This window comes from Hemitrygon akajei, unplaced genomic scaffold (genome assembly GCF_048418815.1).
Source record: "Hemitrygon akajei unplaced genomic scaffold, sHemAka1.3 Scf000045, whole genome shotgun sequence".
Lineage (NCBI taxonomy): Eukaryota > Metazoa > Chordata > Chondrichthyes > Myliobatiformes > Dasyatidae > Hemitrygon > Hemitrygon akajei.
This window is the reverse complement of record NW_027331931.1, coordinates 4,471,184-4,615,362: the sequence shown is the minus strand read 5'-3', so window position 1 is coordinate 4,615,362 and position 144,179 is coordinate 4,471,184. Positions and strand designations below refer to the sequence as shown.

The 144,179-nt window shown below is 44.3% G+C and overlaps 1 protein-coding gene across 1 annotated transcript; it reads left to right on the top strand.

Moving 5' to 3' along the window:
- Window positions 1-71,217: 71,217 nt before the first annotated feature.
- LOC140720589 (general transcription factor II-I repeat domain-containing protein 2-like) lies at window positions 71,218-117,506 on the top strand. The gene is made up of 2 exons (XM_073035422.1): window positions 71,218-72,469; window positions 117,190-117,506. Exons 1-2 carry the CDS (start codon window positions 71,218-71,220, stop codon window positions 117,504-117,506), a joined length of 1,569 nt encoding a protein of 522 aa, XP_072891523.1.
- Window positions 117,507-144,179: the final 26,673 nt, after the last annotated feature.

The following is a 144,179-nucleotide window of genomic DNA, read 5'->3' as shown; positions in this document are numbered from 1 at the left end:
TGCACCATCTCGGACCGCAAGACCCTGCCGCAGATAGTGTGGTCAGCTGAGAAGATCATCGGGGGCTCTCTTCCCGCCATCACGGACATTTACCCTACACGCTGCATCTGCAAAGGATTCAGCATTATGACGGACCCCATGCACCCCTCATACAAACTCTTCTCCCTCCTGCAGTCTGGGAAAAGGCTCCGAAGCTTTCGGGCTCTCACGGCCAGACTATGTAGCAATTTCTTCCCGCAAGCTATCGGACTCCTCAATACCCGAAACCTGGACTGACACCTTGCCCTACTGTCCTGTTTATTATTTATTGTAATGCCGGTACAGTTTTGTGCACTTTATGCAGTCCAGTGTAGGTCTGTAGTCTAGTATAACTTTATCTGTGTTTTTTTTTATTACGTAGCTCAGTCTAGTTTTTGTACTGTGTCATGTAACACCATGGTCCTGAAAAACGTTGTCTCATTTTCACTATGCACTGTACCAGCAGTTATGGTCGAAATGACAATAATAGCGACTTGACTTGAAAAGAGTGCAGACAGTATTTACAAATATGCTGTGGGGACTCCAGGACATGAGTTTCAGGGAGAGGTTCGGCCGAGTGGCATTTTATTCCTTCAGGCAGGTGATTGGCGGATGATAATGTATAGATACTGTCATTCATCTCCGCGGGGTTGGGTAATCGTGAGCAAAAGGGGGTAATTTTAGGATCAGAGAGCAGAAATGTAGTTAGATTCTGAGAGACGTTTTCTCACATGGAAGTTGCTCTGTGTGTTGAACAATCTAACAAAGGAAATGGGCGATAGAGAATCATTAACAATATTTAAAATACACCTGGGCAGTTTGACAAATGTGAAAGCCTTAGGGAGATGTGATCCAAACGTCGGCATGGAATTATGGGCCGAAGGGCGCGTTTCTGTGATCTATCATTCCTGGACTCTACTCATCGCTGCTGCATCGGTGAACGTGAGGAGAGAATGTAGCAGGTGCTCCTGCAAAGCGCTTGATTCTGCGGTCAGGCTTTCAAACAAACCACATAACACAGGTATTTGTTTTTATTTCCTCTGATAATGTCCAGCAGAGATGAACGATGGATTTTATTTCAAGTGAACAAATCATGGATGTATGTCCACGCAAAACAGCGTTTGATATTGTTTATTCTTATTTTTGGTCCTTTTTGTCTCACTGCAGTTAACCTTGTGGCGATCATCATTCTCTGCCGAGGAAACTGCGGTCTCTCCAAATGTGTCACGCGGTACCTGGTGGCGATGGCTGCGGCGGATCTAATGGTGGTGATTATCGAAGTCCTGTTCTACGAGATGGGTCAAGCATACGGATTTCATGACGGATTCCTGGACACCGCTCCGTTCTGCCTTGTCCACTACGTCCTGTGTCACGTGGCCGTTGACTGTTCCGTGTGGTTTACTGTCGCTTTCACTTTCGATCGCTGTGTGGCCATTTGCTCTGCTAAATTTAAAACGAAATACTGCATCCCCAAAATTGCAGGTTTGATGACTGGCGCAATATCTGTCGGTTTCTGTTTAAAAAACGTACCATTTTATTTCCTGTATATTGAAAGAGTAGCATTTTTGATGAGGGGTAACTGGGTCTGTTCCAATAGGCTCGCACTTCCTTTGACGAGATCGTTTGAGTGGTTTTATTGGGTGGACCGTCTGTTGAATCCGCTACTTCCTTTCTTCCTCATTTTGACCCTTAATGCTCTGACCGTCAGACAGATACTGGCGGCGAGCAGAGTCCGCAGGGGGCTGAAGAGACGGGGAAATTCCGGGAAACACCGGGATCCGGAGATGCAGAGTCGGAGACAATCCATCATTCTGCTCTTCAGCCTGTCGGCGAGCTTCCTTCTCTGTTGGGCGACAACCACTCTGGTCTTCATTCTCATGCGATGCCTCTACACAGACCTGGAAGTGTCAATCCGGCTTTTTCAGGCACAGTTTTGGGGTTCTGTGATTCAGAATTTCAGCAGCTGCACAAATACTTTTATCTACGGAGTGACCCAGACCAGATTCAGAGAGCAGGTGAAAGTTTTTCTGCTTTCCCCCGCTACCTTAGTTTTGAAATGTTTTAGAAAACTATTCTGCTCAGATGAAAGAGTCGAATAAATTTACAATTATGGAAATAAACCCACAATTGCTTTGCGAGAAAATTAATAAACGAAACTCCCTGAAAACGTTTCCATTTTCAAGCAGTACCTGTGTTTCTACCAGATTGCTTTCCCTTTCTTTCGGTAAAATACTCTGCTTTCCTGTTAAATTGTTTGGTAATTTTCCTTCTGTAAAATGTGTTTTACCTTGCACTTTAAATCACCCGGGTATCGAGATCCATTCTCTAATTGTCCATTACCTCCACCTTTGGAGCGATAATGCAATGGCAGCCGATCCCGACATCCATTCCCTTTCCCCCTTGGTCCGTGTTTTCACTCTAATTAATGTTCCAGTTCGGCTGCTGTACCAGCATGTTACTGGGAAGTTTGTTGTCCTTGTTCTGTCTAGCGGAAGCTTACTGCTTTCAGCGCAAATGGAAGCCCACAATATAGATGAGTTATAATTTTGTTTCGGCCCAACTTCGCTCTGCTTTGACGTCACATCAGTTCACCTTCCCAACTTCATATAGTAAATACAAATTGCCCTTGAAATAGCACGATTTCAGCCCCTTCACGGTAATAATGTCGAACATGAGGAAAGCTATAAGCAATTTAGATTTACCATTTTATACATTCAACTAATTTCATAGTATGTATTTTCTCAATTCCTACATTGAGTGCGAGCCATTACAATGCCGGCCATTGAAGCTATATTCCTGTTTTATACATTCCCGTTTTTTATTATTTTTTCCAGGATGTTGCGCGTGATGGGATTGAACTGCGGCCTCTCTACCGTGTCACGTGTCGCAAGGAGCTGCGTTGTGACCAATGACTGTGAAGTGATAGCTCCGAATCTGTAATCGTGGCAGTTTAAAATAATGAGTGGAGATCTAAACCTTCGGAAGGTCTGCATAAAGCGGATGTACAGAGGACGTTTCCTGTAGTGAAGGAGTGTAGAAACAGAGATGACAGCCTCAGAATTAAGCGACTCCCCTTTGGAACACAGACGAGAGGGAAAAAAATGTTTATCCAGGGGACGGTAAATCTGTGGACACGATAGGCACAGTGGGTTGTGTAGCTAAAGTCATTGGCTGCATTTAAGGCCAAGTTTTAGAGCATTCTGTTTAATCAGGGCTTCAAAGGTTAAGGAAGAGCGGGAGAATAGCGTTGAAAGGGATAATAAATCAGCCATGATGGCGGCATCGACTGACTGAATGACCTAATTCCTCTTCTAGCGTCTTCTGGTTTATGGAATTCATTCTCACTTAACAACACATCACTTCAGTTTCTCGAGTCTTCAACACCTGCTCCGGATTTTAAGCTGTAAATCCAAAACCACAAACGCCTGGTGTCCTTCTATCTGACGTTCCACCTGAACTGAAGATATACATACTCCAATTCTTGCACGATTTTGTCGTTAACACATTAATTAAATATCCATGTGTGCTAGTGTGAGACATAAACTACATCATGCATGTTCCAAGGCCCTATGCCTTCCGCTCAACCAATCACATTCTCTCCGGTCACTATGCGTCATGTTCCACGCATCAACAGGCTATCGGGAATACGACTGGAAAACCAGCCGTCTGCCCGCGCCCTCGTAAGACATTGACCGCCAGTATATTAAAATATGCGTGTACAGCACAATGGATCTGAGAAACAGTAATCAATTAACTGTTCTTACCTCGACCTGCCCAGAATTATCTCAAAATAAAACTGACCTGCTGTTTGTGAACTCTGCCCAGTTAACTGAATGATGTAATAGCATTGAAAAACAGTTTACGGAAAACGCCCCAGTGGAGCAACTTCATCTATTGATTGAGCCCCCACTTTGAAGTTGTCCTTTCCTCTTATTCGGAACTTCTGGAAACATATTGCGCAATCCGGAATTGCTATATCACTTTTGAAACGTTAAGTTCTTGACAAGTTGTCTCCACTTACTGAAATATCAGAATTGTCTCGAAATTCCTGCCTATGTTGTGCCGCTTTGATTACCGTTACACTTTCCGAGGAAAAGTTGCGGAAGGGGTGTGTTTGCTGTAAGTTCAGTTTAACCTTCGGAAGGAAGTGTAGATGCGCACGTCAATTACACTCCCTCTCTCCTCGGAGATACCGCGCTTGGAGTTCTGTGAACAGTCTTGGTCGCCCTGTTATAGGAAAGGCAGAAGTCCGCTGAAAAGAGTGCAGACAGTATTCACAGAGATGCTGCAGGGACTCTCGGGTTGAGTTACAGGCAGAGGTTCGGCCGAGTGGCATTTTATTGAGGGGTCGCCCTGTTATAGGAAAGGCAGAAGTCCGCTGAAAAGAGTGCAGACAGTATTCACAAAGATGCTGCAGGGACTCTCGGGGTTGAGTTACAGGGAGAGGTTCGGCCGAGGGGCATTTTATTGAGGGGTCGCCCTGTTATAGGAAAGGCAGAAGTCCGCTGAAAAGAGTGCAGACAGTATTCACAAAGACGCTGCAGGGACTCTCGGGGTTGAGTTACAGGGAGAGGTTCGGCCGAGTGGCATTTTATTACAAAAGGCAGGTGACCGGCGGATGAGGTGTATAAAACCATGACAATGTATAGATACAGTCATTCCTCTCCGTGGGATAGGTATCGTGAACAAAAGGGGGTGAATTTATGATCAGAGGGCAGAAATGCAGTTGGATTCCGAGCGACGTTTCCTCACGTAGAAGTTGCTCTGTAGATTGAACAGCCTGACAAAGGAAATGGGCCCCACAGAGTCGTTAACAGTATTTGAAGTACACATGGACAGTTTGACGAATGTGATCCAATCACGGACAAGGGTATCAGATGGCCATGTCGGTCGGCATGGAGATATTGGGCCGAAGGACGCGTTTCTGTGATCTATCATTCTTGGACTCGCTCATCGCTGCTGCATCCATGAAGATGAAGAGATTAATGTGAGCATGCGCATCTGTAAAACGCTTTATGCTGCGGTCACGCGTTCAAACGAACAATGTATCTTTTTACTTCCACCGATAATGTCCGGCAGAGATGAACGATGGGTTTTATTTCAAGGGAACAAACGATAACTGTATTTCTACCAAAAAAAAGAAATGCGTTTGATTTTCTTTATTCTTAGTTTTGGTCTATTTTTTCACTGCAGTTAACCTTATGGCGATCATCATTCTCAGCCGAGGAAATTGCGGTCTCTCCAAATGTGTCACGCGGTACCTGGTGGCGATGGCCGCGGCGGATCTAATGGTGGTGACTATTGAAGTCCTGTTCTACCAGATGGGTGAAGCATATGGACTTTACAGATTCCTGGACAACGCTCCGTTCTGCCTTGTCCACTACGTCCTGTATCACGTGGCCGTTGACTGTTCCGTGTGGTTTACTGTCGCTTTCACTTTCGATGGCTTTGTGGTCATTTGCTCCGCTAATTTTAAAACGAAGTACTAATATCCAAAGTTGCAGGATTGGTGATAGGCGCAGTATCTGTCGGTTTCTGTTCAAAAAACATCGCATTTTATTTCCTGTATATGGATGGAGAAGCGTTGTTGGAAAATGGTGACTGGGTCTGTACCAATAGGCCCGCACTTAGTTTCACAGAATCGTTTGAGTGGTTTTATTGGGCGGACCGTCTGTTGAATCCGCTACTTCCTTTCTTCCTCATTTTGACCCTCAATGCTCTGACCGTCAGACAGATACTGGCGGCGAGCAGAGTCCGCAGGGGGCTGAAGGGACGGGGAAGTTGCGGGAAACAGCGAGATCCAGAGATGGAGAGTCGGAGACAATCCATCATTCTGCTCTTCAGCCTGTCGGCGAGTTTCCTTCTCTGTTGGGCGACGACCACTCTGGTCTTCATTCTCATGCGATGCCTCTACACAGACCTGGAAATGTCCATTCGGCTTTTTCAGGCACAGTTTTGGGGTTCTGTGATTCAGAATTTCAGCAGCTGCACGAATACATTTATCTACGGAGTGACCCAGACCAGATTCAGAGAGCAGGTGAAAGCTCTTCTGCTCTCCCCCGCTACCTTAGTTTTGAAACATTTTAGCTGTCTATACCGTTCAGTTGAAAGGGTCAAATATTTTTCGCATTCCGAATATAAATCCACACCTGCTCTACAAGCACATGAATAAATTGAACTTCCTGAAAACGTTGTTGTTCCCAGCAGTTCAGCCTTTCAAATATATTCAATTCAATTCAGTTAACTTTTCTTAAGGCTATCTACCCAGTAGTAACTCAAAATTAAAGTGACGCGCTGACAGTGAACAGTGCCCACTTAAACGGACAATTTAATGCCATTCCAAATCACTTTACACACACATCCCAATCAGTAGAGCAGCATATTATGGATCGAGCCACAACGGTAAAATTGCCCCTTGGTTTAATTCGGCATTTCTGGAAACATACTGTATAATACAGAGTTGCTATCTCACTTCAGAAACATTGAACTAGTAACCAGTCGTTAGCAATTTCCTGAATAGGAAACTTATCTGGAAATTTCTCAATATGCCGTGCCACTTTGCTTCACGTTGCCCTCTCCAAAAACAAAGTTGCAGAAAGGTCAGATTAGCTGTAATTTCAGTTCAGTTATCGCTAGTATGTTTATAACTTGAGGTGTAGTGAAATCAGGAATTCACTTCTAATATTAGGCGCGATCAGATCTTGATAATTGCTTAAAAATTCAGACATATTAATTTTCGTTCAGACAGATCTACCTTATGGAAGCCCAGAGTCAGCTCTCAGGCATCTTGTCCAGATTACTCCTCCAACAGGTCCCCACCGCGGAGCACCAGGCCATTGTCCACCACACCAGCACTGATCTTATTAGCTCTGGGTATCAACTTGCACTGCAACGCCTTCATAGTTCCCGCACCCGGCGTCTCCAGTTTCTAACTCGTACTCAAGACCCACAATCCTACCTGTTCAGGTAGACCCATTGTTATAGATAGTTCCCGCACCCGGCGTCTCCAGTTTCTAACTCGTACTCAAGACCCACAATCCTGCCTGTTCAGGTAGACCCATTGTTATAGATAGTTCCCGCACCCGACGTCTCCAGTTTCTAACTCGTACTCAAGACCCACAATCCTACCTGTTCAGGTAGACCCATTGTTACAGATAGCTCCCGCACCCGGCGTCTCCAGTTTCTAACTCGTACTCAAGACCCACAATCCTGCCTGTTCAGGTAGACCCATTGTTACAGATAGTTCCCGCACCCGGCGTCTCCAGTTTCTAACTCGTACTCAAGACCCACAATCCTACCTGTTCAGGTAGACCCATTGTTATAGATAGTTCCCGCACCCGGCGTCTCCAGTTTCTAACTCGTACTCAAGACCCACAATCCTGCCTGTTCAGGTAGACCCATTGTTACAGATAGTTCTGCCCCACTGAACTCATATCTGTATACACTGACTCAGTTTCACCCCCGTAGTTCATTCCCTTCCTATACACATCCATGACAGCTCACACGCTTTGGATCATCTCAATGTTGTCTGGTTCCCTGACCCATATCATATTATATATACCATCGATGCCCAGTCACTATACACCCCCATCCCTCACAAGGAAGTTCCCAAAGCTCCTCATTTCTATTTGGACACCAGACCAACGACTTCCATTCCACCATCACTCTCCTCCGTCTAGCGGAGCTTGTCCTCACTCTCAATAATTTCTCCTTTAGATCCTCCCACTCCCTTACAACAAAAGGTGTACCCATGACCACTCGCAAGGTGGCCCAGCTATGTCTGCCTTTTTGTCGGCTCCGTGGAGGTGCGTGGAGGGAGGGAGGGAGGGGTGAAATAAAGAGCTGGGAGGTTGATTGGTGACAGGTATAAAGGTCTGGAGAAGGGGGAATCAGAATCGAACAGAGAGAAGTCCATGGAAAAAGGAAAGTTTGTGGGGTGGTGGTGGTTAGGGGAGAGCACCAGAGGGTGGGGATCATCAGGTGAGAAGAGAAGTTCTGAAAGGGAGACATGAATACAGAATGGTGAAGAGGTTGTGGGGGTGAGTGTGGGTAGTGACCAGATGTTAGAGGAATCAATGTTCATGCCATAATATTGGAGGCTACCCTGACGGAATACAAGGAGTCAGTACTCGAACCTGTGTGTCGCCGCCTTGGCAGTAGAGGAGGCCGCGGACGGGCATGTCAGAATGGGAACGGGAAGCAGAATTGAAATGGGAGGCCACCGCTTTTTGTGGCAGGTGCTCGACGAGGGGGAGGGGTCTTCCGACCTACGTTGGGTCTCACTGATATATAGGAGCTCTCAACGACCGGATACTGTAGATGACCCCAACAGACTCGCAGGTGAAGTGTCGCCACACCTGGAAGGACTGTTTGGGCGCTGAGGGAGGGGGTGTAGGGGCAGATGTTGTGCTTGTTCCAGTTGTAATGATAAGTGCCAGGAGGAAGATCAGTGGGGAGGGACAAGGGAGTCACACAGGGAGTCATCCCTGCAGAAAGCAGAAATGGTCGGAGTTGTATGAGGATGGGAAGATGTGCTCGGTGGTGGGATCCCGTTGGAGGTGGTGGAAGTTATGTGTAATTATGTGCAGAATGTGCATTGTGGTGCGGTAAGTGAGGACAAGAGGAACACTATCCATGATGGGGCGGCGGGTGGATGGTGTAAGGGCAGATGTGTGTGAAATGGAAGAGATGCGGGTGAGGCAGCGTTCATGTTGGGGAAGAAGAAGCCCCTTTCTTTGAAGAAGGAGGACAGCTCAGTTGCTCCGGAATGAAAAGCCTCAGCCTGAGAGCAGATACAGAGGGGACGGAGGAGCTGAAAGAAGGGGTGGCTTTGTTTCCAAATGACAGGATGGAAAGAGGGACCGTCCGGACTGCTGTGAGGCAGTAGGTTTATAAAATATACCAGTGGATAGACTGTCTCCGGAGATGGAGGCAGAGATGGAGAAAGGGAATGGAGGTGTCGGAAGTGGACCTGGTAATCTTAAGGTCAGGGTGGAAGTCGGAGGCAAAGTTGAATAAATGGACGAGCTCAGCACGAGTGCGGGAAGCAGCAACTATGCAATCGGCGATGTAGCGTTGGATGATTCGGGGAACGTTGCTGTTGTACGTTTCGAATAAGTCCTGGTGACTTATCCAAATTGATGCTTTCCAAAAGCTCCTGCACATCTTCGTCCTTAATATTTACATGCTCGGGCTTTTCAGTCCGCTCTAAGTTGTCCCTACAATCGACAAGATCCTTTCTCCGTAGTGAATACTGAAGCAACGTACTCATTAAGTACCTCCGCTATCTCCCCCGGTTCCATACACTTTTTTACACTGTCACACTTGATTGGTTCTATTCTCTCATTTCTTATCCTCTTTCTCTTCACATACTTGTAGAATGCCTTGGGGTTTTCCTTAATCCTGTCCACCAAGGCCTTCTCATGGCCCCTTCCGGCTCTCCTAATTTCTGTCTTGAGCTCCTTCATGCTAACGTTATAATCTTCCAGCTCTCTATCATTACGTAGCTTTTTGAACCTTTCGTAAGCTCTTCCTTTCTTCTTGACTAGATTTACCACAGCCTTTGTACACTTTTTCGGCTTCTCTGCTGCAGGACGAGTAATAACAGCTTTTCCGGTCTTATCTGGGTCTGAGGTCTCTTACCGGTGGAACTATTCCCAGGAATATTCTCGGCTACATGACGGAGAGGTCCACATCCATCCTAAATTGCCGGAACCAGAATTGGGAGCCACAGTCCAGCTGTGCCCAGCCCTGCTCCAACATCTTCCTGCTTCTGCCTCTGGGCTTCGAAGTGCCCGATGTCCCTCACTCCCCACTCTCTCAACGAAGTAGTGAAGCTGACCAACTCATCACAAGCACATCGCTTCTCGGAGTGAGCAGTATCTACAGGAGGCGCCTCCTCAAGAAAGTGACGTCGTCATCAAAGGTCCCGTCATTTAGGTCATTCTGTCTGTCACAGCTGCAGTCAGACAGGACCCGTATGCGTGTCACGTGCTTTTGTCGTCATGCGGTAACCGAGCATTGCATTACAGAATAACACAGCTGTAAATTACAATAACTACAGTATGTACAGAAATAAATTAAATATACCATGCAGAACGAAAGAGAAAAATACAGAGGAAGATTTCGTCACCGAATCGATCTCCATTCTCAAATCTGATTGTGGATGGAGGAAGCTGCTCCTGAGTGTGTGTGGTCGGGTCCCTGTGCCCTCTGGGCGAGCGAGGGGAGTGGGGTGAACTCCTTACTGATGGATACAGCATTTTGAGGCATCGCCTTTTGAAGGTGTCTTGGGTGCTTGTTTGTCGAAATGTGCGAGAGTCCTCCATGACAAACCCATTCCTCTCAAACTCTGAATGTACTATCGCCGCAGTCGTGCTCTCTTTGAGATTGCATCAATATATTGGGCCGGGATGGATCCTCAAAGAGGCTAACACCAATGAAATTGAAACTGCTCACTCCTTCCACTTCCGGTCCGTCAACGAGAGGACTGTTGGCTGGTCCCTCGACCTCCCCTTCCTGGACATAGAGGTTGAGGCTGGGGGAGATCTGGCAGAACCTGGTAGAGTTATGAGAGGCCTGGAAGGTGAATTGTTGTGGCCAAATGTTGCGGAAAAATCTCAGGAGCAGCAAATAGAATAAATCCGGCCGACTCAGAGAATTGTTTCAGACTAAAGTTCTTTATTGCATGATATGATGGAGAGCCACCTTCCACCTAAAAGCGGTGCTTAGGGGCTCTGCTTCTCTGGCAGACCCAGCTCATTATATAGACACAGCGTAGGTGACTAACAACACTTACGAATAACATTGCTTGACTGTGAACTTCGTAGTAGATTGTAACAAACAACGTGACTTTGAACTTCGGACTAATTTTCAACAACCAAGAGCATGACGTCAATATGGTGCCATAGCATTCTTGTTTACACTTTAGCAAGGACTGGATTCTAAGACTTGCAACTCAGAGCTCAGCTAAATTTTAAGAGCATTCATAAGCGAATAGGTTAACCCCTGCATATCCAAAGAGTCTTAAGTTCTTCCACACCAAGGTGGAAATATCAACTGGGCGATGGTCTGTATTTAACACGAGAGGAGAGTAGCTTAGAGGAGATGTGCGGGGCAGGTTTGTTTGTTTCACAGATAATGGTGGGTGCCTGGAAAATCTGTCAAGTGTGGCAGTCGGTAATACATTGTTGTTTATTGTTGTTTATTACGTTGTTGGCGTAGCACATGAGCATGCAGTGATTGAATGGAGATGGGTCATGTACAGTCAACAGAGTTTAATCTCATTCGGTATCTTGTTCAGCGCAGGAATAGTGAGTCACAGGGCTTGTTCCTGTTCTCTACTGTTTCATGATCCCAACATGTCCAGGTGATGTGTTCACATTGTGATATCAGTCTGTTCACCATCTTCTGTCCATTCACCCCCATTCATCTCGTTCTTCTGCACTGATGGGTGTAATATAGGACACTGTATCCTGCAACACAGGAGTAACTCTTCCGCGCATCATGTCCCTGACGGTGGAAATATTCCCGGCTGTGCAGTGACGTAATCAGTGACGCCAAATTCTCAGGATTCTTCTATCAACCGCGTGCTGCAGTGAGCAGCTTTGGATGAATCCAAATGTGAAACTTGATCTCCCCTCGCATCCCCACTCACAAACACTCTCAGTGCTGCACGGAACAAGGCTGTCACAATTTTATCAATGAAAAATGCATGGCATATTGCAGAGCAGTCTGAAGTTGTCATAAGAAAATCGAAATGAATATTATTTTATTTATGAGTGGGAAATAACTCTGGATAATTCACTGTATGGTGCACATTGAGGAATATGTGAGAGAATCGGCAAACATAAGAGTTGCGAATACACGGCGAAGGAGCAATTTAGAACTGTGAGAGAAATGTCTATAGCGGGGGTGATTGATAAATTCGTGGCCTGATGTAGAAGGTGTCAACTTTAGAAACCTGGTGCATTTATTTTTCAATGAGTTATGATGAGTTATTAACTTCAAACTTTCTGCATAATCACTCAAAGAGCTGAAATCCACGTGCATGTAACGAGAACTGTATAATTCATCTCCTTCGAACTTATCAATCACCCCTGCTGTGGACCACTTCTGGAGGTCCAGGACGGCGACTTCTACAAAGAAGGAATCCATACACTTCACGACCGCTGGACTAAGTGTGTCAATGTAGGAGGGAACTATGTTGAAAAATAAACGTGTTTGGTTTTCTAAAGTTCACTCCTTCTATCTTAGCCACGAACTTATGAATCACCCCTCATAAATCCTGATCAAACAAAAAGCTCGATGCCTCTATGGGTTTTATTTCGATCAGTTTATTAAGTTAGTTATGCACTTGTTTGATTAAATTAATTAAAATATTTGTTTTCCATATATTCATTCAACATTTCAGGGATTGTTTTCTCAAACCACAGAAATTTTACGGATCGGCTGCTGTTCAATTGGTTCTATGTGTTATCAAGAGATGCAAGCAGAATGATGCCGGGCCGAATGGTCTGTTTGCCGTATGACTCTATTACACAGGATGTCATGCTCCATACAGCCGTGATCATTCATCAGTGCACTGTCTCTCTCACAATTTTAACATAAACCAAATGCAGGAGACTCTTGTTCTAAAAATAGCTCTGTGAATACAGAATCTATTTTAAGAGTATATTCTGAATTTGAGAAATAGCGAGAAAGAAGGAGGATAAATAGACCCGCTCACACTGAGTCAGAGTCTCACAGGTGTAGGACTGAGCCGACACAAGAAATACTCGAACAGAGACTGACAGGTACAGAATGAAACCCACACACTCACACTGTAGCGGAGACTGACAGATACAGAATGAAACCCACACTCTCACACTGTAGCAGAGACTGGCAGATACAGAATGAAACCCACACAATCACACTGTAACAGAGACTGACAGATACAGAATGAAACCCACACTCTCACACTGTAGCGGAGACTGACTGATAAAGAATGAAACCCACACTCTCACACTGTAGCGGAGACTGACAGATACAGAATGAAACCCACACTCTCACACTGTAGCGGAGACTGACAGATACAGAATGATTCCCACACTCTCACACTGTAGCGGAGACTGACAGATACAGAATGAAACCCACATTCACACACTGTAGCAGAGACTGTCAGATACAGAATGAAACCCACACTCTCACACTGTAGCAGAGACAGGCAGATACAGAATGAAACCCACACAATCACACTGTAACAGAGACTGACAGATACAGAATGAAACCCACACTCTCACACTGTAGCGGAGACTGACTGATAAAGAATGAAACCCACACTCTCACACTGTAGCAGAGACTGACAGATACAGAATGAAACCCACACTCTCACATTGTAGCAGAGACTGACAGATACAGAATGAAACCCACTCGCTCTCACTGAACCCGAGAGTGACACCTACAGAAGCCCACACTCTCAGTCTGTACCAGGGACTGATTTCTACAAAATGAACCCGCTCCCCACTCTCACATTGCACCGGTGACTGGTGGGTACACAATGAACCATCCCTCTTTACACCATAGCGGCGACAAGTAGGTAGACAATAGAACACACATATTATGCGATGGAATCTCTCCTGTTTGTTGATTGTCTCTGCACTGCTGTCGTTCTGTCTCTCCTCTGTATTTTATGTGAATTGCAATTCAATCTTCACTTCATTTTCGGCTTGAAACGTACTGTATCCTGAACACTCTGCTCTCCGGTAGACTGAGCTACTACCCTCTGTTCTCTATTTACTGTTCATTTTTCTTTCATGCTCTTTTGAATATCGCTTTCTGCAACAAGTCGTTTCTCTTTTGTTGTGTCCCTTAATCTATCTGCAGACTCTGCCGTAAAATATGTTGCTTAACGTGTTCAGTGACGAAAGATAAAGATATGAACAGGGACATCAGTGAAGAATTTAATACATTCACAGTAAGGGATGGAGAGGACTGAGAGAGGGGAGGGATAGAGATTCAACGAGATAGAGTGACAGATGGAGGAAGTGTATGTGAGCGAGAGAGTTAGAGAAAGTCTATGTGTGTGTGAGTGTGTGTGTGTGTGTGTGTGTGTGTGTGTGTGTTCATTATGGTTTCTAAATTGAATTTACTTCATGTGTGACCTTATTTGGCGATCCTGTATTTATTTCTACCAGGGCACAGCGCAGATAATCCCAAATACACTGGTATATTATGTTAAAGCAGGAGATGATGACATCTGTTTACGGAGTTGAATCTATAAATGACAGAAACTATTATGCCGGTATTTACACCAGAGTCAAACGTGTTGGTGGTTGCGCTCGTAACCCACAGAACAGTGAATGACAGCCTTACCAGAGCATTATACTCCTACAGCTAACTGAACAACATAATATTTCTACATCTTACTGTTGGTCAGGTGGATTCAACAGCGGCTTTGACCGTCACCTTACCGTTTTAGCATCCACAGCACGAATAGGAAATTGTATTCATGTACTTTATAAGATACACTGTATAACAGGTATTTCAGTACACACAACCGCATATACATATGCACTCTCACACACACACATGGACACACGAACAAACAAATAAACACACAAAGTCAAATACACTTACACACAGATACTACAGATATAGAGAAGATGGTTTAAAAGATAGAAGGAACGGTAGACAGCTCTGGAATTCAAGGTATCGAAAGTAAATATTATTTTAGGGAAGCTGATCAAAATGAGGTAAACATTGATGTCGCCCAGGGCTGATGGAGAACTGGACAGAGTGTCTGTGGACACAGCGGGTATGTTTTATATCTGGTGGCACCGAGTAGGATCTGGTGTTCTTTCTGCATGAAACAATTTAGAACATTGAATATAGAACATAGACCAGTACAGCACAGTACAGGCCCTTCGGCCCACAATGTTGTGCCGACCCTCAAACCCTGCCTCCCATATAAGCCCCTACCTCATTGGATTATTCCAAATGTGGAACCTGACCTTCCCTCATACCCTACGCACAAAATTCCTCACTACTACACAGGGCAAGGCCGTAACTATTTTGTCAATAAAACATAGAAGGCAAGATACAGACCAGTCTGAAGCTCACACAAGAGAATCAAAATTAATATTGCATTATTTACGAGTGGGACATCACTCGAATAATCTAATGCAGTTCCGCACAAGAATTGTGCAAAAGAACTGGCAAACAAGAGAGCAGAGATACTCGGTGAAGGTAGCAATTTTGAATAGTTGAGGGAAACCTTTTTGTATACATGCTGCAGGAACATGAAATATTCTGCATCTATGGCTTCTATTTCTATCAGTTCATGAATTTACTTACGCACTTATATAATCTCACTCTCACTTATACACTCTCACACTGTAACAGAGACAGATAGATACAGAATGAAACCCACACTCTCACACTGTAGTAGAGACTGACAGATACAGAATGAAACCCACACTCTCACACTGTAGTAGAGACTGACAGATACAGAATGAAACCCACACTCTCACACTGTAGCAGAGACGGTCAGATACAGAATGAAACCCACACTCTCACACTGTAGCAGAGACTGTCAGATACAGAATGAAACCCACACTCTCACACTGTACCAGAGACTGACAGATACAGAATGAAACCCACACTCTCACACTGTAGCAGAGACTGTCAGATACAGAATGAAACCCACACTCTCACACTGTATCAGAGACTGACAGATACAGAATGAAACCCACACTTTCACACTGTAACAGAGACTGACAGATACAGAATGAAACCCACACTCTCACACTGTAGCAGAGACCGAATGATACAGAATGAAACCCACACACTCACCCTGTAGCGGAGAATGACAGATACAGAATGAAACCCACACGCTCACACTGCAACAGAGACTGACAGATACAGAATGAAACCCACAGTATCACACTGTAACAGAGACTGACAGATACACAATGAAACACACACTCTCATACTGTAGCAGAGACCGACAGATACAGAATAAAACCCACACTCTCACACTGTAGCAGAGACTGACAGATACAGAATGAAACCCACACTCTCACACTGTAGCGGAGACTGACTGATAAAGAATGAAACCCACACTCTCACACTGTAGCGGAGACTGACAGATACAGAATGAAACCCACACTCTCACACTGTAGCGGAGACTGACAGATACAGAATGAAACCCACACTCTCACACTGTAGCGGAGACTGACAGATACAGAATGAAACCCACATTCACACACTGTAGCAGAGACTGTCAGATACAGAATGAAACCCACACTCTCAAACTGTAGCAGAGACAGGCAGATACAGAATGAAACCCACACAATCACACTGTAACAGAGACTGACAGATACAGAATGAAACCCACACTCTCACACTGTAGCGGAGACTGACTGATAAAGAATGAAACCCACACTCTCACACTGTAGCAGAGACTGACAGATACAGAATGAAACCCACACTCTCACATTGTAGCAGAGACTGACAGATACAGAATGAAACCCACTCGCTCTCACTGAACCCGAGAGTGACACCTACAGAAGCCCACACTCTCAGTCTGTACCAGGGACTGATTTCTACAAAATGAACCCGCTCCCCACTCTCACATTGCACCGGTGACTGGTGGGTACACAATGAACCATCCCTCTTTACACCATAGCGGCGACAAGTAGGTAGACAATAGAACACACATATTATGCGATGGAATCTCTCCTGTTTGTTGTCTCTGCACTGCTGTCGTTCTCTGTCTCTCCTCTGTATTTTATGTGAATTGCAATTCAATCTTCACTTCATTTTCGGCTTGAAACGTACTGTATCCTGAACACTCTGCTCTCCGGTAGACTGAGCTACTACCCTCTGTTCTCTATTTACTGTTCATTTTTCTTTCATGCTCTTTTGAATATCGCTTTCTGCAACAAGTCGTTTCTCTTTTGTTGTGTCCCTTAATCTATCTGCAGACTCTGCCGTAAAATATGTTGCTTAACGTGTTCAGTGACGAAAGATAAAGATATGAACAGGGACATCAGTGAAGAATTTAATACATTCACAGTAAGAGATGGAGAGGACTGAGAGAGGGGAGGGATAGAGATTCAACGAGATAGAGAGACAGATGGAGGAAGTGTATGTGAGCGAGAGAGTTAGAGAAAGTCTATGTGTGTGTGAGTGTGTGTGTGTGTGTGTGTGTGTGTGTGTGTGTGTGTGTGTGTGTGTGTGTGTGTGTTTATTATGGTTTCTAAATTGAATTTACTTCATGTGTGACCTTATTTGGCGATCCTGTATTTATTTCTACCAGGGCACAGCGCAGATAATCCCAAATACACTGGTATATTATGTTAAAGCAGGAGATGATGACATCTGTTTACGGAGTTGAATCTATAAATGACAGAAACTATTATGCCGGTATTTACACCAGAGTCAAACGTGTTGGTGGTTGCGCTCGTAACCCACAGGGCAGTGAATGACAGCCTTACCAGAGCATTATACTCCTACAGCTAACTGAACAACATAATATTTCTACATCTTACTGTTGGTCAGGTGGATTCAACAGCGGCTTTGACCGTCACCTTACCGTTTCAACATCCACAGCACTAATAGGAAATTGTATTCATGTAATTTATACGATGCCCTGTATAACAGGTATTTCAGTACACACAACCGCATATACATATATACACTCTCACACACACATGGACACACGAACAAACAAATAAACACACAAAGACAAATACACATATACACAGATACTACAGATATGGAGAAGATGGTTTAAAAGATAGAAGGAACGGTAGACAGCTCTGGAATTCAAGGTATCGAAAGTAAATATTATTTTAGGGAAGCTGATCAAAATGAGGTAAACATTGATGTCGCCCAGGGCTGATGGAGAACTGGACAGAGTGTCTGTGGACACAGCGGGTATGTTTTATATCTGGTGGCACCGAGTAGGATCTGGTGTTCTTTCTGCATGAAACAATTTAGAACATTGAATATAGAACATAGACCAGTACAGCACAGTACAGGCCCTTCGGCCCACAATGTTGTGCCGACCCTCAAACCCTGCCTCCCATATAAGCCCCTACCTCATTGGATTATTCCAAATGTGGAACCTGACCTTCCCTCATACCCTACGCACAAAATTCCTCACTACTACACAGGGCAAGGCCGTAACTATTTTGTCAATAAAACATAGAAGGCAAGATACAGACCAGTCTGAAGCTCACACAAGAGAATCAAAATTAATATTGCATTATTTACGAGTGGGACATCACTCGAATAATCTAATGCAGTTCCGCACAAGAATTGTGCAAAAGAACTGGCAAACAAGAGAGCAGAGATACTCGGTGAAGGTAGCAATTTTGAATAGTTGAGGGAAACCTTTTTGTATACATGCTGCAGGAACATGAAATATTCTGCATCTATGGCTTCTATTTCTATCAGTTCATGAATTTACTTACGCACTTATATAATCTCACTCTCACTTATACACTCTCACACTGTAACAGAGACAGATAGATACAGAATGAAACCCACACTCTCACACTGTAGTAGAGACTGACAGATACAGAATGAAACCCACACTCTCACACTGTAGTAGAGACTGACAGATACAGAATGAAACCCACACTCTCACACTGTAGCAGAGACGGTCAGATACAGAATGAAACCCACATTCTCACACTGTACCAGAGACTGACCGATACAGAATGAAACCCACACTCTCACACTGTACCAGAGACTGACAGATACAGAATGAAACCCACACTCTCACACTGTAGCAGAGACTGACAGATACAGAATGAAACCCACACTCTCACACTGTAGCAGAGACTGTCAGATACAGAATGAAACCCACACTCTCACACTGTATCAGAGACTGACAGATACAGAATGAAACCCACACTCTCACATTGTAGCAGAGACTGACAGATACAGAATGAAACCCACTCGCTCTCACTGAACCCGAGAGTGACACCTACAGAAGCCCACACTCTCAGTCTGTACCAGGGACTGATTTCTACAAAATGAACCCGCTCCCCACTCTCACATTGCACCGGTGACTGGTGGGTACACAATGAACCATCCCTCTTTACACCATAGCGGCGACAAGTAGGTAGACAATAGAACACACATATTATGCGATGGAATCTCTCCTGTTTGTTGATTGTCTCTGCACTGCTGTCGTTCTCTGTCTCTCCTCTGTATTTTATGTGAATTGCAATTCAATCTTCACTTCATTTTCGGCTTGAAACGTACTGTATCCTGAACACTCTGCTCTCCGGTAGACTGAGCTACTACCCTCTGTTCTCTATTTACTGTTCATTTTTCTTTCATGCTCTTTTGAATATCGCTTTCTGCAACAAGTCGTTTCTCTTTTGTTGTGTCCCTTAATCTATCTGCAGACTCTGCCGTAAAATATGTTGCTTAACGTGTTCAGTGACGAAAGATAAAGATATGAACAGGGACATCAGTGAAGAATTTAATACATTCACAGTAAGAGATGGAGAGGACTGAGAGAGGGGAGGGATAGAGATTCAACGAGATAGAGAGACAGATGGAGGAAGTGTATGTGAGCGAGAGAGTTAGAGAAAGTCTATGTGTGTGTGAGTGTGTGTGTGTGTTCATTATGGTTTCTAAATTGAATTTACTTCATGTGTGACCTTATTTGGCGATCCTGTATTTATTTCTACCAGGGCACAGCGCAGATAATCCCAAATACACTGGTATATTATGTTAAAGCAGGAGATGATGACATCTGTTTACGGAGTTGAATCTATAAATGACAGAAACTATTATGCCGGTATTTACACCAGAGTCAAACGTGTTGGTGGTTGCGCTCGTAACCCACAGAACAGTGAATGACAGCCTTACCAGAGCATTATACTCCTACAGCTAACTGAACACCATAATATTTCTACATCTTTCTGTTGGTCAGGTGGATTCAACAGCGGCTTTGACCGTCACCTTACCGTTTTAGCATCCACAGCACGAATAGGAAATTGTAAACATGTACTTTATAAGATACACTGTATAACAGGTATTTCAGTACACACACACGCATATGCATATACACTCTCACACACACACTTGGACACACGAACAAACAAATAAACACACAAAGTCAAATACACTTACACACAGATACTACAGATATAGAGAAGATGGTTTAAAAGATAGAAGGAACGGTAGACAGCTCTGGAATTCAAGGTATCGAAAGTAAATATTATTTTAGGGAAGCTGATCAAAATGAGGTAAACATTGATGTCGCCCAGGGCTGATGGAGAACTGGACAGAGTGTCTGTGGACACAGCGGGTATGTTTTATATCTGGTGGCACCGAGTAGGATCTGGTGTTCTTTCTGCATGAAACAATTTAGAACATTGAATATAGAACATAGACCAGTACAGCACAGTACAGGCCCTTCGGCCCACAATGTTGTGCCGACCCTCAAACCCTGCCTCCCATATAAGCCCCTACCTCATTGGATTATTCCAAATGTGGAACCTGACCTTCCCTCATACCCTACGCACAAAATTCCTCACTACTACACAGGGCAAGGCCGTAACTATTTTGTCAATAAAACATAGAAGGCAAGATACAGACCAGTCTGAAGCTCACACAAGAGAATCAAAATTAATATTGCATTATTTACGAGTGGGACATCACTCGAATAATCTAATGCAGTTCCGCACAAGAATTGTGCAAAAGAACTGGCAAACAAGAGAGCAGAGATACTCGGTGAAGGTAGCAATTTTGAATAGTTGAGGGAAACCTTTTTGTATACATGCTGCAGGAACATGAAATATTCTGCATCTATGGCTTCTATTTCTATCAGTTCATGAATTTACTTACGCACTTATATAATCTCACTCTCACTTATACACTCTCACACTGTAACAGAGACAGATAGATACAGAATGAAACCCACACTCTCACACTGTAGTAGAGACTGACAGATACAGAATGAAACCCACACTCTCACACTGTAGTAGAGACTGACAGATACAGAATGAAACCCACACTCTCACACTGTAGCAGAGACGGTCAGATACAGAATGAAACCCACACTCTCACACTGTAGCAGAGACTGTCAGATACAGAATGAAACCCACACTCTCACACTGTACCAGAGACTGACAGATACAGAATGAAACCCACACTCTCACACTGTAGCAGAGACTGTCAGATACAGAAAGAAACCCACACTCTCACACTGTATCAGAGACTGTCAGATACAGAATGAAACCCACTCTTTCACACTGTAACAGAGACTGACAGATACAGAATGAAACCCACACTCTCACACTGTAGCAGAGACCGAATGATACAGAATGAAACCCACACACTCACCCTGTAGCGGAGAATGACAGATACAGAATGAAACCCACACGCTCACACTGCAACAGAGACTGACAGATACAGAATGAAACACACAGTATCACACTGTAACAGAGACTGACAGATACACAATGAAACACACACTCTCATACTGTAGCAGAGACCGACAGATACAGAATAAAACCCACACTCTCACACTGTAGCAGAGACTGACAGATACAGAATGAAACCCACACTCTCACACTGTAGCGGAGACTGACTGATAAAGAATGAAACCCACACTCTCACACTGTAGCGGAGACTGACAGATACAGAATGAAACCCACACTCTCACACTGTAGCGGAGACTGACAGATACAGAATGAAACCCACACTCTCACACTGTAGCGGAGACTGACAGATACAGAATGAAACCCACATTCACACACTGTAGCAGAGACTGTCAGATACAGAATGAAACCCACACTCTCAAACTGTAGCAGAGACAGGCAGATACAGAATGAAACCCACACAATCACACTGTAACAGAGACTGACAGATACAGAATGAAACCCACACTCTCACACTGTAGCGGAGACTGACTGATAAAGAATGAAACCCACACTCTCACACTGTAGCAGAGACTGACAGATACAGAATGAAACCCACACTCTCACATTGTAGCAGAGACTGACAGATACAGAATGAAACCCACTCGCTCTCACTGAACCCGAGAGTGACACCTACAGAAGCCCACACTCTGTCTGTACCAGGGACTGATTTCTACAAAATGAACCCGCTCCCCACTCTCACATTGCACCGGTGACTGGTGGGTACACAATGAACCATCCCTCTTTACACCATAGCGGCGACAAGTAGGTAGACAATAGAACACACATATTATGCGATGGAATCTCTCCTGTCTGTTGATTGTCTCTGCACTGCTGTCGTTCTCTGTCTCTCCTCTGTATTTTATGTGAATTGCAATTCAATCTTCACTTCATTTTCGGCTTGAACCGTACTGTATCCTGAACACTCTGCTCTCCGGTAGACTGAGCTACTACCCTCTGTTCTCTATTTACTGTTCATTTTTCTTTCATGCTCTTTTGAATATCGCTTTCTGCAACAAGTCGTTTCTCTTTTGTTGTGTCCCTTAATCTATCTGCAGACTCTGCCGTAAAATATGTTGCTTAACGTGTTCAGTGACGAAAGATAAAGATATGAACAGGGACATCAGTGAAGAATTTAATACATTCACAGTAAGAGATGGAGAGGACTGAGAGAGGGGAGGGATAGAGATTCAACGAGATAGAGAGACAGATGGAGGAAGTGTATGTGAGCGAGAGAGTTAGAGAAAGTCTATGTGTGTGTGAGTGTGTGTGTGTGTGTGTGTGTGTGTGTGTGTTTATTATGGTTTCTAAATTGAATTTACTTCATGTGTGACCTTATTTGGCGATCCTGTATTTATTTCTACCAGGGCACAGCGCAGATAATCCCAAATACACTGGTATATTATGTTAAAGCAGGAGATGATGACATCTGTTTACGGAGTTGAATCTATAAATGACAGAAACTATTATGCCGGTATTTACACCAGAGTCAAACGTGTTGGTGGTTGCGCTCGTAACCCACAGAACAGTGAATGGCAGCCTTACCAGAGCATTATACTCCTACAGCTAACTGAACACCATAATATTTCTACATCTTACTGTTGGTCAGGTGGATTCAACAGCGGCTTTGACCGTCACCTTACCGTTTCAACATCCACAGCACGCATAGGAAATTGTATTCATGTACTTTATACGATGCCCTGTATAACAGGTATTTCAGTACACACAACCGCATATACATATATACACTCTCACACACACATGGACACACGAACAAACAAATAAACACACAAAGACAAATACACATATACACAGATACTACAGATATGGAGAAGATGGTTTAAAAGATAGAAGGAACGGTAGACAGCTCTGGAATTCAAGGTATCGAAAGTAAATATTATTTTAGGGAAGCTGATCAAAATGAGGTAAACATTGATGTCGCCCAGGGCTGATGGAGAACTGGACAGAGTGTCTGTGGACACAGCGGGTATGTTTTATATCTGGTGGCACCGAGTAGGATCTGGTGTTCTTTCTGCATGAAACAATTTAGAACATTGAATATAGAACATAGACCAGTACAGCACAGTACAGGCCCTTCGGCCCACAATGTTGTGCCGACCCTCAAACCCTGCCTCCCATATAAGCCCCTACCTCATTGGATTATTCCAAATGTGGAACCTGACCTTCCCTCATACCCTACGCACAAAATTCCTCACTACTACACAGGGCAAGGCCGTAACTATTTTGTCAATAAAACATAGAAGGCAAGATACAGACCAGTCTGAAGCTCACACAAGAGAATCAAAATTAATATTGCATTATTTACGAGTGGGACATCACTCGAATAATCTAATGCAGTTCCGCACAAGAATTGTGCAAAAGAACTGGCAAACAAGAGAGCAGAGATACTCGGTGAAGGTAGCAATTTTGAATAGTTGAGGGAAACCTTTTTGTATACATGCTGCAGGAACATGAAATATTCTGCATCTATGGCTTCTATTTCTATCAGTTCATGAATTTACTTACGCACTTATATAATCTCACTCTCACTTATACACTCTCACACTGTAACAGAGACAGATAGATACAGAATGAAACCCACACTCTCACACTGTAGTAGAGACTGACAGATACAGAATGAAACCCACACTCTCACACTGTAGTAGAGACTGACAGATACAGAATGAAACACACACTCTCACACTGTAGCAGAGACGGTCAGATACAGAATGAAACCCACATTCTCACACTGTACCAGAGACTGACAGATACAGAATGAAACCCACACTCTCACACTGTACCAGAGACTGACAGATACAGAATGAAACCCACACTCTCACACTGTAGCAGAGACTGACAGATACAGAATGAAACCCACACTCTCACACTGTAGCAGAGACTGTCAGATACAGAATGAAACCCACACTCTCACACTGTATCAGAGACTGACAGATACAGAATGAAACCCACACTTTCACACTGTAACAGAGACTGACAGATACAGAATGAAACCCACACTCTCACACTGTAGCGGAGACTGACTGATAAAGAATGAAACCCACACTCTCACACTGTAGCAGAGACTGACAGATACAGAATGAAACCCACACTCTCACATTGTAGCAGAGACTGACAGATACAGAATGAAACCCACTCGCTCTCACTGAACCCGAGAGTGACACCTACAGGAGCCCACACTCTCAGTCTGTACCAGGGACTGATTTCTACAAAATGAACCCGCTCCCCACTCTCACATTGCACTGGTGACTGGTGGGTACACAATGAACCATCCCTCTTTACACCATAGCGGCGACAAGTAGGTAGACAATAGAACACACATATTATGCGATGGAATCTCTCCTGTCTGTTGATTGTCTCTGCACTGCTGTCGTTCTCTGTCTCTCCTCTGTATTTTATGTGAATTGCAATTCAATCTTCACTTCATTTTCGGCTTGAAACGTACTGTATCCTGAACACTCTGCTCTCCGGTAGACTGAGCTACTACCCTCTGTTCTCTATTTACTGTTCATTTTTCTTTCATGCTCTTTTGAATATCGCTTTCTGCAACAAGTCGTTTCTCTTTTGTTGTGTCCCTTAATCTATCTGCAGACTCTGCCGTAAAATATGTTGCTTAACGTGTTCAGTGACGAAAGATAAAGATATGAACAGGGACATCAGTGAAGAATTTAATACATTCACAGTAAGAGATGGAGAGGACTGAGAGAGGGGAGGGATAGAGATTCAACGAGATAGAGAGACAGATGGAGGAAGTGTATGTGAGCGAGAGAGTTAGAGAAAGTCTATGTGTGTGTGAGTGTGTGTGTGTGTGTGTGTGTTTATTATGGTTTCTAAATTGAATTTACTTCATGTGTGACCTTATTTGGCGATCCTGTATTTATTTCTACCAGGGCACAGCGCAGATAATCCCAAATACACTGGTATATTATGTTAAAGCAGGAGATGATGACATCTGTTTACGGAGTTGAATCTATAAATGACAGAAACTATTATGCCGGTATTTACACCAGAGTCAAACGTGTTGGTGGTTGCGCTCGTAACCCACAGGGCAGTGAATGACAGCCTTACCAGAGCATTATACTCCTACAGCTAACTGAACACCATAATATTTCTACATCTTACTGTTGGTCAGGTGGATTCAACAGCGGCTTTGACCGTCACCTTACCGTTTCAACATCCGCAGCACGAATAGGAAATTGTAAACATGTACTTTATAAGATACTCTGTATAACAGGTATTTCAGTACACACAACCGCATATACATATATACACTCTCACACACACATGGACACACGAACAAACAAATAAACACACAAAGACAAATACACATATACACAGATACTACAGATATGGAGAAGATGGTTTAAAAGATAGAAGGAACGGTAGACAGCTCTGGAATTCAAGGTATCGAAAGTAAATATTATTTTAGGGAAGCTGATCAAAATGAGGTAAACATTGATGTCGCCCAGGGCTGATGGAGAACTGGACAGAGTGTCTGTGGACACAGCGGGTATGTTTTATATCTGGTGGCACCGAGTAGGATCTGGTGTTCTTTCTGCATGAAACAATTTAGAACATTGAATATAGAACATAGACCAGTACAGCACAGTACAGGCCCTTCGGCCCACAATGTTGTGCCGACCCTCAAACCCTGCCTCCCATATAAGCCCCTACCTCATTGGATTATTCCAAATGTGGAACCTGACCTTCCCTCATACCCTACGCACAAAATTCCTCACTACTACACAGGGCAAGGCCGTAACTATTTTGTCAATAAAACATAGAAGGCAAGATACAGACCAGTCTGAAGCTCACACAAGAGAATCAAAATTAATATTGCATTATTTACGAGTGGGACATCACTCGAATAATCTAATGCAGTTCCGCACAAGAATTGTGCAAAAGAACTGGCAAACAAGAGAGCAGAGATACTCGGTGAAGGTAGCAATTTTGAATAGTTGAGGGAAACCTTTTTGTATACATGCTGCAGGAACATGAAATATTCTGCATCTATGGCTTCTATTTCTATCAGTTCATGAATTTACTTACGCACTTATATAATCTCACTCTCACTTATACACTCTCACACTGTAACAGAGACAGATAGATACAGAATGAAACCCACACTCTCACACTGTAGTAGAGACTGACAGATACAGAATGAAACCCACACTCTCACACTGTAGTAGAGACTGACAGATACAGAATGAAACACACACTCTCACACTGTAGCAGAGACGGTCAGATACAGAATGAAACCCACACTCTCACACTGTACCAGAGACTGACAGATACAGAATGAAACCCACACTCTCACACTGTACCAGAGACTGACAGATACAGAATGAAACCCACACTCTCACACTGTAGCAGAGACTGACAGATACAGAATGAAACCCACACTCTCACACTGTAGCAGAGACTGTCAGATACAGAATGAAACCCACACTCTCACACTGTATCAGAGACTGACAGATACAGAATGAAACCCACACTTTCACACTGTAACAGAGACTGACAGATACAGAATGAAACCCACACTCTCACACTGTAGCAGAGACCGAATGATACAGAATGAAACCCACACACTCACCCTGTAGCGGAGAATGACAGATACAGAATGAAACCCACACGCTCACACTGCAACAGAGACTGACAGATACAGAATGAAACCCACACTCTCACACTGTAGCAGAGACTGACTGATACAGAATGAAACCCACAGTATCACACTGTAACAGAGACTGACAGATACACAATGAAACACACACTCTCATACTGTAGCAGAGACCGACAGATACAGAATAAAACCCACACTCTCACACTGTAGCAGAGCCTGAAAGATACAAGGTGATACCTAAACTCTGACCCTGTATCAGAGAATGACAGATACAAAATAAAAACCTACACTCTCACACTGTAAGAGAGACTGACTGCTAAAGAATGAAACTCGCACTCTCACGCCGTTTCAGAGACTGGCAGACACAAAATGAAACCCACAATCTCACACTGTAACAGAGACTGACAGCAACAGAATGAAACCAACACTCTCACAGTTTACCCGAGAGTGACACCTACAGAAGCCCACACTCTCAGCCTGTACCAGGGACTGATTTCTACAAAATGAACTCGCTCCCCACTCTCACATCGCACCGGAGATTGGTGGGTACAGAATGAACCACCCCTCTTTACACCATAGCGGCGACAAGTAGGTAGACAATAGAACACACATATTATGCGATGGAATCTCTCCTGTCTGTTAGATAGATAGATAGATAGATACTTTATTCATCCCCATGGGGAAATTCAACCTTTTTTCCAATGTCTCTGCACTGCTGTCGTTCTCTGTCTCTCCTCTGTATTTTATGTGAATTGCAATTCAACCTTCACTTCATTTTCGGTTTGAAACCTACTGCATCCTGAACCCTCTGCTCTGCTGCAGACTGAGCTACTACCCTCTGTTCTCTATTTACTGTTCATTTTTCTTTCATGCTCCTTTCAATATCGCTTTCTGCAACAAGTCGTTTCTCTTTTTTTCTGTCCCTTAATCTGTCTGCAGACTCTGCCGTAAAATATCTTGCTTAACGTGTTCAGTGAAGGAAGAGAAAGACATGAACAGGGACATCAGTGAAGAATTAAATACATTCGCAGTAAGAGATGGAGAGAAGGAGTGAGAGGGGTGAGGGATAGAGAGTCAACGAGATAGAGAGACAGATGGAAGAAGTGTATGTGAGCGAGAGAGATAGAGAAAGTCTATGTGTGTCTGTGTGTATGTCAGTGTTTATTATGGTTTCGAAATTGAATGTACTTCATGTGTGACCTTATTTGGCGATCCTGTATTTATTTCTACCAGGGCACAGCGCAGATAATCCCAAACACACTGGTATATTATGTTAAAGCAGGAGATGATGACATCTGTTTACGGAGTTGAATCTATAAATGACAGAAACTATTATGCCGATATTTACACCAGAGTCAAACGTGTTGGTGGTTGCGCTCGTAACCCACAGGGCAGTGAATGACAGCCTTACCAGAGCATTATACTCCTACAGCTAACTGAACACCATAATATTTCTACATCTTACTGTTGGTCAGGTGGATTCAACAGCGGCTTTGACCGTCACCTTACCGTTTTAGCATCCACAGCACGAATAGGAATTGGTATTCATGTACATTATACGATGCCCTGTATAACAGGTATTTCAGTACCCACAACCGCATATACATATGCACTCTCACACACACACATGGACACACGAACAAACAAATAAACACACAAAGACAAATACACGTACACACAGATACTACAGATATGGTGAAGATAGTTTAAAAGATAGAAGGAAATGTAGACAGCTCTGGAATTCAAAGTATCGGAAGTAAATATTATACTAGGGAAGCTGATGAAAATGAGCTAAACACTGATGTCGCCCAGGGCTGATGGAGAACTGGACAGAGTGTCTGTGTACACAGCTGGTATGTTTTATATCTGATGGCACCTAGTAGGATCTGGTGTTATTTCTGCATGAAACAATTTAGAACATTGAACATAGAACATAGAACAGTACAGCACAGTACAGGCCCTTCGGCCCACAATGTTGTGCCGACCCTCAAGCCCTGCCTCCCATATAACCCCCTACCTCATTGGATTATTCCAAATGTGGAACCTGACCTTCCCTCACACCCTACTCACAAACCTCCTCACTAATACACAGGACAAGGCCGTAACTATTTTGTCAATAAAACATGGAAGGCATGATGCAGACGAGTCTGAAGCTCACATAAAACAATCAAAATTAATATTGCATTATTTACGAGTGGGACATCACTCGAATAAACTAACACAGTTGCGCACAAGAATTGTGCAAAATAACTGGCAAACAAGAGAGCAGAGATACTCGGTGAAGGTAGCAATTTAGAATAGTTGAGGCAAACTTATTTGTATACATGCTGCAGGAACATGAAACATTCCGCATCTATGGGTTCTGTTTCTATCAGTTCATGAATTTACTTACGCACTTATATAATCTCATTCTCACTTATACACTCTCACACTGTAACAGAGACAGATAGATACAGAATGAAACCCACACTCTCACACTGTAGTAGAGACTGACAGATACAGAATGAAACCCACACTCTCACACTGTAGCAGAGACTGACAGATACAGAATGAAACCCACACTCTCACACTGTAACAGAGACTGACAGATACAGAATGAAACCCGCACTCTCACACTGTAGCAGAGACTGACAGATACAGAATGAAACCCACACTCTCACACTGTAACTGAGACTGACAGATACAGAATGAAACCCACACTCTCACACTGTAACAGGGACTGACAGATACAGAATGAAACCCACACTCTCACACTGTAGCAGAGACTGACAGATACAGAATGAAACCCACACTCTCACACTGTAACTGAGACTGACAGATACAGAATGAAACCCACACTCTCACACTGTAGCAGAGACTGACAGATACAGAATGAAACCCACACTCTCACACTGTAACTGAGACTGACAGATACAGAATGAAACCCACACTCTCACACTGTAACAGAGACTGACAGATACAGAATGAAACCTACACTCTCACACTGTAGCAGAGACTGACAGATACAGATTGAAACCCACACTCTCACACTGTAACAGAGACTGACAGATACAGAATGAAACCCACACTTTCACACTGTAACAGAGACTGACAGATACAGAATGAAACCCACACTCTCACACTGTAACTGAGACTGACAGATACAGAATGAAACCCACACTCTCACACTGTAGCAGAGACTGACAGATACAGAATGAAACCCACACTCTCACACTGTAACTGAGACTGACAGATACATAATGAAAACCCCACTCTCACACTGTAGCAGAGACTGCCAGATACAGAATGAAACCCACACTATCACACTGTAACAGAAACTGACAGATACAGAATGAAACCCAGACTCTCACACTGTAACGGAGACTGTCAGATACAGAATGAAACACACACTCTCACACTGTAGCAGAGACTGTCAGATACGGAATGAAACCCACACTCCCACACTGCAACAGAGACAGATAGATACAGAATGAAACCCACACTCTCACACTGTAGTAGAGACTGACAGATACAGAATGAAACCCACACTCTCACACTGTAGTAGAGACTGACAGATACAGAATGAAACCCACACTCTCACACTGTAGCAGAGACTGTCAGATACAGAATGAAACCCACACTCTCACACTGTAGCAGAGACTGTCAGATACAGAATGAAACCCACACTCTCACACTGTAGCAGAGACTGTCAGATACAGAATGAAACCCACACTCTCACACTGTAACAAAAACTGACAGATACAGAATGAAACCCAGACTCTCACACTGTAACGGAGACTGACAGATACAGAATGAAACCCACACTCTCACACTGTAACAGAGACTGACAGATACAGAATGAAACCCACACACTCACACTGTAGCAGAGACAGACAGATACAGAATGAAACCCACACTTTCACACTGTAGCAGAGACTGACAGATATAAAATAAAAACCCACACTATCACACTGTAACATAGACCGAATGATACAGAATGAAACCCACACACTCACCCTGTAGCGGAGAATGACAGATACAGAATGAAACCCACACGCTCACACTGCAACAGAGACTGACAGATACAGAATGAAACCCACACTCTCACACTGTAGCAGAGACTGAAAGATACAAGGTGATACCTAAACTCTGACCCTGTAGCAGAGAATGACAGATACAAAATAAAAACCTACACTCTCACACTGTAAGAGAGACTGACTGCTAAAGAATGAAACTCGCACTCTCACGCCGTAACAGAGACTGGCAGACACAAAAGGAAACCCACAATCTCACACTGTAACAGAGACTGACAGCAACAGAATGAAACCCACACTCTCACAGTTTACCCGAGAGTGACACCTACAGAAGCCCACACTCTCAGCCTGTACCAGGGACTGATTTCTACAAAATGAACTCGCTCCCCACTCTCACATCGCACCGGAGATTGGTGGGTACAGAATGAACCACCCCTCTTTACACCATAGCGGCGACAAGTAGGTAGACAATAGAACACACATATTATGCGATGGAATCTCTCCTGTCTTTTAGATAGATAGATAGATAGATAGATAGATAGATAGATAGATAGATAGATACTTTATTCATCCCCATGGGGAAATTCAACCTTTTTTCCAATGTCTCTGCACTGCTGTCGTTCTCTGTCTCTCCTCTGTATTTTAAGTGAATTGCAATTCAACCTTCCCTGCATTTTCGGTTTGAAACCTACTGCATCCTGAACCCTCTGCTCTCCTGCAGACTGAGCTACTACCCTCTGTTCTCTATTTACTGTTCATTTTTCTTTCATGCTCCTTTCAATATCGCTTTCTGCAACAAGTCGTTTCTCTTTTTTTCTGTCCCTTAATCTGTCTGCAGACTCTGCCGTAAAATATCTTGCTTAACGTGTTCAGTGAAGGAAGAGAAAGACATGAACAGGGACATCAGTGAAGAATTAAATACATTCGCAGTAAGAGATGGAGAGAAGGAGTGAGAGGGGGGAGGGATAGAGAGTCAACGAGATAGAGAGACAGATGGAGGAAGTGTATGTGAGCGAGAGAGATAGAGAAAGTCTATGTGTGTCTCTGTGTATGTCAGTGTTTATTATGGTTTCGAAATTGAATGTACTTCATGTGTGACCTTATTTGGTGATCCTGTATTTATTTCTACCAGGGCACAGCGCAGATAATCCCAAATACACTGGTATATTATGTTAAAGCAGGAGATGATGACATCTGTTTACGGAGTTGAATCTATAAATGACAGAAACTATTATGCCGGTATTTACACCAGAGTCAAACGTGTTGGTGGTTGCGCTCGTAACACACAGGGCAGTGAATGACAGCCTTACCAGAGCATTATACTCCTACAGCTAACTGAACACCATAATATTTCTACATCTTACTGTTGGTCAGGTGGATTCAACAGCGGCTTTGACCGTCACCTTACCGTTTTAGCATCCACAGCATGAATAGGAATTTGTATTCATGTACTTTATACGATGCCCTGTATAACAGGTATTTCAGTACCCACAACCGCATATACATATGCACTCTCACACACACACATGGACACACGAACAAACAAATAAACACACAAAGACAAATACACATACACACAGATACTACAGAAATGGAGAAGATAGTTTAAAAGATAGAAGGAAATGTAGACAGCTCTGGAATTCAAAGTATCGGAAGTAAATATTATACTAGGGAAGCTGATGAAAATGAGCTAAACACTGATGTCGCTCAGGGCTGATGGAGAACTGGACAGAGTGTCTGTGTACACAGCTGGTATGTTTTATATCTGGTGGCACCTAGTAGGATCTGGTGTTATTTCTGCATGAAACAATTTAGAAAATTGAACATAGAACATAGAACAGTACAGCACAGTACAGGCCCTTTGGCCCACAATGTTGTGCCGACCCTCAAGCCCTGCCTCCCATATAACCCCCTACCTCATTGGATTATTCCAAATGTGGAACCTGACCTTCCCTCACACCCTACTCACAAACCTCCTCACTAATACACAGGACAAGGCCGTAACTATTTTGTCAATAAAACATGGAAGGCATGATGCAGACGAGTCTGAAGCTCACATAAAACAATCAAAATTAATATTGCATTATTTACGAGTGGGACATCACTCGAATAAACTAACACAGTTGCGCACAAGAATTGTGCAAAATAACTGGCAAACAAGAGAGCAGAGATACTCGGTGAAGGTAGCAATTTAGAATAGTTGAGGCAAACTTATTTGTATACATGCTGCAGGAACATGAAACATTCCGCATCTATGGGTTCTGTTTCTATCAGTTCATGAATTTACTTACGCACTTATATAATCTCACTCTCACTTATACACTCTCACACTGTAACAGAGACAGATAGATACAGAATGAAACCCACACGTTCACACTGTAACAGAGACTGACAGATACAGAATGAAACCCCCACTCTCACCCTGTAGCAGAGACTGACAGATACAGAATGAAACCCACACTCTCACACTGTAGCAGAGACTGTCAGATACAGAATGAAACCCACACTCTCACACTGAGATGATGACTGAGTGAATCCCTTCCCACATTCTGAGCAGGTGAACGGCATCTCCTCACTGTGAACTCGCTGATGACTCAGTAGGTTGGATGACTGAGTGAAGCCCTTCCCACAGTCTGAGCAGGTGAATGGCCTCTCCCCAGTGTGAACTCGCTGATGTACTAGTAGGTTGGATGACCGGGTGAATCCCTTCCCACAGACTGAGCAGGTGAACGGCTTCTCCTCAGTGTGAACTCGCTGATGAATCTGTAGGGTCGATGACTGAGTGTATCTCTTCCCACAGACTGAGCAGGTGAATGGCTTCTCCCCAGTGTGAACTCGCTGGTGATTCTGTAGGTTAGCTAACCGAGTGAATCCTTTCCCACAGACTGAGCAGGTGAACGACCTCTCCCCAGTGTGAACTCGCTGATGTTCCAGTAGGGTGGATGACTGAGTGAATCCCTTCCTGCAGACTGTGCAGGTGAATGGCTGCCCCCTGATGTGAACACGTTGGTGTGCCATTAGGTCAGATGACCGAGAGAATCGCTTCCCCGAAATTCAGCAGATGACCAGCCTCTGCCCAGTGTAGTGTGATCTGACTGGTGTGTCCACAGGTGGGAAGACAGACTGAATCCTTTCTCACACACAGAACAGATGAATGGCGTTGCCCAGTGTGATCTTGCTGATGTACCTTCAGTTGAAATGACCAAGTGAATCCATTCCCACTGTCTGAGCAGGTGAACGGCCTTTCTCATGTGTAAAATGCCGGGCTTGCTAGTTGTTCAAATGACCAAGTGAATCCCTCCCCACAGTCTGAGCAGGAAGGATGGTCGATTGAATCCCTCGCTCCACTTCTTAAATATCCAGACAGAGAGAACAAAACTGGCGTGCCGTGTTTGAGATTCCTGGAGACGAATTCCTTCTCATTTTTAACCTGTAAAAGATTTACAAAATCCATCAATGGATGTAGGACAACATTTCAGATGAGATTACTTGAGTTGCCAAGGTTTGATTTGGTATCACACTGTTACATTAAGGTTAAACCGAAGTTGGAAGAGAAATCATCTCCTGACTGGGCAGAGTACTGGTATCTGAAATGACCATCAATCCCCATATGTGTTTCAAGTTCCAACTCCTTAAAGTGCAGGTTACAAGCTGCAGCTGGATGCATTTCTTGTAAGTGAGGGCATCAGGGACACTACAGGTCTCCCCATCTTCCCTCCAATACCCCCTCTAATTTGTAATAACCAGTGTGTACATAAGTCTTGCACTGTGCATTTTTTTTACCCAGTGACAAGATGTGCACTGTGATTTTTTTATAGAGAGGTATTCATTTTCACAGCAAGCAAATCACTGTCAACAGGAACTTTGATCTCCTCTGGGTTCGATCCAGTTCATCTGCACACTCACACAACCTATGTAGCAGGCCTGTAATGAGTAATGAAGGATTTTCTTACCAAAGTTTTTGCATATTGTCCATATGTGGTTTACTTGCTAAGTTATGCTTTAAAAAGTCAGATTTCCAAATATCACTTCACTTCTTCCCACTTGCAAATTCCCCAGCAACTTTTGCAACACCAGAATACACACAAGTATCACCAGTTTCTGTATTCCCCTGAAGCCTCCCCCAATGACTGACAGTGGTGAGCTCAGTGATGGCAATGCCAATGAATATGAAGGGAAGGGCAGTAGTCTGTCTCACTGGAGTCTGGCACATGTGTAATGTGAAAGCTACTTGCTGCCCAGGGCAAAGGTGTTTGATATCATTATTGTACTCAGAGAGAATGGGACAAAACATGCTCTCACGGGTAGAAAAGTCCAGAACAAGAGGAGGTAGAACAAGCAACAGACACAAAATGCTGGAGGAACTCAGCAGGCCGGGCAGCATCTATGGAAAAGAGTACTAATGCTGAATTTCGCCAGCATTTTGTGAGTGTGTTGCTTGGATTTCCAGCATCTTCAGATTTTCTCTTATTAGTGATTGGAGGTAGAACAAAGGTGATTTTCTCAACTGGTGATGTAAAAGATTTTGTTCCCTTTCTCTCAGTTCCTAATCCTTGCCTTTATTATAGCTGGAGCTCAGCTCTGTCTGAAAGATCCATCAGTTCCCATTCACTCTGCAGCCGGAAGCTCCCCAGGGCCCGTGTACGGATCGTGGTGCTGAGAGACAGGGACGAGAGCAGGACTGTCCCGGGATTGTTGGCCACGGTGTCCAGATTTCACAGGAATTGTTGTGAATTCAGTGTTTAAGATAAAAACACGGAGAATCGTTCTTACCTGCAGCCGACATTTTCAAGGCCTTCTGTGTACTGCGCGCATGCGTGATACTCGGGGACGTTCTCAGCCTGACGCCTGCGCATTTCATCGGCGCTTCAGCGCTGGCAAAATTCTTAACGCATGGCCTTATGGGTAATCACGGTGCCATTAACCATTTCTGCAAGCACCGGTTCAATGTCCATACCTCATTTTTTTTTATAGTGTGTATAGAAAAAATTTGCAGCTGTTTTAACCCAGAAAGCGGCTCCCATAAACAATATACTCAATATCAACGTGTATCCAATGCCAAAGTAAAATGCAGATATAAAACACAGGAGATTCTGCAGTTGCTGGAAATACAGAGACGCACACACACAAAATGCTGGAGGAACTCTGCAATTCAGAGAGCAACTAAGCAGAGGAGTACACAGGCTAGGCATGCTGAAGGGGCTCGGCCTAAACATTGTCTATTTATTCCTCTCCACATTTGCTGCCTGAAATTAACCACATTTTTTTCGGTCAACCAGTTTACAAATGTTTCTGACCTTTCTTTTGTAGCCACATCCTGCTGGTCTGATTCCTCCTCCTCCTGGTAAACTCTAGACCCCATCTCTCTCTGGAGCCCCAAAGCCCTGACTCAGTCTGGCAACTCTTTGGTTTCTGATTCTGCACCATCGAAGATTCACTCGCTAGTCTGCTGTCAGACTTTAGAGGTGCATTGTGTTACGAGACCGCAGGTTCGCTTACTGTGAGTGTCGCTTTAAGTGCCTGAGTGAGGCGGGGCTGTGACATCAAAAACAAGGAGGAGGAGAGAGAGAGAGAGAGAGAGAGAGAGAGAGAGAGAGAGAGAGAACGTCAAAACCACAGTGAGCTCATCGTCTTATTCAGCCTGGAGAAAATCATGCAGGAAATTCATGCAGGTGTATAAGATGATGAGAGGCTTTGGTCGTGTGGATTGCCAGAGGCTTTTTCCCACGGCTGAAACGGATAACACGAGGGGGAATAGGTTTAAGCTGCTTGGAAGTAGGTACAGAGGAGATGTCAGAGCTAACTTTTTTAAGAAAAGAGTGGTGTGTGTGTGTGGAATGCACTGCCAGTGACGGTGGTAGAGGCAGATACAATAGGGTATTTTAAGAGACTCTCAGATAGGTACATGGAGCTTAGGAAAATGGGTGGCTATGTGGTAGAGTAATTCTAAGCAGTTTCTAGAGTAAGATACATGGTCAGCACAGCAAAGTGGGACAAAGCATCTGTAATGTGTTGTGCATTTATACGTTTCCATGAAATTCACAGGAAATCTCCTATCCCACGGAGTGGTGACTAGTTGCAACCTGTCATCTCAGGGAGAGTGAGAGGGGAACGGCAGGGATAGATTTTGATATACTGATATGGAACAGAAACATGGGCAGGAACCAGATGGGCTGAGTGGCCTTTCTAGTGTACATTGTGAGTGTGTTAGAGACAGTAAGTACCTGAGACACGGGATTTGATAGAGAACTGATTTATCATTCACAGATCCACAATATTAAATGCCAGTCTAGTTTAAGGCTAACTTCGGTAGAACAGACTCCTCCAATATTCACTGACCAGGGTTCAGTCCTGGGTGCGATGAGCAGCCGCAAGAACTGACAGTCACAGTCCCTCATGAACCTGCAGCTGCCTTCAGTCACCGTGATGGTTAAACATTTAACACACAGATGATTTGAACTTCCTCCCTGATGTAGGAGCACTCAGACTGAAGATGTAGGGGAGAAGGGAAAAAAAGAGATAATCAAGTTGTTTGCACCATTAGGGATAAACAGAGAGGAAGAGGTGGAAAGTTTCTTGAATGCATCTATTTTATTGCTAGGAGCATTGTAAGAAAGGTGGATGAGCTTAGAGTATGGATTGATAACTGGAAAAATGATGTTGTATCTATTAGTGAAACATGGTTGCAGGAGGGGTGTGATTGGCAACTAAATATTCCTGGATTTCATTGCTTCTGGTGTGATAGAATCAAAAGGGCAAGGGGGGGGGGGGCGGTTGCAATACTTGTCCGAGAAAATATTACAGTGGTGTTTTGACAGGATAGATTACAGGGCTCATTTCAGGAGCCTATTTGGGTGGAATTGAGGAATGGGAAAGGTATAGTAACACTTATAGGGGTGTATTATAAACCACCTAATTGGGAGCGAGAATTGGAGGAGCAAATTTGTAAGGAGATAGCAGATATTTGTAGTAAGCACAAGGTTGTGATTGTGGGAGATTTTAATTTTCCACACATAGAAACATAGAAAATAGGTGCAGGAGTAGGCCATTAGGCCCTTCGAGCCTGCACCGCCATTCAGTATGATCATGGCTGATCATCCAACACAGAACCCTGTACCTGCTTTCTCTCCATACCCCCGATCCCTTTAGCCACAAGGGCCATATCTAACTCCCTCTTAAATATAGCCAATAAACTGGCCTCAACTGTTTCCTGTAGCAGAGAATTCCACAGGTTCACCACTCTGTGTGTGAAGAAGTTTTTCCTCATCTTGGTCCTAAAAGGCTTCGCCTTTATCCTTAAACTGTGACCCCTCAATCTGGACTGCCCCAACATCAGAAACAAGCTTCCTGCATCTAGCCTGTCCAATCCCTTTAGAATTTTATACGTTTCAATAAGATCCCCCCTCAATCTTCTAAATTCCAATGAGTATAAGCCTAGTCGATCCAGTCTTTCTTCATATGAAAGTCCGGCCATCCCAGGAATCAATCTGGTGAACCTTCTTTGTACTTCCTCTATGGCAAGAATGTCTTTCCTCAGATTAGGGAACCAAAACTGCAAACAGTACGCCAGCTGTGGCCTCACCAGGGCCTTGTACAACAGCAGTAGAACCTCCCTGCTCCTGTACTCAAATCCTCTTGCTACGAATGCCAACATACCATTTGCTTTTTTCACTGCCTGCTGTACCTGCATGCCCACTTTCAATGACTGGTGTACAATGACACCCAGGTCTCGTTGCACCTCCCCTTTTCCTAATCGGCCATTCAGATAATAATCTGTTTTCCTGTTCTTGCAACCAAAGTGAATAACCTTACATTTATCCACATTAAATTGCATCTGCCATGAATTTGCCTACTCACCTAACATATCCAAGTCACCCTGCATCCTCTTAGCATCCTCACAGCTAACACTGCCGCCCTGCTTCGTGTCATCCGCAAACTTGGAGATGCTGCATTTAATTCCCTCGTCTAAATCATTAATATATATTGTAAACAACTGGGTTCCCAGCACTGAGCCTTGCAGTACCCCACTGGTGACTGCCTGCCAATCCGAAAAGGTCCTGTTTACTCCCACTCTTTGCTTCCTGTTTGCCAACCAATTCTCTATCCACATCAATACCATACCCCCAATACCGTGTGCTTTAAGTTTACACACTAATCTCCTGTGTGGGACCTTGTCAAAAGCCTTTTGAAAATCCAAATATACCACATCCACTTGTTCTCCCCTATCCATTCTACTAGTTACATCCTCAAAAAATTCTGTAAGGTTCGCCAGACATGATTTTCCTTTCACAAATCCATGCTGATGTTGTCCGATGATTTCACCTCTTTCCAAATGTGCTGTTATCACATCTTTCACAACCAACTCTAGCATTTTCCCCACCACCGATGTCAGGCTAACCAGTCAATAATTCCCCGGTTTCTCACTCCCTCCTTTTTTAAAAAAGTGAGGTTACATTAGCCACCCTCCAATCCTCAGGAACTAATCCAGAATCTAAAGAGTTTTGAAAAATTATCACTAATACATCCACTATTTCTTGGGCTACTCTGGGATGCAGACCATCTGGCCCTGGGGATTCATCTGCCTTTCATCCCTTCAATTTACCTAACACCACTTCCCTACTAACATGTATTACCCTCAGTTCCTCCATCTCACTAGACCCTCGGTCCTCTACTATTTCTGGAAGATTATTTATTTATGTCCTCCTTAGTGAAGACAGAACTAAAGTCGTTATTCAATTGGTCTGCCATGTCCTTGTTCCCTATGATCAATTCACCTGTTTCTAACTGTAAGGGACCTATATTTGCCTTAACCAATATTTTTCTTTTCACTTATCTATAAAAGCTTTTACAGTCAGTTTTTATGTTCCCTGCCAGCTTTCTCTCATAATCTTTTTTCCCTTTCCTAATTAATCCCATTGTCCTCCTCTGCTGGACTCTGAATTTCTCCCAGTCCTCAGGTGTGCCACTTTTTCTGGCTAATTTGTATGTTTCTTCTTTGGACTTGATACTATCCCTAGTTTCCCATCAGCCACGGGTGCACTACCTTCCCTGGTTTATTCTTTTGCCAAACTGGGATGAACACTTGTTGTAGTTCATCCATGCAATCTTTAAATGCTTGCCATTGCATAGGAATGTTGAGGAACCAACTAGAGAGCAGGCCATTCTACATTGGGTATTGAGCAACGAGGAAGGGTTAGTTGGCAATCTTGTTGTGCGAGGCCCCTTGGGTAAGAGTGACCATAATATGGTGGAATTCTTCATTAAGATGGAGAGTGACATAGTTAATTCAGAAACAAAGGTTCTGAACTTAAAGAAGGGTAACTTTGAAGGTATGAGACGTGAATTAGCTAAGATAGACTGGCAAATGATACTTAAAGGGTTGACGGTGGATATGCAATGGCAAGCATTTAAAGATCACATGGATGAACTACAACAATTGTTCATCCCAGTTTGGCAAAAGAATAAACCAGGGAAGGTAGTGCACCCGTGGCTGACAAGGGAAATTAGGGATAGTATCAAGTCCAAAGAAGAAACATATAAATTAGCCAGAAAAAGCGGCACACCGGAGGACTGGGAGAAATTCAGAGACTGGCAGAGGAGGACAAAGGGCTTAGTTAGGAAAGGGAAAAAAGATTATGAGAGAAAGCTGGCAGGGAACATAAAAACTGACTGTAAAAGCTTTTACAGATATGTGAAAAGAAAAAGATTGGTCAAGACAAATGTAAGGACCTTTACAGTCAGAAACAGGTGAATTGATCATAAGGAACAAAGACATGGCAGACCAAACTGAATACCTACTTTGGTTCTGTCTTCACTAAGGAGGACATAAATAACCCTCCGGAAATAGTAAGGGACTGAGGGTCTAGTGAGATGGAGGAACTGAGGGTAATACATGTTAGTAGGGAAGTGGTGTTAGGTAAATTGAAGGGATTAAAGGCAGATAAATCCCCAGGGCCAGATGGTCTGCATCCCAGAGTAGCCCAAGAAATAGTGGATGCATTAGTGATAATTTTTCAAAACTCCTTAGATTCTGGAATAGTTCCTGAGGATTGGAGGGTGGCTAATGTAACCCTGTTTTTTAAAAAAGGAGGAGAAAAACCGGGGAATTATAGACCAGTTAGTCTGTCGTCGGTGGTGGGGAAAATGCTAGAGTCGGTTATCAAAGATGTGATAACAGCACATTTGGAAAGAGGTGAAATCATCGGACAAAGTCAGCATGGAGTTGTGAAAGGAAAGTCATGTCTGACGAATCTTATAGAATTTTTTGAAGATGAAACTAGTAGAGTGGATAGGGGAGAGCCAGTAGATGTGGTATATTTAGATTTTCAAAAGGCTTTTGACAAGGTCCCACACAGGAGATTAGTGTGTAAACTTAAAGCACACGGTATTGGGGGTATGGTATTGATGTGGATAGAGAATTGGTTGGCAGACAGGAAGCAAAGAGTGGGAGTAAACGGGACCTTTTCAGAATGGCAGGAAGTGACTAGTGGGGTACCACAAGGCTCATTGCTGGGACCCCAGTTGTTTACAATATATATTAATGATTTAGATGAGGGAATTAAATGCAGCATCTCCAAGTTTGCGGATGACATGAAGCTGGGCGGCGGTGTTAGCTGTGAGGAGGATGCTAAGAGGACGTAGGGTGACTTGGATAGGTTAGGTGAGTGGGCAAATTCATGGCAGATGCAATTTAATGTGGATAAATGTAAGGTTATCCATTTTGGTTGCAAGAACAGGAAAACAGATTATTATCTGAACGGTGGCCGATTAGGAAAAGGGGTGGTACATCAAGACCTGGGTGTCATTATACACCAGTCATTGAAGGGAGGCATGCAGGTACAGCAGGCGGTGAAAAAGGCAAAAGGTATGCTAGCATTCATAGCAAAAGGATTTGAGTACAGGAGCTGGTAAGGAAGGCGGGCTCTGTCGTGGGCAAAGTACTGGAGAGTTTAACATTGGTAGCTGAGCGAAGGGCGCTGAGTAGGCTACGGTCAATTATGGATAACTCTGAACATCCTCTACATAGCACCATCCAGAGACAGAGAAGCAGTTTCAGCGACAGGTTACTATCGATACAATGCTCCTCAGACAGGATGAAGAGGTCAATACTCCCCAATGCCATTAGGCTTTACAATTCTACCGCCAGGACTTAAGAACTTTTTAAAAGCTATTATTAATGCTTTTTGAGATAGTGATTTAGATGCATATCATATTTTTTACTGAGTTAAGTATTGTATGTAATTAGTTTTGCTACAACAAGTGTATGGGACATTGGAAAAAAAGTTGAATTTCCCCATGGGGATGAATAAAGTATCTATCTATCTATCTATCTATCTACTGCAGTTGTACAAGGCCTTGGTGAGACCGCACCTAGAATATTGTGTGCAGTTTTGGTCCCCTAATCTGAGGAAAGACATTCTTGCCATAGAGGGAGTACAAAGAAGGTTCACCAGACTGATTCCTGGGATGGCAGGACTTTCATATGAAGAAAGGCTGGATCGACTAGGTTTATACTCACTGGAATTTAGAAGATTGATGGGGGATCTTATTGAAACGTATAAAATTCTAAAGGGATTGGACAGTCAAGATGCAGGAAGATTGTTTCTGATGTTGGGGGAGTCCAGAACGAGGGGTCACAGTTTAAGGATAAAGGGGAAGACTTTTAGGACCGAGATGAGGAAAAACTTCTTCACACAGAGAGTGGAGAATCCGTGGAATTCTCTGCCACCGGAAACAGTTGAGGCCGGTTCATTGGCTATATTTAAGAGGGAGTTAGATATGGCCCTTGTGGCTAAAAGGATCGGGGGTATGGAGAGAATGCAGGTACAGGGTTCTGAGTTGGATGATCAGCCATGATCATACTGAATGGCAGTGCAGGCTCGAAGGGCCGAATGGCCTACTCCTGCACCTATTTTCTATGTGTCTATGTTTCTATCCACCGTCAACCCTTTAAATATCATTTGCCAGTCTGTCTTAGCTAATTCACGTCTCATATCTTCAAAGTTGCCCTTCTTTAAGTTCAGAACACTTGGTTCTCAATTAACTATGTCACTCTCCATCTTAATGAAGAATTCCACCATATTATGGTCACTCTTACACAAGGGGCCTCGCATGACAAGATTGCTAATTAACCCTTCCTCATTGCTCAATACCCAGTCTAGAATGGCCTGCTCTCTAGTTGGTTCCTCGACATGTTGGTTCAGAAAACCATCCCTCACACATTCTAAGAAATCCTCTTCCTCAGCACCCTTACCAATTTGGTTCACCCAATCTATATGTAGATTGAAATCACCCATTATAACTGCTGTTCCTTTTTTGCACACATTTCTAATTTCCTGTTTAATGCGATCCCCAACTTCACTACTACTGTTAGTGGACTGTGCACAAATCCCACCAGCGTTTTATGCCCCTTAGTGTTACGCAGCTCTACCCATATCGATTGCACATCCTCCAGGCTAATGTACTTCCTTTCTATTGCGTTGATCTCTTCTCTAACCAGCAACGCTATCCCACCTCCTTTTCTTTCCTGTCTATCCCTCCTGAATATTGAATATCCCTGGATGTTGAGCTCCCATCCTTGGTCACCCTGGAGCCATGTCTCTGTGATTCCAACTATATCATATTCATTAATAACTATCTGCACATTCAATTCATCCACCTTATTACGAATGCTCCTTGCATTGACACACAAAGCCTTCAGGCTTGTTTTTACAACACACTTAGCCCTTATACAATTATGTTGAAAAGTGGCCCTTTTTGATTTTTGCCCTGGATTTGACTGCCTGCCAGTTTTACTTTTCACCTCACTACTTTTTGCTTCTACTCTCATTTTGCCCCCCTCTGTCTCTCTGCACTTGTTCCCATCCCCCTGCCACATTAGTTTAAATCCTCCTGAACAGCAGTAGCAAACGCTCCCCCTAGGACTAGCAGGAGGGACAGCCCTCAGTGATTCCTGTGTATGCACCCTGGAAGCCTCAAGAAATGATAATAATCATGAATCAGGCCCCAGATAGAAAGGAAAAACAGCACAGTTTGCTCAGTGTGTCCACAGTACTACACAAATGTTTAATGCGACTCCGCAAGATTTATTCGGTCTCTCCTGCATGATTCTCTCAGCTGATGAGGGGCGGAAATGGAAGGCAGAATTGAGATACGAAACCTATCAGGAGTTACAGGTGGGAAAACATAATGAGAATGAACAGACAGACCAGATCATTCAAGCTTTGTAAAGGGCTCTCCAGCAACCTGTAAACATCACTAAAGTACCTGAATGCAAACCTAAGCCTGGGGAATCGGGACCAGACTATTGAGAGCGATTTGTGGCCTGCTACGGCACCTTCGCAGGAGACCAAGACTTTAATGATGGGAATCTGTTCCCCCAGTTCAATGCCCTACTGCTCCAATGCTTACCAACTAAGTTAGCCAACATGATTAAAACAAATAATATGGATTGGCCTGACAATGACCGAAATCAAATGCGACGAGCTTTGACATATCATTAGGACCCAACTTTCGAATCTCGATCAACCCTGAAGGGAACCAATATTAAAGGTGAATATGCTCAGCGGGAAGAAGGACGCGAGCGGGCTATATCTGAGGAACAGAAATGGGAGCAAAAACCTACCAAGGGACAGGTGGGGGCAACTACCCGTTTAGAAATTGACAAGAAGATGATTCCAACCATGAGTGCCAACCCTCAGGAAGAGCCCAATGTAATATTGCAAGTTGCTGGAAATCCAGTTCCGTTTATGATTGATATGAGGGCAACCACAACCACTCTCGATCAGGAAATAGTATCGGAAAAGGGATTCCAGCTATCAGACGTTATAATCACTCTGTCAGGGTTTGAAGGCATGGAACGTACGTATTCACGTACCCAGCCACTGCAGGTGGATTTCCAGGGGAGCCAGTGTGAGGTTTCATTTACAGTCACCACCAGACAGGGGGTGTAATCTAGCATGGAGAGACTTGCTCTGTCTGTTGGAAATCGAGATTCTTTGCACAGACAATGCTGTCACCCTTGACAGGTGAACAACCGACAGCTTCCCCAGTTTCCGACCCCCAAGTGGAGGGCACTTAATTTGGACTCCACTCCTTCTGTCAGCAGCCGACCCTCATGTGACTCTGTGCTTTGACCCTACAGGGTGCACCACAGAGGAAAGCCAATATTATGCATCCCTCAACGGACAGAAGTTCCCAGTCATGGTGATTAGACAGGTTAAAGGATGAGACGGTATTGCATTACTGGCCGAATTTCCAGATTTCCTTTGGCGACAGACAGAACTGGTAGTTCCCCATACCACCATTAGGGTTTGCACTGGGTTCAAGCCAAAGAGCCCAGGGTTCCTGGCATACACCCTAACGAAACAAGTCTCCAGCACCGAGGGAGACTGGCAAGACTTGGCCGTGGGTCTAGTCCAATACGGGAGGGAGTCTGAGGTGAAGACGGGATATCTGGTAAGGCAACCTTTTAATATTGACCGATCCTAAGATGCTGTACCCCATCTCTGTGCAATTTCAGGCCAAGAAGTCTGTCGCACCAACTGCCCCCTGTCTGGATCACCACAAAAGAAGGTCAGACTCTCCCATCCATTTAGCAATATCCCCTCAATCCCAAGGCAACGTTTTCTGAGGATGGAAGCTCCTTTGTGGATCCAGCAGGAAAACGATGCGATAGTGATGGACAGTGAAGTAATTGAGCAGGCCTCTTTTGAAGCAGCTGTCTCCGCCCAGAAGGCTGAGCTGTTTGCTCTGACTCATGCCTGTATCCTAGCAACAGACTAAAGTGGGAACATTTACACAGACTCCCGTTATGCATTTGGAATTGTACATGACTATGAGGCTCTCTGGGAACATGGGGATTCCTGACTTCCTCTGGCCACCCCATTAGTAATGCCACCTTTGTAAACAACTTACTCACCACTCTACAGCTACCTCGAGTTTTGTTCTTCTCAGGGGGACACCTCTGAGGAGGAGTGAAAACTGTGGTCCCAGATGGGGTGCCAAAGACCCCGACCTAGCTTTTTGGATCACCCCAGTGGGACAGATTTGTGTTCCTACAGAGTTTTTATCAATATTGGTCGATTAGATACATAATTGTACACACCTGGGAAAGGAGGGAATGGTTGGTAACCTGTACCCTGCACATCGGGTATGACTCCCTTGCCAGGTGGACATTTTTGTGTCTACAAGTTGATTTTATTGAATTGCCTAGAGTACATTGCTATAGATACTGCTTAGATATTATAGATGTGTTTAGTAGATGGGTTGAAGCTGTTCCAACTACCAATAATACTGTTATGACTGTTGTGAAGGTATTTTTACGGGAAATAATTCCCAGGTACGGCCTGCCAGAAATGCTGAGCTCTGACAATGACCCACACTTCGTGATGAAAGTAAACAAAGGCATACGTAACGAACTAGCTATCAAGCAACAATTCCACTGTGTACCCCACCCACGGGCCGCTGGCACAGTGGAGAGAGCCAATGGCACTCTGAAGAGTAAACTGGCCAAACTAACAGTGGAGACTGGACTCACTTGGTTGAAGGTCCTACCGTTACTCAGTTCCACATGAGGGTTACCCCACAGGGGAAAACAGGGTTGTCACCAACTGAAATCATTTATGGATGGTCCATGAAGACACCCTGGGGACTAAGACCTTGTGTACCATTGCTCCCAGAAAGTCTACCAGCAAAATTGGATATTCATACCCGAGGGGAAGACATGGGGAAATATATATGCCAACTAACCAAAATTTTCCAAGCATACATTCACAGGTATGACAGGCTTACAAGGAAGAGAACTATTCCGCAGAGAGGAGTGACTATCCCACCATGGAACCTGGGATTTTTTTTCCTGATGAAGAACTGGGATTAAGGGAATCTTGGACCTCGGAGGAGAGGACCATATTAGGTGTTGCCGACCGCTCCCACGGCTGTGAAAGTGAAGGGGCAATCTCGGTGGATACATCATTAGGTGCCAAACATGTTACTGAAGGAACTGAGTAGAAGGTCTCTCTCGGACTAACGGGAATGTATTGGTTGTTAGTGGTGTTCTTGTTTATGTCTTTGAGAGGGCTCACCCCAGCATCCGGGGGCCCCCATGTTAACACATTTCCGTCTTTCTGTCATACCTATACCAAACAGGTAGAACTAGGGGCCTGCTGGGTTTGTGCTGAGATTCCACAGCATGGTAAAATTATGATTCCAATGTCAGTAATCCTGCTCAACCAGAGTGAAGAAATCTCAGCCTGCGCTTTCGCAAATAACATCCGGGGAAGTGAGATGAGGACCTGTGGTCCAGTCAGAGATGACTGTGGCTGTCGGTGTTTTGAGGAATGCTGTCTCAGGCCCCCACCAAACGGAACTTCCTGTACTGGGAAACATGCATCCTGGCCATACTTGCAGCTGCCCAGCAGCCGAGAGGAATAACTGAGACTGATCGATTTTGGATGATTACTTTTCTCTCCTATGGAGTAGCCAGGAATTCACGAGAGATAATCAATTTGGATACAGCACTTGAGGAGCTGGCCACAATACTGCAGGGGCCCTGACAGAAACACAGGCCCAAGTAACAGAAATATCCACTGAAATGATTGCAATCTGGCAAACAGTCATACAGAATCGTACATCTTTAGAGTTTATCCCAGCTGAAAAATAGGGAACCTGTGCTGTTATTGACGCAGAATACTTCACGTATATCCCTGATGAATCTACTAACATTACACCCCTCTCCGAGCACACTGCAAAGGAGATTGACAGCATCAAGAAAGTAGGGCAGGATTTACACAGGTTCACCGAAGGGTCGAAATGGTGATCTTTGAAGGCCTGTTTGGTAATATGTGGGGCATGATACTGCATTATGTCCTAATATTTGTACATATCTTTGTTACAATTACTGTTGTACACTGTCTTTACCCACTGATAAGTCAATGCTGTCGTCAGTTGCTTTCTCTGTAAAAAGTTACTGCGTTGTTGATAATGTAATGATCAAAAGGAGGGAAGGATAAAGTCTGTAAAATGCTAAAACACTTCGTTAAACAATAGCAGCCTGTTTTTCTGAAAGAAACTGCTGATGATCAACTGATGTGCGGAGCCATGTTTCTTCTTGTGGGTAGCTAGCTAGAGTTTCAAGATGCTTATCTCCTTGCACATTCATATGTAGAGATAGGATAGTTTCAGTCTGTTCAGTGTGTGTAAACCATTATGACTATTTTGTAGTTTGTCTTTAGGGACTTCAGCCTGTCATGTAGTAAATATCTTTGGCTCCAGCCTGTCTTGTGTGGAGGTATCTGGACGGATATATCTGTGGTGTAAGGGGAATTGTTAGTCAGTTAGTGGATTGGGTGGGAACAGTCACAGACTGTTCCTGTTTGAGCGACTAACTAAGTAAGCCCCGGGTACTTGGAATACAGAGTTTGCACCGTACAGTCTCTGAGTGACTTAATCCAGATTCAACTTCCACAGAGTGGGAGTGGTTTTAAAGGGCTGGGCTGCTGGGAGCTCATTACCAGACCTGGAGTGATTGCAACTGGGTCTGACAGAGGCATAACTGGTTGTTCTGGGCACATTCAGTCTCACGCCAACTATTTCCCACCTTCCCTTATACAGGTACGTAATGTCTAAAGGATCAGTGTTTGAGTAAATGAGACTCACCAAACTTTCTCCTGACTGAATCAATGGAATTTCAGAGTCTCTTGAGGCAGAGCTGTTCTGTCCAGTTAATGCTCTCAGTTCTCAGGCTGGTTCACTTGTTGCTGTTCCCTCGTCTTCAGCCGTGGTTTGCTTCTAGTTGGGGGGTTTTCTTCCAATAAACCTCTCACCGCAGGTCTAACTTTAACCAGAGAGACAATGAAGCACAATAACAATAAAAAGGAGAACCAAACATTTCAGGTTAATGTTACTAAGAACAAAACGTGTAAGGTTGATATAATGATCTCAGTAAACATTTTTTTTATTGTCACTCACACATCACAAAACAATATGGGATAAGGAGGAGCCATCATTCAGTCAGGAACAGAATTAGGTGATTCGATCCATCTGGTCTGCCCCACCATTTAACCACAGCTGATTTTCATTCCAACACCATATTCCTGCCTTCCTCCTGTAACCCTGAGCTACTCAGCAATCATGAATATGTTAATCTCTGTCATAAATATACCCAAATGGCAGCTTCAACAACCTCTGTGGCAACAAATTCCACAGATTAGACATCTTCTGGCCAATTTTTTTTCTTCACTCAGTTTTAAAGGGAAGCTTCTTTATTCCGAGACTGTGCTGTCAGATCACAGTCTAATGGAAATATCCTCTCCATGTCCACTGTATCCAGGCTTTTCAGCATTTGGTAGGTTTACTTAACCAAACATCCTCCCCACAACCCCCCACCGTCCCTCTGAACTGCATTGAGCACAGGTCCAAAACAATCAAATGCTCCTCATACATAACGCCGAACATTCCTGAGATTATTCTTGTAAACCTTGTTCACAACAACTGTACTGAACACATTTCTAGGAATAACAAACTAATTGGCACTAGGGTAATTTGCAGGGAAAAGTTGTGGTTACTTTATTGTTCAACTGTCACAGAGTGAGCCATTTCCAGTTCCATATTAAAAATGGTACATTTCAGGAAACATAAACCAATCCAGAGTGAATGTAATAAAAAGAAATTGGAATTACCAAACTGCTCAGTATGTAAGGAACAGCTGTGGGGAGAGGAACAATCTTTACAATTCAGGTTAATAACATTTTGTCAGAATGACTTCAAACATTTTCAGTTTTTAGTGCAGATCTCCAGCAACTTGAGATTCTGCCCGATTTCCACCACTTTATCCAGATTTGACTTACACAAAATGCGAGTGATTTTAAAGGGCTGGGCTGCTGGAAGCACATTACCAGACCTGGTGTGATTGCAACTATGTCTGACAGAGGCATAAATGGTTCTTCTGGGCACATTCAGTCTCACCAACTATTTCCCACCTTCTATTGTACAGGTATGTAATGTATAAAGGACCAGTGTTTGAGTAAATGAGACTCACCAAACTTCCTCCTCACTGGGAACTCCAAATCTGCTCATTCAGAGTTGTTCTCTCCAGTTGATGCTCTCAGTCCTCGGGCTAGTTCACTTCTTGCTGTTCCCACATCTTCAGTCATGGTTTGCTTCCAGTTGGGGTTTTTCTTCCAATAAACCTCTCACCGCAGGTCTAACATTAACCAGAGAGATAATGAAGCACATTAACAATGAAAAGGAGAACCAAACATTTCTGCTTAATGTTACTAAGAACAAAACCCACTGAAATTTAAATGTTGAAGCCAAATATAATAATCTCAGTGAACAATCTTTTATTGTCCCTCACACATCACAAAACAATATAGGATAAGAAGGAGCCATCATTCTGTCATGGTAATACATAAGACACAGGAACAGGATTAGATGACTTGATCCATCTGGGCTATAAACGTGCAGGAGCAATGTGTGGTTAGGTGCCATGCTCAAGGATACAACGCACTGCCTGGCCTAAGGCTCAAACTCATAACCTTCAGATTGCTTAACCACTCGGCCACGTGCACATCACAGAAACCACTCACCCCCCTAGACTTCCCAGTCCCTCGGTAAAGCAGGCAGTGAAATCAAAGATCCCCAAAACCTGGGACATTCTCCTTTCTCACCCACCCCAGTCTGGGAGAAGACACAACAGCCACAAAGCTCACGGACAAATGTGAGCAGCCTCAGGAAGTGAGGCGAGTTGGGGGAAGTTAACGGGATTCAGTGACCAACATCAGATCCCCCAACACAACATAGAGGAAGCAATCTGACCCATCCGCGGACTCTGAGCACACACCATGTCATCTTGCATCACAAAGTGAAGGGTAGGGCAGATCTGCAGTAAACAGCCTCACGTGATCTGTTGGTGGGTCTCCCATTTCAGCTCTGCGGAAATAGACAGCCTGGGCTCCAGGTTTGGATCGTTCAATGCAGATTGTGAAGTCGACACATTTTTGACCAGCCCAGATAATCGGAAAATAAATGAGTAATTGGTTCTCAGTTCGGGGCTCACGGCCAACATCAGATCTCCCTGCTGGGGATCGGTCTCAGTACTCACCGATGGGAACGCAATATCTTCGGCCCACAGACAGTGATCCCGACCCCTGGCTCCCCCACCCAGGAGGTGAGGACCCTTCGCTCGATCCCACAGATGATGCACTTCAGCACTGAGCGGAAAAGAAAACACCGCCCGGCCGGAGACAGTGAACATGCGTGAAGTGAGTGTCACATCATCCGGAGGGCAGTGCCTCAGAAACAGATGCACAGGTGCTGCCCATCTGCTGTTAAATGGGAGGGGCAAACGGGATCACGTGACCAGTCGGGTCTCCCACCCCATGCAGAGTTTTCCAGCTACCCACCACTCTGTGTAAAGAAACAAACTTGCTGCTTACATCTCCTCTCACCTTAAATATATTAGACATTTCAACCCCCAGGAAAAATAGATTGTCTGTCCACTCAGAATCAGAATCAGGTTTATTATCACCGGTGTGTGTCATGAAATTTGAAAACCGTGCAGCAGCAGTTCAATGCAATACATATTATAGAAGGAAAAAACCCAAAATAAAATAATAAAAATAAACAACTAAATCATTTACAGTAGATCTGGTACCCTTACTCTTTGTGATTTTGATAAATGACCTGGATGAGGAAGTGGAGGGATGGGTTAGCAAGTTTGCTGATGACACAAAGGTTGGGGGAGTTGTGGATAGTGTGGAGGGCTGTCAGAGGTTTCAGTGGGACATTGATAGGATGCAAAAATGGGCTGACACGTGGCAGATGGAGTTCAAACAAGATAAGTGTGAAGTGGTTCATTTTGTTAGGTCAAACATGATGGCAGAATATAACATTAATGGTAAGACTCTTGGCAGTGTGGAGGATCAGAGGGGTCCTTGGGTCCCAGTCCATAGGACACTCAAAGTTGCTACGCAGGTTGACTCTGTGGTTAAGAAGGCATATGATACATTGACCTTCATCAATCGTGGGATTGAATTTAGGAGCCGAGAGGTAATGCGGCAGCTATATGTGACGCTGGTCACACCCCACTGTGCTCAATTCTGGTTGCCTCACTACATGAAGCATGTGGGAACCATAGAAATGATGCAGAGGATATTTACACAGATGTTGCCTGGATTGGGGAGCATGCCTTACTAAAATAGTTTGAGTGAACTCGGCATTTTCTACTTGGAGCAACGGAGGATGAGAGGTGACCTGATAGAGGTGTATAAGATGATGAGAGGCATTGATCGTGTGCATCGTCAGAGACTTTTTCCCAGGTCTGAAATGGTTAAGAAAAGACAGCACAGGTTTAAGGTGCTGGGCAGTCGTTGCAGAGGAAATGTTACGGATAAGTTTTTTTACTCAGTGAATGGTTGGTGAGTGTGTGGAATTGGCTACCAGCAAAGGTAATGGAGGTGGGTAGAATATGGTCTTTTGGATAGGTACCTGGAGACACTGGAGAAAAATAAAGAAATACTAGCTTAGAAAAATAGAGGGCTATGGGTAACCGTAGTAATTCCTAAGGTAGGGACATGTTGGCACAACTTTGTGGACAGAAGGGCTTGTATTGTGCTGTAGGTTTTCTATGTTTCTGTGAATAAATTAAAAATCGTGCAACAAACAGAAATACTATATATTTTAAATGTGAGGTAGTGTTCAAGGGTTCAATATCCATTTAGCAATCAGATGGCAGAGGGGAAGAAACTGTTCCTGAATCACTGAGTGTGAGCCTTCAGACTTCTGTACCTCCTTACCTGCTGGTAACATTGAGAAAACCACATGCCCTGGGTGCTGGAGGTCCTTGATAATGGACGCTGCCTTTCTGAGACATGGCTTCTAATCCTCTGGTAATCTTATAAACGTCCATCCAGTCTCACCCCAGCTGGCACGGCTCCGGAGAAAACGACACAATTTTGTCCAACCTCCCGTTAAAGCTCAGGCCCTCTAATCCGGGCAATATCCTGGTAAACCTTTTCTGCGCCCACTCCAAAGCCCCGACATCATTCCGAGAATGGGAGCGATCAGAACTGAATGAAACACTCCAGATGTGGTCTAACTAGTTTTATAAATCTGCAACACAACTTCCCGACTTTTGAAATCAATGCTTCAACTGATAAAGACAACCATGCCATTTGCCTTCTTAACCACCCGATCAATCTGTGCAGCCTCTTTCAGGGAGCGATAAACTTGGAGTCAAAAATCGCTCTGATCATCAACACTGTTCAGGGTTTTTGCATTTAACATTGTACTGTCTCATACATTCGACCTACCGAGCTGCCAAGATGATCATCACTAATCAAATCTCACTGAGATTTCTCAGGTCCTGTTGAATTTATTGCCAAGTGCACAATTACGGGAAGGTACAGGTACAGAGAAACACAGACTTGTGGCAGCATCACAGGCAAGTACATTCAGATAACACACGGAACACAAATTATACAATTCTCTGTCAGTAACCATATAGAAACATGTTTTACGTCATCCTGCTAATAGGACCAGAACAACAGGGGCTGAGCGGCGGCTCATCTCGGACGGTTCGGTGTGAAGGTCTCACAACCCGGACCGATCCCGGCAGATTCTGTGAAGGAAGCGAGGCGAGGCCGCCAGTTCGGGTAAGTTCATCCCCTCCCCCTTCAGGTTTCACCGATCTCCTTGTGTTTCTCTCTCCCTCCCCACCCCCACCTTTTATTCTCCAGTCCTGCCGAAGGGTTTCGGCCGGTAATGGCGACTGTATTCTTCCCCTAGATGCTGCCCGGCCTGCTGAGTTCCTCCAGCATTTTGTGCGCGTTGCTCGCATTTCCAGCAACTGCAGATTTTCTCTTGTTTGAGTTCGGGAAAGTTAACTCACCATTCAACGTCAGACCTCCCCGCTCGGGACCGGCTTCAATACTCACCGAAGGGAAATTGTTGGTGTTGCCCCGCAGAGAATAATCCGTCTCCGGCACCCCGTCCAAGGGGGCGAGGACCCCCTCCCGATCCCGATCCCAAACCTGGACCCACCGCTGACCCAGTTCCACAAAGAACTAAAAAAACACTGCCTTGCTCGGGCCTGTGAGCATGCGCAATGTGCTTCTTATTGCGTCACAGGCGGTGGGCGGGGCCACGGAAACAAACCCGCAAATGCTGCCTATCTGCGGTAAAACATGATCACGTTTCGCTGGAGGGTCTCCCATGTGACCGGTGACTGTTCCTCGCCCTTCACATATTGCCCTACCCACCGCCGCATTTCCCACATTATTTCATTATTTCCCTATATCATTTCCATACGTATTTAGATTTTCCCTCCATATCTTCCCCGATCCCTTTCCCTCCAGCCCAGGTCAGAGTTCTCAGAGTTATAGTTTTGATTCACTTCCCATCCCGACACGCAATTCAGACCCATACAGAAAATGAGCTGGTTTCTTTTAAATTAGTCAACACACACAAAATGCTGGTAGAACGCAGCAGGTCAGGCAGCATCTATAGGGAGAAGCACTGTCGATGCTTCGGGCCGAGACCGTTCGTCAGTCCTGAAACGTTCCGAAATGTGGACAGCGCTTCTCCCTATAGATGCTGCCTAACCTGCTGCGTTCCACCAGCATTTTATGTGTGTTGCTTGAATTTCCAGCATCTGCAAATTTCCTCGTGTTTGTCATTTAAATCAGTCTATGTTTATAAACACTCATTTCTATTCACATTCCTCTGGCCTCACTGGACAGATAGGCCCCCTCTATCAGCTAGATAGAGGCTACTCTCCCATCTCAGCCACATGCTTTGCCGATCCTCTTTTTCTCGATCCCTTGGGTTTCCACGCATCTGCCATCCTCTGTTTTAGGTGAGGACGATCACCGAGTCTTCAACACCCTCTGTGGTGGGGATTTGCAGACATTCACCACCCTCGGCGTGGAGACATTTCCCCTCATCTCAGTCCCGACATTTTCACTGCCATCATATTTGACCGACTAAAATGAACCACTTCACACTTACCTGGGCTGACCTCCATCTGCCACTTCTCAGCCCTGTTCTGCATCCTATCAATGTCCCGCTGTAAACTCTGACAGCCATCCACACTATCCACAAAACATCCAACCTTTGTGTCATCAGCAAACTTACCAACCCATCTCTCCACTTCCTCATCTAGGTCATTTATAAAAATCACGATTAAAGGTCCCAGAACAGATCCCTGAGGCACTCCACTGGTCACCGGCCTCCATGCAGAATATGACCCATCTTCAACCACTCTTTGCCTTCAGTGGGCAAGCCAGTTCTGGATCCACAAAGCAATGTCCCCTTGGATCCCATGCCTCCTTACTTTCTCAATAAGCCTTACATGGGTTACCTTATCAAATGCCTTGCTGAAATCCATATACACTACATCTACTGCTCTTCCTTCATCAATGTGTTTAGTCACATCATCAAAAAATTCAATCGGGCTCGTAAGGCACGAACTGTCCTTCAGAAAGTCATGCTGACTATTACTAATCATATTATACCTCTCCAAATGTTCATATCCATAGCGACTTATCCAACTTGATGCTTTTCAAAAGCTGCAGCACATCCTCTTTCTTAATATCTACATACTCAAGCTTTTCAGTCTGCTGCAAGCCATCAGTACAATCAGTAAGATCCGTTTCCATAGTGAATACTGAAGTAAAGTATTCATTAAGTACCTCTGCTATTTCCTCCGGTTCCATACCCACTCTCCCACTGTCACACTTGATATCTCAGGGTGAAAGATGAAATATTTTTGGGGAATCTGAAGGGGAGTTCTTCACTCAGAGGTTGGTGAGAGTGTGGAATGAGCTGCCAGTGGAAGTGGTGGATGTGGGTTCGAGTTAGACACTAAAGAGAAATTTGGGTAAGGACATGGATGGGAAGTGTATGCAGGTAGTTGGCAGTAAAAACACAAACGGGTCGGTATTGACTAGAAGGGCCGAAATGCTGTTTCAGTGCTGCTGGGCTCTGTGACACTAATAATATTCTGATATGTAATTTCCACATGTAACCCCTGGGTCGCCTCAGGCATCGCTCAAACTCGTTCTAGTCTAGGGGGAGCAGCCTTCGGCCCCGCCAAACTGGGTAATCAGCTGGTGTGGATGCTGTGTGATGTCCCCGCCTCACCCAAAAAACAGACAGTACACCTTATGCGATTAAATGAGTACAATTTATAAAGATTACTATAACTAAGCGATTACTAACGATACAGTATATATGAATAAGAGAAAAAAAGAAAAGGCGCCAAACTTATCAAAGTCCAAACCACTTCGTGCACAATCGTTGGAGCTCAACTACTGAAGTCTTCTGGCCACCATTCGATCCCCTCCGACTTCCTCGACCCGCATCCTGGGACCCCCACGGTGGTCGACCAGACGCTCCACACTCCTCTGTCTCCGTCTCCTCTCATCCCCGAAAACCTTGGGCCGGGGACCGTCGCCCAGCTTCCAGCATCCCGTCCTCTCTCTCTCACTCCATCGCGCCTACTCCCCAAAATCCCGCCAACAATCAGTTTTCAGTCCCAAACAAGCTTCCAGCACTTATCATAACAAAGACGCTAGCATTCCTACTATTAACACAGGCGCCAGCATTCCTACTTTTAACAAAACAAAGACGCCATTTTGATTACATACACAGTAACAAAGAAAAAGAAAAAAAACCCGTTACACACAGTCATGTGCTTTGCTGCTAATTATCGAACCCAGTAATTTACAGCATGGGTGTAGAGGCTGCCCAGTAACTGTTCCTGTGATCAAAGTCACTGGGACGTCCCATCACTGTGCAGATATTGTCTTCTCCATTCTCTTTCACTAAGTCTGTCACTCAACGCCTTCCATGTTTACAGGAAATCACAGAACTCACAGAGAAGGAAACCGCGACAGAGGATTACCCGCTTTTCCTCAGTCCTGGTGATGGGGAAAGGCTCCCAGTCCCAGAGAGTGATGTGGGAATCAGGAATGAGTTTGCAAAGTTGGACAAAATGCTGAAAGGATTTCTGCAGCTCGGTATGGTAAAACAACGCACCGAACTGAAAATAACATTGAAATATTGCTGACGTAACAAAGAACGTCAACAAAGTTCGGCCCATAATGTTGAGCTCAGCCAAATAAATTAGCAACTAAATGGCCACTAAACTGATTCCTTGTGCCTGCACAATGTCCATCTCCCTCCATGTTCTTCACATTTATGTGCCTGTCTCAGCGTCTCTTAAAAGTGTCTAATATATCTGCCTCTACCATCAGCCCAGGCATTCCAGACTCCCACCAATCTCTGTGTGAATGAACTTGCCTCTCACATTTGCTTTGAACTTTCTCCCTCTCAGATTAACTGATAAAAACAATCACAATAAACATGCGATTGAACTGGAGTGAGTGTCATGGTCCGGTCCGTGAAATCCGCGTTCCGGTTTACGGTCCGGTTCATCGATCCTCATTCCGGGATTTCCTGTTTTCCCTGGGTCCAGTGGCTGCCTTAATTGAGGCACCTGATTCTCGTTTTGGGCTGGCTCCATAAATCGTTTCGGGATTCAGCTTCAGTCTGCTGGACTGTTCTCTCCTTTCTTCCTGTTCCCGCACTTCTGAATCCTTGGCAGTTAGTTCGGCAGCTTATCTCAACAGTTATTTTAATTCATTTTATAAAAGATACCCCTAATCCATATTCTTCCAATACCTTAAATAAAAAATCCCATTCCAATCTATCAAATGCTTTTTCTGCATCTAAAGCAACTGCCACATTAATTTCCTCCCTCTTTTGAGCCAAATGAATTATACTAAATAACCGAGTTACATTATCTGCCGATTGTCTATTTTTAATAAATCCTGTTTGATCCATATGTATTAATTTTGGTAAGTATTTAGATAGTCTGTTAGATAAGATTTTTGCTATTATTTTATAATCAGTGTTTAACAAAGAAATAGGTCTATATGATGTTGGCTTTAAAAGATCTCTATCTTTCTTTGGCAATACTATTAAAATAGCTGTCGAAAAAGATTCTGGAAGTTTATGAGTTCTTTCCTCTTGATGTATTAACTCCATAAAAGGAGGAGTTAATAAATCTTTAAACTTTTTATAAAATTCAGGTGGAAAACCATCTTGTCCTGGAGATTTATTGCTTTGAAAAGATCCCAAAGCTTCTTCAACCTCTTTTAATGTAAAAGACATATCTAATCCCTTCTGTTCTTCCGTATTTAATTTTGGAAGAGTTATTTGTGATAAAAACCTTTCTATCTTGACATTATCATTTTGTGATTCTGATTCATACAATTCAGAATAAAAATTCTTGAAAGTTTCATTAATTTCTAAAGGTTTATAAGTAATTTTATTTACTCTTGTTCGAATTGCATTTATCGTTTTAGAAGTCTGGTCTGTTTTTAACTGCCATGCAAGGACCTTATGTGATCTTTCACCTAGTTCATAATATCTCTAAAGTAGTGACAAATGGTCAAATTTTAACACCATTTCAGTTAACAAGGTCAACTAGGCAAGGTTGTCCATTATCACCTGCTTTATTTGTGTTGGCGATAGAACCATTAGCTGAATTAATTAGAATGGACCCAGATATTAAGGGTTTCAGAGTTAATCAGGAAGAATACAAGATTATCTTATTTACTGATGATGTTCTGCTTTAGTTAGCAAACCCACTGCACTCGTTGCGTAAATTATCCTATAGATTAGAAGAATATGGGAAAATATCAGATTACAAAATAAATTGGGATAAAAGTGAAATTTTACCTCTTACTAAAGGAGATTATAGTCAATGTCGATTAATAACACAATTTAGATAGCCGGCAAATGGTATAAAATATTTAGGTATAAGAGTTGATAATGATATAAAGAACTTATACAAATTAAATTACTTACCATTATTGAAAAAAAATTCAAGAAGATCTTGATAAATGGATGATATTACCAATAAAATTAGTAGGTAGAGTAAATACCGTAAAAATGAATATATTCCCTAGACTACAATACTTATTTCAATCACTACCAATACAATTACCCCAGAAATTTTTTCAAGAGTTAAATAAATATGTGAGGAAGTTTCTTTGGAAAGGTAAGATGTCAAGAATATCGTTGGAAAAATTGACATGGAAATTTGAACTAGGAGGGTTACAACTTCCAAATTTTAAGAATTATTATAAAGCAAATCGACTTAGATTTATTGCATCTTTTTTTGAGAAGGATAGACCGGCATGGATTAGAATAGAACTAGATAAAATAGGAGAAAATACACCAGAAGATTTTATATATAAATGGGAATCTAAATGGATATGGGAAAAGAAAGAATCTCCTATATTAAAACATTTGATTGACTTATGGAATAAGATAAATGTTGATGATGAGACAAAGAAATCTTTATTAGCAAAGCGATCTTTAATTCAAAATAGACTTATTTCTTTTACAATCGATAATCAACTTTTATATAATTGGTTTCAAAAAGGGATTAGATATATAGGAGATTATTTTGAAGGAGGTATATTAATGTCATTTGATCAATTAAAGAATAAATATAAAGTATCAAACAACACTCTTTTTTGTTACTTCCAATTAAGGGCTTATTTAAGAGAAAAATTAGGTCAAACAATGTTATTGCCGAAATCTAATAAAATAAAAACTTTAATTCAAAAAGGAAAAACTAAAAAATGTATTTCTTGTAAGTATAGCTTGATTCAAAAACAGGCATTTGAACAAGGAGTCCATAAGTCAAGACAAAAATGGGAAAGTGACTTGAATATTAAAATTGAAGAAACAACTTGGTCAAGACTATGTTTTGATAGTATGACAAATACAATAAATGTCCGTTTATGATTAGTGCAATATAATATTTTACATCAATTATATATTACACCACAATAAATAAATAAATTTAACCCAAATTTATCTGATCACTGTTTCCGATGTAACCAAGAAATTGGTACTTTTTTACATTCTACTTGGTCTTGTTCTAAAATTCAACCTTTTTGGACAAATTTAAGAGTTTTATTGGAACAAACTATTGGAACACAACTTCCACATAATCCAATATTATTTTTATTAGGCGATATTGAAGGGATAAAATCGAAACCCAAATTTAATAAATATCAGAAAGAATTTATAAAAATTGCACTGGCAGTAGCCAAAAAGGCTATTGCATTTACTTGGAAATCGGATGCATACTTAAGTATAGATCGTTGGAAGAATGAAATTTCCAGCTGTATTCCACTTGAAAAAATTACTTATAATCTAAGAGATAAATATGAAACATTTTTGAAAATTTGGCGCCCTTATTTACAAAAGACAGGATTAAATATATACGTGCTCTGAAGATAAAATAATTGGCTATTTGCGGAAAGAAAGAAATATATATACTAAAGTTATTACGAACTCCGTGAAGCATGTGGGGATCTTCCGATATCCAGGCACTCTTTCTTTCTTTCTTTCTTTCTTTCTTTCTTTCTTTCTTTCTTTCTTTCTTTCTTTCTTTCTTTCTTTCTTTCTTTCTTTCTTTCTTTCTTTCTTTCTTTCTTTCTTTCTTTCTTTCTTTCTTCCTTTCTTCCTTTCTTTCTTTCTTTCTTTCTTTCTTTCTTTCTTTTTCTATAGGGATGATAGGGGGGAGCGGCTAAGGGGAAGGGGAAGGGTATTTTTTTTCTTCTTTCTGTAATTAGATAGATAGATAGATAGATAGATAGATAGATAGATAGATAGATAGATAGATAGATAGATAGATAGATAGATACTTTATTCATCCCCATGGGGAAATTCAACCTTTTTTCCAATGTCCCATACACTTGTTGTAGCAAAAACTCATTACATACAATACTTAACTCAGTAAGAATATGATATGCATCTAAATCACTAACTCAAAAAGCATTAATAATAGCTTTTAAAAAGTTCTTAAGTCCTGGCAGTTGAATTGTAAAGCCTAATGGCATTGGGGAGTATTGACCTCTTCATCCTGTCTGAGGAGCATTGCATCGATAGTAACCTGTCGCTGAAACTGCTTCTCTATATCTGGATGGTGCTATGTAGAGGATGTTCAGGGTTTTCCATAATTGACCGTAGCCTACTCAGCGCCCTTCGCTCAGCCACCGATGTTAAACTCTCCAGTACTTTGCCCACGACAGAGCCCGCCTTCCTTACCAGCTTATTAAGACGTGAGGCGTCCCTCTTCTTAATGCTTCCTCCCCAACACGCCACCACAAAGAAGAAGGCGCTCTCCACAGCTGACCTATAGAACATCTTCAGCATCTCACTGCAGACATTGAATGATGCCAACCTTCTAAGGAAGTACAGTCGACTCTGTGCCTTCCTGCACAAGGCATCTGTGTTGGCAGTCCAGTCCAGCTTCTCGTCTAACTGTACTCCCAGATACTTGTAGGTCTTAACCTGCTCCACACATTCTCCATTAATGATCACTGGCTCCATATGAGGCCTAGATCTCCTAAAGTCTACCACCATCTCCTTGGTCTTGGTGATATTGAGACGCAGGTAGTTTGAGTTGCACCATATCACAAAGTCCTGTATCAGTTTCCTATACTCCTCCTCCTGTCCATTCCTTACACACCCCACTATGGCCGTGTCATCAGCGAAATTCTGCACATGGCAGGACTCCGAGTTATATTGGAAGTCTGATGTGTACAGGGTGAACAGGACCGGAGAGAGTATCTGAAAACTCAATAAAAAAAAGTTTAAAAAAAAAACAGTTATTTTGGCACTAACCTTCGTCAGTTTCCTTCGCCTGCTACCTTGCCTGTAATCTCGCCTGATACCTTGCCTGTATCGCCGTCAAGTTCAACCGCCGGAGTGAGACTGGAGCCTCGCCATGCCAAGATATGCAGCTATCTATTGCTGAGTTTGGATCTGTCTCTTTGTGCCACTGTGTTTAGTGTCCGTCAAGGAAAGAGTCCCGGCCTTAGCAGGGGTCCTGACTCTGTATAGATCCCCGGCCCTAAGTCCTGTTCCCAAGGAGGGGTCCTGGTTTTGTGTTCTGTGTAGAACCCCGGCTCTCAGACCTGTTCCCAAGGAGGGGTCCCGGCTCTGTGACCCTGTACTCCAACACCAAGGCTCTGTGTTCCAAGATCAAGTCAGGGCGCCGTGTTCCAGCCCCGTCCAAGTCCGAGCTTCGTGTCCTCATCCAGTTCTGGTGCCTCACTGAGCCCAGGAGTACCTCGCCCAGCCTGGTGCTGGAGATTCATCGTCCAGCCCTAGCCACGTCCAAGATCCTGGTCTAGTCCAAGCCACGTCCCTGTGTTCCCAGTGTTATCTTGTGTCTAGTCTGTTCCTAGTCCTGAGTCCTCGACTGGATCCGGGTTCCGAGCCCGAGTCAAGACCCATGTTCCGGGTCCCTGTCCAGTCTCTGTCTCGGAGTCCTAGTCCAGACATCTAGTTCCAAGTTCCTCATCCAGGTCCCGTTTTCACATTCTGAGTCCTAGACCAGGCTCGGTGTGCGTGTCTCGTCCAGGGCCTGTATCCATGTCCAGCGTCCTTTCGTCCTGACTTCCGTTGCATTCTCGATAATCTTAGCCCTGCTTCCAGTACTTCAGTGTCTGTGTCTTGCATTTGGATCCACTACCAGCGTCCACCCCCCCCCCCCCGCTTGCAACATACATAAACCAGCCCGTGGCGTTCCTAACTGTGATTTCCTCAATATAACCAACATTACCGAGAATCTGGAATCTGCAGCGTTCGCGGTTACAGAGCTACTGACTTGTTAAGTGATCTTTATATGAGGGTGGAGGTAGAGGTAGAACGCTACCTCCCTCCATTGCTGAGGAATGGGAGGAGAGTGAGGTGTTGAGAAAGTTGTGTGTGGAAAGTGGAGAGCGGGTAGCTGCAGATGAAAGTGAGTGTGTGGAGAGATGGTGGGGAAAAGAGAGGAGGTGAAAGAGAGACCATAAGACATGGGAGCAGAATGAGGCCATCTGGCCTATCGAGTCTGCTCCGCCATTTAATCATGACTAAACCTTTTTCCCTCCTCCTCAATCCCAGTTCCCGCTCTTCTCCCTGTAATGTTCATTGTCATGTCTAATCAAGAACTTGTCAATCTCTGCCTTAAACATACCCAATGATCTGGCCACCATCGCTGCATGTGGCAACGAATTCCACACATTCAACATACTTTGGCTCGGGAAATTTTTCCGGATTTGTTTTGAATGGGCGCCCCTCTATCCCGAGGCTGTGCTCTCTTGTCCTAGACTGTCCCACGATGGAAAACATCCTTTCCACACCCACTCTGTCCAGGCCTTTCAACATTCGAAAGGTTTCAATGAGATTCCCCCTCATCCTTCTGAATTCCAGCGAGTACAGACCCAGAGCCATGTAACGCTCCTCGTGTGATAACCATTTCATTCCTGGAATCATCCTTGTGAACCTCCTCTGGACCCTCTCCAATGGCAGCACATCTTTTCTAAGATGACGGGCTCGAAGCTGTTCAAAATACTCAAGGTGAGGCCTCACCAGTGCCTTATAAGGCCTCAGCATCTGATCCTTGCTCTTGTATGCTAGACCTCTTGAAATGAATACTAACATGGCATTTGCCTTCCTCACCACCGAATGAGCCTGTAAGTTAACCTTCATGGTGTTCTGCACAAGGACTCCCATCTCCCCCTGCATCTTAGATTCCTGGAATTTCTCCCAGTTTAGAAAATAGTCCGCACATTTGTTTCAGCTACCAAATTGCATGACACTGCATTTTCCCAACATTGTATTTCATTTGCCACTTTCTTCCCCGTTCTCCTAATCTAAGTCCTTCTTCATCCTACCTGTTTCCTCAACACTATTGCCCCTCCACCAACCTTTGCATCATCTGAAAACTTGGCAACAAAGCAATCCATTTCATTATCTAGTTCATTTATATAAAGCATAAAAAGAAGCGGTCCCATCACTAACCCCTGTGGAACTAGTGACTGGCAAACAACCAGAAAAGGGTCCTTTTTATTTTAACTCCCTGCGTCCTGCCAATCAGCCAATGTTTTAACCATTTTAGTGAATTTCCTGTAATACTATGGGCTCTTCACTTGGTAGGCAGTTCATGTGTGTGCACCTGGTCAAAGGGCTTCTGGAGTTCCAAATGTACAGCATCCAATTCATCACCTTTATCTAATCTACTTGTAATCTCCTTCGAGAATTCCAAAAGAGTCGTCAGGCAGGATTGTCCCTGAAGGAAACCATGCTGACTTTGTATTATCTTGTCCTGAGTCACCAGGTACTCCATCACCTCATCCTTAACAATTGATTCTAACATCTTCCCAACAACTGAGGTCAGGCTAACTGGTCTATAGTTGCCTCTCTGCTGCTTTCCTCCTTTATTAAAGAGTGGAGTGGCATCTGCAGTTTTCCAGTCCTCTGACACCATGCCGGAGTCCAATGATTATTGCAAGATAATTTCTAATGCCAGCAGAATCTCTAACGCTACCTCTTTCAGAACCCCATGGTGCAGTTCTTCTGGTCACGGTGACTTGTGTACCTTTAGGTCTTTCAGTATTTTGAGCACCTTCTCTCTTGTAGTAGTAACTGCACCCACTTCTCTTCCTTCCCACACCACAACATCAGGCGTGTTGTTAGTGTCTTCCACAGTGAAGACTGATGCAAAATACTCAATTAGTTTCATCAGCCATCTCATTGTCCCCGGTTATTATTTCTCCTGCCTCGTTTTCTAGCGGTCCTTGATCCACTCCAATTTCTCTTTTATTTTTAATATACACTTGGGGAAAAACTTTTATATTCCACTTTGATATTATTTCTCAGCTTGCTTTCATATTTCATCTTTTCCCTTCTAATGATTTTAGTTGCTCGCACTCGTGTTGTGATCACATTTTCCAAAGGTTCTTCTACTTTAAGCTCCCTAATCGCCTCCCGTTCATTGTATAGCACCCAATCCAGTACAGCTGATTCCGTAGTAGGCTCAACGACAAACTGTTCTGAAAGGCTATCCCTCGGGCATTCAACAAACTCATTACCTTGAGACCCATTACTAACTTGATAGAGGGCTTAAAGAAAGGGAGTGGGAGGTTTTTTTTTTACGGAGACTGGGATGGAAAGGTGGAATTGGTGGGGTGTGGTAGGCGGCGTGGTGGGCAACAGAAAGGGGTGAGGAAGGATGGGTGTGCAGGATACCGAGGTGGTGGGGGTGAGCTATAGGGGTGGCGAGGAAGGTGAGGTGAGTGAAAATGGCGTCAAGAGAAAGGAGAGGGGGAGACCAGTTTGCAGCGTAAATGAGTGAATTAGTGCGGTGTGGTAAACTGACCGGGTTCGTGGAAAGGAGGGTTCAGTGTTTTGGGTGGCGAGGAGAGTGGAGCGATTTGGAAGGGAAGAGGGAGAGGCTGGAAGAAGAGTCCAGTGTGACGGGGAGCGGCAGTGAGGAGTCATAGATGAGTGAGAGGCGGTGCGTCTGGTCAGAATGATTAAACTAACCAGTTATTTATCCACAGTGGCGAATATGTTAGTCATGGTTGAGATTGTGGCCCTCGCTCCGGAATCCCACAGCGAAATTTTCACCGCACATGGTCTCGGTTCTGCAATCCGACGCTGGGGTGGGGTAGGGGGTGTTTTGGGGTGAGGCGGGGGTTGGGGTATTGCGATTTCCACGCACTGCTCCCGGTCTCTGTGTCGAACTGTAAATCCGTCAGATCATGCCCTCCCATCCATGTACTTAACCAAGTTTCTGTATGTACACCAAGTGAGTGTATATTGGACAGCGAAGGAGGCCATCATATCTTGCAGAGGGATTTGGATCAGCTGGATAAATAGCAAATGGACCTTCGGTAGGAACCAGGAGGCTAGGGTTTACAGATTAAAAGTAGGACACTGATGAATGTGTACAACAATGGGGTCGGGGAATACAAGGTCACAATGCGTTGGAAATGGCGTCCTATGTGGATAGGGTCGTAAGGAAATGTTTTGACGCATTGGACTTTATGTACTGGGTGCAGGAGATGGGATGTTATGTTGAAGTTGGTGAGGCCTAACGTAGTTTTGGTCACTTAACTGCATGAAATATGTAAATAGGTTTGTAAGAATACTTTGAAAATTTACAAGGATGATGCCGCGTTTGGAGGACCTACGTTATAAGGAAAGATTGAATAGGTTATGACTTTATTCCTTGGAATGTAGATTTCCGGGACATTGGATAGAGATTATACAAATTATGAGGCTTACAGGTAGGGTTAATGGAGCGGAGGGATGGGAAGAGAGGGATAGACCGGGGGAAAGGGGAATGAAGGACAAAGGATGTGCAGAGGAGAGTATAGTGGTGGTGAGAGGGGTGCTGACGGAGTGGTGCAGAGCTAGAGGCGAGAGTGTGGGCGGACAGCGAGGGAGTTGAGAGAGTGCAGAGTGAGTGGAAAGACTGGTGGAGAGAGGGACAGAAATGATAGATAGATAGATAGATAGATAGATACTTTATTCATCCCCATGGGGAAATTCAACTTTTTTTCCAATGTCCCATACACTTGTTGTAGCAAAACTAATTACATACAATACTTAACTCAGTAAAAAATATGATATGCATCTAAATCACTATCTCAAAAAGCATTAATAATAGCTTTTAAAAAGTTCTTAAGTCCTGGCGGTTGAATTGTAAAGCCTAATGGCATTGGGGAGTATTGACCTCTTCATCCTGTCTGAGAAGCATTGCATCGATAGTAACCTGTCGCTGAAATTGCTTCTCTGTCTCTGGATGGTGCTATGTAGAGGATGTTCAGAGTTTTCTATAATTGACCGTAGCCTTCTCAGCGCCCTTCGCTCAGCTACCGATGTTAAACTCTCCAGTACTTTGCCCACGACAGAGCCCGCCTTCCTTACCAGCTTATTAAGACGTGAGGCGTCCCTCTTCTTAATGCTTCCTCCCCAACACGCCACCACGAAGAAGAGGGCGCTCTCCACAACTGACCTATAGAACATCTTCAGCATCTCACTACAGACATTGAATGACACCAACCTTCTAAGGAAGTACAGTCGACTCTGTGCCTTCCTGCACAAGGCATCTGTGTTGGCAGTCCAGTCTAGCTTCTCGTCTAACTGTACTCCCAGATACTTGTAGGTCTTAACCTGCTCCACACATTCTCCATTAATGATCACTGGCTCCATATGAGGCCTAGATCTCCTAAAGTCCACCACCATCTCCTTGGTCTTGTTGATATTGAGACGCAGGTAGTTTGAGTTGCACCATATCACAAAGTCCTGTATCAGTTTCCTATACTCCTCCTCCTGTCCATTCCTGACACACCACACTATGGCCGTGTCATCAGCGAACTTCTGCACATGGCAGGACTCCGAGTTATATTGGAAGTCCGATGTGTACAGGGTGAACAGGACCGGAGAGAGCACGGTCCCCTGCGGCGCTCCTGTGCTGCTGACCACCGTGTCAGACCTACAGTCTCCCAACCACACATACTGAGGTCTATCTGTCAAGTAGTCCACTATCCAATCCACCATGTGAGAGTCTACTCCCATCTCCGTTAGTTTGTGCCTTAAGATCTTGGGCTGGATGGTGTTAAAGGCACTAGAGAAGTCCAGGAATGTAATCCTCACAGCACCACTGACCCCATCTAGGTGAGAGAGGGATTTGTGCAGCAAATACGTGATAGCATCCTCCACTCCCACCTTCTCCTTATACGCAAACTGAAGAGGATCCCGGGCGTGCCTGGTTTGTGGCCTCAGATTCTGTATTATCAGCCGCTCCATGGTCTTCATCACGTGCGACGTCAAGGCAACAGGTCTGAAGTCATTCAACTCCTTTGGTTGTGGTTTCTTCGGTACCGGGACAATACAGGATGTTTTCCACTGCTTGGGTACTCTTCTCTGCTCCAGGCTCATGTTGAAGATGCGCTGTAGTGGTTCTCCCAGCTCAGTCGCACAGGCCCTCAGTAATCGTGGGGAAACTCCATCCGGTCCCGCCGCCTTGCTGGTACAGATCTTCCTCAGTTGACCTTCCACCTGTGCAGCCGTAATCCTGGGCGTGGGCAAGGTCTCCTGTGAGTGGCTATTTTCCTGTGAGGGAAGTAAGCCTGGTGGAGATGGAGGACACAGGGGTGATGATGGTTTCACTCATCTTTCCTCCTCTTCTACACTTCGCTTTCCCTACTCTCTTCCCCAATCTCTTCCCATCACCCTCTCCCGCTCTCCATGTCCCCTGTAGAAGATGGTCTTGATTGACGCTTACCAACTCGCACCTTTAAACCTCGTCTCCAGTTGGCACAGAAATCCATTGAAGACACCTTCCCCGCTCTATAGCCTGAAGAGGTCAGTGCATTTCATCACAGGTGGCCATTTTCAATCCGCGGCTCACTCCTTCGCTGATTGTCAATCAGGTCGTCATACCCTCCCTTCGGGCATTTTAACACAGGTGAAATTTTTCAGTGAGTGCATCTCTCCCTCCCAGACGACATTCTGACAACAATTTTTTACTGAAGTTCTTCCCTCACTCCCTCCATGGTTCCCATTTTGGATCAGCCCATCACTCTTTCCCGTGCTAAATCATTTGGCCCTTTGGAAGAAGCGACATTCCAAGAGGATATCGAAAGTTTCTTTCGAAACATACAGTCGGAAGCAAAATGTGAGACTCGGTGTCGGACACTGGGAAAAGACGCTGGAAAGATAATAATGGGGAAAGGAAATAGCGGACGAACTGAGAGTATTTTGCATCAATCTGCACTGTGGACGAGACGAGCAATATGGTGGAATTTCCCGGTGTCATGGTTCATGAAGTGTGTGAAGTTACCATCATTAGAGCGAAGGTTGTTGGGGAACTAAAAGGTCTGAAGGAAGATTAGTCACCTGGACCAGATGGTGAGATCCCAGGATTCTGAAAGAGGTGTCTGAAGAGATAGTGGAAGCATTAGTGATGATCATTCAAGAAGCACTGGTTTCTGGAAAGGTTCCAGAACACTGGAAGTTTGCGTGTGTCACTCCACTCTTCCAGAATGGAAAGAGTCAGAAGAAAGGAAATTGTAGGCCAGTTAGGCTGACCTCGGGTTGGAAAGGTGTTGGTGTCTATTATTAAGTAGCTCTGACGGTACTTGGAGGCACGTGGTAAGATAAGCCGTCGTCAGCATGGTTTCCTCAAAGGACAATCTCGACTGATAAATCTGTTGGAATTATCTGAAGAAATTATGGTCAATTATGGAAAACTCTGAACATCCTCTACATAGCACCATCCAGAGACAAAGAAGCAGTTTCAGCGACAGGTTACTATCGATGCAATGCTCCTCAGACAGGATGAAGAGGTCAATACTCCCCAATGCCATTAGGCTTTACAATTCAACCGCCAGGACTTAAGAACTTTTTAAAAGCTATTATTAATGCTTTTTGAGATAGTGATTTAGATGCATATCATATTTTTTTACTGAGTTAAGTATTGTATGTTATTAGTTTTGCTACAACAAGTGTATGGGACATTGGAAAAAAAGTTGAATTTCCCCATGGGGATGAATAAAGTATCTATCTATCTATCTATCTATCTATCTAAATAACAAGCAGGAGAGGCAAAGGAGAATCGATCGAAACTGTGTACTCGGATTTTCAGATGGCCTTTGACAAGATTCCATACATAGAACATAGAATAGTACAGCACATTACATGCCTTTCGGCCCAGAATGTTGTGCTGACCCTCAAACCCTGCCTCCCATATAACACCCCAACTTAAATTCCTCCATATACCTGTCTAGTAGTCTCTTAAACTTCACTAGTGGATCTGCCTCCACCACTTACTCAGGCAGTGCATTCCACGCACCAACCACTCTCTGAGTGAAAAACCTTCCTCTAATATCCCCCTTGAACTTCCCTCCCCTTACCTTAAAGCCATGTCCTCTTGTACTGAGCAGTGGTGCTCTGGGGGAGAGGCGCTGGCTATCCACTCTAACTATTCCTCTTAATATCTTGTACACCTCTATCACGTCTCCTCTCATCCTCCTTCTCTCCAAAGAGTAAAGCCCTAGCTCCCTTAATCTCTGATCATCATCCATGCTCTCTAAACCGGGCAGCATCCTGGTAAATCTCCTCTGTACTCTTTCGAATGCTTCCACATCCTTCCTATAGTGAGGCTGCTTAACAAGGTACTAACTCGTGGTATTACAGGAAAGATTCTGGCATAGATAAATCAGTGGCTCATTGGCAGGCGGCAAAGAGCGGGAATAAATCGAGCCTGTTCTGGTTAGCTGGCAATGGCCAGTGGTGTTCTACAGGGACATGTGCTGGGACTGCTTCATTTTGCGTTGTACGCCAGAATTTGGATGATGTAACTGATTACCTTGTTGAAAATTTTCAGGTGAGGTGAAGAAGGGTGGCGGGACAGGTAGTTTTGAGGAAGTTGAGGAGGTACAGGGAGACAGCCAGATTAGGAGAATGGACAAAGAAGTGGCTGTTGGAATACAGCATATATGTCAAACTCAAGGCCCGCGGGCCAAATCCGGCCCGCGGTGGAATTATCTTTGGCCCGCGAAATAATATCTAATTACTATTAAAGCTGGCCCCAGTAATCGAAGCGCCTATGGCGTATGATATGGCTAATGCTGAGTTTATTCAGGTACCAGGTTTTCAGGGTTTTTAGTGTTTATTCGGTTTCCCTGGTTTATTTCCTGAATATCATTAATGATTTTTTTTTCTATTAGAGCTGGCCCGCCGGTATATTGCATGCACCACTAATACTACAAATCCCACAATGCACTGCCAGTGAATTGCTCAAGCTTGCCTTACTCTCTCATCAGCATCCTTATGGCGCTAGTCACGTGTGGTCAACTTTCAGCTATCCCTCACCCCAAAAATGGCTGAACGAAAGGTGGACTTTGAAAACAGGGGTTTTCAAGGCAGGTGGGAGGCAGAGTATATGTTCGCAGATATAAAGGGCAAACCTGTTTGTCTTTTGTGTGGAGACGGTGTGGCTGTAATTAAAGAATATAACGTACGACGACACTATGAAACGAAACACCACGACAAATACAAGCATCTGGACAAGAAACAGAAGCTCCAGAAGGTAGAAGAGTTGAAAAGAAGTCTGGCGTCACAGCAGGCTATGTTCACAAAAGCCAAAACACAAAGTGAGGCTGCTGTAAAGGCTAGTTTTATTGTGGCAGCAGAGATCGTTAAATCAGCCCGGCCCATTACCGAGGGAGAATTTGTTAAAAACTGCATGATGGAAGTTTGCGACGTCGTGTGCCCAGATAAAAGGCAAGCATTTTCAAATGTGAGCCTGAGCAGAAACACCGTTGCTGACCGTGTACGTGAGCTTACCACCAATCTACAACAACAGCTAGTGGGGAAGGGAAGAGATTTAATCGCATATTCCCTTGCTGTGGATGAGAGCAGGGACACTTCTGATACTGCCCAATTGTCAATTTTTATTCGTGGAGTGGACTCAAGTCTGTGTGTAACAGAGGAACTTTTGGGATTAAGATCAATGCATGGCACAACTACTGGAAAAGATCTCTTTGAAGAGGTATCCAGATGTGTAAATATAATGAGGCTGCCTTGGGATAAACTTGTGGGACTGACGACAGATGGAGCGCCCGCGATGTGCGGTCAAAAGAGTGGATTGGTGGGCAGGATCCGGGAGAAGATGCGGGAGGAAAATGGCGCAGGTGAGCTGACAGCTTATCACTGCATCATACACCAGGAGTCGTTGTGTGGCAAAGCCTTGAAAATGGAACATATAATGAGCACCATAAGACGAGCAGTTAACTTCATAAGAGCCAAAGGTTTGAATCACCGCGAGTTCAAGACGTTTCTGGAGGAGTTAGGTTCAGAATATAATGATTTGCCCTATCACACAGAGGTGCGATGGTTAAGCCAAGGAAAAGTGCTGAAAAGATGTTTCGGGTTGCGTGAGGAGATCTGTCAGTTCATGGAAAGCAAAGGGAAAGACACAACAGAGCTCCGGGGTAAAAAGTTGCTTTGTGAAATGGCGTTTCTGTGTGACATCACGAGCCATCTCAATGCGCTCAACCTGCAGCTTCAGGGGTGGGGTCGTGTGGTCACAGACATGTACGCTGCAGTGAGGGCTTTTAAAACCAAGCTGCGCCTGTGGGAGACGCAGATGCAGCAGGAAAACTTGAGCCATTTTCCGTGTTGCCAAGCTATGAAAGAGCAGGTTTCTACCGCAGTGTTCCCACGTGCAAAGTTTGCTGAAGAACTTAGCATACTTGGTGCCGACTTCACACGGCGATTTGCCGACTTTGAAGCCCAAAAAAGCAGGTTTGAACTGCTCAGTAATCCATTTGCAGCTGACGGGGAAAGCGCACCAACCAACATACAAATGGAGCTGATTGTACTCCAATGTAGTGACACACTCAAGGCAAAGTATGACTCGGTGGGCGGGCACAGTTTCTACGTTTCATTCCCGGCACAAGGCCCCAGCTGCGTACCCAAGCTGCTCAAATGCTCTCTACGTTTGGCAGCACATATCTGTGTGAACAACTGTTCTCTTTGATGAAGATAAACAAAACATCACACAGGAGTCGTCTTTCTGATGAACACCCTCACTCAATTCTGAGGATTTCCTCAGCTCAGAGCCTGACTCCAAACATTGATGAACTTGCATCCAAGATGAGATGCCAAGTATCTGGCTTAGACTAGTGTGAATCACAGAGTGTTGGCCTGTGGAAAAATGTTTTCATTAAAAATTACTCCGGAAAGGCTGCAGATAAAGTCATAAGAAATAAATGCAACTGATGTTTTATTTATTTAATGTTCAATGTTGTTTTTGTAGGAAATAACGTAAGCTTTGTTAGTTCCAGGTTAATATGTGTAATAAATTCATTTCAATAAGTTTTGCAATAAACGCTGAACCAGTCCGGCCCTCGACTTGTACCGATTTTTAAATTTTGGCCCACTGTGTATTTGAGTTTGACACCCCTGCCTTACGGTTAACCCGTTAAACACCAGGATTAAGCCGATTGGTAGCAATTGTGTTAAAATACTGTCCAGTAATGTGTATGCTCTCCACACGGGTGAAGTAGCGTATTCATATGTGACGGTGCACCGCCACGGCGTGTTGTCAATGATGACGTAAGGTTCAATGACAAAGTATAACGGGACACATCTCCCGCAGCTCACTATAACCACGGTCACGATAACCACCGTTGCTGTTCTCTCGGTGCAGTATCGCTCCCACAGCTTTCGGCAACATATTGCGATGAAGCGATCGAAGGTAAAACTGACCGTAAACCAAACAGAACAGTCCGACGTTACAACCCGAAATACAAGTGTCAGAGCGCATACAGGAGTGATGAGCAGGGATCTGGAATAAATGTAGATATTGTTGGTCTGTTCCACTAAAGCAAAAACGATAACCACCATCAGATCCGCTGTTGCCATTCCAATCAAGTAACGGGTGATGCCTTTGGAGAGTCCGCATTTTCCCCGAGATAGGGTCACAATCGCCGTTAAATTAACTGCAAGAAATTTGGAAAGAAAATAGAAATATGGTCAGCTCCCTGAATACCCCCATTCTACCGATGCTATGCAGGGTATGGTCTGTTTGGAAGAGGAAAGCGGAAATCCAGTGTGTGCGGTCTCCGTCGCTGCACTCCGGCTGGAGGACAATGACGGATGTGAGTGTCAGTGGATTGGCGACCTTCCCACAGTTTAGAGCGAGGCATCCGAGTTCCACGACTCACGGACCGGTGAGCAGTCGATCGCTCCTGTAAAGAACACCATTTCCATTATTAGAGGTGAAAGAACCGTCGGATTATTTGTAGCGGTATCAAAGTGCCATCGAGGAGATATAAAGCACGAGTTCTCATTTACTGACTTACAGAAAAGCAGACCTACGTGTCGAAAATAGACTGGACCGTCATTTAAATAAGCTGCCACGTTGTTATAATGTCGAAGTGTCTGCACTGATAGAGACTCGGACCTAGAAAAGCAGAGACCAGCATCGCTTCAGAAAGCCTAGCGAGGTGAAATTATGAAGCAATGTCAATATCATCACGAACATAACTGATAAAAGAAAAAAATCACTTCGATCAAATTATGAAACAACGACAATATCGACACCAGCTTAATTGAGAAAAGAAGAAAACACTGCGATCGAAGTACGGAAAATGGAAATAAAACCATTAGATTCCTGAATCCTCCATTCCGGAAACACGTTTCAGCCGATGGTAGCATCTGTGCTCGGTAACAGTGCGGATACCGCAGCAGAGTAACGACGGCACCATACATAAAGTAACCAGCTCCGGCATCTTACCGGGGACACCAACCGCTACAAGTGTGGGATAGTAAATTCCCGCGATGTAGTAAATCGTCGCATATCCCATATTCCGTCAGAAGACGCGTTCAGTTGTACTGAGCGTTTCAGCTGCTCAGATGGACTGGGGATCGGTTTAGCAGACTTTTATTGAGCAGAGAGCAATTCCACTGAGGCAATTAGCGTGGTTGTCACGTCAGGGGCATTAGTGACAATCAGCTGCACAAACATTTACGTTAAACTATTTATATCCCCGTGTCATGAATTTGACTCCTAAAGGGTTTTTGCAATGTAATTACTTTAAAACAAAATTTGATGTGCTTTTTTCCATGTTATTTTCCATGACACCTGGCTTCAGATATTTGAATGAAGATATATTTTGTCATTGTTGCTTTAAATCAGGCATTCATCTTGATGTCGATTTATTTTGTAACATTTGACGGAGTACATTCGCTTCTGAAATTCAGGGAAGGAGTTTGTTCTGGCAGGGGGAACGGAGAACACTTCTTTATTAAAGGGGAACATTCGTTCATTCTTTTCTTTCGTTCGTTCCAGTCATTTCGGGGGATTGAGTGTTAGAAATCACAGTCACAGCTGACATGTGTTACAATAAAATACACCGCATATGTTCCGCCAAACACTGTAAAAGATTCACAGCGATATTCCAGAGAGCTGTGATCAAAAAGGGAACGTGTCCTCGGGAGATTAGCGAGGGCTGTGGAAAGTTTGAAGAACAATGTTTTCCAGCGCACACATGGGCCGTTTGGCAGGAACCTGACCTCTTCCAGTGAATGACCTGACCACCCCATACACGTGACCTGCGATGTAGTCTGTTTAACTTTAAAGATATTCTCAAGCCTGCCACATTTCTACCACCACTTATCCATTCATTCGGTCTTTGAACAAAAGTAGCAAGTGAAATCTGTGAACTATCCGCAGGTTCCAGGGCTTTTCTATTATTTGCCAGGAAGTTCTATTTTCTTTCTCCTGATTTACTGTCAGGTATATTGAGTGTGTGCAGAACAGCGGAAGTGTTCAAGCTCACCTTTCAATCACATTTCTACCTGTTTCTGCAGTGCACCGCTCCGTGCCTACTGTGGTACTCGTAGCGATGAGCGGGCCTCGGCTTATTGGAGAAAGTCTCATCATCCGGTTTCCGTTGTGGAACTCGTACTAATGTGCGGCCCTCGGTTGACTTGAGAAAGTATCACCACTGCCTGCAGATTCATCCTTCCAAAGTGAATCACTCCGTAACGTTCCGGGTTGAACTCCATCTGTAACTTCTCAGCGCTGCTCTGCGTCCTGTCACTGTCCTCTTGTAAACTCTTATTACCTTCTATACTATACATAATTCCTCCAACTTCCACATCATTGCAGATACAATAACTCAACGTTCCACTTCCTTATTCACGTTATTTTTAAAGCACAAATATCCTGGGTTCTCAGAACAGATCTCTGCATGACACCACTGGCACCAGCATCCGGGGAGAAAACGCTCCATCCACAACTACCCTCTGGCTCCTGGGGCGTCAGTCCTGAATCCACAAGCCAACTTTCCCAGGATACCAAGCCTTCTTAAAGGTCCTAGCATGGTTAACCATAAGTATAACCGTCACATCCTCACAGATTTGAACCAGGCTCGTGAGACATGATCTGCTCCTCACAAAGCCATACTGACTCTGCCAAATTAGGTAATGCTTCTCCAAATTCCCGTAAATCCTGTTTCTAAGAAAGTTCTCTGATAATTTTCCCATCACTGAAGTAGGACTCACCGCTTCCCGCGGTCACTCAGGTTTTCCCCCGACCACACAAGAAAACGTATTTAACCTACTGCATTTTTTTTTCAAAAGTTCCAGTACATCCTCTCTCTTAACTTCGGTATGCTGTCGCACATCGGTCTGTTTAACGCTCTCCTCACAAATGTCCCTCTCACTGGTGAATACTGAACTAAAGTCTTCATTCAGGACTTGTACTTCTTTCCCCGACCTCAGCGGCTTGTTTTATCTTTTATCCCCGACCGGCCCGACACTCATTCCGGTCATCTTTTTCTTCATATACATCTCGAATGGCTTGGGGGTTTCCTTAAAACCATTGTCCCCGGCTACTTTGTAAATCTACAGTAATCTCTGATCCTTGCTTTCTAATCCTCTGAAGTCAGCTTCCTAAAGCTTCTTTCTTCCTCTTGATCAGATGTTTCACATCGTTTGTCGACCATGGTTCCTTCACCCTACCGTCCCTTCCCTGCCGGAATGGAGCAAACCTATCCAGAACCCCATGTAAGTGCAGCCTAAAATATATTCACATTTCCGTTGTGTATTTCCCAGGAAATATCCGTTCCAGATTTATGTTTTGATGTTCCAACCTAATATCATTATAATTCCAATTACTCTGTTAATAACTTTTGGAACTGACATGGGGCTGTGGGACGGGAGAGGGCAGTGTGATTAATTTGGACCCTGACACGGGGCAGTGGGTAGAGAGTGGGGCAATGGGATGGGTATGGGGAATGACACGAGGTTGTGGGGACACAGCGGTGCATTGAGATTACTGGGTGACTGACCCGGGCCTGTGTGATTAGTGTATGTAACCCTTTTACGAAAGGAGGGTGCTGTACCCCTTATGATTTGTCTACCGACACAACCGATTTACAGACGGCGCAATGGCCACTGCTCTACACACCGTCTTTACACATCCGGAGAAGAAGGATGCTTATGTGAGAATGCTGTTCTTGGACTACAGTTCAATATTCAATATCATAATTCCCCCCAGGCTGGACAGGAAGCTCAGAGATCTCGTCTTTGACCCCGCCTCTCAGATCGCCAGTAGGTTGTAAGAGTGGGCTCCCTCACCTCCACCCATCTGACTGTCATCACAGGAGCCCTCAGTGCCATGTACTGAGTACCTCCCTTTACTCTCTATATCCCAATGTCTGTATCGCCACCCACAGCTCAAGTCTGTTAAGTAAATTTGCCGATGATACTATATTGATTGGACTAATCTCAAAATATAACGAAGTTGCCTGCACTTGTCCTGTCTAAAGTTCTTGCGTATATCTTTAGAATATAGTTCTGCCAATTATTTAATTAATTCTTCTATCTTTGATGATGAAGGAGCGATCGACTGCCTATACAGGGTTTGTCAACCTATAATACTAATTATTATGGTTTAATTGTTTTTAGCTCAAGGTGGTATAACTTGAGGTAGAGGATCGCGAAGATTTTTCTCATTTCTCAGTTGGCTATGAAATTGTGTGCTCAAATCGCTGAGATGTCTTTTATGGATGGACATGAGTGGTTCACTTGACCTTCCAAGGTGACCATTTCTTCATGTTTCTGGATTATGCTCTCATTTGAGTTTAGTGCTGTGTATTTTGTATTAGTTTTACACATGCCGGCATGTAGTGCTCAATTCTGGTTTCGTTAAGAAAAACATCCTGAAGAGGTTTCCTTTTAAATTACCACCCCTCCCCTTCTCCCAGTTTCACCGATGAATTCACATCCTTGTTATTTTTCCTCCCCTGCCCACAACACTTTTTATTCTGACTTGTCATTTCTTTTACTAAAGAAGCCAGAAATTCAAGGACAGAAGTTAGTGTAGATGCCATTACTAATGAGAAAATATGCTTTGGAAGCTGGAACGCCTGGAGGTAGATAAGACTCATGGACAAGATGATGTACACCCCAGGGTTCAGAAAGAGATAGTTGAAGATTTTGACAAGAGTTTGGTCTATAATTCCAAGAAATATCCCTATTATCTTTCGTCAACAAATGAATAACATTGTCCACCCTTCAATCTTCTAGTTCTACTTTCGTGGCCAGCGAAGACACACATATAATGTCCAAAAGCGCAGCAATATCTTCGCTCGCTTTCCCAAATTACCTGGTATCCCAAATTCAGGTATCGGAAAATCATCTATCACAATGTTTTCCTAGTTTCCATCGCATCCTCTTTCTGAGCGGCGGCATGTTCTGGCATATCTGCCTTTTTACGCTGTGTTCACATTGATCAATGTATTCAGTGAGGAGCTTCACTGTCTCCTTGGACTCCCGAGACGAGTTTTCCTCTGATCTGCCCACACTCACTCCAGACTCTTCCTGTTCTTCACAGTGCTACTCGTCAAGGCCTTCTCAAGTCCCTTTCTAAATCTTCTAAGTCCATTGTTAAATTATTTCCTATTTACATTCTGACTCGCCATAACCCTAACTGATCCTTTCTTCCTAATCTTTAAGTTTCGTTCTTTCTTCCTCTTGACGAGTTGTTGCAAATTTCTTGTCACCCAGGGTTATTTTACGCTATCATCCTTTCCCTGCGTCAACGAGACAAACCTATACTAAACCCGATGTCAGTTCTCCCTAAACAATCTCCACATATCTGTTGCGCATTACCCAGAGTGCTTCATTTCCCAAAGTACGTTCCCAAGTTCCTGCCAGGTAACACCATACATTGCAGACCCCAAATTCCAAGCTCACTTCTCCTATCACTGTGCAATGTAAATGTCGGGGAGTTCTCCCTGTCGTTTTGAAATGCTGACCCGCAGAGAGATCTGTCACCGGACCGGTTTGCTTTTCTAATAGTTGATCCGGTATCGACTGTTTGCGAGTCCGCCTTTCTTCTTATAGTGGCATGAATCCATCCTGGACACAACTGAGAAATTATGCCATACCTGAACCTGTTACCCGACCTTGTCCATTTTGAAATATCTTAAACCAGGAAAGTCCTGAAGCCATCCCTGCCCTTGTGACAATCGAGTGTCTGTGATGACTTGAACCAATTTAACACTAACGCCAGCAGCATTGAACGTTTGCATTGCTACCTTTCAGAACTGTATGAAGTAATCAATCTTCCGCCAATTCTGTAATTTCCGGAATATGATTGTTTGAATTAATGACATATTTGGCAAACTATTTAATTGTAAAACGCCTTTAATTGAAAACTCCGCTGACTTACCATTAGACCCGGTCGTTATCTACACCGATGGCCATTTAATGTAAACACATACTTCATTCCATTCCTCAGCTCTTCTCTGAATTTCCTCTGTGTCAGTGTATAGATACAAGTATTAGTGCACATGCTGAGAAATTGCAACACGAACCCAAATTGCTGTAGGATGTATACCGGGGAACTCAAATATCTGTCCTCGTAGAAATAGTTTTGCAATTGCCATTTCAGGGAATGGGCTACATAGGGCATCCAAAATAATATGAAATTAGCTGATATAGAAAACAACAAAATCATCGATTTTCTGCGATTTTGCACCTCGGCATCTTTCTGATTGTCGCTGCTGTGCCGAAGCTTTCTGCGGACTCTATTTGCCACAACGATATGTCTTACGGTTAACCCGTTAAACACCAGGATTAATCCGATTGGTAGCAATGGTGTTAAAATACAGTCCAGTATTCCATATCCTCTCCACACGGGTGAAGTAGCGTATTCATATGAGCCGGTGCACCGCCACGGCGTGTTGTCAATGATGACGTAAGGTTCAATGGCAAAGTAAATCGGGACACATCTCCCGCAGCTCACTATAACCACGGTCACGATAACCACCGTTGCTGTTCTCTCGGTGCAGTACCGGTCCCGCAGCTTTCGGCAACATATTGCGATGAAGCGATCGAAGGTAAAACTGACCGTCAACCAAACAGAACAGTCCGTCGTTGCAGCCGCGAATACAAGTGTCAGAGCGCACACAGGAGTGATGAGCAGGGATCTGGAAAAAGTGTAGATATTGTTGGTCTGTTCCACTAAAGCAACAACGATAACCACCATCAGATCCGCTGTGGCCATTCCAACCAGGTAACGGGTGATGCATTTGGAGAGTCCGCATTTTCCACGAGATAGGATCACAATCGCCGTTAAGTTAACTGCAAGAAATTGAAAAAAAAGCAAAAAGAAATATAATTAGACTAAATGTAGATATTGTTGGTCTGTTCCACTAACGTAACATCGATAACCAGCATCAGATCCGCGGAAGCCATTCCAACCAGGTATGGGTGATGCATTTTCCCCGAGAGAGTATCACAGTCGCTGTTAAATTAACTACAAGATAATTGGAAATAAAATAGAAATATTGTCAGCAGCATCTCCGTGAATGCCCCATTCTTCCGATGCTATTCAAGGTATGGTCTGTTTGGAAGTTGAAAGCGGGAATCCAGTGTGTGCGGTCTCGGTCGCTGCACTCCGGCTGGAGGACAATGACGGATGTGAGTGTCAGTGGATTGGCGACATTCCCACAGTTTAGAGCGAGGCATCCGAGTTCCACGACTCACGGACCGGTGAGCAGTCGATCACTCCTGTAAAGAACACCATTTCCATTATTAGGGGTGAAATAGCTGAAGGGACTGTTTGTAGCCGTGACAAAGTGGAGTCAATGAGATATAAAGCACGAGTTCTCATTTATAGACTTACAGAGGAACGGACCTACGTGTCGAAAATAGATGGGGCCGTCATTTAAATAAGCTGCCACGTTGTTATAAGGTCGAACTGTCTGCACTGATAGAGACTCGGGCTTGGAAAAGCAGAGACCAGCATCACTTCAGAAAGCTTAGCGATGTGAAATTGTGAAACAACGACAATATCGGCACCAACTTAATTGACAAAAGAAAGAAAACACTGCTATCAAAGTACGGATAATGAAAATAAAACAATCAGATGCCTGAATCCTCCATTCCGGGAGCACGTTTCAGCCGACGGCAGCATCTGTGCTCAGTAACAGTGCGGATACCGCAGCAGAGTAACGACGGCACCATACATAAAGTGACCAGCTCCGGCATCTTACCGGGGACACCAACCGCTACAAGTGTGGGATAGTAAATGGCTGCGATGTAGTAAATCGCCGCATATCCCATATTCCGTCAGAAGCAGCGTTCTGTTGCACGGAGCGTTTCAGCTGCTCAGATGGACTGGGGATCGGTTTAGCAGACTTTTATTGAGGAGAGAGCAATTCCACTGAGACAATTAGCTTGGGATTCACTTCAGGGACATTAGTGACAACCAACTGCACAAACACTTACGTTAAACTATTTTTACTCACTCTGTCACCGTGCCATGAATTTGACTCCTCAAGGGACATTGCAATCTACATACTTTAAAACAAAGTATAATGTGAATTTGCCAATTTAAATTCCATGACAACTGACCTCAGCTATTTAAACAGGACATTTTTGTATCAGTGTTTATGGAGGCGTTCATAATGAAGTCGATTTATTTTGTAGCATTCAACGGAGCACATTTGCTTCCAAAATTGAAGGAAGGAGTTTGTTCTGGCGGGTGAAATGGAGAACGCTTCTTTATTAAAGGGGAATATCCGTTCATTCTTTTCTTTCGTTCGTTCCAGTCATTCCGGGCGGTTTGAGTGTTGGAAATCACAGTGACAGCTGACACGTGTTACAATAAAATATACTCTACATGTATTCCACCTCACAATTTAAAAGATCCACAGCGATATTCCAGAGATCTGTGATCAAAAAGGGAACTTATTTTCGGGAAATTAGCGAGGGCTGTGGACAGTTTGAAGAACAATGTTTTCCAGCGCACACATGGGCCGTTTGGCAGGAACCTGACCTCTGCCAGTGAATGACTTGACCACCTCATACCCGTGACCTGCCATGCAGTCTATTTAACTTTAAACATATTCTCAAACCTGCCACAATTTTACCACTATTTCTCCATCCATTCTCTCTTTGAACAAAAGTAGCAAGTGAAATCTGTGAATCCTCCGCAGGTTCCAAGGCTGTTCTATTATTTGCCACGAAGTTGTATTTTTTTCTCCTGATTTACTGTCAGGTATATTGCCTTTCGTGCGTCACTATGAGCATGTGCAGAACAGCGGAAGTGTTCAAGCTCACCTGTCAATCACACTTGCTTCTGCTCCTGCAGTGCACCGCTCCGTGCTGATTGTGCTTCTCGTTCCGATATGCGGCCCTCGGCTTATTGGAGAAAGTCTCATCACTCTATTTCAATTGTGGAACTCGTACTAACGTGAGGCTCTCGGTTGACTCGAGAAAGTATCACCTCTCTGACTTCAAATTCATCCTTCCAAAGTGAATCATTTCGTACTTTTCCGGATTGAGCACCATCTGTAACTTCTCAGCGCTGCTCTGCGTCCTGTCACTGTCCTGTTGTAAACTCTGACTACCTTCTATACTATCCATTATTCCACCAACCTCCACATCATTGAAAATACAATAACTCACCATTCCACTTCCTTATTCACAACATTTTTAAAGCACAGAAATCCGGGGTGTCTCATAACAGATCTGTGCAGGGCACCACTGGCACCAGCATCCAAAGGGAAAACGCTCCATCCACAACTATTCTCTGCCTTCTTAGGCGTCAGTCCTGAATCCACAAGCCACCTTTACCAGGATACCAAGTCTTCTCAAGTTCTGAAAGGTCCTACCATGTTTAACCGAAGGCTGACCGCCTCATCCTCACAGAATTGAACCAGGCCCGTGAGAGATGATCTGCCTCTCACAAAGCCATACTGATTCTCCCAAATCAGGTAATGCTTCTCCAAATTCTCCTGACTCCTGTGTCTAAGAATGTTCTCCAATAATTTGCCGTCACTGAAGTAGGACTCACCGCTTCCAGCAGTCACCCTGGGATTTCCCTGACCACACAAGAGGAGTTACCTATCCTAATGTTTTTTATTAAAGTTCCAGCACATCCTCTCTCTTAACTTCGATACTTTGTCGCACATCACCCGTTTAACGCTCTCCTCACAAACGTCCCTATGACTGGTGAATACTATACTGAAGACTTCATTCAGGACCTGCCCTTCTTCCCCCGACTTCAGGGGCTTGTTTCATCTTCTATCCCCAACAGGTCCAACACTCACTCTAGTTATCCTTTTCTTCACATACATCAAGAATGGCTTGGGGTTTTCCGTAAATTTACTGCAGACTTTCTGTAGATGTCTCTAGTTATCATAATTCCATTCTTCGGTTTGTCCCCGGCTATTTTGTAAATCTTATGGAAACATACAGAACTAAAGATCTTGGAGACAGAATTAATGACTTGTTTGCAATAAAGGAGTTATTTGGAAGTTAAGCGAATGGGCTTGGTTTAGAAAACATGAGTGAGGAGTTAGCACTTGTGCAAGATAATGTTCAGCCCGTCCTTGAAACCCCTGCTGGATCTGATCACGTGATGGTTAATTGTTCTGAGGTGAAGTGGAAAAGAGAAAATCGGTGATCAAACGCCATTTTGAATGTAACAGGATTTGGTTTTATAACTAAGTATGTGAAAGGTGAAGACAATAACAAGTTGGATTGATTGTCTGGATGTTAAGTTTAAGAATGAAATAGAAACTAGAATTTTTATACGCTTCTCTAGTCTGCTACATGTAAATCAGATATGTATTGCTTTATATTCTGTAATCTGCAGTTAGACAAGAATTTTGCTCCTTGAGCAAAATCTTTTCCCAACAAGAGAGAGAGATTTGACGAGATCCTAAGCATTATTCAATATGGAATGTGCCTTTAAAAAGAGAGAGAGTAGCTGTACACTGAATCAGAGAGAGAGAGCACCGAACAGCTCGTGAGTCTCCATGGTTACGGAAGGGTGGGGCTATATAATGGGCAGCTGGCGTTCAGCATGTTTGGGATATATACAATGTCAGCTGGCTTTTCACACAGACACACAGACACACGGAAGACACGGACAGAAATACAGAAGAAATAGACACCGTATGAGCTTTCAGTGCCCACGAAAGGGTGGGTTTTGCTCGCAGTGTGGAAAAGAGGGGACCGGTGGAATGCTATCGATGTGTTTAACCCTTGACTGTGTTGATAGCTTTACCAGGTAAACAAGGTATGCTTTTGTGTGCTCACAGTCGATAACTTTAACAGCTCTTCGGAGCACAACGGAAAGATCGATAACAATGAAAACAAATCACCTCTCTCTCTCCCCCCCCACCCCCAATTCTACTCGGTTTAATATCAAGAACTTAACTGACGTCATTCCTATACCATCATAAGACTGCATCATTTACTACATAAGCCTGAAGGAGTTTGGGGTTTTATATTTACACATTTATATATGCAAAAACTCTGCTAACAAGTTTGACTTATCTGGTTTTATAATACTATATTACGTAGATACTAATAAATAGTGTTTTGTTTGTAACAATACCAGACTCCAGGTGTGTTCCATTTCTGCTGGTTCTTTTAACCCGTTACAGGGCACGTAACAAAACCGTTCCAACCCCTACATCACACCGCATTTCTGTAAACCACTTCGACCCCTACAGCACTCGGCATCTCTGCAAAACCTCCATCATCCACTCTGGTGCATTCAGACGACAGCAGACCCGAGAAAGATACAATCGCGTCAGCTTGAATTGCTCATAAAACACTGTTGGCCAGAAGAAACTACAGTCTGATCAAGGACAGGGGAAGCAGATAAACCAGTTCTCTGTTTCCCCCCATTTTGTGGACTATGAACTGATCTTTCACTAGAATAGTTTTTATCTGCAATTTGAGAAGGATAAGGGCAGCTCTGAAGTGTCAGTGTTGCAGTTGAACAAAGGAGACTATGGAGCCATGAGGGAGGAGCTGGCCAAAGTTAACTGGACGGATAGCCTAGCAGAAAAGACAGTGGGACAGCAATGGCAGGTATTCTTGGGAATAATGCACAAGGTGCAAAATCAGTTCATCTCCCGGAGAAGGAAGGATTCCAAGAGGGGAAAGGGGCCACAGTGGTTGATAAAGGAAGTCAGAGACTGCATAGCATTGAAAAAAAGGAAGTATGACAGAGCTAAGGTGAGTGGGAGGATAGGTGATCGGGAAATTTTTAAGGAACAACAGAACTTAACTAAAAAGGCAATACGGCGAGAAAAAGATGAGGTACGAACGCAAGCTAGCCAGGAATATAAAGGAGGATAGCAAAAACTTTTTTAGGTATGTGAAGAGAAAGAAGATAATTAAGAACAATGTTCGGCCCTTGAAGAATGAATTGGGTGAAACTGTTATGGGAAACAGATAAATGGCAGACGAATTTAATAAGTACTTTAGATCTGTCTTTACTAAGGAAGACACAAACAATCTCCCAGATGTATGGATGGGCCAAGGACATAGGGTAACAGAGGAAATGAAACAGATTGACATTAGGAAGAAAACGGTGATGAGTAGACTGATGGGACTGAAGGCTGACAAATCCCCAGGTCCAGATGGTCTGCATCCTAGGGTACTAAAGGAGGTGGCCCTGGAAATTGAGGATGCATTGGTAATTATTCTCCAATGTTCCTTAGATTCAGGATCAGTTCCTGATGATTGGAGAATGGCTAATGTTACCCCACTTTTTAAGAAAGGAGGGAGGGAGAGAACAGAGAACTATCGACCTGTCAACCTAACATCAGTAGCGGCGAAGATGCTAGAGTCCATTATTAAAGATGAAATAGTGGCATATTTAGATAGCTGTGACAGGATTGGGCCGAGCCAGCATGGATTTACCAAGGGTAAACCATGCTTGACTAATCTATTGGAGTTCTTCGAGGATGTAACCACGAAGATAGACAAGGGAGATCCAGTGGATGTAGTGTACCTCGATTTTCAGAAGGCATTTCATAAGGTCCCACATAGGAGATTGATGGGTAAAATCAAAGCTCATGGCATTGGGGGGAAGACATTGACATGGATAGAAAACTGGTTGGTAGATGGGAAGCAAAGGGTAGCAGTCAGTGGGTGTTTCTCGGAATGGCAGGTGGTGACAAGTGGGGTGCCACAGGGCTCGGTATTGGGACCACAGCTGTTTTCGATTTACGTCAACGATTTAGATGAAGGCATTGAGAATAACATCAGCAAGTTTGCTGGTGATACTAAGCTGGGTGGCAGTGTGACATGTGATGAGGTTGTTAGGAGAATTCAGGGTGACTTGGATAGGCTGGGTGAGTGGACAGATACTTGGCAGATAACGTTTAATGTGAATAAATGTGAGGTTATCCACTTTGGGAGCAAGAACCGGAAGGCAGATTATTATCTGAACGGTGTAAAGTTAGGTAAGGTAGAAATACAAAGAGATCTAGGAGTCCTTGTTCATTTGACACTGAAGGTGAATGAGCAAGTACAGCAGGCCGTGAGGAAGGCTAATGGAATGTTGGCCTTGATTACAAAGGGAATTGAGTACAAGAGGAAGGAAATCCTCTTGCATTTGTACTGGGCCGTGTTGAGACAACACTTGGAGTATTGTGTACAGATTTGGTCTCCAGGGTTAAGGAAGGACATCCTGGCTGTAGAGGAAGTGCAGCGTAGATTCACAAGGTTAATTCCTGGGATGTCAGGACTTTCTTACGCAGAGAGGTTAGAGAGACTGGGCTTGAACACGCTGGAATTAAGGAGATTGAGAGGGGATCTGATTGCAACATATAAGATTATTAACGGATTGGACATGATAGAGGCAGGAAATATGTTCCAGATGCTGGGAGAGTCCAGTACCAGAGGGCATGGTTTGAGAATAAGGGGTAGGTCATTTAGGACAGAGTTAAGGAAAAACTTCTTCTCCCAGAGAGTTGTGGGGGTCTGGAATGCACTGCCTCGGAAGGCAGTGGAGGCCAATTCTCTGGATGCTTTCAAGAAGGAGCTAGATAGGTATCTTACGGATAGGGGCATCAAGGGATATGAAGACAAGGCAGGAACCGGGTATTGATAGTAGATGATCAGCCATGATCTCAAAATGGCGCTGCAGGCTCGAAGGGCCAAATGGTCTACTTCTGCAACTCTTGTCTATCGTCTATTGTCTAATAATTTAATTAGAGGAACTGAATGTGGACACAGGAAGCTTCAGGTAATGATCTGCGAAACCTGAGTCCATTCTCAAACAAGTCGCCATTTGTTACATAAAGGGTGTGGACTCTGAACTGATTCTTGACCCAGGGACAATCTAATCAAAGCAATAAACCTGAGACCATGCTCAGAGGAGCAGCTACTTGTTGTGTAAAATGCCAGACATATCAAAGAAGCAATCAGTGGTCTCGTTAGACTCTGTCTGGGTTGCCTCATGCAACTGGTTTGGACCAGACAGGGTGTAAAGATACGAATACATAAGGCTGGGGTGGACAGAGCCACGTAAAATATGTTGGTTGTAGCTCTGTACAATGATCAGTAACCAGGTGACCCAGGTTGGTCAGGTGACCTTGAGCCAATGGTTTGGAGATCCAATGGTTCAATTGATGAGGAACAATATAAGATTCTGGAGCTTCAGATATGCCGGGGAAATAACTCTCCAGCGGCCAGAGACCAACCATTGCCGAAAAGTAGGACCACACGGACACGTGGAGATCGGGAACATGAGGATCGGAAGATGATGAAAGGCATTGATCGTGTGGATATTCAGAGGCTTTTTCCCAGGGCTGAAATGGTTGCCACAAGAGTACACGGTTTGAAGGTGCTGGGGAGTCGGTACTGAGGAGATGTCAGGGGTAAGTTTTTTTTTACTCAGAGAGTGGTGAGTGCGTGGAATAGGCTGCCGGCAACAATGGTGGTGGCGGATACGATAAGGTCTTTTTAAGAGAATTTTGGATAGGTACATGAAGCTTAGGAAAATAGAGGGCTATAGGTAGGCCTAGTCATTTCTAAGGTAAGGACATGTTCGGCACAACTTTGTGGGCCGAAGGCCCTGTATTGTGCTGTAGATTTTCTATGTTTTCTACGTTTCTATGGAAAGCGTTGCCGGCGTAGACTCTTTTCCCGGATAATAACTTTTCTCTTCATTGACTCTTCATGGAGTGTCAGGGTTTCCAGTTGGGTGCACACAGGAAGATAGTGTGTAAATCTACGTGCTTTTAGTATAAATAATAACAGATACTTGTTGGTGAATACAGATTCTCTGTATCTCATTGATCATTGTTACAAGGGATGATTCTTGTCACAGTGACGTCCAGGATTAACATTGCCCACTAACAGGACGCGCCCTCTACACAGTGTTACCATCGGGAAGGAGATACAGAAGTCTGAAAGCTCAGGCTCACGCAAGTGGTTATTAAGATTCCGGTTTCAACGTTTAAGAGGTGATTTGATGAGTACATGGATTAGAGGGACATGGATGGCCACGGTCCGGGTGTAGGTCGATGGGAGTAGGCAGTGTAAATAATTCTTCACAGACCTGACGGTCTGGAGACCCTGTTTCTGTGCAGTGGTTCCCTGTACCTGACTGAATGCATGTCCGGGTTACAACGTTAGTATTTTCCAGCACCGACCAATCTAGAAAGTCGTTGATACTGTTCGATCCCTCTTTCCTTGCACACATTGAAGCATGGAGTCTGAGTAAAATGGATGGTTACAGCGTGAGCAGATGGAAGTGCAGATGTGAGATGATAACGGGAGTATCACCCTACAGGAATTTACCTTCACTCCTTTGTAAAGACAGTAGTTCCGGGCTGGAGGTGGGTGTGACAGTGGTCCCGGTACAGTGAATAAATCTGTTGCTTCGGCTGTGGTAATGGGGATCATTCGTCCCGATACTATACTATACTATACTATACTATACTATACTATACTATACTATACTATACTATACAACAAAGGGGTCATTTCATCCGAATCTTATCCTTAAAGAAATTGGAGGTGGGAAATCTTGGCAGTCGTTGGGTGCTTGGAGTTGTGGAGACGTCATATTTCAATTGTGTCGAATATTAATTGAATACAATACATTGCTTTCTGCGTCTCTTTGTCTTGAAGTCGAAAGGTTTTATTAAATGTTGTATCGTTGCTATTACAGATGTTTGTTAACTATTGAACAAACAAGGGCATGCCATTTTCTGCGATATTTTGCAAATATGAATGCATTGCGGATTTAAATTATAGCATACGGTTTGGACATAAGTGAGTTCAATTGAAAGAGAGAGCGAAAGATTACGGCCATAGATGGCTTTATGTGAGTCGTGTGTTCTTTAGTTTGTGTCGAGGATGATTGAATTAATCTTCTTTTTCACTATACATGTGACAAAAAATTGCGCACCTTACGGGAAGTGATTTCCAGGAACTGATGCGAAATTCGAAGGCTGCGTAATTTTCCGGATTTCTATGAAGTGTTAGTGCATGTGAGCCTCAGCCCTCCACATCTCACTCTCCTAAGTTCTGTAGAATACGTGCTGAGGCCTTTTGCTTTGGAAGTTGTTTGTTCTGTATTCTGCAATTGCCTGCGATGGTTTTGAAGGAAGACAAGTGTGAGCCCGGATATTCGCTTTGGTCTCGCCACGTTTTCAGTTTGTGTCGTTTCGTATGTTTCATTTATTATTGATTTCAGAGGGAGACACGGATTTCATACCGGCCATGTGGATTCAGGGTTAAATAGATCGATATATGAGCGCATCTACACCTGATATGATAAAACCACGATTCAAAAGTAAACTAGTATTGGGATAAACTGGTGTGTACTTGAATTGGGAATTTGGAATTGGCATTTTGGAAGAATGGTGATTTTAATGAGCAGCAAAAGCTGCTGCTGAACACTTTGAAATGCTGGTTTTAAGTGGCAGGGATCCATTGGAAAAGATTGCTTTGCGTTCATTGTAGCATCTGTCCTATAATATGTAAATGGCAGGTCAGTTTAGATAACGTGGCTGTGCAGTCAACAGCTCAGAGAGTTGCTTGCATCCTCAGCCCTTATTCCATAAATTAGAATATGCCCTGCAATATGTAAATAGCGGGTCAATTTCGATAACGAGGCGGTGCAGTTAACAGCTCAGCGATTTGCTTACGTCATCAGCCCTAATACTATAAATTATCCAGGTGCTGCTGCGTGATCAGATTAAATCGGTTATTTCCCTCAGCCCCGTTTCTCGGAAATGCAGAGTCCAGATATAGTAGTAAAGTGTGCCGAAATTTCGATCCTTGGTGCGGAAAACGGCTGCCCGCTGTCTTCCATCCAGAATTCACTCTATCTACTACATCATCTGTCTTCTGTTAAGAAGACAATTCTGAATCAACGCAGCCCGGTTTCCCTCGATCCCATGGTTCCTGACTTTCTGAATGAGTCTATTATGGAGAACTAATGAAACGCCGGACCAAAATTAATGCACCCACATCGACTGTTCTGATACTTCTGTTTGTTTTTCACTGTTACAAATAATTAAATCTGGCTAATAAAGTACAACATGCCCCTCAAAAACCCTTGTTGAATCTCCTTTACCAGATTACGATTCCCCAAATGCTCATAAGTTTCGTCTACAATAATCTTCCCCAATAGTGTACCTACTACTGACGGAAGACTCCCTGTTCTATAATTCAAAGGAGTATCCCTATTATCTTTAGTCAACAAAGGAATAACATTTGCCACACTCCAGTCTTCTAGTTCTACTTCCGTAGCCAGTGAAGACCCAAATATCCTGTATAAAAGCTCAGTAATCTCTTCTCTCGCTTTCCGAAATCACCTGGACTACTACAGTGTGAGACTGTTGGTTTCATTCTGTATCTGTCAGTCTCTGTTACAGTGTGAGAGTGTGGGTTTCATTCTGTATCTGACAGTCTCTGTTACATTGTGAGAGTGTGGGTTTCATTCTGTATCTGTCAGTCTCTGCTACAGTGGGAGAGTGTGGGTTTCATTCTGTATCTGTCAGTCTCTGTTACAGTGTGAGAGTGTGGGTTTCATTCTGTATCTGACAGTCTCTGTTACAGAGTGAGAGTGTGGGTTTCATTCTGTATCTGTCAGTCTCTGATACAGTGTGAGAGTGTGGGTTTCATTCTGTGTCAGTCTCTGTTACAGTGTGAAAGTGTGGGTTTCATTCTGTATCGGTCAGTCTCTGCTACAGTGTGAGAGTGTGGGTTTCATTCTGTATCTGTCCGTCTCTGTTACAGTGTGAGAGTGTGGGTTTCATTCTGTATCTGTCAGTCTCTGTTACAGCGTGAGAATGTGGGTTTCATTCTGTATCTGTCAGTCTCTGCTACAGTGTGAGAGTGTGGGTTTCATTCTGTATCTGTCCCTCTCTGTTACAGTGTGAGAGTGTGGGTTTCATTCTGTATCTGTCGGTCTCTGTTACATTGTGAGAGTGTGGGTTTCATTCTGTACCTGTCTGCTCCAGCGTCACGGGTGTTGTCTCAATCCCGTACCTGTGAATATCTGACTCAATGTGAGCCGATGGGTTTTTTCTCCTTCTTTCCGCTGTTCCACCAATCTAGTGAATACTCTTAAAATAGATTCTGTATTCACTGAGCTATTCTTAGAACAAGATTTGTCTGCAGTTGGGTTATGTTAAAATTGTGAGAGAGACACTGCACTGATGAGTAATGATGTTTACTTTGAGCAGCACATTCAGCGTCATAGGGTCATATGGCAAAAAGACCATTTGGCCCGGCATAATTCTGCATGCTATCCGTTGCTAAACCACACAGTGCCAACTGAGCGACATTTAATCCGTAAACCTCTATGGTATGGCAACACATCTTCTGAAATATTGAATGAAAATAAACAAAATAAATATATTAATTAATTTAAATAAATAAGTGCGTAATTAATTTCATAAGTTGATCGAAATAAAACCCAGCAAGACAGCCTGTTTCATGCTCCTACATTATTTATATGAATAAATTTCCCTCAGCAATTTTAAATTGCTGCCTTCTCCGTGTATCTCTGTACTCTTACGTTTGCTGATTCTGTCACATATTCCTCAATGTGAATCAGAGCGTGAATCTATTCGAGTTATAACCCACTCATAAATAAAATAAGAATCTTTCCGATTTTCCTATGACAGTTTCGGACTCGTCTTCAATATGCCATGCATTTTTGATTGGGAAAATTGTAACTATGTTGTTCTGTGCAGCACCGAGAGATTTTGTGTGTAGGATTGCGAGGGAAGCTCAAGTTTTGCATCTGGAATCATCTAAAGGTTCACATTACAACAGGCGGTTGACTGATGAACTCTGAGAAATTGCCAACACGGTTTACGTCACTGCACAGCCGGGAATCTTCCGTTCGTCAGGGACATGGCTAGCGGGAGAGCTTGTTCCGGTGTTGCAAGACATCGTGTCCTATATTACACTCGTCAGTGCAGAAGAACAAGATGAAAGTAAATGAATGGACAGCAGATGATGAATAGATTGAATTTTAAATGGGAACACATCACGTGGACATGTTAGGATCATGGAACCGTAGAGAACAGGAACACGCTCTTTGACTCACTACTTCTGCGCTGAACACGATACCAAATGAGACTAAACTCTGATGACAGTACATGACCCATCTCCCTTCATTCACTGGATGCTCATGCGCTTTGACAGAATATTTACCGTTATGGGAATCTAGAGGTTATATCCCAATAGAAGGCAGACCTTTGCCATCAGCTCCCTTGTTGAAGTAAATATTTGAGAAGGGAAGTGGAAACACTGATGGACTAAAAAGGTGGAGGCTCAGTTAAAGACATCTCCGGAAGGGAGCAGGAAGGCTGGTGAGTTCGCCAAACTAGAATCAAGCTGGGTGGTGAAAGGGAATCCACATGTAGAGGTGGGGATGATAGAAAAACCAGGAAACTGTACACATATAGACACAGTAACAGGATCAGGAGTTAGCAAAGGTAGAAACAGTAGAGGATTCTGAAGATTATGGGAAATATCCAGGAATACAGGCACGGATTTGGAGTATACTTGATAGTGGTAAATTTAAGGTGCAAAATTGTGAAAGAAACCAGATGATGTACTTGCACCATGACATTTGTGGGCATCAAAGATCAGATAGAACTATAGAACAGTTGAAGAATCTGTGTTGGTGGCCAAATCTGCGAGGAGATGTACATTATTGTAAAAATTGTTTGATTTGTGAACAGTGGTAACCCAGATAAATCGGCAATCGAAACGGTTTTAAGATTCGCTCCGTAGAAGGACCATGTGTTAACTTGTAGGATTATTTTGTTGGATTTTCACCTCCATGCGATGGATGGCTGAACTATATCCTCGAGACGAAGTTCAACCTGGAACCGTACAGAGTGATTCAATTTGGAAGGATGAATTTGAAGGCAGAAGTTATATTTTCTCGAGTCAACCCAGGGCCGGACGTTAGTACGAGTTCCACAATAAAAACAGAGTGGTGAGACTTTCTCCAATAAGTCCAGGGCCGCTCATCGTTACGAGTACCACAATGAGAATGGAGCGGTACACTACAGGAGCAGAAGGAAGTGTGATTGACAGCTGAGCTTGAACACATCCGCTGTTCTGCACAGACTCATAGTGACGCTCGAAAGGCAATATACCTGACAGTAAATCAGGAGAATAAAAAATACAACTTCGTGGCAAATAATAGAACAGCCTGGGAACCTGCGGATAGTTCACAAATTTCACTTGCGACGTTTGTTCAGACAGAGAATGGATGGAGAAATAGTGATGGAATTGTCGCAGGTTTGAGAATATCTTTAAAGTTAAATCGACTGCCTCGCACGTCACGGGTGTGAAGTGGTCAAGTCATTCACTGGCAGTGGTCAGGTTCCTGCCAAATGGCCCATGTGTCCGAAGGAAAACATTGTTCTTCAAACTGTCCACAGGCTTCGCGAATTTCCCGAGGACACGTTCAAGTCGAATACCTACTTTAAAAGCAACACAGATATAGCTGAAGCCAGGTATCATGGAAAATAGCTTGGAAAAAAAACACATCATATTTTGTTTTAAGATACATAGATGGCAATGTCCCTTGAGGAGTCAAATTCATTACACAGGAACAGTGAGTAAAAATAGTTTAACTTGTGTTGGTGCAGTTGGTTGTCACTAATGTCCCTGACGTGATCGCCACTCTAATTGCTTCAGTGGAATTGCTCTCTCCTCAATAAAAGTCTGCTAAACCGATCACCAGTCCATCTGAGCAGCTGAAACGCTCCGTACAACTGAACGCTGCTTGTGACGGAATATGGGATATGCGGCCATTTATTACATCGCGGGAATTTTCTATCCCACACTTGTAGCGGTTGGTGTCCCCGGTAAGATGCCGGAGCTGGTTACTTTATGTATGGTGCCGTCGTTACTCTGCTGCGGTATCTGCACTGTTACTAAGCACAGATGCTACCGTCGACTGAAACGTGTTTCCAGAATGGAGGATTCAGGCATCTAATGGTTTTATTTCCATTTTCCGTACTTCGATCGCAGTGTTTTCTTTTTTTGTCAATTAAGTTCGTGCCGATATTGTAAATGTTTCATAATTGCACCTCGCTAGGCTTTCTGAAGTGATGCTGGTCTCTGCTTTTGTAGGTGCGAGTCTCTATCAGTGCAGACAGTTCGACTTTATAACAACGTGGCAGCTTATTTGCATCTTTATATCTCCATGCTATCACGTTGTCACCGCTACAAATAGTCAGCTCTTTCACCTCTCATAATGGAAATGGTGTTGCTTACAGGAGCGATCGACTGCTCACCGGTCCGTGAGTCGTGGATCTCGGATGCCTCGCTCTAAACTGTGGGAAGGTCGCCAATCCACTGACACTCACATCCGTCATTGTCCTCCAGCCGGAGTGCAGCGACCGAGACCGCACACACTGGATTCCCACTTTCCACTTCCAAACAGACCATACCCTGCATAGCATCAGTAGAATGGGGACATTGAGGAAGCTGATCATTTTTCTATTTTGTTTCCAAATTTCTTGTAGTTAACTTAACGGCGATTGTGATCCTATCTCGGGGAAAATGCGGACTCTCCAAATGCATCACCCGTTACCTGGTTGGAATGGCAACAGCGGATCTGATGGTGGTTATCGTTGTTGCTTTAGTGGAACAGACCAACAATATCTACATTTATTCCAGAACCCTGCTCATCACTCCTGTATGCGCTCTAACACTTGTATTTCGTGTAGTAACGATGGACTGTTCTGTTTGGTTCACGGTCAGTTTTACATCCGATCGCTTCATCGCAATATGTTGCCGAAAGCTGCGGGAGCGATACTGCACCGAGAGAACAGCAACGGGGGTTATCGCGACCGTGGTTATAGTGAGCTGCGGGAGATGTGCCCCGTTATACTTTGCTATTGAACCTTACGTCATCATTGACAACACGCCGTGGCGTTGCACCCTCACACAAGAACACGCTTCTTCACCCGTGTGGAGAGGATACCAATTACTGGACAGTATTTTAACACCTTTGCTACCAATCGGTTTAATCCTGGTGTTTAACGGGTTAACCGTAAGGCATATCGTTGTGGCAAATAGAGTCCGCAGAAATCTTCGGCACAGCAGCGACAATCAGAAAGATGCCGAGGTGGAAAAACGCAGAAAATCGATGATTTTGCTATTTTCTATATCAGCTAATTTCATATTATTTTGGTTGCTCTCTTTAGTCCATTCCCTGAAATGGCAAGAGCAAAACTATTTTTACGAGGACAGATATTTGAGTTCCCCGGTATACATCCTCCAACAACTTGGGTTCATGTTACAATTTCTGAGCATGTGCACCAATACTTGTATCTATACACTGACACAGAGGAAATTCAGAGAAGAGCTGAGGAATGGAATGAAGTATGTGTTTACATTAAATGGCCATCTGTGTAGATAACGCAACTGTCTAATGGTAAGTCAGCGGAGTTTTCAATTAAAGGCGTTTTACAATTAAATAGTTTGCCAAATATGTCTTGAATTCAAACAATCATATGCCTGGTCATCCGGAAATTGCAGAATTGCCGGAAAATTGCTGACTTCATACAGTTCACGTAGGTAGCAATACAAACGTTCAATGCTGCTGGCGTGAGTGTTACATTGGTTGAAGTATGTTCCAAACTATCACAGACACTCGACTGTCACAGGGGCAGGGGTGGCTTCAGGACTTTCCGGGGTTTAGTTGTTTCAAATTGGACAGGGTCGTGTAACACAGTGTAAAGGGGGCGCAATAGGAAACCAGGGATAGTATCGCAGCTGCAGAAAGGGAGGACAACGTGTAACGTTTGCTTATTAATAGATAGTGCGACTAACACACAAACATGAAGCTGATCATTCCGTTTGGAGTATTGAATAGAGCCGCCCACCGGATCAACCAAATAATTGCAACGGGAACGGTAAAGATCCGATCGGGAAGCCGATATTTGACATCGGCCAGTTATTGGCACGGGTAACTGAAACTTCCAGAATAATCTCTGGCACCACCCCAGGGTAAAAGGTCTTGGTATGGCATAATTTCTCAGTTGTGTCCAGGAGGATTCATGTCAGGCGGACTAGCGAACAGTCCGTACCGGATCTAATATTGGAAAAGGAAACGGATCAGGTGACAGATCTCCGGGTGGGTCAGCATTTCAGAGCAATAGGGCAGATCTGCCCTCGATTTACCTTGCACATGGATAGGACCAGGGAGCATGGAACGTGTTTAATTGGGGGTCTGCAGTGTATGGTGCTACCTGTCAGGAAGATGGGAACGAACATTGGGAAATGATGTACGCTGGGAAATGTGCAACAGACATGTGGAGATTGTTTAGAGAACACTGACTTGGGATTCAGTAAGGGTTTGTCTCATTGACACAGGGTAAGGATGATAGCATAAAGTAACCCTAGGTGACAATAAAGTTGGAACAACTCGTCAAGAGGAAGAAAGAAAGGTACTTAAGGTTTAGGGAAAAAGGATCAGGCAGGGTTATGGAAGGTCAGAATGCACACAGGAGGGAATTTAATAATGGATTTAGATCATTTAGAAGAGGACTTGAGAAATTCTTGACGAGTTGCACTGTGAAGAACATGAGGAGACTGGAGAGAGTGTGGGCAGATCAGAGATAAAAGAGGAAAAATTGTGTCTGGAGTCCAAGGAGGAGGTGAAGCTCCTCCTTGAATACATTGACCAATGTGAACACAGCGTCAAAAGGCAGATATGCTCGAATATGCCGACGCTGAGAAGGAGGATGCGCTGGAGACTTGGAAACCATTATGATAGATGATTCCCCGGTGCCGGAATGGATACAGTCCAGCTGATTTGGGAAGGGAAACGAAGACATTGCTGAGCTTCTGGACAGGATAGTTGTGTTTTCCCTGGCCACGGAATGAGAACTAGAAGATTAGAAGGTGGCAAATGTTATTCTTTTGTTGAAGCAAGACAAATAGGGTTACTTGTTGGAAGTATAGACCAGTGAGTCTTACATCAGTAGTGGGTAAATTATTGTAGAGGATATTTGATGGGGGAATTTATCTGTATTTGGGGAAACGTAGTCTGGCTACCGAGAGACAACATGGCTCCTTGAGAGGTATGTTGTCCTATATGAACCAGATTGAATTATTTGTAAAAGTGAAAATAAAACAAACAGAAGAATCAGAATAGTCGATGTAGGTGTATTAATTCAAAAAGTCAGGAGGCATAGGATCGAGGTAATCCTGAATTGATTCAGAATTAGCTTCCTAACAGAAGGCAGATGATGTAGTAGATAGAGTGAATACTGGCTGAAAGGCAGCGGGCAGCCGCTGTTTTCTAAGAGGGTGGAAATATTAGGACTTTTTGCAACTTTTGGAGTCTGCGGTTGCAGTGTTCCGAGAATCAGGGCTGAGGGAAATAATCGATTTAATCTGACCACACAGCCGAAGCTGGAAAATTTATAGAATTAGGGCTAACGACGTAAGCAAATCGCTGAGCGATTCACTGCACCAGTGCGTTATCTAAACTGACCTGTCATTTACATATTACAGGGCAAATGCTACAATGACCTCAAAGTAATCGTTTCCAATCGAGACCTACAACTGAAAACCAGCATTTAAAAGTTCAGAGCAACTTCGAGTGCTCATTAAAATAACCATCTTTCCAAAATGACAATTCCAAATTCCCAATTCAAGTACACACCAATTTATCCCAAGACTTCTAAAACGTGGTTTTATCGAATCGGGTGTAGATACGCTCAAACCTCGATCCACTTAACCCTGAATGCACATGGCCAGTGTGAAATCCGTGTCTACCACTGAAATTAATAATAAATGAAATAATTTTTAAAAACTACACAAACTAAAAAACACAGCGAGTGCAAGGCAAACACCCGTGGTCACACTTGTCTTCCTTCAAAACCCTCGTAGGTATACAACACTACTTCATAGAATTTCGGAGAGGTACGTAGCCTTCGAATTTCGCATCAGTTCCTGGAAATCACGTCTCGCAAGGTGACACAACTTTTTTTTATCACATGTATAGTGAAAAAACAAAATTAATTCAATCATCCCCCAAACAGAAACAAAAGAAACACACAATTCACATAAAGCCATTTTTTCTCTTTCTCTTTCAATTGAACTCAATTATGTCGAAACCTCGGGCTGTATTTTAAATCCGCAATGCAATCATATTTTCAAAATATCGCAGAAAATGGCGTGGTCTTATTTGTTGAATGGTTAATAAACATCGGTAATTGCAATCAATAAACATTTAATAATGCCTTTCGATTCCAAGACAAAGAGACACAGAAAGTAACGTATCGTCCAGGAGTTAATATTCAACACAATTAAAACATGACGTCTCCACAACTCCAACGACTTCCAGGATTTCTGACCTCCAATTTCTGACCAAGGCTAGGATTCGGATGAAATAAAGCCTTTGTTTTATCGAACCTGGAGGAGTGATTCCCATTACCGCCGATGAAGCAACAGATTTGTTCACTATACTGGGACCACTGTCACACCCACCTCCAGCCCGGAAATATTGACTTTACTCCTTACTGAAGGGGTGAAGGTATATTCCTGTAGTGTGATACTCCTTTTGTCATCCGACACCTGCGCTTCAATCTTCTCATGTTATCATCACCTATTTCACTCAGTCTCCATGCTTCAGTGTGTGCAAAGACAGAGGGATCGAAGAGTATCAACGACTTTCTAGATTGGTCGTTGTTGTGAGACACTAATGTTATAACCCAGATATACAGTCAGACAGCCATAGGGAACCACTGCACAGAAACAGGGTCCTTAGCCCCTCCAGTCAGTGAGGAATTATTTAAACTGCCTACTGCCATCGGCCTCACCCGGACCGTGGCCATACATATCCCTCTCATCCGTGCATTTCTCCAAACATCTCTCAAACGTTGACATCGAAATCTCAATTACCATTTGCGTTGTCAGCACTGTCTACACTCTGTCGACCCTCTGGGTGAAGAAGTTTCCCCTCATGTTTCCCTTAAACATTTCACATTTCACACTTCACCCATGATCTCCAGTTGTATTCGCACCCAACATCAGTGGAGAAAGCCCGCTTGCATTTACACTCTCTATACGCCTCATAATGTTGTATACCTCTGTCAAATCTCCCCTCAGTCTTCTACGGGCTCGGAAATAAAGTGCTGACATCTCCAATCTTTCCTTTTAATTCAAAACATTCAGTCCCGGCAATAGTCTTGTAATTTTTCTTTGCATTCTTTCGAACTTATTTGCATCTTTCCTGCAGGTAGTTGCGCCCAACCGCACACAATATTCCAAATTGGGCCCCAATAAAATCTTCAACCACAGCATCGTAACGTCCCAACTCCTGTACTCAGTACCTTGGCCGATAACGTCAAATGTGCGAAAAACTTCTTTTTTTAAGACCCTGTCTTACAGCGCCACAACTTTCATTGAATATGTACCTGCATTCCCAGATTCGTTTGTTCTATCGTACTCCTTAGTGCCCTATTTCTCATTGTGTCATCCAACCCTGGCTCGTCCGCCCAAATTGCAACATTTGCCTGGGGTAAATCTGATCGGCCATTTTTCAGCCCATTTCTCCAGCTGGTCAAGATTCCGCCTCCTGCTCTGGTAGTCCTTCTAACTGTGGACTACACCTATAGTTTTGGTGTCATCGGCAAATTTGTTGATCCAGTTAACGACGTTATTATCGAGATCGCTGCCATAGATGACAAGTCACAACGGACACAGCAAAGATCCCTGCGGCACTCCTCTTGTCACAGGTCCCCAGTCAGAGAGACAACCATTTAACGGCGAATCCAATTTACTACCTCATCGTGAAAACCAAACGACCGAACCTTCCCGAGAATCCTTCCATGTGAAATTTTGCAAATTCCTTGCTGAAGTCCTTGTAGACGGCATCCAATGCCTTGCCTTCAACACCATTCCTGGTTACTACCTCGTAAAGCTTTGTAAGTTTGGTTGGACATGACCTACTAAGCATTGGCCCATCCTAACTATCGCTAATGATCCTGTTTCCCTTCATCGACGGACTTAACTAGTGAGATGCGGTACACTAGATAAAGCATAGAACATCGAATATTACAGTACAGTACAGCCCTTCGTCTCAAGAGGTTCAGACAGCTTTTCAACTAATTCAAACTGGCACACACCCGCTGCAAATGAATAAGAATTAGAACCAGAATTAATATCACAGGCATACGTCGTCAAATTCGTTACTTTACGGTAGCAGTACAATTAAATACAACATAATTAAATTTAGAGGGGGAAAAAAACTGAGTTGCTCCAGGCAGAGGGGAAGAAGCTGTTCCTAAATCGCAGAGAATACAGAGAATCTGTATTTGCCAGCAAATAACTTTTATTATTTCAACTATAAAGCACGCAGGTTCACACGCCATCTTCACTCCATGACACTCCAATGAAGAGGAAGGGTATTACCCCGGAAAGGAGTCGACTTTGGCCAGAGAGACGGGACAGAGGGACTGGGGATAAAGAAACGGGGACAGAGACTGGTGAGGTAGCGAGAGAATGAGGAGGGTAGAGAAAGACAATGGGGAGGGAGGCCGGGGAAGGCGAGGGATCTGGTGTGGAGAGAGATCGGGGATTGTGGAATGATGTTAGATGGGGAGAGAAATCGGGGTCCGGAGTTTGGTTTCGGTAGAAAGCGGGTGGGCAGGGAGGGGGATAGCCGGGAGAGAGAAACACGATGGAGAGGGGGACTGTGCAGAGTGCCAGGGCCGAGAGAATGACTGAATGAGAAACAGAATGGCGGAGGGAAAGTTCGGAGAAGGGCGAGGGCTTGGAGTAGGTAGAGAGAGAGACTGGGAAAGAGACGCCGCGTTTACGGAAAGACAAGATAGAGAGAATATGAGAGACGGGTGGGGCGAGAAAAAGACTGTGGAATGTAGAGAGACGACGCCGAGAGTCTCAGACGAGAAGGACGGAAAAGAGAGAGAGAGACGCAGCCGGGATTCTAGGAGAGGAGACATGGTAGAGGGAGAGGGAAGCTGAGAAAGGCAAATAGAGGGTGGGTAGAGGAAGAATTGTATGACAGAGCTAGTGTAGACAGATGAGGCAGAGACTTGGGACGGAGAGACTGAGGGGAGAGTCTGGGAGTGAGACCGGTAAAGTAGAGAGAGATCGAGGAATTAGAGAAAGACAAGGGAGAGGGAGGTCGTTGAAGTCGAGAGATCTGGGGAGAGGAGAGATCTTTGGGAATCGAAGGGAGGAGAGATATTGGAAGAGAACTTGGAAAGAGAGACCCCGAGACGGGGTTGCATATTGGGTAGGGTAGGAGTGACGGTGGGCAGGGAGAGAAACTCGTGGGAGGCAGAGTTGGGTGGGAGAGACCAAGACTGGGGAGTGAATGGAGGGAGAGAGAGAGGCATGTTTAGGTACTGATAGCCGGAGAGTTTGGAGAGACTGGTTAATACGGGAGATTATAAGAGCTTGGGAGGGAAATAGACACCGGGGGTTGAGAGAGAGAGAGAGAGAGAGAGAGAGAGAGAGAGAGAGAGAGAGAGAGAGAGAGAGAGAGAGAGAGAGAGAGAGAGAGAGAGAGAGAGAGAGAGAGAGAGAGAGAGGAGAGACACTGGGATGAGTAGGGAAGTGTTAGTTAGAGAACACTGTCTGTACATGCACCGAGCGATTAGAGGACTTTCCTGCCAGCGGGGCATTCTGGGACTACAGCGCTTACATTCTATAGTACCTGCTAAGCATCCCGTTCCATCTCGCTCACATCTCCCAACCCACCTGTTTGACCCGAGTCATTCCCAAACCGTATCCACGATCTCACTTTCCTCAACCGGTCTTCGTGATATTCATCCTCCCTCCCCGACTCTGTGACCACAAAACACTGCGCCTGTAAAGAAAGCGCAGAGTGGTATGATGAAACTCTTATACTGAGTCATCTTAGTAACTGAACACCCTTGGCAATTTACAGCGTGTGACCTAGGAACCGAACCCACCCGAGACGAAAACTATGGATACTCGAAAGCCTGCGAGGAGACAGCGCATAGTTACGCGCAAGATGTCCAATCAACAATGAAGGGTTCAACTCTGTTTGGCTTCAGGATTTAAATTTTGTTAATTTCATTGAAGAACAAAATGCATTTTTCTTTTCAACTAACTCAACGGACGAAATTTCCAGTGGGACATTATGGGATTCCTTTAAAGTATATATTCGTGGGCAAATACTTCATACACTGCTGGATTGAAAAACTTATTTTTTTCGGTTGTAACCCCCTGGGTCGCCTCAGGCTCGCTCAGCTCGTTCTCGTCTAGGGGGAGCAGCCTTCGGCCCCGCCAAACTGGGTAATCAGCTTGTTAGAATGCTGTGCGATGCCCCGCCTCGCCAAAGAACAAACAGGACACCGTATGCGATTAAATGATTACAGTTTATAAAGATTACTATAACTAAGTAATTAATAACGATACAGTATACATGAAGGAACAGAAAATAAAGAAAAGGCGCCAAACTTATCAAAGGCCAAACCACTTTGTGCACAACCGCTGGAGCTCAATTACTGAAGTCTTCTGGCCACCATTTGATCCCCTCCGAACTCCTCGACTCGCAGCTTGGGACCACCCGAACTGGTCCACCAAACACATCTATCGTCGTCTCCTCTCCTCGCGGTACCTCCTGGCCTTGGACCCCCACTTGGGGTCCATTCCTCGCCCAGTATACAGCATCGCGTTCTCTCTCTCTCTCCCCCTCGCGCCGATCTCCCCAAAAGCCCGCCAACAATAGCTTACAGACTCAAAAGAAAGAACAACATTAATCCCAATTGGTTAACAAAGGAATACAATTCTCGTTATCAGTAAATTTTAACCCAAACAAGCTTCCAGCACTCTCTCGCAACAAAGAAGCATTCCTACTTTTAACAAAACAAAGAAGCCATTTTGATTAACATACCCAGTAACAAAGAAAAAGAAGCAACCCCCTTTACATGTGAAATATGTACATTCGCTGATTAGATTAAAGAAATTGATAAAAAATATCCAATTGCGCCCAATCTGGAGCTTTATAAAGAGAGAATTGAACTCCAGATGCAAAATAGTTTGTTATTAACATTACCGATTAAAAATCAATTACTTAAAACAAAGAGTTATTTATTGTACATGGTGATAAATCGGGTAAATTATTGGCTAACCAATTGATAGCTGTTTTGGCGAAACGTCAGTTAACAAAGTTCGTAGACGCGATGGTATTTTGACGGTTGATCATGGTGAAATTAATAAATCTTTTCAAGAACTGTATACAAATTTATATCAATCCGAATTTCCTGATGATCCGACCATAATGCAGGAATTACTAAAGAAACTGAATATTCCGAAATTGCCAGCTGATGAACTTTCAGCATTAGATGCACCGATTATTGAAGAGGAAATAAAGAAAACAATTTTTTCGATGTACGCTGGTAAAGCACCTGTCTCGGATAGGTATACAGCTGAATTTTTAAAATCTTTTTCAGATTTACTTTCTCCCTGGTTACGTATAATTTTAAAAGATGTTTATTATTTGTAGGCCAATTATCACAATCCTTTTATGGAGTACCTATTGTTTTAATTCCTAAAAATGACAAAGATCCCACTGAATGTGCATGATCACACCTATATCTTTGTTGAATGTGGATTCTAAAATCTTTCGCAAAATATTAGCAATTAGATTAGTGAAGGTATGCCACAAATCGTCTCCGAAGATCTGACAGGATTTATTAAAATCGTTATTCACATTTTAATGTCTGGAAGTTAATAAACATTGTATACACTACTTCATCTGATACTCCAGATTGTGTTATTTCTCTTGACACCGAGAAGGCGTTTGACAGGCTTGAATGGGAATATTTATTTAATATACTTGAGAAATTTAAATTTAGCCCAAAATTTATATCTTGGATTTAATTGATATACCATACAGCTTTGGATGCTCTATTTACCAATAATCAGAGATCCTTTTTTTTTAACCTGTCAAGATACTAGACAGTGTTGTCCGTAAGCCCTTTACTATTTGATATTGCCCTGGAGCCCTTGGCAATCGCTCTTCGTGATTCACCCAATATATCTGGCATTATTCGTGGGAATGGGACGCATAAAATATCACTGTATGCAGTTGACAGTTCATCATCGGCACGCAGTGAATAGCGGAAAAGTGACTGTCACTTCGTATAATCCATAGGAGTGGATTTATTAGAATATCCCGTGGGACCACTTGTGTGTTGACCCTTGCCTGGGTATGTTGTGTGGCAACCCCTGGAAGACGATATTCCTGTGACAGATTACTTTTGGTGATAATTCGTGCGTGGTTTCGGAGCAACCCGACGGGCATGATCTTTGTTGACTGGTATCTCGTTTAACCAGCGTGGAACCTGTGGAATTTGACGTGAATCAGCCAATCTTTACATTCCACTCTGCATAACAAAACAAAAACCCAGCCTCTCCCCACCAAGATAAGTCTTCTAAAGTTTTACTTCTGTGTAACTCTGTCTCTCCGTACGAAGAAGAGTTTTGTCCGTCGTTCCTTTCTCGACGCTCCGATCCAAGATAAATTCTGTCCGTCGTCTCTTTAATCTTTTCAGTCCACTGCAAGTCATATCTACAATCGCAGAGATCCTTTTTTTCCATAGTGACTACTGAAGCGAAGTATTCATTAACTACCTCTGCTATCTCCTCCGGTTCCCTACACACTTTTCCACGCTCACAGTTGATTGGTACTATTCCCTCACATCTCATCATCTTGTTCTTTACATACTTTTAGACCGCCTTGGGGTTTTCCGTAATACTGCTCGCAAAGACCTTCTCAGGGCACCTCAGGCTCTCATAATTTCGTTCCCAATCGCCATCCCGTTGGCATTAAAATCTTCTGGTTCATTATCATTACCTGTTTTTTTTTTAACATTTCGTAAGCACATCATTCTGTATTTGTCAGTCTCTGCTACAGTGTGAGAGTGTGGGATTCTTTCCGTATATGTCAGACTCTGTGAGAGTGTGGGTTTCATTCTGTATCTGTCAGTCTCTGTTACGGTGTGAGAGTGTGGGTTTCATTCTGTATCTGTCAGTCTCTGTTACAGTGTGAGAGTGTGGGTTTCATTCTGTATCTGTCAGTCTCTGCTACAGTGTGAGAGTGCGGGTTTCATTCTGTATCTGTCAGTCTCTGTTACACTGTGAGAGTGTGGGTTTCATTCTGTATCTGTCAGTCTCTGCTACAGTGTGAGAGTGTGGGATTCTTTCCGTATATGTCAGACTCTGTGAGAGTGTGGGTTTCATTCTGTATCTGTCAGTCTCTGTTACGGTGTGAGAGTGTGGGTTTCATTCTGTATCTGTCAGTCTCTGTTACAGTGTGAGAGTGTGGGTTTCATTCTGTATCTGTCAGTCTCTGCTACAGTGTGAGAGTGCGGGTTTCATTCTGTATCTGTCAGTCTCTGTTACACTGTGAGAGTGTGGGTTTCATTCTGTATCTGTCAGTCTCTGCTACAGTGTGAGAGTATGGGATTCTTTCCGTATTTGTCAGACTCTGTGAGAGTGTGGGTTTCATTCAGTATCTGTCAGCCTCTGTTACAGTGTGAGAGTGTGGGTTTCATTCTGTATCTGTCATTCTCTGTTACACTGTGAGAGTGCGGGTTTCGTTCTGTATCTGTCATTCTCTGTTACAGTGTGAGAGTGTGGGCTTCTTTCTGTATCTGTCATTCTCTGTTAGACTGTGAGAGTGCGGGTTTCGTTCTGTATCTCTCTGCTCCAGCGTTACGGCTGATTTCTCGGTCCCGTACATGTGAATATCCGACTCACTGTGAGCCGCTGGGTTTTTTTTCTCTCCTTCTTTCCCGCTGTTGCACCAAACTAGTGAATCCTCTTAAAATAGAATCTGTATTCACTGAGCTATTCTTAGAACAAGATTCTTCTGCAGTTGGATTATGTTAGAACTGTGAGAGACAGTGCATTGATGAATGATGACGGTTGTATTGAGCAGCACATTCAGTGTCATAGGTTTATATGTCAAACAGCCCATTCGGCCCGGCATAATTCTGCATGCTGTTCGTTGCTAAACCACATAGCGCCAATTGAGCAGCATCTGATCAGTAAAGCTCTATGGTTTGGCAACACAACTTCTGAAGTATTGAATGAAAATAAACAAAATAAATATATTAATTAAATTAAACAAGTAAGTGCGTAATTAATTTCATAAATTGATCGAAATAAAACCCACCAAGGCAGCTTGTTTCATGTTCCTGCATGATCTATATGAATACATTCCCCTCAGCAATTCTAATTTGCTCCTTCATCGTGTATCTCTGCACTCTTGCGTTTGCTGAATCTGTCACATATTCCTCAATGTGAACCAGAGCGTGAATCTACTCGAGTTATGTCCCACTCATAAATAATATAAGAATCATCTCGATTTTCCTATGACAGTTTCAGACTCGTCTGCAATATGCCACGCATTTTTGACTGTGAAAATTGTAACTACGTTGTTCTGTGCAGCACAGAGAGAGTTTGGGAGCAGGAATGCGAGGAAAGCTCAAGTTTGACATTTGGAGTCATCTGAAGCTCCACATTGCAGCAGGCGATTGCCTGATGAACTCTGAGAAATTGCTGTCACTGCTACATCACTGCACAGCCAGGAACGTCCCGCTCGTCAGGGACATGGCTGGCGGGAGAGCTTGTTCCGGTGATGCAAAACACAGTGTCCTGTGTTACACCCGTCAGTGCAGAAGGACGAGATGAATGGGGGTAAATGGACCGAAGATGATGGACAGACTGATATCACAATGTGAACACATCTCCTGGACATGTTGGGATCATGGAACAGTAGAGAACCGGAACAAGCCATTTGACTCACTACTCCTGCGCTGAACACGATACCAAATGAGACTAAACTCTGATGTCAGTACATGACCCATCTCCCTTCATTCACTGGATGCTCATGTGCTTTGACAGAATATTTACCGTTATAGGAATCTTTAGGTTATATCCCAATAGAAAACAGACCTTTATCATCAGCTCCTTTGTTGAAGTAAATATTTGAGAAGGCAAGAAAAAACACTGATGGATTAAAAAGGTGGATGATCAGTTAAAGACATCCCCGGAAGGGAGCAGGAGAGCTGGTGAGTTACCAAACTATAATCAAGTTGGGTGGTGAAGTGGAATTCAGATATGGAGGTAGGAAAGACAGAGAAACCAGCAAACTGTACACATATAGACTTAGTCATGACACTGCAACAGGATCAGGAGTTAGCAAAGGTACAAACAGGGGAGGATGCTGAAGATTATGGGAAATATCGATGGATACAGGCACGGATTTGGATTATACTTGATAGTGGTAAATTTGAGGTGCGGAATTGTGAAAGAAACCAGATGATGTACTTGCACCGAGAAATTAGTGAGCATCGAGGAGCAGATAGATGTATGGAGCAGTTGAAGAATCTGTGTTGGTGGCCAAATCTGCGAGGGGATGTACTTAATCGCAAGAATTGTTTGATTTGTGCCCAATGAGAACGCAGATAAATCGGCTAGAAAAGGAGTTTCAGGATATGTCCCGCAGAAGGACCATGTGTTAACTTGCAGAAGGCAAAGCATAGTTGTGGATGGAAAAAATGCTCCCTGGATGTCGGTGAATAGTGGAGTACTACGGAGATCTGTTCTGAGACCTCCGTATTTTTCCTTTTATGAATGACTTGGATGAGGAGGTGGAAGGGTGGTTTATTGTATTTTCAGAGATTTGTAAGTTGGTGCAATTACGGAGCGTATAGAAGTTTGTCACAGATTACCAACAGGACAGTGACAGGACGTCAAATGTTACAAAATAAATGGAAATCAAGATGAATGCCAACTTTAAAAGCAGTACAGATATATATTAAAAATATATTTAAATACCTGAAGCCAGGTATCATGAAAAATAACATGGAAAATTCACATCATATTTTATTTTAAAGCACATAAATTACAATAACCCTTGAGTAGTCAAAATTAACGACACGGGAACAGTGAGTAAAAATAGTTTGACGTAAGTGTTTGCGCAGTTGGTTGTCACTAATGTCCCTGGCGTGATCGCCATCCTAATTGCCTCAGTGGAATTGCTCTTGCCTCAATAAAAGTCTGCTAAACCGATCACCAGTCCATCTGAGCAGCTGAAACGTTCCGTACAACTGAACGCTGCTTCTGACGGAATATGGGATATTCGGCGATTTACTACATCGCGGCCATTTTCTATCCCACACTTGTAGCGGTTGGTGTCCCCGGTAAGATGCCGGAGCTGGTTACTTTATGTATGGTGCCGTCGTTACTCTGCTGCGGTATCCGCACTGTTACTGAGCACAGACGCTACCGTCGGCTGAAACGTGTTTCCGGAATGGAGGATTCAAGCTTGTCATCGTTCTATTTTAACTTTTGCACTTTGATCGAAGTGATTTTTTTGTCAATTATGTTCGTGCCAATATTGACATTGTTTCATAATTTCACCTCTCTAGGCTTTCTGAAGTGATTCTGGTCTCTGCTTTTCCAAGCCCGAGTCTCTATCGGTGCAAACACTTCGACCTTATAACAACGCGGCAGCTTATTTAAGTGACGGTCCAGTCTATTTTCGACACGTACATGTTCTTACATAAGTCAGTAAATCATAAATTGTGTTTTGTATCTTTTGATTCCATTTTCTCCCCTCTGTAATCAATGCACTCAACTGTTTCGCCCCTAATAATAGAAATGGTGTTGTTTCCGATTTTCCGTTCACCTGTACGTGAGTCATGGAACTCGGATGCCTCGCTCTAACCTGTGGGAAGGTCGCCAATCCACTGACACTCACATCCGTCATTGTCCTCTAGCCGGAGTGCAGCGACCGAGAACGCACACACTGGATTCCCGCTTTCCACTCCCAAACAAACCATACCCTGTATTGCATCGGTAGAATGGGGGCATTCAGGTTGCTGACTATATTTCTATTTTGTTTCCAAATTTCTTGCAGTTAATTTAACGGCGATTGTGATCCTGTCTCGGGGAAAATGCGGACTCTCCAAATGCATCACCCGTTACCTGGTTGGAATGGCAACAGCGGATCTGATGGCGGTTATTGTTGTTGCTTTAGTGGAACAGACCAACAATATCTACATTTATTCCAGATCCCTGCTCCTCACTCCTGTATGCACTCTGACACTTGTATTACGGACTGTAACGACGGACTGTTCTGTTTGGTTCACGGTCAGTTTTACCTTCGATCGCTTCATCGCAATATGTTGCCGAAAGCTGCGGGAGCGATACTGCACCGAGAGAACAGCAGCGGTGATTATCGTGACCGTGGTTATAGTGATTTGCGGGAAATCTGTCCCGCTTTACTTTGCCATTGAACCTTACGTCATCATTGACAACATGCCGTGGCGGTGCACCTTCACATATGAATACGCTACTTCACCCATGTGGAAAGGATACGAATTACTGGCCATCAGTTTAACAGCATTGCTGCCAATCGGCTTAACCCTGGCGTTTAACGGGTTAACCGTAAGTCATATCGTTGTGGCAAATAGAGTCCGCAGAAGGCTTCGACACAGCAGCGACAATCAGAAAGATGCCGAGGTGGAAAAACGCAGAAAATCGATTATTTTGTTGTTTTCTATATCAGCTAATTTCATATTATTGTGGATGCCCATTGCAGCCTATTCTCTGAAATGGCAAGTACAAAGCTACTTTTACGAGGACAGATATTTGAGTTCCCCGGTATACATCCTACAGCAATTTGGGTTCATGTTGCAAATTCTCAGTGTGTGCACCAATACTTGTATCTATACGTTGACACAGAGGAAATTCAGAGAAGAGCTGAGGGATGGAATGAAGTATGTATTTACATTAAATGGCCATCTGTGTAGATAACACCCGCGTCTAATAGTAATTCAGCGGAGTTTTCAAATACAGCCGTTTCACAATGAACAGGTTTGGCAAATATGTCATAAGTTCAAACAATCATATGCCTGATCAAGCAACACACACAAAATGCTGCTGGAACGCAGTAGGTCAGGCACCACCTATAAGAAGAAGCACAGACGACGATTCGGGCCGAGACCCTTTGTCAGGAATAACTGAAAGAAGAGTGAATAAGAGATTTGATGTGGGAGGGGGAGAGGGAAATCCGAAATGATAGGAGAGGACAGGAGGGGGAGATATGAAGGTAAGAGCTGGAAAGTTGGTTGGCAAAAGGGATACAGAGATGGAGATGGGGGAGGATCATGGGAAGGGAGGCCTAGGACAAGGAAAGGGGGATGGCAGCATCTGCAGATTTTCTCGTATATGCCTGATCTTCCAGAAATTGCAGAATTGGCGGAAGATTGCTTGCTTCATACAGTTCAGGTAGGTAGAGATACAAACGGTCAATGCTGCTGGCGTCACTGTTACGTTCGTTGAAGTATTTTCCAAACTATTACAGACATTCGACTGTCACAAGGGCAGGGATGGCTTCAGGACTTTCCGTGTTTTAGCTGTTTCAAAATGGACAGGGTAGGGTAACAGAGTGGAAAAACAGTGCGATGGCAAACCAGGGATAGTATCGCAGCTGCAGATTCGGAGGGCAACGTGGAGTGTTCGTTTGTTAATAAACTGTGAGAGGAACAGTGATATATGATCACCACATATGGAGTATTCTAATCAGCTGCTCTTGTAACAAAAAACAAACAGCAACAGGAACAGTGAGGAACAGATCGGGAAGCGGGACTTGGACATTTGCCATTTTATCAACATGGGTAAATGAAACTTCCATAATATTCTTTAGCACTTCCCCAGGCTAATAGGATTAAATATGGCATAATTTCTCAGTTGTGTCCAGGAAGGTTTCATGTCTCTATTGGAAGACAAGTGGACTAACGAACCGTCCATACCGGATCTAATATTAGAAAAGGAAACGGATCAGGTGTCAGATCTCTCCGCGGCACAGCATTTCAGAAATACAGGGGAGAACTCCCCGACATTTGCCTTGCCCAGAGTTAGGACCAGGGGGCGTGGAATGTATTTAATTGGGGGTCTGCGAATTACGGTGCTACCTGGCAGGAACTTGGGAACGTACATTGGGAAATGATGTACTCAGGGAAATGTGCAACAGATATGTGGAGATTGTTGAGGGAGCACTGACATGGGGATCAGTATAGGCTTGTCTCATAGACGCAGGAAAAGGATGATAGCGTAAAGTAACCCTGGATGACAAGAAATATGGAGCAACTCGTCAAGAGGAGGAAAGAAAAATATTTAAGGTTTTGGAAGAAAGGGTAAGGTTGGGCTTTGGGGAGTCACAGTGTAGACAGAAAATAATTTAACAATGGACTTAGAAGAGTTAGAAGTCCTTGGCGAGTTGCACTGTGAAGAACAGCAGGAGACTGGACAGAGTGTTGGCAGATCGGAGGTAAAAGAGGAAAACTTGTGTCTGGAGTACAAACAGGCGGTGAAGCTCCTCACTGAATACATTGATCAATGTGAACACCCCTTCAAAAGGCAGATATGCCAGAACCTGCCGACGCTGAAAAGAGGATGCGCTGGAAACTTGGAGAGCATTATGATCGGTGATTCCCCAGTGCCAGAAGGGCTATATTCCAGGTAATTTTGGAAGGCAAGCGATAATATTGCTGAGTTTTTGGACGTGATATTTGTGTCTTCGCTGGCCACGGAAGTAGAACTAGAAGATGGGGGAGAGTAAATATTATTCTTTTGTTGACGAAAAATAGCAGGATACTCCTCCGAATTATAGACCAGTGAGTCTTAAATCAGTAATGTTAGTAGTGGGTAAACTATTGGAGAAGAATATTGCAGAGGGAATTTTTGAGCATTTGGAGAAACGGAGTCCAGCTACGGAGAGTCAACATGGCTTTTTGAGGTGCATATTGTCCTTTATGAATAAGATTGTATTATTTGTCACAATGAGAAAAACAAAAGATGAATCCGAAAAGTCGATGTGGGTGCATTAATTTTGTTCAGGCGTTTGATCAGTTCCCCATAGTAGACTCATTCAGAAAGTCAGGAGGCATGGGATCGAGGGAAACGTGTCTGGATGATTCAGAATTGGCTTCCTAACACATAAATGATGTAGTAGATAGAGTGAATTCTGGCAGGAAGACAGCAGGCAGCCGTGTTACGCAAGGATGATGTTCTGTCATCCACCCAACACAAACTAAAGAAACACATGGCTTCAATATAGTCATTCATGACCGTAATCTTTATGTTTCTCTTTCAATCGAACTCACTTATGCCCACACCTCGTGCGATATTTTAAATCCACTATGCATTCATATTAATAAAAAATATCGCAGAAAATGGCATGCTCTTAGTTGTTTAACAGTTAACAAACATCTGTAATGGCAATCATACAACTATTAACAAACCTTTTGACTCCAAGACAGAGAGACAGAAATGAATGTATCGTCCACGAGTTAATATTCAAGACAATCAAACATGACGTCTCCACAACTCTAAGCCTCCAACGACTGCTGAGAGTTCTCACATCCAATCTCTGACCAAGGATAGCATACGGATGAAATGACCCCTTTGTTGTATAGTATCGGGGCGAATGATCCCATTACCACCGATAAAACAACAGATTTGTTCAATGTACTGAGGCCACTGTCACACCCACCTCCAACACGGAACTACTGTCTTTACCGCCTCACTGAAAGAGTGAAGGTATATCCCTTCAGTGGATATTCCCTTCATCATTTCTCATTTGCACTTCATTCTTCTCCTGCTATAACCACCCATTTCACTCCGTCTCCATGCTTCAGTGTGTGCAAGGACAGAGGGATTTAAAAGTATTAACGACTTTCTAGATTGGTCGGTCCTGTGAGACACTGAAGTTCTATCCCAGATATATAATGTAATCGTTACTTTTTATTCAACACATCCATTCCCAGCAATAGCTGTGTAATTTTTTTCTGCATTCTTTCAAACTTATTTAAATCTTTCCTGCAGGTATGTGAGCAAAACCGCACACAATATTCCAAATGAAGACTCAACATTTCTTAAATAACATCAACATGACTTTCCAACTCCTGTAATCAGTCCTTTAATCGACAATCTTTCCCACAATCCTGATTGAGAAGTTACAGAACCTGGGCCTCTGTACCTCCCTCTGCAATTTGTTACGTACCCCGTAACTGGGTGTCTGACCAGCAGAGAAAGAAGAATCCGTTGGAGTCTGGTGGTACTATATATCAAAAGTGTTTATTAGTAAAATAAGCAAACCAATACCAATAATGCAAATATACATATAACACAAGTTAACAGTAACAAACCTAAAAGTGTAGGAATAATAATAAGCAGTAATAAACAAGCTCTATCGATGTCTAGGGGTAAATGAATTGTCATAGAATAGTATAAAGTTCAGTTCAGTTCATGAGTGCTGAGGTAGTTATGCTTGTTGTGTTGTAATCGTTGGAGAGAGAGAGAGAGAGAGAGAGAGAGAGAGAGAGAGAGAGAGAGAGAGAGAGAGAGAGAGAGAGAGAGAGAGAGAGAGAGAGAGCGAGAGAGCGAACGAGATTTAACAGCTGCAGTCAGGCAAACCTTCAATTATTTTTTCTTATTCCGTCGTACCGTCGTGGTCATCCAGCTATGACCTCTCCGTCCTTCTGCTAGACCGTTCTTCTGTGGTGGACTCGTCACTCTGGCATGAGTGGACACGCACACAAGTCCCCACCGGCCCTGCTTTTACACTGATAGCCTTACTGACCGACCTGCTGGTTCGGTCTTAGAATCCCCCACCTTTCCTTGTGGGCTCACAACCCTCAGTCAGGGTCCACCGGTGTGTCTGGAGGGTGTCTCTCCAGACCTGTCTTTTATCCCTACCAATGGGGACTCAGCTATACATCAATCCTGAATGACCGTGTCATTTAAATCATGCCACTCCTACAGTCCACTGAGGAATGTTAACGAGCAAAGTAGTAGAAAGTAAATAATCCTTATAGAAGTCATAATACAGTTAATCAACAGTCTCACTCTCCCCCTCTTATCTGTAGCAAATGTTCTTGCCTGGGTTTTATTTCTCTCTCTCATGAGCAGCATAACAACAGCAATAGTTTGTAGTTCTCAGGAGGGGGGTTTGGGAATGGTTAACCCTTCACCCCATTGTCCATCAGGTCTGCTCATCACTCATAACAAACTGGATCCTCGACTTCCTAACTGAAGTATACAATCTGTGCGGATGGATACTCCTCCTCGCTGACGATCAACACTGATGCGCTTCACCCACTGCTCTATTCTCCTTATGCCCATGATTGTGTGGCTATAACTGGATTACCATCTATAAATTTGCTGATGATACAACCATTGTTGGTAGAATCTCATATGGAGACGTACCGGGGGGCGTACCGGAGCGAGATATACCAACTACTGGAGTGGTATCGCAGCAAAAACCTTGCGCTCAACTTCAGTAAGACGAACGAGCTGATTGTGGACTTCAGGAAGGGTAGGACGAAGGAACACATGCCAATCCTCAGCGAGGGATTAAAAGTGGAGACTGAGCAGCTGCAAGATCCTGGGTGTCAAAATCTCGGCGGACCTAACCTGGTCCCAACATATCGATGCAGTTATAAAGAAGGCAAGGCAGAGTCTATACGTCTTTAAGAGTTTGAAGAGATTTGGTATGACAACAAATACACTAAAAAACGTTTATAGATGAAATAATTCTGACAGGTTGCATCCACTGCCCTGCCTTTAACACCATTGCTGGTAACTACCTCAGAAGGCTCTGTGAGATTGGTTCGACGCGACCTGCTATGCACTGGCCCATACTGACTATGGCTAATGTTCCTGTTTGTCCTGATACTTCCCTTCATACCCCATGACCAGGGTAGACCGAATACCGAGGGCAATTCCTTATTACGCAATACTTGACGAGTCCCTTCCAATCAAAACTATAGATACCAGCCAGCGGGCGGCACTGACATTTATGGCCTGTTGTTAATAATTCTCCCGCAGTACTCTCAGTCGCATTGAGAGTAGTCAGGAAAGGGAAGGCGTCGTAGCTTTCAATAATTCATCAACGGGACCTACATAGTAAGTTACAGCACACTGGATAGAACATACAACATGGAATATTACAGCACATACAGGCCCTTCGTCCCACGATCTAATGCTAGCTCTTCAACCAATCTATGATCAATCTAACACATTCTCCCTACATGAGAATCAGATTTAACATCACCGGCATTTGTCGTGAAATCTGTTATCTTTACGGCAACAGTACGATCAGCTGCAGGATTTTCCAAGTTTCTGCAACTTATTTCGATCTTGTGCAGAAGCACCCCTCGATACCAAAAGGCGAAACAGCCAGTCAGAATGTACTCCATGGGAGGTTTGAAGAGGTTTTCCAGTGTTTTAAACCACAAACTGAATCACCTGAAATTCCTGAAGAAACATACCCGCTGTCTTCCCTTCTTTATAGCTGCGTCAATATGTTGCGTCCAGACTAGTTCGTCAGATATATTGACACCCAAGATCATTCTCTCCACTTCAGATTCCTCTGGGAGGAATGGTTTGGTGCTTGATTTCACGGTCCGGCATGTGCCTGTTTTAACTGCTCCTGAAGAAAGAACCCTTACCACCACCCTCTGTGTAAGGAACTGGCCACTGAAATCCCCTCGACAAATTGTACACCGTCCACAACACCATCCAGCTGAAATCCAGAGTAACACAATAAGCAGGTGGGAGGAAAGATAAAGGTACAAGTTTTCCAGGTGATAGGTGAAGCCACGTGCGTTAGGATGTTTAATTAAGTGAGATTATGGGATGTGAAAGGTACATAATTGAAAAGAAAGAATTTCATAGGAGAGCGACGCCAATAATAGACATAAGAGGAGAAGGTAGGGAGTAAGAGTGGAGGTAAAATTGTGAATTAGGCAGATAAGTCAAGAACGAGGGAATGGGCGGGGTACACGGAGAAAGATCGGGAAGATAAAGAAATCCATGTGTTTGTCATGTATTTTTATATTTACACGGTAATCTCTTCTGGGTCTGTCCCACTCTCTAAGTAAAATCCGGCCACAAATGTCTCCTTTAAACTTACCCCTATAACCGGAAAAACATGCCCACTGGAGCTTGGCACTTTTAACTTGGGGAATCGAATTGGAGTATATATTATCCCTAGACCCATTACAAAGTCTATGTCGTCTTACACGGCCGATAAGCTATCTTTCAATATTTAATCTCCATAATTGCTATATTGTGTTCAGTGTTGCTTACTCTGCTATGAGAAGATTGCAATTAAGCGGGGATCATTTGCTGCTACTGTCTGTAAGGAGTTGTTTAGTTCTCCCCATGACCAGGTCGATGTCATCCGGGTGTCCGGTTCCAGCCTACATTCCAAAGAAGCGCGGCTTACCGACACCGGCGCCGGAAGCATGGCAACATTTGCGGCCTGAACGTAGCACTTCTTCGGATTCTGCCAAACGTTCACGCCAACGACATATGTCAACATCTGTTGTGTTTTTTTGGTGACATTTGAAACTAATCTGTAAGCTGGAATGACTGCAGAAGAGATTTAAAAAGACGGCGCCGAGGCTCGGGCGACAGAGCTACAGGTAGAGTTTGAGCAGGTTTGAGAGTCTATTTTTGATTTCCACTCCAGATTTGGGTTGAACCACCAACTAGATTAGGATATTTAAATCGGAAATTGAAAGGACGAAAAGAACCAGAGGTGTGGGGTCGGATTATTGGAGAGGTTACTTTCTTAGTTACATATTAAGAAAATGGCCCGACTCTGAGGAACGGATATAAACGCTTCAGGATTGTGGGTGCAGGACCCAGGAGGATGTGTTGTGCAGTTAATAAAATGATATCAACGCAGTTATAATGGACCGGTTACAGTTTCCTGACCGATAAGAAACGTTAGTTCTAAGTTCAGCTCCAGTTTGAAGATATTCCATGAAAACCCCGTCTCCGTGTCAAGATTCCTCCTGTTTGCTGTTCCACGTTCACGTCAGCGCCAACATCCCCAACGTAATCTCCGTGCCTGTGTCCTGCTCTCGGGTTCGCTTCAGTCGCTCATTGCAACAGAACGAACTGGCCATAATGAAGCCAGCGGACACGAACCCCCTGCAACAAGCACTCGCCAGCCAGGGGTCCCCACTGGGCCTGCGCGACCGGCTGCTCCGGGATGTCACGGAGAACCTCCGCTCCCTGTCAGTGAACAGGTCGACCGAGTATCCGCCCATCTTCCCCCGTCCACTCCGGGAACTCTGTCTGACCAGCCCGGACAGCTTGTAGTGGCGGCGCCCCTTGCGTCATTAACACGACCGCTAAGAGGGCCGCATGTACCTGAACCAGAACCCTCCGCTGGGGATCTGGGGAAGTGCCGGCCCTTTCTGCTGCAATGCTGCTTGGTGTTCGAGCAGCAGCCATGCACATATGCCATGGACAGATCAAAGATAGTTTACCTCATGGGGTTGATGCGAGGAACTGCCTTAGCGTTTGCCACCGTGATTTGGGATAATCAGCCAGAGACCTTCCCCACCTTCATCTCAGAAATGAGGAAGATTTTTGAACATCCAGTCCACGGTAAAGTTGCCGCTAAGCGTCTACTCACCCTGCATTAGAGCTCACGCAGTGTTGCGAATACTCCCTGGAGTTCCGGACGCCAGCAGCCGTCTCGGGTGGAATGATGAGGCACTCCAGGAGGTATTTCGGCAAGCCTCTGTGACATGGCAAAGGTCGAGTTGGTGGCTAATGATGACACTAACATCCTGGATTCATTAATCTCCCTAGCCAACAAGCTGGACAACCGACTCCGATATTGAGGACTGGTCATCCTACAACTTTGGTCACCTCACGGCACGCTTTACCATCTTCTCCCAGCCCTATCCTCTCACCTCCTCCCGCTCCTAGAATAGCTCCCGGCCTGGCCGTTTTCACCACCCCAAGAGAGGAACCAATGTAGCTAGGACTGAACCGTCTTTCTCCCACAGAGCGACTTCGGAGATTGAGATCGGGGGTGTGTCTATAATGCAGCCAGTCTGGCCAATTCCGAGCTATCTGTCCCCTTCGGCCAAAGGAAGAAGGCTCACTGGTTGAAAGGGGGACCGTGGTGAGCCAGGCAACATTCCCTTTCGTTCGCAGAACATGGATGCAGATCCCGGCAACTTTATGTTTCAACAATCCCTGCCTCTGTCAGCTCCAGTGGACTCCAGTCCTGAGGGTATTCTTCTGGATGAAGCCATAGCTTCCCGGGCCGGAATTCCTCGGGAGCCGTTGAGCACACCTCCAGAAGTCTGGGCACGAGATGGCAGACTTCTGGCCCAGGTCACATACTGCACACCACCCCTGTCTCTAATTCTCTCTGGGAACCTTCGGGAGCAGGTACAATTTAACTTAATGCCCTCCCCTCAAGCTCCTATCGTTCTTGGGTACCCTTGGTTAAGCCACCACAATCCCCATTTTGATTGATGCACTGGGAAGATAGCCAGCTTGAGTCCGTTCTGTCACTCCACTTGGCCCTTTCCCCTGTGAGCCACCAATATCTCATCTGCTGCTGAGGCTCCCGACTTATCCAAGTTCCTGCAAAGCACCACGAACTGGGAGAGGTGTTCAGAAAACAATGAGCTCTTTCCCTGCCTCCACACCGCCCCTATGATTGGGCTATTGACCTTTTCCCCAGAGCTCCTCTACCCACCAGTCTGCTGTATAACTTGTCCCGGTCAGAAAGGGAAACAATGGAGGATTACTTGAATTAATCTCTCCCGGCGGCCATTATCCTACCCTCATCCTCCCCTGTTGGCGCAGGTTTCTGCTTTGTGGGGAAGAATGGCGGTTCTTTGCGCCCCTGCATTGACTACCGAGACCCAAATAGCATAACCATAAAGAGCAAATATCCACAACCCCTTCTCAACTCTGCTTTCGAACCACTTCATGGAGCCACCATCTTCTCCAAGTTGGACCTATCAAGTGCCTTTCATCTGGTCAGGATAAAGCAGGGAGATGAGCGAAAATCAGCGTTCAACACTCTGCTTGGTCACATCGAATACCTGCTCATGACATTCGGCCTCACCAATGCCCCGTCCGTTTTCCAAGCGTTGATAAACGATGTCCTTAGAGATTTTATTAACCGCTTCGTGTTTGTTTATTTGGATGACATCCTGATCTTCTTCCCGCAGTCTTCAGGAACACACACACCATGTCCATCAGTTTCTGCAGACGCTTTGGGGGAACAAAGTATCCGTAAAAGCTGAGAAGTGCGAGTTTCACGTTCCTTCAGGATACATCATCGAGAGCCGGCAGGAGACGGCGGATCCCAAAAAGATCCGGCCGGTGGCGGAGTGGCCTACACCCACAACACGCAAGCAACTCCAGAGATTTCTGGTGTTTACAAACTTGAATCGGCGTTTCATCAGGGATTGTAGCCGGTTGGCAGCGCCCCTTACTCGACTCACCTCTCCTGATACCCCTTTTCACTGCGACCCCCGCTGCCTTCTCGGAGCTGAAGAGTTGTTTCACCTTCGCTCCCATCACGGTTCAACCAGACTCCTCCTGTCAGTTCATTGCGGAGGTCGAAGCCTCCGGCTCTGGGGTGAGAGCTGTCCTCTCCCAACGTTCTGGTCCTGATCAAAAACTTCATCCCCGTGCCTTCTTTTCTCGCCGGCTGTCTCCCGCCGAACGAAATTACGACGTAGGGAACCGGGAGGTATTGGCGGTCAAATTTGCTTTGGAGGAGTGCAGGCACTGGCTGGAGGCAGCGGAACATCCGTTTATCGTCTGGACTGAACACAAGAACCTCGCATATATCCAAACCGCCTAACACCTGAATTCCCGCCACAATCCGGTTTGGTGGCTGCTCTCACCTGGGAGATCGAGGCCATAGTCAAAGAGGCCCAACGGATTCACCCTGACCCAGCAAAGGACCCTCCATTCGCTTCTTTGTACCCGATTCTGTTCGATCGCAGACTCTCCAGTGGGGGCACACGTCTCGTTTCGCCTGCCATCCCGGAATCGATTGGACTCTATCCCTTCTGAAGAGAGATTTCTGGTGGCCCACCATTGACGCTGACACCCGCTCTTTCGTCTCTGCCTGTTCTGTGTGTGCCCGCGGAAAATCCTCCATCGACCACCTGCTGGGTTGCTTCGTCCCGTACCTGTCCCTAGCCGCCCTTGGTCTCACATTGCTCGGATTTTGTTACTGGAATACCCCTTTTACATGGAAATACTGCCGTACTCACCGTGATGGACCGCTTCTCCAAGGTTGTGAACTTCGTAGCTCTTCCCAAACTCCCTACAGCCGCCGGTGGAACAGCTGACCTTCTCGTCCATCACGTCTCCCGCCTTCACGGGAATCCCTCTGACATTATTTCCGACCGGGATCTCTAATTCGTCACTCAAGTCCGGAGATTTTTTTTTATCAAGCTCTTGGAGCCTCCGTATGTCTGTCATCCGGTTTCCATCCGCAGACAAACGGTCAAACAGAACGAGGTAAGCAGGACTTGGAAGCCGCCAACAACCGGTCATCCTGGAGCACCCATCTCGATTGGGTAGAGTACGCCCACAAATCCCTGGTCAGCATCGCCACCGGTATGTCGCCCTTCGAATGCTCCCTCGGTTACCAACCCCCTCTGTTTCCTGCACATGAAGATGATATTGCTGTGCCATCAGTTCAGGCCCATCTCCGCCAGTGCGGCAAAGTCTGGAAGGAGGCACGTGCGGCCCTGCTCCACTCGGCCGACCGCAACCGGAAGATCGCAGATCGCCATCGAATTCCTGCACCAAATGACCGGCCTGGGCAGAAGGTTTGGCTGTCTTCAAAAGACAACCCTCTCAAGAATGAATCCCAGGAAACTCGTCCCTCGATACCTGGGACTATTCAAAACTGAGAGTATCATCAACCCCTCAGTGGTCAGACTCAAACTGCCCAGATGCATGCACTTTCATCCCACGTTCCACGTCTCCAGATTGGAACTGTCAGCCCTGTGTGCCCTTCTGCTGAATCTCCTCCACCCGCCTGGATCATTGACGACTGCCCAACGTTCACCGCCCGGCAATTACCGGATGTGCGCCTCCGAGGCAGGGGTCTCCAGTACCTGGTCGATTGGAAGGGATACGGCCCAGAGGAACGCTCCTGGATTCCCCGCTCCTTCATCGTAGACCCTTCTCTCATCCATGAATTCCATCGAGACAATTTGGACAGGCCTGGTGGTTCGCCTGGAGGCTCCAGTTGAGGTGGGCGGGGTGGGGGGAGGGTTGGTGTTGGTACTATCACGGTTCCGACCGTTAATTCCCATTTTATTCCTAATTCCCTTTGATTGTGCCACGGCTTTGACCGTTAATTCCCCATTTTTTCCCCTAGTTCCCTTTGATGATGGCACACCTGGTTTTCATCAAGACCTGCAGCATAAGAACCCAGGCTTCACAAACACTAGTTGCCAGATCGTTGGTTTTGCCTGCGTGGTAATTAACATTTCCCGAGGAAATCTGCAGATGCTAGAAATTCAAACAACAACGCACACAAAATGCTGGTGGAACACAGCAGGCCAGGCAACATCTATAGGGAGAAGCGCTGTCGACGTTTCGGGCCCAGACCCTTCGTCAGGACATTTCCCGGCCGTTTAGGGCCGCGTGTTCTATGTATTGCTTCATTGCAGAGAATTACCTGTGAAACTTAGCCTCTTTGTGTAAAGTTTTCTCAGCTCGACTCCAGTTAATAGAACATAGAACAGTACAGCACACTACAGGCCCTTCGACCCACAATGTTGTACCGACCCTTAAAACCTGCCTCCCATATAACCCCCCCCCACCTTAAATTCCTCCATATACCTTCCTAGTAGTCTCTTGAACTTCACTAGTGTATCTGCCTCCACCACTGACTCAGGCAGTGTATTCCACACACCAATCAATCTCTGAGTGAAAAACCTTCCTCTGATATCCCCCTTGAACTTCCCTCCCCTTACTTTAAAGCCATGCCCTCTTGTACTGAGCAGTAGTGCCCTGGGGAAGAGGCACTGGCTGTCCACTCTGTCCATATATCTTGTACACCTCTATCATGTCTCCTCTCATCCTGCTTCACTCCAAAGAGTAAAGCCCCAGCTCCCTTAATCTCTGATCATAATCCATACTCTCTAAACCAGGCAGCATCCTGGTAAATCTCCTCTGTACCCTTTCCAACGCTTCCACATCCTTCCTATACTGAGGCGACAAGACCTGGACACAGTACTCCAAATGTGGCCTAACTAGAGTTTTATAGAGCTGCATCATTGCATCGCGTCTCTTAGATTCTATCCCTCGACTTATGAATGCTAACACACCATAAGCTTTCTTAACTACCCATCTATATGTGAGGCAACTTTCAGGGATCTGTGGACATGTACCCCCAGTTCCCTCTGCTCCTCCACACTACCAAGTATCCTGCCATTTACTTTATACTCTGCCCTGGAGTTTGTCCTTCCAAAGTGTACCACCTCACTCTTCTCAAAGTTGAACTCCATCTGCCAGTTCTCAGCCCACTTCTGCATCCTATCAATGTCTCTCTGCAATCTTTGACAATCCTCTACACTATCTACAACACCACCAGCCGTTGTGTCCTCTGCAAACTTGCCAACTTATCTCTCTAACCCCACATCCAGGTCGTTAATAAAAATCACAAGAAGTAGAGGTCCCAGAACAGATCCTTGTGGGACACCACTAGTCACAACCCTCCAATCTGAATGTACTTGCTCCACCATGACCCTCTGCCTTCTGCAGGCAAGCCAATTCGGAATCCACCTGGCCAGATTTCCCTGGATCCCATGCCTTCTGACTTTCTGAATAAGCCTACTGTGTGGAACCTTGTCAAATGACTTACTAAAATCAATGTAGATCACATCCACTGCACTACCCTCATCTATATGCCTGGTCACCTCCTCAAATAACTCTATCAGGCTTGTTTGGCACGATCTGCCCTTCACAAAACCTTGCTGACTGTCCCTGATCAGACCATGGTTCTCTAAATGCCCATAGGTCCTATCTCTAAGAATCTTTTCCAACAGCTTTCCCACCACAGACGTAAGGCTCACTGGTCTATAATTACCTGGTTTATCCCTACTACATTTTTTGAACAAGGGGACAACATTCGCTTTCCTCCAATCCTCCGGTACCATTCCCGTGGATAACGAGGACATAAAGATCCTAGCCAGAGATTCAGCAATCTCTTCCCTTGCCTCCTGTAGCAGCCTGGGGAATATTCCATCAGGCCCCGGGGACTTATCCGTCCTAATATATTTTAACAACTCCAACACCTCCTCTCGCTTAATATCAACATGCTCCAGAACATCAACCTCACTCATGTTGTCCTCACCGTCATCAAGTTCCCTCTCAGTGGTGAATACCGAAGAGAAGTATTCATTGAGGACCTCGCTCACTTCCACATCCTCCAGGCACATCTTCCCACTTGTATCTCTAACCGGTTCTACCTTACTCCTGTCATCCTTTTGTTCTTCACATTATTGAAGAATGCCTTGTGGGTTTCTTTTACCCTACTCGCCAAGGCCTTCTCTTAACCGCTTCTTGCTATTCTCAGCCCCTTCTTAAGCTCCTTTCTTGCTCCCCTATATCCCTCAATAGACTCATCTGATCCTTGCTTCCTAAACCTCATGTATGCTGTCTTCTTCCGCCTGACTAGATTTTCCACTTCACTTGTCACCCATGGTTCCTTCACCCTACCATTCTTTATCTTCCTCACCGGGACAAATTTATCCCTAACATCCTGCAAGAGATCCTTAAACATCGACGACAAGTCCATAGTAAATTTCCCTACAAAAACATCATCTCAATTCACACCCGCAAGTTCTAGCCTTATAGTCTCATTATTTGCCCTTCCCCAATTAAAATTTTTCCTATCCACTCTGATTCTATCCTTTTCCATGATAATGCTAAATGTCAGGGAGCGGTGATTACTGTCCCCCAGTTCCGAGTGCCACCCGTGAGACTCAGTCTCTCCGTGTCAAGATAAGTCTTGGGATAAGATAAGACAAGTATCTGGGAGTGCAGTTAGACGAGAAGCTAGACTGGACTGCCAACACAGATGCCTTGTGCAGGAAGGCACAGAGTCGACTGTACTTCCTTAGAAGGTTGGCGTCATTCAATGTTTGTAGTGAGATGCTGAAGGTGTTCTATAGGTCAGTTGTGGAGAGCGCCCTCTTCTTTGTGGTGGCGTGTTGGGGAGGCAGCATTAAGAAGAGGGACGCCTCACGTCTTAATAAGCTGGTAAGGAAGGCGGGCTCTGTCGTTGGCACAGAACTGGAGAGTATAACATCCGTAGCAGAGCGAAGGGCGCTGAGTAGGCTACGGTCAATCATGGAAAACCCTGAACATTCTCTGCATAGCACCATCCAGAGACAGAGAAGCAGTTTCAGCGATAGGTTGATATCGATGCAATGCTCCTCAGACAGGATGAAGAGATCACTACTCCCCAATGCCATTCGGCTTTACAATTCAACCACCAGGAGTAGGATATGTTAAGTGCCGGGGTTAGGACTGAGCTTAAGTTACCATTCAATGTATTTAAATAGTTAAGTATTGTATGTAATTAGCTTTGCTACAATAAGTGTATGGGACATTGGAAAAAATGTTGAATTTCCCCATGGGGATGAATAAAGTATCTATCTATCTATCTATCTAAGTTTTGCCTCAGCACCGAGATTTACCTCCGTCTCTCCGTGCTACGAAAAATTTTTCTGGTGCTTCCCTTTCGACGCTCCGTGCCCAGGTCAGCTCTGCCTGTCTCTTGCCTTCCTGCACTCCCTCCTGTTTGCTGTTCAACGTTCACACCTGCGTCTGCGTCCTAACTCAATCTTCGTGCCTGTGTCCTGCGATTGGATTCGCCTCGTCCATTACGACACTTTTTTGAGGAAGCCCATAATAGGAGACGGAAGGAACAGCAGAGCAAAGCTTGTTTTGAGGTGCGAACAAACCGCGAGAGTCCGAAGTAGAACAGAAGATTATAATGTCTCTATATCAGCCGAGCCCCTTTACAGCTTCGCGATACGTAGGGGCATATGATGTCGCTGACAAAACCAGCCCATCAGTATATCGAATGCAGACTGGTCCAAACAAGTTGGGTTGGTATCATTTTAACCAACTCAAACCCCTTGGAGATAGTCAATGTCCTCTAGTAGCTGAGTTCCAGAAAACCTATTGTCAATGGGATGCTCTGGTTCGAAATTTATTTTTTAGGTAATTGACGGTGATATGGAAGAAGGTTAATAGATCTGCCAAAAATGCATTTTAATAAGGCTTTGTTTAGTCATGGTAGGATCGTTCATAACGTCAGAAGCTTTGGTATCCTGAGAAAGTTGTCTGATGGATTCAGAACTGACACCTACAGAAGGCAAAGGATAGTTGTGGATGGAGCGTTTTCTCCCTGGATGTTGGTGACCAGAGGTGTCCTGAAGGTATCTTTTCTGAGACACCCGGCTTTATGTGTTTTATAAGTGATTTGGATGTGGAGGTGGACGGGTGGCTTATTGTATTTTTAAAAATGTGAATGTTGGTGGAATTATGGATAGTATAGAAAGTTGTCCCAGTTTACAACAGGACAGTGACAGAACGCAGAGCAGCGCTGAGCAGTTACAGATGGAGTTCAACCCGGAAAGGTAGGAAGTGATTCACTTTGGACGGATAAATTTGAAGGCAGAGGTGATACATTCTCAAGTTAACCGAGTACCGCACATTAGTAGGAGTTCCACAATGAAAACAGAGTGATGAGACTCTCTCCAATAAGCTGACGGTCGCTCCTCGGTACGAGAACCACAATCGGCACGGAGCGGTGCACTGTAGGAGCAGAAGGAAGTGTGATTGACAGGTGAGCTTGAACACTTACGCTGTCCTGCACATACTGATAGTGACGCTCGAAAGGCAATGTACCTGGCAGTAAATCAGAGGGAAAAATACAACTTCATGCAAATAACACAACAGCCTGAGAACCTGCAGATAGTTCATAGATTTTACTTGCTACTTTTGTTCAAACAGAGAATGGATGGAGAAATTGTGATAGAACTATGGCAGGTTTGAGAATATCTTTAAAGTTAAACAGACTACATCTCACGTCACGGGTATGGGGTGGTCAGGTCATTCACTGGCAGAGGTCAGGTTCCTTCCAAACGGCCCATGTGTGCGCTGGAAAACATTGTTCTTCAAACTGTCCACAGCCCTCGCTAATCTCCCGAAGAGACGTATCCATTTTGACGACAGGTCTCTGGAATATCGCTGTGGAGCTTTAAAAATGTTTGGACGAACATAATTGCAGTGTTATTGTAATGCATCTCAGTTTTACAGTGATTTCCATCACTCAAACCGCCCGAAATGACTGGAACGAACGGAAGAAAAGAATGAACAAATGTTTCCCTTTAATAAAGAAGTGTTCTTCATTTCGCCTGCAGACAAAACTACTTCCCTCAGTTTCAGAAGCGACTGTGCACGGTCAGATATTACAAAATAAATCGAATTCACGACGATTGACTGTTTTAAAGGAACAATGATATAAATAGCTGAAGCCAGGCATCATGGAAGACAGCATGGAAAAACACATCATATTTTGTTTTAAATAAATAAATTGCAATATCCCTTGAGTAGTCAAATTAACGACACGGGGACAGTGAGTATAAATAGTTTAAGAAAAGTGTTTGTTGCATTTGGTTGTCACTAATGTCCCTGACGTGATCGCCACGCTAATTGCCTCAGTGGAATTGCTCTCACCTCAATAAAAGTCTGCTAAACCGATCACCAGTCCATCTGAGCAGCTGAAACGCTCCGTACAACTGAACGCTGCTTCTGACGGAATATGGGATATTCGACGATTTACTGCATCGCGGCTATTTTCTATCCCACACTTGTAGCGGTTGGTGTCCCCGGTAAGATGCCGGAGCTGGTTACTTTATGTATGGTGCCGTCGTTACTCTGCTGCGGTATCCGCACTGTTACTGAGCACAGATGTTACCGTCGGCTGAAACGTGTTTCCGGAATGGAGGATTCAGGCATCTAATGGTTTTATTTACGTTTTCCGTACTTTGATCATAGTGTTCTATTTTATTGTTAATTAAGTTGGTGCCGATATTGACATTGTTTCATAATTTCTCTTCGCTAGGCTTTCTGAAGTGATACTGGTCTCTGCTTATCTAGGTCCGAGTCTCTATCAGTGCAGACACTTCGATCTTATAACAACGCGGCAGCTTATTTAAATGACGGTCCCGTCTATTTTCGACACGTAGGTCTGTTCTTCTGTAAGTCAGTAAATGAGAACTCGTGCTTTATATCTCCTTGACTCCACCATGTCACCGCTACAAACAAACCCCTTCAGCTCTTTCACCTCTAATAATGGAAACGGTGTTGTTTACAGGAGCGATCGACTGCTCACCGGTACGTGAGTCGTGGAACTCGGATGCCTCGCTCTAAACTGTGGGAAGGTCGTCAGTCCACTGACACTCACATCCGTCATTGTCCTCCAGCCGGAGTGCAGCGACCGAGACCGCACACACTGGATTCCCGCTTTCCACTTCCAAACAGACTATACCCTGCATAGCATCGGTAGAACGGGGGCATTCAGGAAACTGACCGAATTTCTATTTTGTTTCCAAATTTCTTGCAGTTAATTTAACGGCGATTGTGATCCTTTCTCGGGGAAAATGCGGACTCTCCAAATGCATCACCCGTTATCTGGTTGGAATGGCAACAGCGGATCTGATGGTGGTTATCGTTGTTGCTTTAGTGGATCGGACCAACAATATCTACATTTATTCCAGATCCCTGCTCCTGACTCCTGTATGCGCTCTGACACTTGTATTTGCGGCTGTAACGCAGGACTGTTCTGTTTGGTTCACGGTCAGTTTTACCTTCGATCGCTTCATCGCAATATGCTGCCGAAAGCTGCGGGAGCGATACTGCACCGAGAGAACAGCAACGGTGGTTATCATGACCGTGGTTATAGTGAGCTGCGGGAGATGTGTCCCGTTATACTTTGCCATTGAACCTTACGTCATCATTGACAAAATGCCGTGGCGGTGCACCGGCACATATGAATACGCCACTTCACCCGTGTGGAGAGGATACGCATTACTGCATAGCATTTTAACACCATTGATACCAATCGGCTTAATCCTGGTCTTTAACGGGTTAACCGTAAGGTGTATCGTTGTGGCAAATAGAGTCCGCAGAAAGCTTCGGCACAACAGCGACAATCAGAAAGATGCCGAGGTGGAAAAACGCAGAAAATCGATGATTTTGATGTTTTCTATATCAGCTAATTTCATATTATTGTGGATGCCCTATGTAGCCCGTTCTCTAAAATGGCAAGTGCAAAACTATTTTTACGAGGACAGATATTTGTGTTCCCCGGTATACATCCTACAACAATTTGGGTACATGTTACAATTTCTCAGCATGTGCACCAACACTTGTATCTATACACTGACACAGAGGAAATTCAGAGAGGAGCTGAGGAATGGAATGAAGTATATGTTTACATTCAATGGTCATCTGTGTAGATAACGCCCGCGTCTAATGACAGTTCCGCGGAGTTTTCAAATAAAGCCGTTTTACAATGAACAGCTTTGGCATATACGTCATAAATCCAAACAATCATATGCCTGGTCATCCGGAAATTGCAGAAATGGCGGAGTATTGCTGACTTTATACAGTTCAGGTAGGTAGCAATATAAACGTTCAATGCTGCTGGCGTGATTGTCACTTTGGTTGAAGTATGTTCCAAACTATCACAGACACTCGACTGTCAACAGGGCAGGGATGGCTTCAGGAGTTTCCAGGTTTTAGATGTTTCAAAATGGACAGGGTCGGGTAACAGAGTGTAAGGGGAGTGTGATGTGAAACCAGGGATAGTATCGCAGCTGCAGAAAGGGAGGACAACGTGGAGCGTTCGTTTGTTAATAGACTGTGAAACGAACACAGAGACATGAAGGGCGCGATCACCCAGTTTGGAGTATTCTGTATAGCCGCCCACTAGATTTACAAAACAAAAACAAATTGCAACGGGAACGGTGAGGAACCAATCGGGAAGCGGATCTTGGGCATGTGCCATGTTATTGCCACGGGTAAGTGAACATTCCACAATATTCATTGGCACCTTCTCTGGGTAAAAGGTCTGGCATAATCTCTCAGTTGTGTGCTGGAAGGATTCATGTCAATATAAAAAGAAAGGCGGTCTAGCGAATAATCCAGACCGGATCTAATATTAGAAAAGAGAACGGATCAGGTGACAGGTCTCTCCGATTGTCAGCATGTCAGAACAATAGGGCAGAACTCCCCTCCGTTTAACGTACACGGGGATATGACTAGGGAGCATGGGATGTATTTAACTGGAGATCTGCGATGTGTGGTGCTTCCTGGCCAGAACTTGGGAAGTTAAATAAGGAAATGCACAACAAATATGTGGAAATTGTTCAGAAAACACTTACGTGGGTTCAGTTTAAGCTTGTCTCATTGAGGCAGGCAAAGGGTGATAGCGTAAAGTAACACTTGCTGACAAGAAATATGGAACAGCTCGTCAAGGTGAAGAAAAGAAGATACTTAAGGTTCAGGAAGAACGGATCAGATAGGATTATGGCAAGTCAGCATGTAGACAGAAAAATAATTTTACAATGGACTTCAAAGTTAGAAGGAGATTAGAGATGCACTAAGATAAGTAAAGAACAGAAGGATGACTAGAGAGAGTGTGGGCAGATCAGAGGTAAAAGAGGAAAACCTGTATCTGGAGTCCAAGGAGGCGGTGAAGCTCCTCACAGAATACATTGATCAATGTGAACACAGCGTCAAAAGGCAGATATACTCGAACATGTCGACGTTGAGAAAGAGGATGTGCTGGAAACTTGGAAAACATTATGATAGATGATTCCCCGGTACCGGAACGGATATAGTGCAGGTAATAGATGATTCCCCGGTACCGGAAGGGACATTGTCTTTGTAATAGATGATTCCCCGATGCCGGAAGGGATATAATCTTTGTAATAGATGATTCCCCGATACCGGAAGGGATATAGTCTTTGGAATAGATGATTCCCCGATAGATACCGGAGGGGATATACTCCAGGTAATTTGCAAGGCGAGCGAAGACATTGCTGCGTTTTTGGACAGGATATTTGTGTCTTCTCTGGTCACGGAAGCAGAACTATATGATTGGAGGGTGGAAAATGTTATTCATTTGTTGATGAAAGATAATAGAGGTGGTTGTTGGAATTATAAACCAGTGAGTCTTACATCAGTAGTGAGTAAACTACTGGAGAGGATTATTGAAGATGGAATTTATGAGTATTTGGAGAAACGTCGTCTGGCTACGGAGAGACAACGTAGCATGTTGTCCTTAATGAGTCAGATTGAATTATTTGAAAAAGTGTAAATTAAACAAACAGAAGAACCAGGACAGTCGATGTGGGCGCATTAATTTTGGTTAGGGGTTTGATCAGTTCCCCATAGTAGACTCATTCAGGAAGTCAGGAGGCATGGGATCAAGGGAAACCTGGCTGCGTTGATTCAGAATTGGCTTCCTAACAGAAAGCAGATGATGTAGTAGACAGAGTGAATTCTGGCTGGAAGACAAAGGACAGTTGTGTTCCGCACGGAGAGTCGAAACTTTGGTACACTTTACAACTCTATTGCAAGTCTGCCGTTACAGTGCTCCGAGAAATAGGGCTGAGGAAATAACCGATTTAATCTGATCACCCAGCAGCACCTGGATAATTAATGGAATTAGGACTGACGACGTCAGCAAATCGCTGGGCGACTGACTGCACCAGCGCGTTTCTGAACTGACCTGTCATTTACATATTACAGGGCAAATGCTGCAATGACATCAAAGCATCTTTTCCAGTGGCTTACAACTTAAAACCAGCATTTCAAAGTGTTCAGAAGCAGCTCTTGCTGCTCATTAAAAGATCCAGCCTTCCAAAATGCCAATTCCAAATTCCCAGATCAAGTACACACCATTTTATCCTAATATCAATTTACCTCTGAATCGTGGTTTTATCGTATCGGGTGAGGATACGCTCATATTTCGATCCATGTAACCCTGAATCCACATGGCCGGTGTGGAATCCGTGTCTCCCTCTGAAATCAATTTTAAATGAAACATACAGAACTACACAAACTAAAAACGCCGCGAAGGCAAAGCAAATGCCCGGTCTCACACTTGTCTTCCTTGAAAACCATCGCAGACTGTTGGAGAATACAGAATAAACAATTTCCAAAGCTTCCATCTCCTCATGCTGTAACCATCCATTAACTCAGTCTCCATGCTTCAGTGTGTGCAAGGACAGAGGGATCGAACAGTATCAACGACTTTCTAGATTGGTTGGTGCTGTGAGACACTGAAGTTCTAACCCAGACATACAGTCAGACAGCCATGGGAAACAACTGCACAGAAACAGGGTCTTCAGCCCGTCAGGTCCGGGAGGAATTGTTTAAACTGCCTACTCCCATCGACCTCACCCGGACCATGGCCATCCATATCCCTCTCATCCGTGTACTTCCCCAATCATCTCTTAAACTTTGACATCGGAATCTCAATTACCATTTGTGTTCACAGCAATCTCTAAACTCTGTTGACCCTCCGGGTGAAGAAGGTCCCCCTCCTATTTTCCTTAAACATTTCACATTTCACCATTCGCCCATGATCTCTAGTTGTATTCTCACCCAACATCAGTGGAGAAAGCCCGCTTGCATTTACTCTCTCTCTACGTCTCATAATATTATATAAAGTGCTGACATATGTAATCTTTCCTTTTAATTATAAACATTCAGTCCCGGCAATAGCCGTGTAATTTTTTTTCTGCATTCTTTCAATCTTATTTGCATCTTTCCTGCAGGTGGTTGAGCCCAACCGTACACAATGTTCCAAATTGGGCCCCAATAAATCCTTAAACCATAGCAACGTAACATCCCAACTCCTGTACTCCATACTTTGGTCTATGAAGGCTAATGTGCGGAAAGCTTTATGACCCTGTCTAACTGCGCCACAACTTTAATTGAATATGGACCTGCATTCCCAAATTCGTTTGTTCTATCGTACTCCTCAGTGCCCAATTTCTCATTGTGTCAGACCCACCCTGGCTGGTTCGCCCAAAGGGCAATATCTAACAGTTGTGTGTTAAATCCGATCTGACATTTCAACCCATTTTTCCAGCTGGTCCAGATCCCGCTTCATGCTCCGGTACTCTTCCTCGCTGTGGACTACACCCGTAATGTTGCTGTCATTGGCAAATTTGCTGATCTAGATACCGGCATTATTATCCAGATCATTGATACAGATGAGAAACAAGAACGGACGCAGCAACGATCCCTTGGGCACTCCGCTCATCACAGCTCCCCAGTCAGAGAGACAACCATCCATTACCGCACTCTAGCTTCCCCAACGTACCCGATGGCGAATCCAATTTAATTCTTCATTGTGAGAGCCGAGCGATTGAATCTTCTCAAGCATCCTCCCACACGGAAACCTGACAAATTTCTTCAACAGCATTGCGGGTAACTACCTGGTAAAGATCTGTAAGATTGGTTAGACATGACCTACTACGGACTGGCCCATACTGACTATCGCTATTGTTCCTGTTTGTCCAGATACTTCCCTTCATACCCCATCGCCAGGGTAGTCCGAAAACCGAGAGCAACAGGAGCTCAGTGGTATATCTGAGGCGGTACTTGATATTCTTCCTGATTGGTCAGGGCGTCAAAAGGATATGGCGAGAAGGAGTGTTTCTGAGTTTGAGTGCGATCCGGCATCAGCCATGATGGAAAGGCAAAGCAGACTCGATGGGTTCTGCTCCTGTGTCGTCTGGTCTTAGGTGTTCAATGGTGGAAAGGGATTTTCGCGTCTAGCAGCTTGGGTGTTTCCTGTGATGGAATGGGCTGTATCCAAGGATTTTATAGACAAAATGCTGGAGGAACTCAGCAGGACAGGCAACATCTATGGAAAAGATTACATTCGACGTTTCGGGCTGAACGCCTTCTGTAGGACTGGAGAAATAAAAACAGCTGAGGAGTAAGGTTAAAAGATCGAGAGAGGGCAAAGAGAAACACAAGGTGATAGGTGAAACATGAAGGGGAAGGGAGAAGGTAAAGAGATGGGAAGATGATTGATGTGATGGGCGGGCAAGGGGATAGGGTGAGAGAGGGAAAAGGGGATGTCAAGTGGTGAAGGGGGTGGTATGGGGCATTACCGGAAGTAGAGAAAACGATCTTGATTCTATCAGTTTGGATGCTACCTAAACGGCATATCGATAGGGTGAGTATAAGCGGACATTTTCACTGGGGTTTGATTCGAGAAAAGCGAAGGCACATAAGTTCACAAAGGTGAAATATTTCGTGGCAATACGCGGCGGAACCGTCGTGCGGCGGTGAGAGTGTTGAACGAGATTCCTGAGGAAGTGGTGGATAAGGTGCGATTTCAACATTGAAGAGGAAATTGGATCCGACATGAATGGGAGGGTTATGGACGGCATGGTCCAGGTGCAGTGTCCACGGGACTAGGGAGAGGATCAGTTCGGCGCTGGAGGATGAGCAGAAGAGCCTGTTTCAGTGCCGGACTGCTCGATGACTCTGTGACCAAATGCCACTGCGGGATGTTTTCCAGAGGGGTAAAGATCATCTCAATTGGCAAAAACTAAATATTTTTTCCAAGCACGAACTAGAAGTAGGAATTACCTATTGAATTTGGCGGCTCCTGACTTGGCCTTGAGCAAGCCCGGCAACGCTGAAGGAACCGAACATGCCGGGCAGCATCTGTGGAGGAATATCGACCTTTCGGGTGGGGGCACTTTATCTTGATTAGTCATACAATCCATGATATACAGATCCTCGCGGAGGGGATCGCTGCGCACAATTAATCATTTTATTCTCATGCCCATACAAAGGGGTTCGGCAGGTAGTGCCAGACTGCTCCCGGATATACCATGAATCCACTTTCCCGACACGCAGATATTCGTGCAGCTGTAATTTCAAGCCACTGCACAGACAGAAGCTCAGGTATTGATGCTGGTTTCAGAATGCTGCGTTCTTTCGAAAGCGTCTCTCCTCGGACCTTCACTCTGTTCCTGATGTCCGGTGGCTGAATTGACGAGGAATTCCCGTTGTAAACTGATGTTTCATGAAATGTCAAAGAACCCCCGCCCCCTGCTTCTGCATGTTCCTCTGTCTAAACACGATGAACAGCGGACTTCAGGAATAGCTCACTTTATATATCCTGATGCTTTACTGTGCACCTGAATTATGTCCCATTACGCGGTTCATCTCTGTTTAGCAGCTTAATATGCACGTTATCTTCTTCCCTCAGTTAGTTTGTCAAGTCCAACTTTACAAATGTTCTGGCAACTCAATAACATATTAAATATTGTTACTAGCATTGTTATGCATTAAAACCAACGTTGTAGAATGTTTTCTGTTTTTTTTCCCCTGTCTCTGGGAGTAAACGCGACAGCAGCGGTGGAGGATCGGGTCTGTCATACAGGGTATTTGCTTTCTACCTCGGGCCGCATACTTGCCGGCATCTGTGTTTTCGGCTGACTCCGGGAACCGCGCAGACAGTGACGGTTTGCGCCAATAACGTTAATGTTGATGTGTCATATCGTGAAAAATTTATCACCGGCACAAAGTAACAGTGAATCATATTAAGGATGCGTGATCACAGAGAAACAACAAGGGAGTGCTGACTTTATTGTTCAATTAAAGTTTCGATCATTTGCACCGGAGCAGAGTCTCCCCTCGCAAGGTTAGAGTGGAATCAGCGCTGAGGACTCACCCACAGGATTACACACTACTACCTGCTCAGATAACCATAACCATATAACCATATAACAATCACAGCACGGAAACAGGCCATTCTGGCCCTCCTAGTCCGTGCCGAACTCTTAATCTCACCTAGTCCCACCTACCCGCACTCAGCCCATAACCCTCCACTCCTTTCCTGTCCATATACCTATCTAATTTTACCTTAAATGACACAACTGAACTGGCCTCTACTACTTCTACAGGAAGCTCATTCCACACAGCTATCACTCTCTGAGTAAAGAAATACCCCCTCGTGTTTTCCTTAAACTTTTGCCCCCTAACCCTCAAATAATGTCCTCTCGTTTGAATCTCCCCTACTCTCAGTGGAAATAACCTATTCAAGTCAACTCTATCTATCCTTCTCAAAATTTTAAATACCTCGATCAAATCCCTCCTCAACCTTCTGCGCTCCAATGAATAGAGACCTAACTTATTCAACATATTATGTTACCTAACTGTAACATCGTACTTGGTGTTGCGGTCCCAGCATCGGCCGTCCCTAGAGGCTTCATGACAGGTGCTGCGTTTGCACCTACGAACTAAATTGAGTTATTTCCCCATTGGCATTGCGGTTCGCTACAGCAGAGAAAAAAATGTTCATTAGTGGTAATTGATGCCAGTCACTGTACAGGTTGTTGCCATTATTGGTAACAGATTATTCTATAAAAGAATGTCATTCCGTGCTTCGACTCCACTTGGGACGGAAACATCCAGACGCGGTGGAATTTCAACGTCAGATCTGTGAAGCATTTTACCCGGCAGACAGACTGTTTCTGTGAGCCGCTTTCTGCGTTAAAACAGCTGCTGAGTTTTCTATATACAAAAAAATACTGAGGTATGGACATGGAACCGGTGCTTGCAGAAACTGTTAATGGCACTGTGATTACCCTTAATGCGGCGCATTAAAAATTTTGCCAGCGCTGAATCATCGATCGTATGCGCAGGCGTCAAGGTTCATGACGTTGACGAATATCACGCATGCGCGCAGTTCACAAAAGGCCTCGGCAGCGCAGCAGCTGCGCTCGGACGCAGGTAAGCGATTATCTCGGGGCGACTGTTTTAAACACCGAGTAAGGGTCAATTGCTGTGAACTGCGGACACCATGGCCCGCAATCCCGGCGCAGTCCTGCTCTCTTCCCTTTCTCTCAGCCCCACGATCCGTATAGGAGCCCCGGGGAGATTCCGGCCGCTGAGGGCATGGGAAGCGATGGATCTCTCAGACAGAGCTGAGCTCCAGCTATTTAAATGTAAGGATTAGCAACTCGGAGAAAGGGAACAAAATCTTTAACATCACCAGTTGAGAAAATCACATTTGTTCCACTTCCAATCACAAACAAGAGAAAATCTGCAGATGCTGGAAATTAGTACTCTTTACTAATGCTGAGTTCCTCCAGCATTTTGTGTGTGTTACTTGTTCTACCTCCTTTTGTTTTGGACTTTTCTACCCGTGACGACATGTTTTGACCCATTCTCTCTGGGTGCATAATGACATCAAAAATCTTTGTCCTGGGCAGCAAGTAGCTTTCACATAACAAATGTGCCGGAGCCTGTTGGTCCTTTCGCTGTGGTACCGTTTCCTGGATGGTAGCAGCAGGAACAGTTTGTGGTTGTGGTGAACCGGGTCCCCAATATCCTTTGGGCATGTTCACGCACTTGTCCCTGTAAATGGATTGAATAGTGGGAAGTTCACAGCTGCAGATGCACTGGGCTGTCTGCAGTTTCCTGCGATTGAGGGAAGTACTGTTCCCATACCAGGCAGTGATGCAGCCAGTCAGGATGCTCTCAATTGTGTCCTTGCAGAAAGTTCTTAGTATTTGGGACCCCATCCCAAACTTCTTTAGCTGTCTGAGGTGAAAGAGGTGCTGTTGTGCTTTTTTCACAACACAGCCTGTACGTACACACGAGGAAATCTGCAGATGCTGGAAATTCGAGCAACACACACAAAGTGCTGGTGGAACGCAGCAGGCCAGGGTGCATCTATAGGAAGAAGCTCCGTCGACGTTTTGGGCCGAGACCCTTTGACAAGACAACATATGAGATCCTCGATGATGTTTATGCCAAGGAGCTTAAAGCTGGTCACCCCCTCAACCCCAGATCTATTGACGTCAGTAGGGGTTAGCCTGTCTCCATTTCTCCTGTCATCCACAATCAGCTCCTTTGTTTTTGTGACAATGCCGGAGGGTTTGTTTTCTTGACACCAGTCAGAAGTTGTTCAGCCCTCAGACAGAGTCAGCAATAAAATGGTTGAGGATGGTGCGATGAATGTGCTGAGCTGTGTATCTCACAATGCAAGAAGCATCACAGGAAAGCCAGCTGAGCTCAGGACAGGGAATTATAATATTGTAGCCATTATTGGGACTTGTTTACACCCAACAGTCTGAGGGATTTAGAGGAACAAAGTTTTAGAGAGATCACAGACTCTGCCAAGATTGTAAGCGATTTTAACTTTCCATATATTGACTGGGACTCCCATACTGTAAAAGGACTAGATGGGGTAAAGTTTGTCAAATGTGCCCTTAATCAGTACGTAAAATTCCCGATGTAGAAGTGTGCAATAAGCTGTTAGGAAATGATCAGGGCTAGTGACAGAAATTAGTGATCATAATGCCATGAAATTCAACATAAAGATGGAAAAAGAGAGGTCTGGACCACGGGTTGAGATTCTATATTGGACAAAGGTCAATTTTGATGGTATCAGAAAGGATCTGACAAGTGTGGTTTGGGACAGGCTGTTTTCTGACAAAGGAGTACTTAGTAAGTGGGAGGCCTTCAGAAGTGAAATTTTGAGGGTGTAGAGTTTGTATGTGCCTAACAACGTAAAAGTTGAAAGGTAACTGGTGCAGGGAACCTTGGTTTAGAAGAGATCTTGAGGCCCAGGCTATTTTGTTCCTCTAAATGCCTCAGACTGTTGGGTGCTACCAAGACTCATTAATGACTGACTCATTCATCATCATTCCACGCCGTAAGCTCATCTGACTTTTTTTTAGTTGTCTTCTGTTGGTTTCTAGCTTCCCAATAGTTTTAGCTCTTTGTTTGCCCACTCTTTGGCTTTTATGTTGGCTTTGGCTCCTCATTCCAGCCACGGTTGAGTCCTCCTGCCTTTCCAATGCTTCCACTTCTTTGGGATGTATCGATCGCTCAGCTCCCAAATTGCTCCCAGAAACTCCAGCCATTGCTGCTCCGTTGTCACTCCTACCTTTTCCCTTCCAAACAAGTTTGGCCAGCTACTCTGTTACAGAAACATGGAGAAGTTCAGTGGAGAAACAGGCCATTTGGCCCATCTAGTCAATCTGAAAAAAACATTTAAGCAGTCTAATGCAACTACCTGCACTGGGACCATCACCCTCCATACCCCTACCATCCAGGCTCCCATCCAAACTTCTTTTAAATGGTGAAACCGAGCTCATATTCACCACTTGTGCTGGTATCTCATTCCACACTCTCACGACCATTTCAGTAAAGAGCTTTTCCAAATGTTCCCGTTGAATTTTCACCCTCCCCACTTACCCATTACCTCTGGTTGTCGTCCCACACAAACTCAGTGGAAAAAGCTGCTTGACTTTACCCTATCTATACTCTCATATTTTTTTTTACACAGAGGGTGGTGGGTGTGTGGAATGCACTATTTGTGCATTCTATTTGTGTGAGAGTTTTTCAGATACTGTGGGGCCAGGAACCCACACAGCTTAGTGGGAACAGGGAATAATACCAATGGAGAGAGTCAAACTGAGCCTGGTAACAGATTGGAGATGGCAGAAATGCCCCATACTTATAGAGACAGGAAGAGCATCAGAGAGTTTGATGGTCTTTCCAGATACCAGCAATGTGCCCAGTTAGAAGGTGATTTCCTTCTCCAACTTGTGTTGAACTTCACTGTAACAGTGTGATGCCAGATCACACCTTGACATCTCAAGTGATCTCATCTGAAATGTTGTCCTACACCCATTGATGGATTTTGTAAATCTCTTTACAGATTACAAATGACAAGGGATTTGCGGGAATCGTGAACACAACACACCAGTTTTGTTGTCTCTGTCCAGATATTTAAGAAGTGGAACAAGGGATTCACTTGATCATCATTCCTGCTCATACCGTGGGGAGGGATTCACTCGGTCATCGCACCTACTGGTACACAGGTCAGGTCATACCGGGAAGCGGCCATTCACATGCTCGGAATGTGAGAAGGGATTCACTTGCTCATCCCAACTGAAGGTACATCAGAGAGTTCACATTGGAGAGAGGCCATTCACCTGCTTGGACTGTGGGAAGGGATTAACTTGGTCATCTGATCTTGAGGAACATCAGCGTGTTCACTCTGGTGAGAGGCCGTTCACCTGCTCAGACTGTGGGAAGGGATTAACTTGGTCATCCCACCTACTGGTACACAAGTCAGTTCACACTGGGGAGAGGCCGTTCACCTGCTGAGACTGTGGGAAGGGATGCACTCAGTCATCTAAACTGAAGGAACATTGGAGAGTTTACACTGGAAAGAGGCCATTCACCTGTTCAGACTGCGGGAAGGGATTCACTCTGTCATCGCACCTACTGGTACACAAGTCAGTTCACACCGGGAAGCGGTCATTCACATGCTTGGAATGTGGGAAGGGATTCACTTGCTTATCCCAACTGAACGTACATCAGAGAGTTCACACTGGAGAGAGGCCATTCACCTGCTCAGTGTGTGGGAAGGGATTTACTTGGTCATCTCAACTGAAGGTACATCAGAGAGTTCACACTGGAGAGAGGCTGTTCACCTGCTCACACTGTGGGAAGGGATTCACTTCATCATCTCAACTGGAGGTAAATCAGCGATTTCACATCGGGTAGAAGCCATTCACCTGCTCAGACTGTGGGAAGGGATTCACTTGCTCATCTAATCTGAAAGTACAACAGATTTCACACTGGGGAGAGGCCGTTCACCTGCTCAAACTGCAGGAAGGGATTTTCTTGGTCATCACAACTGAAGGAACATCAGAGAGTTCACACTGGAGAGAGGGTGTTCACTTACTCAGACTCTAGGAAGGGGTTTACTCAGTCATCTGACCTACTGATACACAAGTTAGTTCACACTGGAGAGAGGCTGTTCTCCTGCTCAGACCATGGGAAGGGGTTGACTCTGTCATCCGATCTACTGGCACACCAACGAGTTCACACTGGGGAGCGGCTGTTCACCTGCTCAGACTGTGGGAAGGGATCACTCGGTCATCTCAACTATGAAGACACCAGCGAATTCACACTGGGTAGAGACTGATCTCCTGCTCAGACTTTGGGAAGAGATTCTCTCAGCCAAATCAACTAAATGTGCATCACTGACTTTACACTGGGGAGAGGCTGTTCACCTACTGTGAATTTGGGAAGCGATTCAATTATTCATCTAACCTTATGTAACTCTCACTTCGGCTAGCAGCTTAATATAGGAGGTGATAGCCCCTCCCCACCCTGCGAAACTGAAGAAATCTCAATTGGGTGGATGCTGCGTGTTGTGTCCCCTGTTACAAATCAGTACTGTACCCCAAAATAACAAATGGTACACAATATGTGATTAAACAATTGAGCTTTATAATTCTTACTTTGACTGAGGCAATGATGTACAATGTATCAGTAAAGTTTCCTGCAACATTTGACTTCATTGTGAAGTATTAGCTTGCACCGTCTATCTCACTGATTTTTCCAGGAATCGTTTTTTTTTTTAGCTAGAACGACAAGAGGTGTAATTGAATGCAGCAACTGGTGGGGTAAGAGTTGTAAGCTACGATCATAGTGTGTGGCAGGATAGATTCTAGCATTTTGTTACGAACAGTAACACTTTAGAAACAAACCAGCAGGAACAGACTGCTCCTGGAGTCTGGTTTCAGCAACATAGAAACATAGAAAATAGGTGCAGGAGTAGACCATTCGGCCCTTCGAGCCTGCACCGACATTCAGTATGACCATGGCTGATTATCCAACTCAGAACCCTGTACCTGCTTCCTCTCCATACCCCCTGATCCCTTTAGACACAAGGGCCATATCTAACTTCCTCAATTGTAGCCAATGAACTGGCCTCAACTGTTTCCTGTGGCAGAGAATTCCACAGATTCACCACTCTCTATGTGAAGAAGATTTTACCCATTTCGGTCCTAAAAGGCTTCCCCTTTATCCTTAAACTGTGACCCCTCGTTCTGGACTTCCCCAACATCGGAAACAATCTTCCTGCATCTAGCCTGTGCAATCCCTTTAGAATTTTATACATTTCAATAAGATCCCCCCTCAATCTTCTAAATTCCAGTCAGTATAAGCCTAGTCGATCCAGTCTTTCTTCATAGGAAAGTCCTGCCATCCCAGGAATCAATCTGGTGAACCTTCTCTGTACTCCCTCTATGGCAAGAATGTCTTTCCTCAGATTAGGGGACCAAAACTGCACACAATATTCTAGGTGCAGTCTCACCAAGGCCTTGTACAACTGCAGTAGAACCTCCCTGCTCCTGTACTCAAATCCTTTTGCTATGGATGCCAATATACCATTTGCCTTTTTCACCGCCTGCTGTATCTGCATGACCACCTTCAATGACTGGTGTACAATGACACCCAGGTCTCGTTGCACCTCCCCTTTTCCTATTCGGCCACCGTTCAGATAATAATCTGTTTTCCTGTTCTTGCAACCAAAGTGGATAACCTCACATTTATCCACATTAAGTTGCATCTGCCATGAATTTGCCCACTCACCTTACCTATCCAAGTCACCCTGCATCCTCTTAGCGTTCACCTCACGGCTAACACCGCCGCCCAGCTTTGTGTCATCCGCAAACTTGGAGATGCTGCATTTAATTCCCTCGTCTAAATCATTAATATATATTGTAAACAACTGGGGTCCCAGAACTGAGCCTTGCGGTACCCTACTAGTCACTGCCTGCCATTCTGAAAAGGTCCCGTTTACTCCCACACATTGCTTCCTGTCTGCCAACCAATTCTCTATCCAGATCAATAACATACCCCCAATACAGTGTGCTTTAAGTTTGCACACTAATCTCCTGTGTGGGACCTTGTCAAAAGCCTTTTGAAAATTTAAATATACCACATCCACTGGCTCTCCCCCCATCCACTCTAATAGATACATCTTCAAAAAATTCTATAAGATTCGTCAGACATGATTTTCCTTTCACAAATCCATGCTGACTTTGTACGATGATTTCACCTCTTTCCAAATGTGCTGCTTTCAGATCTTTGATAGCTGACTCTAGCATTTTCCCGACCACCGACATCAGACTAACCGGTCTATAATTCCCCAGTTTTTCACTTCCTCCTTTTTTAAAAAGTGCGGTTACATTAGCCACCCTCCTATCCTCAGGAACGAATCCAGAATCTAAGGAGTTTTGAAAAATTATCACTAATGCATCCACTATTTCTTGGGCTACTTCCTTAAGCACTCTAGGATGCAGACCATCTGGCCCTGGGGATTTATCTGCCTGTAATCCCTTCAATTTACCTAACACCACTTCCCTACTAACATGTATTTCCCTCAGCTCCTCCATCTCACTAGACCCTCGGTCCCTTACTATTTCCGGAAGATTATTTTTGTCCTCCTTGGTGAAGACAGAACCAACGTAGTTATTCAATTGGTCTGCCATGTCTTTGTTCCCTATGATCAATTCACCTGTTTCTGACTGTAAAGGACGTACATTTGACTTGACCAATCTTTTTCTTTTCACATATCATTAAAAGATTTTACAGTCAGTTTTTATGTTCCCTGCCAGCTTTCTCTCATAATCTTTTTTTCCTTTCCTAACTAAACCCATTGTCCTTCTCTGCTGGTCTCTGAATTTCTCCCAGTCCTCAGGTGTGCCGCTTTTTTTTTGCTAATTTATATGTTTCTTCTTTGGACTTGATACTATCCCCAATTTCCCTTGTCAGCCACGGGTGCACTACCTTCTCTGGTTTATTGTTTTGCCAAAGTGGAACGAACAATTGTTGTAGTTCATCCATGTGATCTTTAAATGCTTGCCATTGCATACACACCGTCAACCCTTTAAGTATCATTTGCCAGTCTATCTTAGCTAATCCACATCTCATACCTTCAAAGTTACCTTTCTTCAAGTTCAGAACCTTTGTTTCTGAATTAACTATGTCACTCTCCATCTTAATGAAGAATTCCACCATATTATGGTCACTCTTACCCAAGGGGACTCGCACGACAAGATTGCTAACTAACACTTCCTCATTGCTCAATACCCAATCTAAAATCCTGCTCTCTAGTTGGTTCCTCGACATGTTGGTTCAGAAAACCATCCCGCATACATTCCAAGAAATCCTCTTCCTCAGCACCCTTACCAATTTGGTACACCCAATCTATATGTAGATTGAAGTCACCCGTTATAACTACTATTCCTTTATTGCACGCATTTCTAATTTCCTGTTTAATGCCATCTCCAACCTCACTACTACTGTTAGGTGGCCCGTACACAACTCCCACCAGCGTTTTCTGCCCCTTAGTGTTATGCAGCTCTACCCATATCGATTCCACATCCTCCAGGCTAATGTCCTTCCTTTCTATTGCTTTAATCTCCTCTCTAACCAGCAATGCTACGTCACCTCCTTTTCTTCCCTGTCTATCCCTCCTGAATATTGAATATCCCAGGATCCCAGGATGTTGAGCTCCCATCCTTGGTCACCCTGGAGCCATGTCTCTGTGATCCCAACTATATCATATTCATTAATAACTATCTGCACATTCAATTCATCCACCTTGTTACGAATGCTCCTCACATTGACACACAAAGCCTTCAGGCTTGTTGTCACAACACTCTTAGCCCTTACACAATTATGTTGAAAAGTGGCTCTTTTTGCTTTTTGCCCTGGATTTCCCTGCCTGCCACTTTTACTTTTCACTTTACTACTTTTTGCTTCTACCCTCATTTTACACCCCTCTGTCTCTCTGCACTTGTTCCCATCCCCCTGCCACATCAGTTTAAATCCTCCTGAACAGCAGTAGCAAACGCTCCCCCTAGGACATTGGTTCCAGTCCAGCCCAGGTGCAGACATACCGGTCCCACCTCCCCCAGAACTGGTTACAATGCCCCAGAAATTTGAATCCCTCCCCCTTGCACCATTTTTCAAGCCATGTATTCATCCGAAATATCCTCCTATTTCTAGTCTGACTAGCACGTTTTTCATGTTAAAATC

Coding starts and splice junctions, on each gene's coding strand:
- LOC140720589 (XM_073035422.1), top strand. CDS start 71,218: ATGGAAGTTTGCGACGTCGTGTGCCCAGATAAAAGGCAAGCATTTTCA. Junction 72,470..117,189: donor GCTGCTCAAATGCTCTCTAC/GTTTGGCAGCAC, acceptor CTCCGTGTCAAG/ATTCCTCCTGTTTGCTGTTC.